At 54.3% G+C, this 138,699-nt stretch overlaps 5 protein-coding genes across 19 annotated transcripts in view; 2 read left to right on the top strand and 3 right to left on the bottom strand.

Annotated features, from left to right (window-relative positions):
- Window positions 1-20,019, bottom strand: part of D2HGDH (D-2-hydroxyglutarate dehydrogenase) — a 23,175-nt gene extending 3,156 nt beyond the window's left edge. The window contains exons 1-9 of one of the 7 annotated variants that reach the window (XM_045867547.3): window positions 19,957-20,019; window positions 18,735-19,102; window positions 13,167-13,224; window positions 12,327-12,466; window positions 11,484-11,677; window positions 10,798-10,966; window positions 8,230-8,373; window positions 4,562-4,704; window positions 1,139-1,304 (exon numbers count right to left, since the gene is read on the bottom strand). In XM_045867547.3, the coding sequence (XP_045723503.1) occupies window positions 1,139-1,304; window positions 4,562-4,704; window positions 8,230-8,373; window positions 10,798-10,966; window positions 11,484-11,677; window positions 12,327-12,466; window positions 13,167-13,224; window positions 18,735-19,092 (1,372 nt within the window). In that variant the 5' untranslated portion in view covers window positions 19,093-19,102; window positions 19,957-20,019. Of the gene's footprint in view, window positions 1-1,138; window positions 1,305-4,561; window positions 4,705-7,355; window positions 7,418-8,229; window positions 8,374-10,797; window positions 10,967-11,483; window positions 11,678-12,326; window positions 12,467-13,166; window positions 13,225-15,418; window positions 15,498-18,734; window positions 19,103-19,143; window positions 19,312-19,602; window positions 19,736-19,956 lie in introns of those variants that run through there. The other 6 variants (XM_045867551.3, XM_045867548.3, XM_045867550.3 and 3 more) reach the window with 6 other exon arrangements.
- A 1,678-nt stretch (window positions 20,020-21,697) lies between these two features.
- Window positions 21,698-46,949, bottom strand: ING5 (inhibitor of growth family member 5). The gene is made up of 8 exons (XM_045867553.3): window positions 46,839-46,949; window positions 44,595-44,666; window positions 41,961-42,127; window positions 40,405-40,516; window positions 40,148-40,241; window positions 27,044-27,179; window positions 26,845-26,906; window positions 21,698-25,083 (listed from the first exon to the last, which is right to left on the bottom strand). Exons 1-8 carry the CDS (start codon window positions 46,873-46,875, stop codon window positions 25,041-25,043), a joined length of 723 nt encoding a protein of 240 aa, XP_045723509.1. The 5' UTR covers window positions 46,876-46,949; the 3' UTR covers window positions 21,698-25,040.
- A 7,798-nt stretch (window positions 46,950-54,747) lies between these two features.
- DTYMK (deoxythymidylate kinase) lies at window positions 54,748-67,770 on the top strand. Of its 3 annotated transcripts, XM_064587421.1 has the most exons (6): window positions 54,758-54,967; window positions 55,484-55,592; window positions 59,643-59,765; window positions 59,847-59,937; window positions 61,075-61,272; window positions 67,358-67,770. In XM_064587421.1, the coding sequence occupies exons 1-6, from the start codon at window positions 54,778-54,780 to the stop codon at window positions 67,466-67,468; spliced, it is 822 nt and encodes a 273-aa protein (XP_064443491.1). In that variant the 5' UTR covers window positions 54,758-54,777; the 3' UTR covers window positions 67,469-67,770. The 3 variants fall into 3 exon arrangements, with proteins under 3 accessions (XP_064443492.1, XP_064443491.1, XP_045723511.2); XM_045867555.3 differs by lacking the exon at window positions 59,643-59,765 and having other exon boundaries at window positions 54,768-54,967; XM_064587422.1 differs by lacking the exons at window positions 59,643-59,765; window positions 59,847-59,937; window positions 67,358-67,770 and having other exon boundaries at window positions 54,748-54,967; window positions 61,147-61,269.
- Window positions 67,771-69,888: 2,118 nt separating this feature from the next.
- ATG4B (autophagy related 4B cysteine peptidase) lies at window positions 69,889-94,061 on the bottom strand. Of its 3 annotated transcripts, none has more exons than XM_045867559.2 (13): window positions 93,905-94,061; window positions 85,909-86,010; window positions 85,689-85,760; window positions 83,725-83,823; window positions 83,241-83,342; window positions 82,557-82,629; window positions 79,333-79,412; window positions 75,480-75,673; window positions 75,088-75,166; window positions 74,650-74,795; window positions 73,295-73,351; window positions 72,773-72,866; window positions 69,889-71,537 (listed from the first exon to the last, which is right to left on the bottom strand). In XM_045867559.2, exons 1-13 carry the CDS (start codon window positions 94,059-94,061, stop codon window positions 71,464-71,466), a joined length of 1,329 nt encoding a protein of 442 aa, XP_045723515.1. In that variant the 3' UTR covers window positions 69,889-71,463. The 3 variants fall into 3 exon arrangements, with proteins under 3 accessions (XP_045723515.1, XP_045723514.1, XP_064443489.1); XM_045867558.3 differs by lacking the exon at window positions 93,905-94,061 and adding an exon at window positions 93,341-93,627; XM_064587419.1 differs by lacking the exons at window positions 85,689-85,760; window positions 85,909-86,010.
- THAP4 (THAP domain containing 4) lies at window positions 94,047-138,075 on the top strand. 5 transcript variants are annotated; one of them, XM_045867556.3, is made up of 6 exons: window positions 94,047-94,648; window positions 96,760-97,907; window positions 118,535-118,694; window positions 119,699-119,808; window positions 120,653-120,756; window positions 137,811-138,075. In XM_045867556.3, exons 1-6 carry the CDS (start codon window positions 94,047-94,049, stop codon window positions 137,928-137,930), a joined length of 2,244 nt encoding a protein of 747 aa, XP_045723512.2. In that variant the 3' UTR covers window positions 137,931-138,075. The 5 variants fall into 5 exon arrangements, 4 of the variants coding, with proteins under 4 accessions (XP_045723512.2, XP_064443488.1, XP_054361882.1 ...); XM_054505907.2 differs by lacking the exon at window positions 94,047-94,648 and adding an exon at window positions 94,830-95,116; XM_045867557.3 differs by lacking the exons at window positions 94,047-94,648; window positions 96,760-97,907 and adding an exon at window positions 109,365-111,075.
- Window positions 138,076-138,699: the final 624 nt, after the last annotated feature.

The raw sequence follows: 138,699 nt of genomic DNA, 5'->3' as shown, positions 1-138,699 counted from the left end.
ACAACAAACGACAAACTGCATGACAAAGAGACCATCCCCGTGTCGTCTACAAAAGACACGTCTAAGCTGTAGGACGGAAAACGGTGGAAAGTAATGGGAAGAAAAACATGTCAGAAAAAGACTAAATTCAAGGAGCCCGTGTGACCGGGTCCGAGGCCAGAGCGAATCCAGCAGTCAGAAGAGTCTGTCGTGCTGAGAGCCCGTTTACCCCAGAATGAAATGACAGGTGCGACCTCCTGTCCTTGAGGCTGACGGAGCCACAGGAGAAGGACGCAGCCTGTCACCATTGTGCGGACTGCTGACCGCCGCTCCGTGGCCGGCGCCCACGGGATGCACAGCGCACAAACCTTCAGCCTTGAATCTTCACCGCAGCTCCCACCAGATGGCCAAGGAGGCGGTAACGCCAACCAGTCAGACCCCTCGGGCCCGAGGGAGAGACCACGGTCACGCCGCTGTGGGGTGATGATGGCGTCCAGCATGGACACAGGGAAGGGACCTACAGGATGCTACAGCCCAGGACGAGGCCGGGGAAAACCCTGCACAGAACACAGGCACGCAGACCAAACAAGACGCAGAGGGCCGTGGCCGAGCCGGGCGACCCCCGGACCACAGCCGCACCTGTGCAAGGGGCCCGCCAGGAAGCGGCCTCGCTGACCCTAGGGAAACCAGCCCAGTCGCCCCGCCAGACGCCGGAGAAGCTCCCGACTCGCACAGCACCCGCTCCTGACGTGCCCAGTGGGCGCCCGGGCGCCGGCGGCGGCAGAGGCTGTACTCTGCCCCACGAGGAGGAAGGCTGGCCCGCGGCCTCCCCTCCCCACCCCCGGCCCTCGGAAGATGCCAGTCCTCCACCACCCTACACCCCCTGCTTCTCCCTCTCCCTCTGCCTGCCGCTCCCCCTGTTCGTGCTCTCTCTCTCGCAAATAAATAAAATCTTGAAAATAAAAAAAATAAAATGCTTCCAGCTGGTGAGGGCGAGGGGGAGGGAGCTCGTCAGCGATACCGCAGGCCAGGCCGAGGGAAGGGCACTGCGGCGGCCAGTCAGAGGTCCCTTCCAAAATACCCAAAGAACCATGAAGACGATTAGGGTTCTCCCAACAACCAGGATCCCCCATCACCGCCCGACCCCAGAACGGCTCACCCAAGTGGCCATAGCCCACCACGTGCTTGGCCCGCGAGCCAAGGCGGGCGCGCAGATCGGGCACAAGGTCGTAGAGCCTCTCGGTGGGCAGGGAGAGGTCGTATTTGTACACGTAGCCGTCCTGGCTCAGCGCCTCCGAGATCCTCTCCCTCAGGGCCCACAGCGCCTAGGACGGACAGAAAACAGACAAGTCAAAGGGAGCACCGTGAGGGTATCTGTGCTCACAGCAGTTAGAACGCTGGTGGCCTGGGGTGACCGGGAAGGTCACGACGGAACCTTCCAGGCGACTGAAATGTTGTGTTGTGACAAGCATGGGGCTCTGATCCAAGAGTCCGTACTGGACGAGGCCCCAGAAAGCGGCCACGGCTCACCCCAGGACACACCGACGGCCCCTCTCCAGGAGGACGGAGGATACTCTGCGTGATGGTCGGGGCCGCCGGTCGGTGAGGGAACCTCAGTGACAGCAGAGTCGGGCAGGGAAGACACTGCAGAGGGACGGGGCCGTGGGGCCCTGGGCTGCCCAAGACACACACAGGCTGCGGGCGGGCAGGGGTGCTGGCAGCTGGAGCAGGAACGTGAGGGTGGCGCGGGGGCGCTGAGGGGGTCTGGGGAGCGGGGGGCTCATCACATCACTGCCCTTCCAGACAAAGCCGCCCATGGTTTACTGGCTCGGCTGGCTGACCGGTCATGGTAGACACTTGAAGTCCTGGTCACGGAGCGGAGGAAAGAGAGCCGCATGCGCCATCGCTCCGCTGTGGGGCTGGCCCCTGTCCTGCCCTCCACATGTCCCCCGAGTCAGGAACTGTCATGGCAAAGTTCCAGTGCGGGAAGCACTGGTTCCTCCTGTTTTTCCACACGAGCACAGAGCCAGGACCGCCCCCAGAAGAGCAGCAAGAACCCCTTACTGCCACGGACACCGCCAGTGTCTGGTTTCCCCGATTCTCTCATCGGCTTTTGGGGTCACTGCGAGGTCCCTCTGTGCCCTCTCCCCGACTCTCTGCGCCCAACCTTCAGCGGCTCCCGCCCGCCACCTTCCTCACACAGCCAGACCAGCGATGACCCCGCACAGCTCGCCGTGCCGCTGGACCCAAGCTGGAGCGCTGTAGGGCCGTCCTGCCGCCCACAGGCTCCTCCCCGTCCATTCACATCCGCCACATGCTACCGCGGCCACAGACCTGCTCGCCCCTTGCCTGCCACCCACCCTCTCTGCTCATCCCACCATCTCCGGATGCTCTGGAACCGGGCAGGCACAAGCCCCTCGGGGCCCCAGTGCTCCTGCAAAGGTATCCTTGAGGCTTGTTCCTGCTTCCCTCCTATCTTTGCTCAAAGGCCCCTTCGGGAATGTCCCCCGGCCACCACCATGCCACGTCCTGCCTACCAGGGCAACGCCATCTGCGAGGGGAGCCGGCCCAGCTCCTCCGGTGTGCCGGGGCCGCTGGAGAACGCCGCTGTGGAGTCAGCGGTCTAGACCGAGCAGGGACCAGCGTGGGTGCCCGCGCAGCCCCATGCCGCCGCCCACCCCAGGCAGCCGGCTCTCGGGACTCGCTGTGGCCGACGAGCCTTGAGCAGCACTGCCTGCCAGCCCCCAGCACAAGCCTGGAGCACCTTCTGGTGGAGATGGGACTGGGCATGGGCCAGCGCGCAGCGGGGGGCCTCTGTCCTTACTGCCCCCAAGGCCCGGGGTTGCTCCTCACTCCCACTGCCAACACACAGCACATTTAGGAAGAAACAGAGACAAATGTGGAGACACAGTTACGCGCCTTTGGCAGCACAGAACAGCACCGAGCCCGTCCTGGGAGTGAAGGACTTGCCCACGTCCCTCCGGCTGGTGTAGCCTGCACGACACTGCGGGAGACTCACAGGACACCCGGAGGACACAGCCAGATGCCCTGCCCGGTCCTCCCTCCAGTGGGGAGGTCACCCAGTGGGGACAACAGAGTGGTGGGGGCGGGGCGGGGAGACAGGTCCTCACTCCCCAACAGGACGAGGCCGCAGCGTGAGGCCCTTCGTCTGCAGGTGGGGTTGGACGCGCCCAACAGCGCTGGAACTCCTGACTTAGTATTTACTAAACTCACAAAACAACCGTGAAGAAGAAGGTTTAATAACAAGGTACACCAGGAAACCCAACAGGTCCACCGTAAGAGGTAGCCTGAGACCCGGCTCCTCACTCACGCCCGGGGGCGCCCAGATTCACATACAGCCTGGCCTAGACGCATGTCCTCCTCCCTCAACCCTGCCCCAGCTGGCCACTTTCACACCACAGCCCCAGGGACCACGGTGCACAAATATGGGACAGTGCCTCCCAGTGCCCCAGGTCCCCCAGGATGGTGATGGGGGCTCCCGGCGCCCCAGACCCCCCAGGATGGTGACAGGGGCTCCCGGCGCCCCGGATTCCCCAGGATGGTCACGGAGGCTCCCACTGGGTGGCTCAGTCAGTTAAGTGTCCAATTATTGGTTTCGGCTCAGGTTATGATCTCAGGGTTGTGAAATGGAATCCGGCGTCACACTCCACGCTTGGCAGGAAGTCTGACGTTCTCTCCCTCTGCCCCTCCCTCCCAACTCACGCTCACACACTGTCTCTCAAATAAATAAACCTTTTTTTTTTTAAGATTTTATATTTGAGAGAGAGAGAGCATGAGGGGGGGAGGGTCAGAGGGACAAGCAGGCTCCCCGCTGAGCAGGGAGCCCCATGCAGGACTCGATCTCGGGACTCCAGGATCATGACCTCAGCCGAAGGCAGACGCCCAACCAACTGAGCCACCCAGGCGCCCTCAAATAAATGTTTTTTAAAAAGTAAATAAAGGGCGCCTGGGTGGCTCAGTTGGTTAAGCGACTGCCTTCGGCTCAGGTCATGATCCTGGAGTCCCGGGATCGAGTCCCGCATCGGGCTCCCTGCTCAGCGGGGAGTCTGCTTCTCCCTCTGACCCTCCCCCCTCTCATGCTCTCTATCTCATTCTCTCTCTCAAATAAATAAATAAAAAATCTTAAAAAAAAATAGTTTAAAAAAAATAAAAATAAAAAGTAAATAATAAATAAGGGCGCCTGAGTGGCTCAGTCAGTTAAGCGTCTGCCTTCAGCTCAGGTCATGATTCCAGGGTCCTGGGATCAAGCCCCGCATCGGGCTCCCTGCTCCTCCATCTACCCCTCCTCCCTGCTCATGATCTCTCTCTCACTCTCTCTCTCAAATAAATAAATAAAATCTTTAAAAAAAAAAAGTAAATAAAAAATTAAATTAAATCAAATTCATGAAATAAAATAAAATACCGCTGATAATGACGAGACCCAAAGTACATTTCCCAAGAGGCAGGACACCTGCTCACGTTCAGACACCACGCGCTCTGAGCTGAACACGGGGCTCTGCGCAGACGTCCTGGACCAGCTGAGCGCGAGGGACGTAAGGAGGCGCCAGCAACACCCACGCACCTTGAGTTTCATCTGGTCCGTGGCCAGGGTCCCGTCCGTCACCAGGCCAGAGCTCAGCACCTGCTCCAGGAAGTCACTCAGCTTCTCAGCATCGTGGTCCGCTCTGGAGCCTGAGGTCTCGATGAGGACATAGAACGGACTTTCTGGAAGGCACAGAATGGGTGAACAGAGGCCATCGGACAGAGCTAGGAGGGGTCTGGGCCAGCCTGGCTGAGCGTCTCTGACGGCCCTCGTGCGGCCCACGGAGCAGGAAGACTCGGTCCAGGCTTTATCTCCAATGGCTTAAAAATAGGTCTTTCATGGGGCACCTGGGGGGCTCAGTCGGTTACACACCCGACTCCTGGCTTCAGCTCGGGTCGTGATCTCAGGGTCGTGGGATCGAGCCCGTCAGGCTCCGCGCTCAGCAGGGAATCTGCTTGTTCCTCTCCTTTTACGCCTCCCCCGCTCTAGCGTGCGCTCACTCGCTCTCTCAAATAAATATAAAAATAAAAACAGGTCCTTCATGGGGCGCCTAGCTGGCTAAGTGGGAGGAGTGTGACTTTTGACCTCAGGGTTGTGACTTCAACCCCCACGCTGGGTGTAGAGATTACTAAAAAAATAATAAAATAAAATAAATAAAAATAGGTCTTCCACTGAAAGAGAAACCGCACTCCCCAGAAACATATGAACCACCCTGAGCGACGCCATGACACTTGCACGGGGCTGTGGGCGAGGAGCCTCCTCACCAAACCACGGTGGTGGGGAGGCCATGGGCTGAAGGAGAGGCCCCCGTGCCCATAACGGCCTGTGATGCCCATAATGCACAGCGCAACATGCAAAAAGGCATGATTTTACCCAACATATCTTTTTTAAAGTTTAAAAAAAATGCTTTAGGAACTATAAAAAAATGTTAAGCCTGTTTATTTTTCTTTTTCTTTTTTTTTTTTTTAAAGATTTTATTTATTTATTCACAAGAGACAGAGACAGAGAGAGAGAGAAGCAGAGGGAGAAACAGGCTCCCAAGGAGCAGGGAGCCCGATGTGGGACTCGATCCCAGGACCCTGGGATCATGACCTGAGCCGAAGGCAGACGCTTAACCATCTGAGCCACCCAGGCGCCCAAGCCTGTTTATTTTTCAAGGCTACTGTGAATTTATTTTTAACTTACTGAAATCAACGAAAACTCACCAAATGCACAGCTCTTCCTTTTAGCACTACATTAAAAGTGCCTTCCAGAAAAATACTACAAACCTGTCCTACTATAAAGAGAACAAGTGTTTTCCAGATATCGACATTTTTCCGTGCTGAAATGCAAATTCTGCTCTTTATTTTATGTCCTAGAAAACACTGGGAGGGTTTTAATTTCGATTGGCTCCTTTTCCAACTACAAAAGTAAAACATGGTTATAAAAGGGAATCTGGAGGGGCGCCTGGGTGGCTCAGTTGGTTAAGCGACTGCCTTCTGCTCAGGTCATGATCCTGGAGTCCCGGGATCGAGTCCCGCATCGGGCTCCCTGCTCAGCGGGGGGTCTGCTTCTCCCTCTGACCCGCTTCCCTCTCGTGCTGTCTCTCATTCTCTCTCTCAAATAAATAAATGAAATCTTTAAAAAAAAAAAAAAAAAAGTAAATGTTCTTTAAAAAAAAAAAAAAAGGGAATCTGGAAAACAAAGACAAATAAAAATGAAAAAACAAATTGCCCGCTTGCAAAATATAACGACCGAGCATGTTTTGACAGTGCTCCTTCCTGTCTGCTTCCACAGTCAAAGAGATCTGCACACTGAAACCTGCCTGGGACAGTAGGGTGGCCTCTACTGGGTGGCGGACCCTCCATCCACCGAGGGATGCTGTCCACGCAGGGACCCTCCATCCGCCCAGGGATGCTGTCCACACAGACACCCTCTATCCACCCAGGGTCCTTCTGTCCACCCAGGGATGCTGTCCATGCAGGGACCCTCCTGTCCACCCAGGGACCCTCCATCCACCCAGGGATGCTGTCCACGCAGGGACCCTCCATCCACCCAGGGATGCTGTCCATGCAGGGACCCTCCATCCGCCCAGGGTCCCTCCATCCACCCAGGGATGCTGTCCACGCAGGGTCCCTCCATCCACCCAGGGATACTGTCCACACAGGGACCCTCTATCCACCCAGGGTCCCTCCATCCACTGAGGGATGCTGTCCACGCAGGGACCCTCCATCCGCCCAGGGATGCTGTCCACGCAGGGACCCTCTATCCACCCAGGGTCCCTCCATCCACCCAGGGATGCTGTCCACACAAGGACCCTCCATCCACCCAGGGATGCTGTCCACACAGGCACCCTCTATCCACCCAGGGTCCTTCTGTCCACCCAGGGATACTGTCCACACAGGGACCCTCCATCCGCCCAGGGATGCTGTCCACGCAGGGACCCTCCATCCGCCCAGGGATGCTGTCCACGCAGGGACCCTCCATCCGCCCAGGGATGCTGTCCACGCAGGGTCCCTCCATCCGCCCAGGGATGCTGTCCACACAGGGACCCTCCATCCGCCCAGGGATGCTGTCCACGCAGGGACCCTCCATCCGCCCAGGGATGCTGTCCACACAGGGTCCCTCCATGCACCCAGGGATGCTGTCCATGCAGGGACCCTCCATCCGCCCAGGGACCCTCCATGCACCCAGGGATGCTGTCCACGCAGGGTCCCTCCATCCACCCAGGGTCCCTCCATCCACCCAGGGATGCTGTCCATGCAGGGTCCCTCCATCCACCCAGGAATGCTGTCCACGCAGGGACCCTCCATCCGCCCATGGGCCCCCCATCTTTCCAGTGACTGTATCATACCTTATTTCTTTACTACTGGATATTTAGATTGTTTCCCGGTTTCTCATACTAAAAGCAGTGCCCTATTAAAAATTCAGAGTGTAAAGATCTTTCCGTATTTATGACTGCTAAGGACTAAGTTGTGTTCCCCCCGAATTCCCACAGTGAAGCCCTCACCAACCCCCAATTTGACTGTAGGGCGGTAATTAAGATTACATTAGCCGTAATGTAAGGGTGGGGCCCTGATCCCACAGGACTGCTGCCCACTTTGGAGGAAGAGGCACCACTGATCTCCCTACACACAAAGGCCAGGTGAGCACACGGCAAGGACATGGCCAGCCGCACTGGAAACCGGCCAAGCTGCCCCACGATCTCACACCCCCAGCCTCCAGGACCGCGAGAAGCAAGCGTCTCGTGCGCACGCCCCAGTCTGTGGCGTCTGCCGGGATCGCCTGCGCTAAAACCACCACCGTTTCTGTAGGACGATCTCAGAAGTGGAAATACCAAGATCCACAGCGGAACGTTTCTGTCCTCCAGGTGCGTGATGCCAAACTGCTTTCTGAAACGCTGAGCCGGCGTTCTGTCCCCTAACGCGCAAGGACGCCCTGCGAGCCTCCACGGAGGGGTGGCCCCTCTTGGCCGAAGAGAAGCATTTCTGACCAGCGCACTGTGGCTTCCCAGAGACCCTGGCAGCACCCACTGAACCAGCTCTGAGGGCACGCTCACGACGCGGGTCAGAGAACCACACGCTCGTCGGTTACGGCGACGCCGGAGCTGCGCAGGCTGCTCCTCGCCACCCCCCACTCTGCGGACAGGACTGCCGGCCCGTGAGCGGGCCCCACGAGCCAGGTGTGAGGGCAGCGGCGGGTGCCGCCCGCCCACGGGGGCCCAGTACCTTGCACCGGGCTGGTGAGGCGCAGGTGGTGCGTGACCAGCCGCATGCACTCGGCGTCCAGGAACTCGTACGCAGACAGGATCTCACCCAGCAGCCCCCTGCAGCTGCTGAAGGTCTGCAAAACCTCAGCAAAGCCTGGACAACCTGCAAAGACAGCAGGACCTCAGGCACAGGCACCAGAGCCCCGGCCGGACCACCCAGGGGTCCCTGTAGAGCAGCTGTGCCAAGCGGCCCCGGCGGGCGGGGGTCCTGGCGAGTGGGGCGGCCCGAGCAGCAGAGCACCCCACAGGGACACCTGCTGGTCAGCGGCACGCATGTCACGGTAGTGGTGATCAGGGAGGAAACGCTCGTGGAGAACCCAGGGCGCTCAGGAAGGTGGCGGGGCCAGAGGGCCGTGGCGCAGACATGGGGCCAGAGACGGGGCCACGCTGGCCAACGGCTTCACCATGTTTCTCTCAGCACAGTGAGCATTGGGTTTCCAGCAGCCATGGGTGAGTCACTCAACTTACGGGACAAGGAGAGTCTCTGAGGCGCCCCAGGCCCAGGGAGCCGGCCATGCAGCAGCCGGGGGCAGATGGGAAGGGCCCAGGAGACTGACCCTGCACTGGGGAGGGGGTGGGACGTGCAGGGTCTTCCGGGCCGAGATGGGACGCGCTGACCGGCCCTGTGGGCGTCAGGGGAGTGTGTCCACAGAGCACAAGGCCAGGCACAGAGGCCTGCTCTGCACACCCAGGAACACGTGGAGGTCCCATGGCTGGAACGTGGGGCTGGATGCGGCGGGCTCGGCCGCCTGGGGGCCACAGCTGACGGGAACGCTGGCAAACGGAAAACAGACGGGAAACTACCCAGAACGTGACGCGAGTGTAAAAGGGTGGAATCCGTGGGAGAGAGATTAAGAGGACAGACTGCAAAGCTGTGTCGTGGGTCCAACCACAGTCCTCAAGGGGGAGGAAGACGGTGCAGACTTGAACTGACGAGACACCAAGACACAGGCTTAGGAGGCTCAAAAGATCCGAGGTAAAAATGTGCGCTCACAGGCAACAAACCCCAAACCACAGACGGCCAAAGATAAAGAGATAATCTTTAAAGTCACTAAAGAATAAAGCGCCAGAAACACTGGGAGCGGCGGCCGCGGAGGGTGGCGGGCCTCCCCACAACCCACCGCACAAGCGCAGGACACAGGATGATCTTCAGCGGCCTGGCTTGTGCAACAGTGTCTCCAGGAGCGAGGGGAGTGAAGGCATTTCGGACAGGCCGGCAGAGACCGTGCTTACAGGGAGCACGGTCCCAGTGCAGAAAGGCAGGCTGAGCGGAGGAAACAGCACGTTTGTAGGAAAACAATAATTACAGCTGAGAGATTAGAGACCATAAGATCCTGCATCCTGCTGTGGGTTCAGACACCGCTAAACGCACCAAACGCAGGGACTGGGAGTTGAGTCACCCGCGGTGACCTCTAGAAGACTAGATGTCTCCACAGCTTCTGACCTAACAGAAGAGGACAGGCTCCGAGTGGAGACGAGACAGGACACGGACTCAGAGGAGAAAGAGATAAGCCCACGTTCACAGTCTGGAAGCAGAGGACCCGAGGGGCAGCTGGGGAGCCCTGTGGGGTCAAGAGGGCTCCCCATGCTGGAAAGTCACAGAATGCACGGTGCACGCTGACAGGGACAGCAGGGGACAGGGCGGGGACAGCACAGGGGACAGGGTGGGGGATAGCGGGGTCAGGGCGGGGGACAGGACAGGGACAGTGAGGGACAGGGTGCGGGATAGCAGGGACAGGGCGGGGATAGTAGGGACAGCGGGGGGACAGGGCGGGGACAGTAGGGGACAGGGACAGCAGGGGGACGGGTGGGGACAGAAGGGACAGCGGGGGGACAGCACAGGGGACAGGGTGGGGGATAGCAGGGACAGGGCTGGGATAGTAGGGACAGCGGAGGGACAGAGCAGGGACAGAAGGGACAGCGGGGGGACAGGGCAGGAACAGTAGGGGGACAGGGACAGCAGGGGGACGGGTGGGGACAGTAGGGACAGCAGGGGGACAGGGCAGGGACAGCAGGGGGACAGCAGGGGACAGGGCAGGGACAGCAGGGGACAGGGCGGGGGCAGGGCAGGGACAGCAGGGACAGGGCGAGGACAGCAGGGGGACAGGGCGGGGACAGGGTGGGGACAGCGCGGGGACAGGGTGGGGACAGCAGGGGGACAGGGCGGGGACAGCAGGGGACAGGGCGGGGGCAGAGCAGGGACAGGGCAAGGACAGCAGGGGGACAGCAGGGGACAGCAGGGGACAGGGCGGGCAGTGTTCCTATGGCTGTGACTGATTCGGGAGTGAACACACCAGAAATGACACCATTTCCCTCAGAGTCAACGAGCCAGACAGGGTGGCAGAGCTGAGCAAAGCCCCAGTTCTGCTCCAGAACAAAGTGTGTTCTGCCCCGAGACGGGGGAGGCTCCCCTGCAGACCTCACCCTGGGAGCACCATCCCTCGGAGAGAAGCCAGGAGAGGTGGGAACGGCCTCCCTCATGCCAACAGACAGGGCACCGAGTGGTGCACCCTGACGGCCTGCCTACCGACGAAAGCCACGTTCACCGCCGTGGGCTTGGGCGGACACTGGATGGACACAGCCGTGATGACCCCCAGTGTGCCCTCCGACCCGATGAAGAGCTGCTTCAGGTCATAGCCCGTGTTGTCCTTCCGCAGAGAGGTCAGGCAGTTCAGGATGGTGCCGTCGGCCAGTACCTAGCCGAGGAGGAGAGAAGCAAGGCCCTACACATGGGCCCTCGTGGACGCCCCTCTCCTCCCGCTCCCACGCCCGGGGGGCCCTCAGAAAGCAGAGCCAGGCATGAGCCCCCACCCCACCCCGGTCGGAGGCCCCGGGGTGACCCCAGGCCTGAGGTGCCCAATCGGGCTGAAAGAAGGACTTTCATGCTCCCACCCCCAGGGAGCTCAGGGCCCAAAGCAGGGTGGCGGGAGGCAGGGCGGAGCAGGGGCGTGGCAGAGACCGCGCTGCGCCGGCCGCGCCCTGTAGACCCCTCATTCACAAGGCTTCCCGACCTCACCCCGTATCGCCCCAACCCCCGAGACCCAGAGAGAGTGCCCAAGGGGGCACAGACCCCCCAGAGCCAAGCCGGGTCGGGGCCCCTGCGGAGACCTCACACGCTGAGCACACTCAGCACTGGGGAGAGGCTGGGGAGCCGGGCCATTCGGACACAGGCACAGGGCACACAGAGGAAAGCGGGCCAGCGCCCCAGCTCACCACTTCCAGGCCCAGGACAGTCCCATGCAGTGAGCCGTAGCGAAGAAACCTCAGGCCACCAGCGTTGGTCGCCACGTTCCCCCCGATGTGGCAGCTGCCCTTGGCCCCCAGGTCCAGGGGCATGACGAAGCCCCTCTCCTCCACGTAGCGGCTGAGCTCCTCCAGGACACAGCCCGCCTGGCACACCAGGGTCCCTGCCGAGCCAAAGCGCTGCCGCGGGTGCTCTCGGCCCAGGAGGGGCCAGGAGACTCATCGCGGGGCCCCTGAGGGGGTCAGCCCTGGGGCGGGGGTCCCCCTCCAAACCCGGACCAAGGAAAGGGAGCGTGTCCCCAGACCCGTCCCCCAGAAGTGACCCTTATCGTTTACCACGAGAAAGAAAAATTGCTAGGGCAAAAGTAGAGAAGAAAGTCCTCAGGCACACACTCTTGCGGAAAAGAGCGGAAGAGTGTCGCTATAAAGGCAGCAGCCCCTCGCCCAGGGCTGATCCCACCACCGGGGACGTGTGACTCTGGGGCGCTGCTGGCATGGAGCTCCCGTGCCCAGGTGCCCCCAGCACAGAGGATGCCCCACCCCAAATGCCCTGCTGGACAGACTGCTGGGGCCACTGAGCAGGAGGCGCCTGATGCTTCCCTGTACCCCACCCTTTGCACCCCATTTCCAAGGGCCTTCCTGGTCAGAAAATGTCAGAGTCGGAGGGGCTGCGGCAAAAGCCCACCCCCTTCACCTCAGCCCCACCGCACAAGCCACCTCAGTGACAGGCCAGAGAGCACCCCAGGGCAGACAGAGCCGGGCCTCTCCTCCCCATCCCGGGGCCCCCACCACCCGGCCGCAGTGCAGGCTTACCTGACACGCTGTGGAAGCTGATGACCTGGTTCATCTGGGCGGTGGACAAGATGATCTCATCAAAGACGGGCACGCTGCCCCCCACCATGCCCGTGTTTCCCCCCTGCGGGTTCACAGCCAGGTTCCTCTCATGACAGTACCTGGGACAAGCACAGGACGGGTATCGGGGTCCTGTCTGTCCACCCACACCACCGTCCCTGCAGGACGCAATCCAGGCCAACCCTGGCTGCGAGCCCACCGAACCTTGAGTCCCCCTTCCTCCTGCCCGTGGCCTCCATGGGGACTTCCTCAGTCCCTGTGCTCGGCTGGTGAGTCTGAGGAGACCGGGGTCTACCCATGAGGCTGCACGGTCCCGGACAGGGTGGCACTCGTGGGGTGAACCTCCTGAGAGGCCACACCCCTCCCTGCACAAGCCCCAGACCAGCAGCACCCCCTGCTGTCCACCAAAAGCAACGCAGCCCCCCACGTGTCTGTTAGACCTCCGCCAGAAACTGGCCTGGAAGCGCAAGGAGCACCTAGACGTGGCGCAGAAACGGCCAGATGGGGAAGACAGAGAAGCGCTCCCATCACAGACACGATGTGACAGCAGTTAACCACTCCGGGCAGAGAAGGAGCAGCTGGAGGGAGCAAAACCCCTCAGGGGCCACCTCTGGAGGGAAGTGAGGGCTTGCTTTCGCAGGGTTTTCTTTATCGTTTTGTTTTCCAATTTCAACGTGAGTTTACTGGCATAGAACAATGAAAGAGTGCTGTTTGCAAAAAAAGGCCTGTCTCCCTCCCTGATGCGTGCCCTCCCCAGGCGCCCAACACGGCCCCGTGGGCCCCCCGGTGCCGGCTCCTCACCTGAGGATGTGAGCCACCTCCTGGGAGGTCCGGGGCCTCAGCAGCACCTTGCCACCACCTGCAACACCAAGGAGCACGTTACACTCACGGAGGGCAGCGCTCAGTCTACCCTCCGGAAAGGGAAGATCCTCCTTCCTCTGCAGGCCACCCGCACAACCGCGGTCAGCAACAAGCCCTTGAACCTCAAGGACAAGGGCGAGGTGTCAAAAACGGGCCCCGCCTCCCTGGGCGGGGAGGCCACGGCACCGATGTCCAGGCCCACGTCCACGGCCGGGGGCACCTGCCTGGCTGCTCGCTGGGAGTGACTGTGTTTCCCCCATAACCGCACATCCCTTGTGGGAAGACACCTGACATCGAGCCAGTGACCTGTCCGAATCCATCCCTCCACCTGTGTGTAGTACTGGACTTTCTGCCGCGGGGAGGGGCTTCCCATCCCCCTCCTATAAGTGTTTCATCAAAGCGGTGTGTGTGCACGGCTCTTGTTTTATGTACCAGGTGCCTGCTCTCAGCTGTTTCGATTTATGGGATGCCCAGAGGTGGCCAGCAGGAGACCCTGGACGCCAGCCCATCAGTGTTCCTGACCACCGCCTCCCAGAGACAGGCAGGCTCTCTCTTTGTTCCAAATGCAGAAGCAGGTGAGGAGGCTTCAGGAAGGCGGGAGGCACAGGACCCACCCCCCCTGCCCCGCGTCAGTGACTTCTCATGCGGCTTTGAGATCTGGCTGTAGTTCTTAGCTTACTTTTTTTTGTTATAAATTATAAATATATATATATTTATAATCCTTACTTTAAATATAACTTAATCATATGTTTACATATTTTAATTTTTAATAAGGGCTCTGTTTCACAACTGGCTTGCTGCAAAATTCTAACAATTTTTCAGTAACTGGCCCTCCTGGCACACCCCTGCCCGAGCCTCCAGGAGGCCTTAGGGCTCTACTGCCCACCTCAGGACACTGGCCAAAGGGAAGCAGCCGTGGATGTGCTGCTGGATGATGACTGTGTTTCCTCTGGGACGTGTGGGAGGAAGCGGGGAAGGAATCTTTGGGCAGACTGCCCCCAAGGTTCAAAACTCCAGCTATGGGGCGCCTGGGTGGCTCAGATGGTTAAGCGTCTGCTTTCGGCTCAGGTCATGATCCCAGGGTCCTGGGATCGAGTCCCGCATCGGGCTCCCTGCTCAGCAGGGAGCCTGCTTCTGCCTCTCTCTCTCTCTCTCTCTCTCTCATGAATAAAAAAAAAAAAAAAAACTCCAGCTATGCCCTAGTCTCCTCTCTCATGTGCACAGAGCCTCAGAGGTTAGGGACAGACTCAAAGGACAGAGGGGAAAACAGAAGCAGCAAAGGCAGAAGGAGCAGAGTCAGAGCTCTGGAGGGCGCCAGTCAGGGACGAGCTGAGGCGAAAGCTCGTGTCCTTCCACTCGACAAAGGCAGGCTCAGCAGACTGGTGGGGGACAGATGCCTTTCACTGGTCTCAGTGGCACCGTCCGCATGCTGCCCACCATCTGCTTCTTCAGCCCTCTTGGCTTCCCAGCAGCTATCCGAGGCCTTCGCTCACTCGGGGTACCACTGGGCTTGGGGCACGAGAGGACCCTCCTGGGGCATGGCCTGTCACCTGTCACAGCATGCACACCCTCAGCGCTCCCAGCGGGCAGTCTCCCTGCCTTCCTCCCAGTGACCAGAGCACCCAGCTACGTCAGGGCTGGCAAACCCCGCGTGCAGACCACGCCCAGCCCGGGCCACGTTTGTAAGTGGAGCCGTGTGGACACAGTTTGATGCCCACTTATTGGGTGTGGCTGCTTTCGGACAACGGACTGTGGCACAGACCGAGTGGCCGGCAAGCCTCAGATCTTGCCCATCTGAACCTCTACAGGACGCTGCTGACCCTGACACATGAAACTGTCACCTCGAACTCGGGTCCTGCCTCTTCTCTCCCAGCTCCCTGGGAACCTGGGCTGAGGGTCTTGCTCCCCAGGCTCCGGGAACGACTCCCCGGCTTGCTCCTCCCACCTCTGGGCAGCAGTCCCTGGGCCCTCCCTGTCCTGCCTCCCGGGGGACAGGCAGCAGTCTCTCACACGCCTCCCCCCTCCCACAGACCGCAGCTCCCACGGCCTCCCCCAGCCTCACCTCAGCAGCACCCACCTGCTTCTGCACAGGCCCCCACTGTCTTTCTCCCTGAGACTGCGACCCCTCCCTGGGCCCGGGTCCCTCCACGCCCACCTCCTGGGCAACTTCACGGCGACCCCCCGTTTCTCACCAAGCTCCTCGCTCTTCCCTCTCTACCAGATCATTCCACTATTAACCTGCTGCAATGGCAGGCTCGTCCGAAACCAGCCCTGAAAAGGAAAAAAACATCTTCTCTTGACCCCGTCCCCACAGCCTCAGCTCTCTGTCCCCCCCGACAGCACAGTGCATCCACCAGACGGGGGTCCCGTCTGCCTCCCAAGCCCCCATGAACAGCTCCAGTGGCACAATGTCACTTCCATGCTACAGACGGCCTCCTGCCACAGTCCCCAGTGCAGCAGCTGCTCCCGACCCCTGCCGATCCCTGCCGACCACTGGCTCCCTCTTTGTTCACACATGCACCAGGTTCCCCGGAGCCCCCGCCACACCTGCTCGGTCCCCTTGGCTGGTGCCTGCTCACCCCCATGGACCACAGCAGTCACCAGCCTCCTCGGACCCTGCCCTGGGCTAGCTGACTTCACAGCCCAATGGGCCCCCTCACGTGTCCATCTGGACTTGTCCAGGCCCAGACCTCCGGCTTCCCCACAGAGCAGCACCTCCTGCCATTTTACTCAGCAAGTGGAAGGCCAGTTCTGCAACTGCTCAGGCCAAGGGGCCCTGTATCCTGACTCCTCTGACACCCTATTCGCCCATGAGCACGTCCTGGACTCTTCCTTCCATACACACAGAACCCGATACCATTTCAGCTGACTGCCTTCGAAGACTCGTGCTCTGCTCCCAGGTTCCACGACTGCAGAGTGAAAGCCTCTCCCCGACACGGCAGCCACCTCAGGTCATGGGCCCCTCTCTCCTCCTGGCCTCCCAGCAGCCCCCCATCAGCTACCAGGACTCACACAGCCCTGAGGTCTCAATGACCTGGCCCCCTCGCTCTCTGACCTCCTCCTCGTCCATCCACTCCAGCTGTACCTGGGCCTATGGCTCCACAAACACGCCAAGCGTGGCCTTGCTCAGAGACTTTGCACTGGCTATTCCTGTCCCAGGACACCCTTCCAGGTGGCTTCCCCAGACTCCAAGGAAACAGCCTGTGATGGGGGCCTCTCCTGGGCACTCATGCCCACCTGGCGTGCAGCTCATGCCACCGTCCCTCAGGTGAGCCTCCTGTCCAGCTTCATGTTTGGAACCCCAGCCCTGCACTATATGCAGACACACAATGAGGTGCCCACCGAAGTTTATGGGGTCCACCCATGAGCAAGGGATCTAATTTTTGGACAGGATACTTACTAACAGTTTCCATTTCAAATAAAAACCATTTTTAAGAAAATTGTAAAATCCTAGTCAGCTTTTACTAGCTGTGTTTTCTATAGAACTTCGAGATTAAAATGTTAAATGATCGTAAGTTTAGACGTGCTTTCTTCCCAAAAGAAAGCCACATAAAAGGGTGATTTAGACAGAAAGTGAACAAATTACTTCAGCAGACACCCCCTGGGCAGGTGCTGTGCATCAAGTCCTGTGGAGTCAGACACGAATAAGCCCCAGTGCCGCCCTCCTGAGCTCAGGTGTCAGCAGGCGGGGGTGGGGGTGGGGGTGGGGGGTCGTCCACACAGGCACACAGACCTCCAGGAAGAGCCCCCAGCACACAGCCAACCCCTGTGCAGGGAGGGAGGGCAGACAGTCTGCATCCCAGTCACAGGGTGCACTTGTTCTGGAAGCCCCAGGAGGAAGACACTCTAAGCCTTGAGCACCCAGGACACTGGGTTCTTACCTGAGGTGGGAGCCCCATCCCCAGTTTGTGGGGCTTGGCACTCAGGCAGCAGTGCTGAGACAGGGCCGGGGCCCAGCTTGGTTGAGCCCAGGGTGGACAGCACCCTCTCCTGCCTCCAGGAGCACCGCACACAAGCCTGCAGGCCCTGTGCAGGTGGTGGGCTCGCAGCCTGGCAACATCTCCCACCCCCCCATGAGGCCCTGACTTAGCAGGCAGGGTGGGGCTGGAAGCCCTTCCAGTCTGGGCACTCAGGCCATAAAGAACAGCCCCAGGAGGGCGCCTGGGTGGCTCCATCAGTTAACATCTGCCTAGGATGGACAGGAAGCCTGCTTCTCCCTCTCCTCCCTGCTCGTGCTCTCTCCCACTATCTCTGTCTCTATCTCGCTCTCAAATAAATACAATCTTTAAAAAAAAGAAGAACAGTCCGAAGACTTCCAAGGTCTCCGGCCTGTCTTTCCCTGCGAGTACAGCGTGTCTCGGTTATCTGAGCCCACACCCTAACTCCATATGCTCAAGACTCCGCACCATTTCCAGACGCACTATACTTCAGGCCGCAGCTGGTTTGGACCCTCTCTCGGAGTTTTCCCTTGCAGTGGCTGAGTCGCCGCCACACAACACCCTCCTTGACTGCTCTTTCAAGTCCCACGTGCACCGGATCCAGCCTTGCCTGCGGTCCTGGCTGCCCAGCGTGTCCCGGCATTCCGTGTCTAATACATAACTTTGTTGTAAACTGGTTGTCTTCTAGCTCTCTTTAACGTTCTAGCAAGAACATCGTATTGGTTTTTGTAACTGTCTGAATAGGCAGCTTACGTTATCTCCGAAAATGTTCCAGGAGAGAACACAGAGTGTTAGAAGCTCTCTCTCACGGGAGAGCTCTGGAAGGCTGAGAATCCAGGAGCTGACGAACAGGCGTGTGCTGAGAGGAAGGAGGCATGGGCGGCCAAACCAGCACCCACGCATCTTGCCCAAGAGAGCTGCCATGGGCAGACTGGGCCTCCCAAAGTACGTCCACATCCTATCCCTCAGATCCTGTGCACGTGCCCTTATTTGGATAAAGGGTCTTTACATACGTAATCAAGTTAAGGATCCTGAGATGAGAAGGTCCTGGACTTAAGGTGATGCCAGGTGCCCTTAAAGAGAAGCAGGGGGATATGTGAGACACAGACACACAGGGAGAGGCCACGAGGAGACGGAGCCGGACATGGGAGTGAAGCGGTCACAGGCCCAGGGGCGCCTGGAGCCCCCAGGAGCTGGAAGAGGCAGGACGGAGCCTCCCTGAGCCTCTGGAGGGAGCATGGCCTGGCCTACGCCTTCCTGTCAGACCTCTGGCCTCCGGGCCTGGGGCAGGGGAAGCTTCTGCTGCACAGTGTGTGGTTCTCCGTCACAGCAGCACCAGGAATCAACGCGCATCCCTCAGAGCAGCCAGGGGGCTCTTTTGTCTTTTGATTTGCGGAGGTCTCGCACCCACCAATAAACCTCTATGAATGTTGTTCTCAGAAGACTTTAAAACCACAATACAGCTTTTCGTCAGCACAAGAAGGGGTATGTGCCAGTGACCCCAGGCTCCTCCACCCAAAGCTCATCACACACCCATCCCCCTGAAGCATGAGGACAGACCCTCACTCACCTCGGACCGTCCTCAGCCAGTCCACGTTGGAAGCTTCCAGCACCTCCGGGTCTGTGACGACCCTGCCGGGGATGATGCGTTCAAAGGCTGCCAGGTCTTCCTCAGACACCACGGAGAATGGCAGCCGCGTCACGGGGTAGCGCTCCTGGGTCAGCACCACCTCGGGGGCACAGGGGGATGTGGATGAGCCGCTTCTGCAGGCCAGGTGTCTGGTGCCCGTGGCCCCCCAAGGGCTGAGCAGGCTGGGGATCCTGGACGCCAATGCCCATGTCCTGGGCTGCACAGAGGCTCCCCGAGCGCACACCACCTGCCACCGGAAGAGCCGCACCAGCTGCCTGGGCACCAGATGGGGCACCATCGCTCCTGCCCTAAAAAGCAAGTGATAGGACCTGCAACTCCGGAATACTACCGAGAGGAAGCCCAGCGCGGCCCAAGTCCAGGTCGGGTCCAGGAAGAGAGGTGTCTTCCAGGGTGAGGCAGTGAGGTTTCGGCCTCCAGGAGAGGCGCGCTGGGGGGCATGGGGGACAGAGGCCCTGGGCGAGCTGCCCTTGAGCCTGACCCAGGGACGGGTTTCCCTCCTGGGAATTCACTGCGCGGCCCACGCTGGCTGGAGCCGGCTTGAGTCCGATTCTAACATTGGCAATAACATAGCTCCCTCTTAACCCCTCCTGCTTCAGCACAAAACCAGGGTCTAAGGCACTGAAAAGGACGGATGCCACTGAATTATGCAACTTAAAATGGTTCAAATGGTAAATTCTGTGTCTTATGTACACATTGTCACGGAGTTTAAAAAGTGCAGAAATTAAAAGCAAGGGTGGGGAAGGGAAGCTTCCCCGGCTGCCGGCCGCGCTGCGGGCGGGCCCCGCACCTGCACCAGCTGGCCCGCCCAGCCGCCCGGGCGAGGGACAGGGGCCAGGGCGGCGCCCCTCCGCGGGCTCCTCCGGCACTCGGCGCTCCGGCCACCCGAGCCGGAACCGGGGCAGTGCTGCCCTCGGGGCTCGCGCCCGCCCTGTGCCCCCGGGAAAGCGAGCGCGGCTCCCCGCCGGAGGAGAAGGCCGTCGGGGCAGCCCTCGGGGCCGAGGGCCGGGACCCGGGGCCACCCACGCCGGGGAAGGGACGCAGCCCCGCGGGCTCGCACTGGAGCACGGCCTTGGGTCGCGACGCCCCCGCCGCCCCGCGGCCCCGCGGCCCCGGCCCCGGGCGGCCGCGCGCGCGCACTCACGTCCGCGCGCCCGTCCCGCCGCCGCCGCCGCCGCCAGCGCCGCACGCCCGACCCAGGACCGACTGAGCCTGCGCACTGGCGTCCTCCGTCCCCGGCCCGGCCCCGCCCCCGCTAGGCCCCGCCCTCCACGGGACAGGAGACCTTCCAGGCCCCGCCCCCTGCCCTGCGGGCGGCTCCTGCGCCCGGCGCGTCATTGGGCCCGTGTCGGACCACGGGACAGCCGACCTTGACCCGTGTGCCCGGCAAGGTTCCACGCACACTCTCCCAGCCCTTCCCGAGGGCCGGCTCTACCGTAGCCCACCCTGACCGCCCCCTTCCTCGTTCTGCTGCGGGGCTCCCTCCAGGGAACTCTGCCCCCCACTCTGCTACCCCCTGAGAACTGTCCCCCCTCCCCGCAGAGCTCTGCCCCCAGCAGGGAACTCTGCCCCCCCCAGGGGTCTCTGGCTACCCCCTGAGAACTGCCCCCCCTCCCCACAGACCTCTGCCCCCAGCAGGGAACTCTGGCTCCCAAGCACCCAGCACCTTGCCCTGACCCCACCTCCAGCCAAAGGGCAGATACTCCAGCAAGTCGGGTAGGCATCACAGGCAGAGCCCACAAAGCTCAGAAAGCGTCCGGTGCACACAGCCTGAACCTTTTCCTGAACAAAGACCCAGAGCTGGGACTCAAGTGCGAAGAGGTCAGAGGGGCCGCACCAAGGCTGGGTGACACGGACACCAGGACCCAGACCTGGCAGGAACGCTGCTCTCACAGCCCCTCCACAGCTGGCCGCCCTGGGCTCTGGCACGCCCTCGACCTCTGGCCTGTGGGGCCTGTTAGGCCTCTGACCTGAGGAAGACAAAGGCGGGGGAGGCCCGCTGGGTGTCCCTGTGGCATCACCCCCAGTGCTGTGACAGCTCCCCGCCTCGTCACGTTCCATTCAGGGGTGCCAGCCACCACCGGGCAGCGCGCTCCCCTCCGGCGTGAGACCCAGCTCCACAGGGCACCCCCTTCCCTGCTCCCCACCTTACCCAAAGCGGTGCAGCCAGCCCCCCAGCTCCGAATCCTAATCAGTGCCCCCGCTACAAGCACACGGGTCTGTGGACACACTCAGACAGATGTTACCGGTCACTTGATCACGGACCAGTCGACCAGGGGCATCGTGGACCTCTGGGACTCAGCAACCTCTCAGAGCCAGTGAAGATTACCACACCCACCCCAAAACAACACACTGGTGTTCCCTTTTCCTAGGCAGTCACCCCCACAAATGGCTGCAAGCACCCTTGGAAGGCCCAGAGGGAAATTCCAGGCCCTTCCTCCAGAACCTCACCCTCCCTCCAGCAAGGACTCTGGGTCTGTGAATTGGTTGTCATCTGGAAAACAGGTCAGAGCCTGGGCCTCTCCGTCGTCGTGACCAAGCTGGGTTTCAGGACCCTGACCATTAACACTCCTCAAGGAAAAATGTCCTAAGTACTATTTAGTTCCCAAAGGGGTCTTCACACCTGTGCAGATTTGGGAGGGCAGACCTTCTGTTCCAGAGAAAGCACTTTATGCCTTTATAAAACAGCAACTCAAAGTATTCTACACAGACGTTTCTTGTGGGCTCAGGCACCAGCTCCTGACACCGCGGCAGCTGAGGCCGGGACTGGCCCGGGCCCATGGCAGCCAAACACCTCTCCTCCCGTTCACTGCACACCCCTTTACAGTTCAACGGAGGGTATACTTACCATCTCTGGCCAAGCACTGAGGTCTCATCACTTCCTAGAATGACTCCTCAAACGTTTGTTCCAAAAAATACTTTATTTATTAAACAATATATCCATAATCTATAACATGATCCAAAAATACAGATATACATCTTTACATTATTTAATAAAAAGATTTACAATATTATCTTTCCTTTACAAAGGGAACATAGATAATTCCTTGAAAATAAAATGTAACATTCGTGTTAAAGCTGCATCATCTTTTTGGATGAAATGTGGTAAAAGTGAACACCACAAAATACATTTGTAGGAAGAAAGAAACTTCACAGAACTCTCTCCTGAATGAGAACATTTTTCTTAGACTTTGTTTTAAAACTCCTCTCGGCACAGGTAACAAGGACCAGTCATGGCTCACTAACAACGGAGGAAAACCTCCTATCTCCAAGGCCCACGGCCAGTGTTCCGACTTCCAGCCGCGGCCACACGGGGAAGCTGCTCTCCGGAGAGTGTTATTGCTCGAGGCAGACCCTGCCAGGGCTACCAGCTACCAGTCGGGAGTGCCGCGTGGCCACCCGGGACGAAGCCACCGTCCCCACGCGTCCCAGCAAACCCCCGTCGTTCCCGTGCAGACCAGAAGCCACCAGGCTCCGTGGCCATGGCCAGTGGCACCTCACACCTGCCCGCCCGGGAACCCCAGTCACACGGGCCTCAGCTCAGGGTCTGCAGCAGCCCCACGAACACAGCCACGGATGTGGGGGGCTCAGTTTAACAAATTATGTTTGTAAGTGCAGCATGTGTTGTTCTAGAGGAAAACGAGAGGCTATTGGTCAAACTGCTGACTGCTAACAGAGCACTGAGAGCAAGGAACATGCTGAGTCTCCTCTGAACACGGCGCTCCTTCCCTACAAGAAAACCCCACAGCCCCGTGGAGGGCCCGCGCCCTTGGCTCAGGTGCGGCTGCAACAGGGACCCCCCTCAACCCAAGGGACAGGGCTCTGCAGCCACCTCCGGGTCAGATCTGGTGCCTGGCAGGCAGACGGAGTCTGGTGGGCATCACCCTGAGGTAGGCGGCCAGGCCTCACGGGGCGATCCTCGGCAGGCGCCCACCGCCCCTGCGGGGCTGGAGCCAGGCCAGGTGGCAGGACATTCTTTCCCAAGCAAACAGCGCTGTCGCATCGGCGTTCACAGTCAGGGAGGGGCAGCAGACCCGTGCTGGCCCAAACAGCGTTCCAGGGAATAAATCTTGCTACTCTGCTCATGTCTTATTGTCTCCAAAGCTCTATCTATGGGTGTTGTTTTGGAGATATTTATGCAACCAACAAAAGCAAACACTACAGACAGCCAGGCACAGAACCTACAAAGAGAAAGCCGGCAGCTGGGTCGTCACTCAGCGACCAGCGGAGGACGGCATCACACACCAGCTCCCGACAGGGGAGTCGGCCGTCCCTCCTGCGCAGTGAGGGAGGCCCCTGCCCAGCCAACAGCCCACACCCCCAGGCACCAGTTTCCCCATGATGGCGGCGGCCGGGAAGTGTTCTAAGATGCAGTGCAAATACTAAACTAGCTTCCAAAGAATCATCACAAACTCGTGTACTTACCTATCCTCTCCACAAAAACTGGTAGAAGAGTGAAGAAAACAATTTTCCACAATTTATTCCCCACAATCTTTAAACACCTGTGTTAACAAAAAGCTAAGTTACTAAATACAAACAAGCCTCGTTTTCGGCTGCAGCTGAGATGGAGGGGCACGTGCAGGCCGGCGCGCATCCTGAGGCCCCCACCCCTCCTTTCTGAGCAGAAGGAAGGCTTCGGTTCCGGGATAGCTTGTCAGGCCAGCTGCTGACCCCCTACCCTAACCACGCAGCCTGGGACGGAAAGGGTGGCCCTCTCCGAAGTGACCTCACCTGCAGTCCCCTGGAAGCCCCATAAAGGACAGCAGGACAGCAGGTCTGGTGCAGGCTGCCCCGCCGAGAACCATAGACGTAGGGTCCAGCAGGACCCTCCCTGCCCTCTGACGTCAGAGTTAACATTCAGCTCTCATTTACCGACCAGGAACTGCCTTGGTGAGGAGTGGCCCATGCAGGACACAGCCCCCCAAGTTTCTCTCCGTGTCATCTCCTGTCCTTGGTGAAGTATTAGAGAACAGGAGGGAACATTCGGTAAACAAGGCCACTGGAGGAAGCAGCTGCACCGTTCCAGAAGGCCTCCTGATAAAGAAGACAATATTCTTCTTCAGTTGGGAATTTCACATCTCGACTCCGCCTCCTGGATTTCTTCTCCTGCCTCGAGGACAGAAACAGGTTTTCCTCTTTCTTCGGGACTCCTCAGGCTCCTCTAAACGTATGCTGGAGGGTCTCAGAGTCCACGCCTGCTCCCAGAAGTCACACTATGCACCATCACAAATGGATCTCAGCACACCAAACATATGCAATTTCCCCCAACTATTCCCAAAAACACGGTTCAAGATTGGTTTGGTGAATGCGGATTAGACAGAAAACACACTCTAGTTTCCTAGCTTCATTCCAGAACTGCGTGGCACGAGAAATTCACAAATCGCATCACATAATTGTCGTCCCCTCGGACATGAGCTGCTGACCGGTGTACGACATAACAGGTTTAAAATCAGCTCTTACTGGACTGGACTCACTTCACATACACACAGACCCACGATCTTCATGCTATTACAATAATTTCATCTTCACAGTAAAAACGTCAGGAATTCCCAGAGAAACGGAGCATCAGCTATCTGTCTCTTGCGGGCGGGTCACGGTAACGACCACCCGTGTGCTAACGAAGAGCCGTTTACTCCAGAAGCTAAAACCCTCACGGAGGGAACTGGGAGTCCAGACGAAAAAGGCAGTGCACAGCGAAGCAGAGACCTCCTCCTCCAGGGAGAGCCCGCCCTTCCCAGGCAGGCCACGGGCCCCGGCCCAGAGCTCGGACACGGCAGATGCCCTCCAGCAAGGCCTCGCCAGGTCCCACACGCAGACGCCTCAGCGGGGACAGATGTGCTTCCAGAGGTGCTGGGCACAGCCCCAGGAAGCAGGGACAGACCTCGCAGGCTCACGCCTCAGCTGCAGAGTGACGGTACTGCGCTGGCTGGGCGGTCCCCGCCGTAGCCCCCACGGAAGGCTCGGCTCCTTGGCGCACCTGCCGGGCTCGGCGCGGGGCCGGTACAAAGTCTCCAATAATGAAGTCACTGTGGCGAGTCCCCGTAAGATTGCTCCTCGAGCAAACAGGGCTCAGGTGGATTCTTGTTTGTTTTAGGAAGTATCCAGAATTACAACTGGCCACTGAGTTTTTAAATATCATTTGAAACAAGGTAGTTTTAAAATGAAGAGAAAATATTGCAACACGAAGAAGGAATATATTAACTTGCTCTTCTAGTCCAGGCATCAGGCTTACTTCTTCTTCCTCCTTTCCTGAACGCACCGTGGACAGAACCTGAGGAGAAAGACGCGGTGATCGGCCCTGTGAGTGCAGAGGCCCACAGCCCGCCTCCCCGGGCCGCCAGGACGGCACCAGGGGAGAGTGCACAGAGCACGCGGCCCTCGCATCGGGAAACCCCCAGCGAGGGGGAGCCCCAGCAAGTCACCCTAGCCAGCACGTGTTTTGCAGTCAACAGATACGAATCAATGTGCAAGACTGTTTCTACGCACGAACACTGCTCACCATCAAGTTAACTGGTCGTCCCTGTGTGATGCCGGGGTCGTCAGTAATCAGAGTGGAGGCGACACCCACAGCCACGCTGGCGACCAGAGGGGCTGGCGACCAAGCGTGCAGAGCATGGTGCGCGGAGCATGGCGCGTGGCACACCCAGCCAGGCGGGCAGGCCGAGAGGGCCCTGGGACCTGCGTGATTAGCCAGTGCTCCTGGTGACCCTGGGCAAGCAGGGTCAGCGCCTCACACACAGGAGGCGGCCCTTGGTCACTCCTGGGCCAGGGCAGCTATGAGTGACACAGGGATCGTTCCTGCTGCTTGCCACCTCAGCCCTCCTGGCTCCCGATGCAGGAGGCAGCTGATGCCATGGGACGCGCCCACCCAGGCACCAGGCCGCCACTCGCCAGTGTATGCTCTGTGCCAGGGAGTGAGTGCTGAGCACGCTCATGCCGCTGCCCCAGAGGAAGCAAAGCTCCCCCAGCAAACACGCTCACATGCAGCTCGTGCAGCACCAACACGTATCCGAGCTTCAGTCCTACTTAACAGGGAAGGAGCCTGAACACTGACCCCAGAGAAACACGGAGTTAGACAGCAGGAGTGGGGCCCACCCGGCCTCCCCAACTCTGCTTGTCCTGCCCTGTTCCTAGTGCATGATGGGTGGACGCCCATCTGCACGGCCCGCCCAGAAGCAAAATGGTTTTCCATCGCCTATGGACTCTTCCACCCAGAAGTTCCACAAACAACTCAAACCCCTGTCCAAACTCAAATCAGATCTCCCTGCCTCGCGCCCCACCACAAGTCACACCTGCCCCACAGGTGGCCAGCAGCCCCCCCACCCCCCACCCCCCCGCTCAGGTGCCCGCCCTGCTGCAGGGCACCCCACCCCCGCTCAGGGGCGCGTCCCATGACTGCTCAGACTCCGAGGTGACCCGGTGCCGGGAATGCACATGGCTGCCGTCACCCACCGAAGCCCGGGACGACACAGCCTGTCCTTCAGGGCTTTCTCATCTCCTCTGGGGAACAAGATTCCCAAGATTTCATTTTAGGGCAGATGTCCATTTTAAGCACAGGTAAATAAAAACCTGGTGTTTATTTAAATGAAATCTCAGACCACAAAAGCTGCCATTGAGCACAAGGATCAGGAACAGAAAGTGCTCATGCGCTCTGAACACCTTCCCAATTAAATAGAAGCCCTTCGGCAGGTCCCTGGCCTGCGCCCAGGTTTGGATCAGTCTTAATGCTCACACTCTTTGCCTTTTCCCAAAATTGCTCCAGGGAAAAGAGCTCCCCATTTCACACTTGTTTTTAAGAGTATCTCTACCTCAATGCAAAGAGTCAAAACAGCTATTCTCTAGAAGAATCACGAAAACGTCATAGAAGACTTGCCCCCAGGTGAGGTGGCAGCAGGTGTCCCTCTACCAGCTCAGCCCCAGGAACCAGGAGTGCTGAACCGGAGTGCCGAGGCCACAGCCCGGCTCTGCCGGGAAGCAGTGCACAGGACGCCCCGCAGACAGGGAAGGACAGAGCAGTCCCCCGCATACTGACCATTTTCCTTTGGGTTTCGTGGTCAGATCCACACAGGCGAAGTGAAACCACTCAATAGGACACTGCAAGGCAGAGGGGAGGCCACAGTCAGGACTCTGCGCTCTGTGGGCTGGACACCAAAGACAACAGCCCCCACCCGCCACCCCCCACCGGGGCTGCAGGGCCCCGCCCATGGCCTGTGCCCAGCGCCCACACTCACGTCTGGGTTGTCACAGCCTATCATCTCCCCATAGGACACCTGGTGGCACAGGCAGTACGTGGGCTCATTTGGGTCCACAGGCATGTCCAGCACGTCGGAGGGGTGCACGGACAGGATGGTGTCGGTGAACTCAGACCTGCAGGGAAAGCACAGCAGTGAGTAGCAGGTGGGTGGGGATGGTGTGCCCCCTTGGTACAAGACAAGAGGGGTACAGAGGCACCCCAGAGGGTGTGAGGGGTAGCATGCACCACCCAGCACTGGGGTTTGGCACTCTGGGGACATGAATCCATCCCTGTCTTGTCCCTCCATCTGGACAGGACCTACTCCCTGGGCTCCCAGCCCACCCACCTCAGGTCCACCCTCCCCAGCCTCTTAGGGACCCTCTCCCTTGGGGGAGTCACACCCCCACTCACCAGCTGCCAGTTGATGCCATCTGAGACCCCTTGACCCCAACCCAGACTGATCCAGCTGCCTTCACCCGCACACCCAGTACCACCCCTCACATGCCCACAGCACCAGCACCCCAAAAGCCAGAAACCTCCAGATGCCCTCCCCATTCCTGGAGCCTTAAGTCTTGGGAGCCCCCTCCCACCCCCAGCTGCCCACCTGCCAGCAAGCCATTTCTGACCACAGGGCACCATCACCCACCCACCCCCGTGAAGCAGGCCTATTGCCCCCCACGCCCCACAGCCACCCTAGGTCACTAACCAGTGTCCAGACAGAATCCAGCCTGCCCATGCCTCCCTCCCTGTCGGCTGCCCACAGCTCTGCAGCCAAGCAGGTGGGAGAGCAGGCGGGGGAGCGTCTGCCTGCGTGAGAACAGGGAGGGCTGGGGTGTTCACTCTTTCCTGTGATTCAGTAGCTTTCAGATAAACCTGTCAGCTCCAGGGAAACGTAGACCGTACGCTCCAATCAGCAAAGAAAGGCCTCCCCACCTCACTCTCCAGAATCAAGAACACGTACGTAACTCAAATATGCAACTGCTGTGGGGACACAGCCAGTTCACACCAGGAACCTGAGGGGAAGCCAAGAAACTGCAGCAGGTCACAACTGTTGAAAACACCAAGTCTGGTCCCAAAAGCAATCGCCACCCCCTTTCTCCCATGTTGCCTGTGTAGAAACACTCCGTGCCTCTGCAGTCAGCTACCCAGGCTCAGCCATGCACCTCCATGTCACACTGCCCCCCCCACAGAGCGCCCTGCTCTGACCCAGCGCCCCCAGAGCGCCCTCCTCTGACCCAGCGCCCCCACAGAGCGCCCTCCTCTGACCCAGCACCCCCCCACAGAGTGCCCTCCTCTGACCCAGCGCCCCCCCATAGAGCGCCTTCCTCTGACCCAGCGCCCCCAGAGCGCCCTCCTCTGACCCAGCGCCCCCAGAGCGCCCTCCTCTGACCCAGCGCCCCCAGAGCGGCCTCCTCTGACCCAGTGCCCACACAGAGCGCCCTCCTCTGACCCAGCGCCCCCCCACAGAGCGCCCTCCTCTGACCCAGCGCCCCCAGAGCGCCCTCCTCTGACCCAGCGCCCCCACAGAGCGCCCTCCTCTGACCCAGCGCCCCCCCAGAGCGTCATCCTCTGACCCACCACCCCCACAGAGCGCCCTCCTCTGTCCCAGCGCCCACAGAGCGCCGTCCTCTGACCCAGCGCCCACAGAGCGCCCTCCTCTGACCCGGCGCCCCCACAGAGCGCCCTCCTCTGTCCCAGCGCCCCCACAGAGCGCCTTCCTCTGTCCCGGCACCCTCCTCTGACCCAGCGCCCCCACAGAGCGCCCTCCTCTGACCCAGCACCCCCCCCAGAGTGCCCTCCTCTGACCCAGCGCCCCCACAGAGCGCCCTCCTCTGACCCAGCACCCCCCCCAGAGTGCCCTCCTCTGACCCAGCGCCACCCCACAGAGCGCCCTCCTCTGACCCAGCACCCCCAGAGCGCCCTCCTCTGACCCAGCGCCCCCACAGAGCGCCCTCCTCTGACCCAGCACCACCCCACAGAACCCTCCTCTGACCCGGTGCCCCCCCACAGAGCGCCGTCCTCTGTCCCAGTGCCCCCAGAGCTCCCTCCTCTGACGCAGCAACCCCACAGAACGCCCTCCTCTGACCCAGTGCCCACAGAGGGCCCTCCTCTGACCCGGCGCCCCCCCAGAGCGCCATCCTCTGACCCAGCACCCCCACAGAGCGCCCTCCTCTGACCCAGCGTGCCCCCCCAGAGCGCCGTCCTCTGTCCCAGCGCCCAGAGCGCCCTCCTCTGACCCGGTGCCCCCCCACAGAGCGCCCTCCTCTGACCCGGTGCCCCCAGAGCGCCCTCCTCTGACCCGGTGCCCCCCCACAGAGCACCCTCCTCTGTCCCAGTGCCCCCAGAGCGCCCTCCTCTGACGCAGCAACCCCACAGAACGCCCTCCTCTGACCCAGTGCCCACAGAGGGCCCTCCTCTGACCCGGCGCCCCCCCAGAGCGCCATCCTCTGACCCGGCACCCCCACAGAGCGCCCTCCTCTGACCCGGCGCCCACAGAGCGCCCTCCTCTGACCCGGCGCCCCCACAGAGCGCCCTCCTCTGTCCCAGCACCCTCCTCTGACCCAGCGCCCCCCCAGAATGCCATCCTCTGACCCAGCGCCCCCCCACAGAGCGCCCTCCTCTGACCCAGCGCGCCCCCACAGAGCGCTCTCCTCTGTCCCAGTGCCCCCCCAGAGTGCCCTCCTCTGACCCGGCGCCCCCACAGAGCGCCCTCCTCTGACCCAGCATGCCCCCAGAGCGCCCTCCTCTGACCCAGCGCCCCCACAGAGCACCCTCCTCTGACCCAGAGCCCCCCCACAGAGCGCCGTACTCTGTCCCAGGGCCCCCCCAAGAGAGCGCCCTCCTCTGAACCGGTGCCCCCACAAAGCGCCCTCCTCTGACCCAGCGCCCCCACAGAGCGCCCTCCTCTGACCCAGCGCCCCCCCACAGAGCGCCCTCCTCTGACCCAGAGTCCCCCCACAGAGCACCATCCTCTGTCCCAGCGCCCCCAGAGCACCCTCCTCTGTCCCAGGGCCCCCCATAGCGCCCTCCTCTGTCCCAATGCCCCCCCACAGAGCACCATCCTCTGTCCCAGCGCCCCCCAGAGCGCGGTCCTCTGACCCAGCGCCCCCCCCAGAGCGCCCTCCTCTGTCCCAGTGCCCCCCCAGGGCCCCCTCCTCTGTCCCAGCATGCCCCCAGAGCTCCCTCCTCTGACCCAGCCCCCCGAGAGAGCCCTCTGTTCCAGTGCCCCCGCAGAGCATCCTCCTCTGTCCCAGTGCCCCCCCAGAGTGCCCTCCTGTCCCAGGGGCCCCCAGAGAGCGCCCTCCTGACCCAGCACACCCCCAGAGCACCGTCCTCTGACCCAGCGCCCCATCCAGAGTGCCCTCCTCTGTCCCAGCATGCCCCCAGAGCTCCCTCCTCTGACCCAGCCCCCGACAGAGCCCTCTGTTCCAGCGCCCCCCCAGAGCGCCCTCCATTTCAGCGCCCCCCCCAGAGGTGCCCTCCTGTCCCAGCACCCCCCCAGAGAGTGCCCTCCTCTGTCCCAGCGCCCCCCCAGGGCCCCCTCCACTGTGCCAGCACCCCGCCCAGAGCACCCTCCTCTGTGCCAGCGCCCCGCCAGAGCGCCCCCCTGTGCCAGTGCCCCCCCGAGCGCCCTCCTCTGACCCAGCGCCCCCCCCAGAGCGCCCTCCTCTGACCCAGCACCCCCACACAGCGCCCTCCTGACCCAGCACCCCCACACAGCGCCCTCCTGACCCAGCGCCCCCCTAGAGCACCCTCCTCTATCCCAGTGCCCCCCCCAGAGCGCCCTCCTCTGACCCAGTGCCCCCCCAGAGCGCCCTCCTGTCCCAGGGCCCCCCAGAGAGTGCCCTCCTGACCCAGCACGCCCCCAGAGCGCCGTCCTCTGACCCAGCACCCCATCCAGAGTGCCCTCCTCTGTCCCAGCGTGCCCCTAGAGCTCCCTCCTCTGACCCAGCCCCCCAAGAGAGCCCTCAGTTCCAGCGCCCCCCCAGAGCACCCTCCTGTCCCAGCGCCCCCCCAGAGAGTGCCCTCCTCTGTTCCAGCGCCCCCCGAGCGCCCTCCTCTGACCCAGCGCCCCCCCAGAGTGCCATCCTCTGTCCCAGCACCCAGCGCCATCTTCTGTCCCAGCAGCCCCCCCAGAGCACCCTCCTCTGACCCAGCGCCCCCCCAGAGATCACCCTCCTCTGACCCAGTGCCCCCCCAGAGAGCACCGTCCTGTCCCAGCGCCCCCCCCGAGCACCGTCCTGACCCAGCGCCCCCCCCAGAGCCCCCTCCTGTCCCAGCAGCCCCCCCAGAGCGCCCTCCTCTGACCCAGCGCCCCCCCCAAAGAGCACCATCCTCTGTCCCAGCACCCCCCCAGAGCACCCTCCTCTGACCCAGCACCCCCCCCAGAGCACCGTCCTCTGACCCAGCGCCCCCCCCAGAGAGCACCATCCTCTGTCCCAGCACCCCCCCAGAGCACCCTCCTCTGACCCAGCACCCCCCCCCAGAGCGCCATCCTCTGTCCCAGCACCCAGCGCCATCTTCTGTCCCAGCAGGCCCCCCAGAGCACCCTCCTCTGACCCAGCGCCCCCCCAGAGATCACCCTCCTCTGACCCAGCGCCCCCCCAGAGAGCACCGTCCTCTGTCCCAGCGCCCCCCCAGAGCACTGGCCTCTGACCCAACGCCCCCCCCGAACACCGTCCTGACCCAGCGCCCCCCCAGAGCCCCCTCCTCTGTCCCAGCAGCCCCCCCAGAGCGCCCTCCTCTGACCCAGCGTCCCCCCAAAGAGCACCATCCTCTGTCCCAGCACCCCCCCAGAGCACCCTCCTCTGACCCAGCACCCCCCCCAGAGCACCGTCCTCTGTCCCAGCAGCCCCCCCAGACCACCCTCCTCTGACCCAGCGCCCCCCCAAAAGCATTGTCTTCTGTCCCAGCGCCCCCCCCCCCCAGAGCGCCGCCCTCTGACCCAGTGCTCCCCCCGCAGAGAGAGTCGCCCCCGGGGCCCTTGGGGTGAGTGCTGCCCGCCAGAGCAAGTGATGTCCCTGAAGGCCCCAGAGCCTGTGGGAGCCTCTTCCCTCCATAGGTGAGCTGCTCTGTCTCTGGGAACATGGGGACTTTCTCTTTTTATCTGAAATCTGCAGCATCACAAAATGCATCCTGCTCCACATGCTTCGGGCAACCCTCCGGACTGGGACGTGGTTTCTTCTGTGTTCTGCCAAACAGATTTCTCGGCTTGGCCCCTGACACCCTCAACCCGCGCTGGACCAGTGTCCTTCCCATCAGTGGGCTTGTGTCGCCGGGCACTCACCTGGATGATCAGTGCCAACCCGCCGTGGGTGCCCCACAGACGCACTCAGGGCACTCAGGGCACTCAGGGCACGCACCTTCCGGGTGCCCGCTGCGCTTTGGCGGCTCTGTGTGCTCTGCTGGCAAAGCCTGACTGAACTCTCATACCGGGGGCTGACACCTGACCTGAGCCCACGTCCCTCAGGTTCAAGGGCACCACCCAACCAAGGAGGAGGCCCAAGGGCCACCCCCTCTCCAGTCTCACCTGAGGGGGCTCTGGGGCGGGAGGGTGGAGGGGAGCGCCAGGAGGTCCCGGGAAGGCCAAGCCCACCGGGGCCTTTCCTGCTTGCCGGGCAGGCTGGAGACCCCACGTCAGCCCTGCTGGCCACCTCACTCCGACCCTGCTGGGCACAAGCGGCGTCCTCCAAGCTCATTTCCCTGGACACTGCAGGCATCTCTCACTGGGGAGTGCCAGGGATCCCCCTCCCATGCCTGAACCTCCTGATGTCCTTCCCAAGCACAAGTCGTAGCCAGATTTCAGGGCAGGCCCACCACCGGTCACACACCCGCTCACACACCCCTAACCTCAGCGAGCCCCTCTGGCCTGTCCCAACATCCGTACAGTAGGACAGGAACAGCACTGCCACTCAGGGGGGCCGTGGAGAAGGAGTTCACGCAGAAGGGCCGAGTCCAGCCCGACCTGCCTGCCGAGATGTTCTGCAAAACTACCCACCCGACGTTCCCCTTCTTAGCTGCAGCCAGCCCAGAAGAAAGGCTGGGGAAGCAGTGACCAAGTGATCCACCTCCAGTGCCACCAGACAGTGGTCAGCAATGCGCACACCGTCACAGCTCTGTCGAGGGAAAAGCCGAATGCCCATTCATCTCAAGTGTGTCCACAGACATGGGTCACCATGAGGTCTGAGCACAGCCAGGGGCACGCCCCACCAGGGAGGCTCCAACCACGCTGGAGAGCTGGGGCCTCGCTCCCTGCAAGGGGACCCCTGGTAAGGAGGAGGCCAATGAGAGCGTCCACTGTCTCCAAAAAAGGCCACTGGCCCTTTGGGTTCTGATCAGCAAGGAGCAGGAAGACTCAGAACCCTACAGCTACAAGTCAAAAATATATGCCCAATAAGCTGCTAAGACCACATTTTAAAGACACTGGCGAGCTGTGGAGTGACACGGGCCAGATGCGCTAGGGCTGAGGGAGGGGTGGCGGCCCCGCTCCTGGGCTTAGCCAAGGGCTGGCTGCCCTCTGGGGGACACACCGAGCCAGACACCTCTGAACCTTACACTCAGGGCAGCAGTGACCCCACAGCCCGTTTACTGAACCCGGGGGCCATGCAGACGCTTCAGGGAGGCAGAATGGCAGAGCAAAGATCCAAGTCGTGTTCTCGGGGAAGGGGCCTGCCTCCTCCTGACCTCTGCCAACTGTAGAAACAGGGCAGGCCGGACACAAGAAAGGAAAGCTAAGCATCACCAGGGCGCTGTCCAGCCACACAGGAAGCCTTTCAGGAAGGAGAAATAAACCGTGGGTTCTCCATCAAGAGCTGGGGAGGGTCTCCCCTCATCAGAGAGGACTGGGCCCAGGTAAAGGGGCCTCGGTTTGCCTGGACCAAAAGCAAAAGAAACTCCTGGAGAATAGTGGAACCCTCACCCTGCGTGCTCCTCTCCCACCTGAAGTCAGGCCGACACTGAGAACTACAGGGTGTGAAAAAGAGCAGGAGAACATGGCCGGAACCCCAGGAGAGGCCAGCTAACAGAAGCAGAGGCACCAATGACCCGAAGTGAAAACCAGCAGACAAGGGCTTGAAGAAGCTACCAGAAAGACAATATGAGTAAGACAAATACAAATATGGACACTTTTCAGAAAGGAACTCAAATCTACAAAAAAAGGAATCCAGTGGATGTTCTAGAACAGAAAACGACAATGTACGAAATACCACATTGGTGGTCTCCTCCCTCTGTAACTGACACGGGCAGACTGCACCCAGAGAGGCCACCATAGCGTGGGCCCATCAACCCCGCCAGACCCACAGAGCGCCAGCTCAAGCAAGTGCACACAAGAAACTAGGCACCCCCAGTCAAATATCAAACAAATCCACCAAGCACATGAGGACAAGCACTATCTAAATGTTTACTAAAGATGTATTCTCCAAGTTTCATGTCTTGTCAGCAAAATCAAGACTTTGGGAAATGCTGGGAGTCAAACAGTCCAGGTTCTTCAAAAGGAAAATTGTGGACAAAAGAAAGGGATGGAGAAAAACTCACACATGAAAGAGACTTACAGGGCTTATCTACACAAGAAAAGAAAAAAGCTTCCACTTCTGACCAGGACACAACAACAAGCACCGAACTTGCCCTCCTACTGTGAACAACTAGAAAACGGGAAAGAGCATGTGACACAGCGGTTTCCAGACGCTGACAAGAGGCAGCTCAGGACTGCAACCCTAAGAGAAGGTAAACAAACACGGCGAGCCCTGCAATCTCTCAGCATCCTGCTGGAAGTCCTTCCCACGCCCCAGTCCACCAATAGGAAAACCAAATGCAGCATGGGTATCTAGAACTGAGGAAAAAACCCAAAGTTCCAGGAGGGTAAGGCTGCTGGAAGCTGGTGGCAAGGTACTGGAAAGGAAGAAGGTAAAGAGAACATGCTCCAGAAATCTGGAAAGGGATCCCTTTGTTTTTCACAAAAAAACTAACCTGTGTACAGGGTGAGAATCCCTGAGTCCACACAGAGAACACAGGGGAGCCGTGAGTGGAACAGCAGCCACAGAGGCTCAAAGACGTCTCAGCTCCACCCAGCCAGCATGGAGAGGCCTCATTAAATTCAAAAGGCATTCAGAAGAGAACCCAGAAGGGTCACACCTTAGCAGTATAACTTAACCAACCCTAGAATAAAGGCTACCCTAACCTACAGGTTGGCAAAATATGGCCTGCAGTTGGCTGGCTGTTTCTGTAAATAAAGTTTTATTGAAACACAGCAACATCACACAACTATATATTTTTTGTGGATGCTTTTGAAGATTTGAGTGGTCACAACAAAGACAGTATGCCCTGCAAGCCTAAAATATTTACTATCTGGCCCTTTAAGAAAGAAGTTTTTTTTACAAAGGTTAAAAATGAGCCTGCGAGGACACCTGGGTGGCTCAGTTGGTGAAGCATCTGCCTTCGGCTCAGGTCATGATCTCAGGGTCCTGGGATCAAACCCCGCATTGGGCTCCCTGCTCAGCGGGGACACTGCTTCTCCCTCTCCCTCTATTCCTCACCCCTGCTCATGCTCTCTCAAATAAATAAAAAATCTTAAAAAAAAAAAAAAACAAGGCTGCAAAGGATCAAGTTGATCCACAGGTGATTAAACCACTGAACAAAAATTAGAAAATTAAAAAAAATAATAAAAATTCAACACCCATTAAGTGAAGACGACAAAATCCAGACACTCAACAACATAACATTCACACTGTCAAACATCCCATAAAAAATTACTAGACATGTGAAGAAACAGAAAAATGTGACTTTAACCATGAGAAAAACCAGTCAATAAAAACAGACCTGCCAAACTATTCAAAGTGTGTATGTTAAATATGTAAAGCTTTTCATATATCAATCATACCTTTAAAAATTGGTTTTTAGGGGCGCCTGGGTGGCTCAGTTGGTTAAGCAACTGCCTTCGGCTCAGGTCATGATCCTGGAGTCCCTGGATTGAGTCCCGCATCGGGCTCCCTGCTCGGCAGGGAGTCTGCTTCTCCCTCTGACCCTCCCCTCTCTCATGTGCTCTCTCTCATTCTCTCTCTCTCTCAAATAAATAAATAAATAAAATCTTAAAAAAAAAATTTTTTTTTAAATTAAAAAAATTGGTTTTTAAAAAAGAAAGAAATAGGGGCGCCTGGGTGGCTCAGTCGTTAAGCATCTGCCTTCGGCTCAGGTCTTGGCCCAGGATCCTGGGATGGAGTCCCACATCAGGCTCTCTGCTCGGCAGGAAGCCTGCTTCTCCCTCTCCCACTCCCCCTGCTTGTGTTCCCTCTCTCTGTCTCTATCTGTCAAATAAATAAATAAAATAAGAAAGAAATATACTTGGAAGTAAACAAATAGATTCAGAAAAGATCTTTCAAAAAGCTATTATAAATATTTATGTTCAAAAACATAAAAAAAAATAAATGTAGTAAGAAAAATAGAAAGTATAAAATATAAATAAACAGAACTTCTTCACAAGGGAAATCTCTTAAGTGGAAGATTCACTAAAGGAAACTAAGATTAAATTAGACACCAAGGAAAAAAACACTTGAAGATAAAGTAACAGAAACTATCCAAATAGAAACATAGAAAGAAAAACACTGGCCAAAAAAATGAGCAGAGCCTCAGTGAACTGTGGGAAAATATCAAGCTAACATACATGTAATTGGAGTCCCATAAAAAGACAAAAGGAGAGCAGAAAAAAATATTTGAAGAATGAATGCCTGAAAATGTTCCAAATCTGATACAAACTATAAAGAAACAGTTCCAAGAAGCTCAATGAGCTCCAAGCAGAATACACATGAAAAATCCACACTAGAACAGATCATAATTAAGTTATTAAAAATCAAATTGCTGAATGGAAATCTTAGAAGCAGTAAAAATAAATAAAGTCACTTACATATAAAAAATCAAAGATAAGAACTATCACTAATTTCTCATCAGAATCAATTCAAGATGGAAGACAACAGGACAACATCCTTAGCGCTAGAAGAAAAAAGTCAACCTAAAATTCTATATCCATCAAAAATATCCTTCAAAAAAGGAGATAAAAGAGACATTTTCAGAGAAAAGGAATTGAGAAAATTCATCAGCAGCAGCCCTGCACTGTAAAACAACGTTAAAGGAAGTTCTTCAGGCAGGAGAGAGATGACACTAGATGGAAATCTGCATCTACATAAGGAAATAAAAGCAGTGGAAATGGTATGTACATGGAGTGACAATAAAACTCCTTCTCATGTCTGAAAATCTGTTTAATATAATCAATGGTTTAAATAATAATGACAATATGTTGTGAGGCTTATATCATGCATAGAAGTAAAATTTTTGACAATAGCACAAAGGACAGGAGGAAAAATACTTGCATCAGTTCTTACATTAAACATGAAATACTGTAATATTATTGGAAGTTCATTGTGGTAAGTTAATGAACAGGGTGAATACACTAAAACAATCCTTAAATACCAAAACAACAACAACAACAACAAAAAAACCCCTAAAAAATGCTTGATTATTCTAAAAGAAGACACTAACATAAGAGATGGCACAGACAACTAACAGCAAGAGGGTAAATTTAAATCCAATCATATCAGTAATTACATTAAATCTGAGTACTCTAAATATTACAGTAAAAAAGCAGAGATTGTCAGACTAGATAAAAAAAGCAAGAGTCAGCTTTGCTGACTTCAAGAAACCCACTCTAAATACAAACACAAAAATACGTTGAAAGTAAAAGAATGAAAAAGGAAAAAGATCCACCATGCAACAACTCATCGTAAGACAACTGGAGTGACTATCATAATATCAGACCAAGTAGACTTCAAAACAAAGAATATTACAAGAAATAAAAAAAGGGAGACATTTCATAACAGTGAAGGAGTCAGCTATTTTTAGAAAAACCTAAATGCATATGTACCAACAAATAACAGAACTTTAAAATATGTGAAGCAAAAACTGACAGACAGAAAGGAGAAATAGACAAATCCATAGCTAGAGTTGAAGATTTCAACATTCTTCCCTTAGTATTATCAGTCGCATAAGCAGAGTATCAGTAAGGATACAGAAGACCAACAACACTATCAACCAAGCTATCTGATTGACATCTACAGAACACTCCACCAAAAACAGCAAAACACGACATTCTTTTTTCAAGGGTATATGGAACATACAGCAAAACAGGACCACAAACCATAACACAAGTCTTAATCGATTTCAGAGAATTTCTATTATATGATATTCTCTGATCATAGCAAAATTAATTTAAAAATTGAAATCAGAAAGTTACCTGGAAAATCCCAAATTATTTGGAAGCTGAGAACATACTTCTACATAAGCTATGAGTCAAAGAAGAATCACAAAGGAAATTTTAAAATATTTTGAATGGAATAAAAATAACACAACATATCCAAATTTGTGGGATATGCTAAAACAGTAATTAGATTTAACAGTAATTAGAAGAAAATTTATAGCTTTAAATACTTATATGAGAAAAGAAGGAAAGTATGAAAATCACTGATCTAAGCTACTTTCACCTTAAAAAGCCGGAAAAAGAAAAGCAAAGTAAATTCAAGTACTGGAAAGGAAAAAATAAAACTATGAGCAGAAATAGGGGCACCTGGGTGGCTCAGTAGGTTAAGCATCTGACTCATGATTTGGGCTCAGGTCATGATCTCAGGGTCGTGAGACTGAGCCCTGCATAAGGCTCTGTGCTGGGCGTGGAGTCTAAGATTCTCTCCCTCCCTCTTCCTCTGCCCCTCCCCCCTCTAAAAAAATATATGAGCAGAAATCAATGATAGAAAACAAACAACAGAGAAAATATAAAAACCAACAAAACCAAAATCTAATTCTCTGTAAAGATCAAGACAAGATGAGAGAAGACATAAATTATTAACATTAGGTCTGGAAGAGGAATCATCAGTACAGATCCTACAACAGAAAGATGATCATGTATTATGAGCAATTTGATGTGAATAAATCTGACAACTTACATGAAACAACCAAATTCCTTGAAAGACACAGATTACCAAAACTGACTCAAGAAGAAATAGAAAGGCTGAATAGTTCCATAACTTTAAAGAAACTGAATACAGCATTCAACAATAAACTTAAAATAAGTACATTTTATTGTATGTAAATTATTTCTTAATAAAATTAACTTTGAAGGTTAAGAAAAAAATGAGCAAGATTAAACTATAGCGTCCAGGAATGCACATGTTGGGGACAACACTATAAAGAATGGAAATAAACACCACATACGTCTGGGTTGTGTTTACCTGGGGCAGAGGAAGGCGGTTATGGTTTTGACAGGTACATGAAAGTGCTTCTGATAGCAGTCAGTGACAGAGAAGGATGTGCCTGAGAGTAATTCATTAAACTACATGTTTGTTCTGCATGTGTATACTGCAAGATGGTATTTGGCGTTTTTCTTAAAAGTTTAAACACCAGGTTTAAGAACCAAAATTTCTCCCTTTTTTTGGTCAAGAACTGACTCTGAGATCTCCCCCTAACTGTCAAAACCATGTCCACGGACGCCACTGGGCACTTTACTGTTTTCACTGTACTCTAAAAATCACTTCTGTGAAGCAACACAGTAGCTTGGGGGATGAGGGAAGCAGGTGGGAGAAAGCTTTAAATGAAATATTCTGAAGTTCAAGGTAAATGATACATATATTTAATAAATGCAGTCATGCAACTTAATAACAAATATATCCAAAATATATATTTATACATAAAACAATGAACAGCTATATATTTAGCTGCTAAAGCGTGGCTTAGCCTGAACTGTCAATAAATATAGTGTCATTCAAGAGGCAGGACACACAGTGGCTAAGAGCATGGGTTGTGGAGTCAGACCGCCCAGTGCACACCCAGCTCTCCCACACAGGAGCTGTAAAACCTAGGGCCGGTCCTGCTCCCTGGGAACCCCGTCGGGCTGCCGAGCACAGCGGAGCTGGAGCCTGCACACGGAAAGCATGCAGAACTACACCCACCGCGGGCATGCAGGAAGCACTTCCTCGCTGTTAGCTGCCATTGGTGTTTCTAGATGCTAAGGAAATACTGATGCTAAGTAACCTTTGGGGAGAAAGAGACAAGGAAAAGAGCCTCTCACCCTCCTTTGTGCTTCTTTTTCTTTGGAGTGTCTTCCTCTGAGGTCCTCCTGCCACGACCCCGGGAGCCTCTTTTTTCTTTCTGACCTCGACCTTCTGAAAGACAATAAACACCCCAATTATCTTCACAGAATTCACTGAAGCAGGACACGAGTTACTCAAATATATTTACCATAATGTTCCTCACATATTTATCACCAAAATTCTTCAAAACTCCACAGAAAACAGTAACAAAATAAAGAAAAATTAACAGACTTGCTTTTTAACCCTCGTCCTCCAGAGCTTTCAAAGTCACTGCCCTCCATCTTGTCCTTCAGATCTGCTTCGAAGCGCGCCAGGTCTGCATCGAGCCTTCGAATGTGTTTATCCACCTACAGAGAAGGATGCTCACGAGTCTTATTTAAAAATGAAAGCAAAACACCTCAAGAATCACAAACACACTGGAAATCAACCAGGAAGTACTTTCTTGCCCTTTAATTGAGTTTTCAATTAAGAAAGCTCCTAAAACAAGGTCCACTATCTCAGTTTATGAAGGGTCTTTGTCCCCATGTTTTGAAACCTTAACAGAAGAAACCCTACTCAGGAAAACCACGACGGCAGGCAATAAGGAGAAATGGGGCTGTGAAATGCAATGGAATGGGGACGAGGACATATAATACTAAACCCTAATTTAACCCTAGTTTAAAAATCTGAAGAACGTACAGGTTCTCAGAGAAAAGGCCTCTAACGCTCTAGTCAGGACAAGATGGAAGAAAGAAGAGAAGGCAGTGGGGTCAAAGCATGGGGATGAGACAGTGACCACACTGCCCCAATGGAGGAGGCCCCCAGAGAGACGGCACACTCGGCCCCTCACCCAGTGGACTCACAACAGTCAACCCATTAACCCACACCATGTGTCACTGTCCAAAAGGAGGACTTCTCTATCCATCCTTGTCTGGAAACAAACTATAATCTCAAACTCTGTTACGCATCAGAGAGAATCTGACTGTCTTTGACAACTGATCAAACCTAACTTTTAAAAAGCAGGCTGCTTACTGTAAAGATTCAGCACTTCGGAGGGGCACGTGGGTTAAGCATCTAACTCCTGATTTTGCCTCAGGTCATGATCTCAGGGTCTTAAGATCAAGCCCCGTGTCAGGCTCAGAAAGGAGTCTGCTTGAGATTTTCCCTCCCCCACAACCCCATCCCCCATATACATGCACGCTCTCTGGCGCTCTCAATCTCTCTCTCTCTCTCAAGTAAATAAATCTTAAAAAAAAAAAAAAAATTCAGCACTTTAGGGCATCAAAACCCCAAATATAAGCATTACGTTCTCCTTTTAGAGTATTCTTTCTCGAATACAGCTTAATTCAGGTTTTTAAAAAATTGTTTTTTATTGGGGGAGGCAGGGAACGGAGTTAGGTGACAGTGTGTGAGGACGACAGAGCTTCCATCACTACACAACCTGATGTGCATCACGGGACAATGGCTCTGTGCCACCATGAGCCCCACACAAGACCTACTTGAGAGAAAACTGGACACAACAAATTCTAGGACTTTACCTAGAGCTGACAAAATAAGCATTAAAGAAATATATAAAAACTAAGAGCAAATAAAGTGTCCAAATATACAAGCACAAAGGGCATGGAAACCAGACTGCAGGACGGCCCCTGAGGAAGGACACCCCAACGCATGCCTTGTCTAGAAGCATCTCTCTGTCAAAATCTGACCCCACTTCAGATGCACCACTTCTCAGCAGCTGGTCCCTTCCCACGTAAAAGGGAGGAGCCTGGGCCCCCAGCTGCCCCCCGGGCCCCCAGCCCCCCACCTCCTCACCATCTCATAGGTCTGCATGGCCAGCTGCACCTTGTCATCACTGTACTCCTTACACTTGCTGTAGGCACTCTGGATCTTCTGCAGGTGCTCCACACGCTGGTCTGGAGAAAGTGTCTTCACTGTGGATATATACTCTGCAGCCAGGATGTCGATCTCTGCCTTCTTATCTGACAGAGAAATGGGGGAAAAGCTAGTCCCTGCAAGAGATTCCCTGATAACAAGTAAAGCTGAACAATGCCAAGTTGCGGGGCGCCTGGGTGGCTCAGTCGTTAGGCGTCTGCCTTCAGCTCAGGTCATGATCCCAGGGTCCTGGGATCGAGCCCCACATTGGGCTCCCTGCTCCGCGGGAAGCCTGCTTCTCCCTCTGCCACTCCCCCTGCTTGTGTTCCCTCTCTCTCTCTCCCTCTGTCAAATAATAAAATCTTAAAAAATAACAAAACAAAGAATAAAGCCAAGTTGCAGCAAAGAAGTGGCTGACTCAACACGGAGGCACCGCTGGTGGGAGCACGGTGGGCACGGCCTTCGGCAAACAGCCCAGCACCAGGGGCCGTGCGGACACCACAGCTAGGACAGCACACCCAGGACGTGACAGTGTTTTTAAGTGCCCTCCCAGAAAGTACGCATGCTGACCTCTCTGACTCCCCACAGTCCCTGCTGGAATAGCAAGTTATGAGCTCACCTTAGCTACAACCTGGCATACTAGTCCTCAGTACACACACCCTAGATTTAGGATACATACAACATTCATAAATGCAGACAACAGGAAACGAGCCAAATGTGCAATCCACAATAAAACAGACCAATAAGCTGTGGTCCATTCACACAGCAACCAAAACGGCACAACAACTATTATACACAGCAATGTGAGTTAAATCCCACAGAAAGCGGCAGTGAGCCAGAAAAGCGAGACACAAAGGACAACGTACTGTGAGATCCCACTGATATTAAGGACGGACACATACAACTGTGAACTCTTTGGTTTAAGGAGGTGAGAAAACTTGTTGTAGGGGAAAATGAGGGTGGGAGCCCCTTGCAGGGAGGGGCAGCATGCTCAGCAGGCTTACACAGGGCCCCAGGCGCCCGAGGCCCCACTTCTCCATCTAGGGAGAGGTTTGCAAGGTGCTGTTTGTTGGGCAATTTACAAACACTTGTGCTTATTCCTGAATGTAAATGCTGTATTTCATAATAACAGAACTCTCTGTATCTGCTAGTCAGGAGACTGTAGCTCAGTGAAAAACCACAGCTATTCTGATCTTACAAAACCTGTGGCAGGCACAATGAATGAAAAATCACCCACACCCAAGCACATCGCCACAAAACATAAAACCTCAGGGACAAAGACAGCAGTCCAGAGGCTGCCTAACAGGAAAGGCAAGAAGACCACAGGTATACGGGCGCCTGGGTGGCTCAGTCATTAAGCGTCTGCCCTCGGCTCAGGTCATGGTCTCAGGGTCCTGGAATCAAGCCCCGCATCGGGCTCCCTGCTCAGTGGGAAGCCTGCTTCTCCCTCTCCCACTCCGCCTGCTTGTGTTCCCTCTCTCGCTGTATCTCTCTGTCAAATAAATAAATAAAATAAAATAAAATAAAATAAAATAAAATAAAATAAAATAAAATAAAATAAAATAAAAAAAGAAGACCACAGGTATAAAGGATGAGGAATCAGATCTCTCAAGGGCCACAGGGACGCTGGGAGACAAAGCAGCAGTGCCTTCCACATGCTGAGGGAAAATGATTGTCAAGCTGGAATTCTATACCCAGCCAAACTGTTCATCAACTATGAGACCAGAACAAGCATGTTTTCAGACATATGGCATTAAGAAATCTACCTTCCCATGTACTGTTTTTTCAGGAAACTACTGGAGGAAAGGCTCCACTACAACAAGGGATCAAGAGAAAGGATGTTTACAACACAGGAATCAGGGTCCTGCCCGAAAGATGAGCAGAGGCAGTGCCTGTGCCGCAGGCCTGGAAACAGTCAGCCTAGACAAGACCCACAGGACAGGAGGCTCCAGGGGAAAGGTCTGAATGTGCAGGGCAAACTTAGGACTGGCAGATCACCTGGGGCAGCAGACACAATGAAAACGTGCAACGTGTATGGAACGTGGAAAACAAGGCAATTATGAGCTCTAAGAAAAAGTTATTCCAAAAAGGTCTCGTAAGCATAGCATGTGATGTGGCCCAGCTGCAAACCACCTCCACAGGAGTCCTGAAGGAAACGCCATCCCAGGTCTACGGCAGACTCAGATTCTAAGCCCAGACACCGGGAGACGCGGGGGGAGGGGGGAAGCAAACCTTCATATTCCACAATAACAGAATAAAGTCCAAAGCAAAAGGGAAATACAGTAATAAACAGCAGCAAAAACATGATGTTTAGAAACAAGGAGCTAAATACCAGAAGACCGCAAAGTGCTATCTGTTTAAACCACGTATACACAGTTTGAAACCAGAAAACCTTTTAAAGGAAAGGAAAGGTAACGAGGAATGCACAATGGTTGTAAAGATGCTACAGGAAGCTGTGCTAGAACCCAAAAAACTAAGTCGAATTTTAAAGTGTCAGCATTGTCCGTAAGACGGGGCCACCTCTCCCCAGCTGTCAGAGCCCACCTCGGGCTGTACTAAAGAGCCCGGACCTACCTTCTGTCCTCTGGTCCAGCTCTCGCATGAGCTGGAAGTTCCTCTGAAGCTCACATGGAAGGTTCTCAATGCCTGAAACATAGAGACGTGTACTTCTCAGTAGCAGGATAAAACCTGCCTTCCAGACTTTACACCTAAAGTCTACAAAGAATAAGCTCCCTTCATTTTCTGTTTCTGTTAGGATTTGAGGAACAGAAGGATTAAGGTAAGTCTTTGGGGGAGACAGGCTTCAGATGGTGTTGGAAGCTGGAAAAGTTAGAGGAGGACTTACCCTCCAGCTGCAAGCAGAGGCCGGGAAGGTGGCCCTTGTGACTCTTCCATCCCGGCCCTTGTGACTCTTCCATCCCACACCCCCAGCCAGTCCTCCCCTCTCAGTACCCCCCAACAGTGGGTAAGACCAAAGCCCTGGGGTCTCTTTACTCTGATACCCAGTTCATGGGGTGGTGCCGGCCAGTGCTGTGTGGTAGACTTCATGCAAGGAGACATGGTCTGAGCTATACAATACAACAGCCATTGGCCACGGGGCTGCTGAGCACCTGAAATGGGGCTACTACGACTGAGGGACTGAACTTTTCCTTTGCTCAAGTTTCATTCATTTCAAGTTACACAGACCATGCTGGTCAGCACAGGTCAAAGACCCCAGCCCACACTGCTTTCCCCACTGCACTGCCGTGCTCCTACTCCAGGCCAGCCATCCAGCCTGTCTGCAAGCTTACAGCTGCCCAGCTCACCCAGAGAATGGCACACATGCCCTCCCCAGCCTCCAGGCTCACCACAGCCTCCCCAAGGACCTCCCTGTTCTGTCCTATCCTGGGTTCTGCAGGACAGTGCCACCCCAGGTCTCTCACAGCCTGCTGGGCTCCTTCATGCCCCTTAATCTGCTGTGAACTTTTAAAAAGTCCATTTACCCCATTTGAAAGTAAGTTCCAGGAAAATGAGGACCGAGGCTTAGCACACAGCAGGTGTTCAAAACTCAAGCAGGCACCTCCATTCTGAGCCTGCACACAGGTGCCCCGTGCACGATGGAACTCACAATCCTCAAAGTGTCTTCATAGGGCTCACTGGGCAGGTACCAGGACAAGAAGGGCAAGCCACAGTGCTCCCCAGCAGACAGGTCAGCGCAGTAAAGACACGGCAGGAAAGGGCCTCCCCTCCTCAGTGCTCTCTCACCGGGACCCCCCCATGGCTCAGGCTGAACCCCACCATCTCCCCCAGGGCAGGGGCTCACTCCCCACCGTCAGCAGCTGCAGGTACCAATGCCCGGTTATATTCCCACTGCAATAGAAAGCTCCAGAGCACCCAGCCCAGCCCCCCCCCAGCCGCCCCCCCCAAGGCCGTCCACAGCCAGAGCCAGATCAGCAGCGTTCAAACGTGGGCTCTCCGCTGTGGAGTGCATGACCTTGACAAGCTACTTGGCCTCCACGGCCTGCATTCTCCCACCTGCTCAGAAGTTCTCAGGACGCCCCAACCTGAGCTACATGTAGGCAGAAGGATGCCTGCAGGAAGAGTCTCCCAGACGTCTTTCCGTGGTGACCATCACTGCCCTCAACACCTGGACCAGCCCTGACAGTCCCCTCCTACCAACGCCACGCGGAAGGACAGGCACCCTAGGAGACTCTCCCCGCCAGTACTGGCTCGCCCAACTCCCAGGTCACCGCACGAGCAGGCACAGAACCCCGGCCGGAGTCCCCCCCACATCCCGGACCCGGAGCCCCCCAGGACCAGCCCCGCGTCCGAGGAGGTTGGGGCTCGAACACAGGAGCCTGACTGCGCGGTGGGGGCGGGGCCAGGGCGGGGCCTAAGGCGGGGGGCGGTGCCAGGCCGGCGGATCGGGGCTGTGAGGGGCGGAGCGGGGCCGTGAGGTGGGCCTTGCCCGGGAGGGGCCGAGGGCGGGGACGGCGGGGCGGCCGCTGAGGCCAGGGCCGAGGGCGGGGCCTAGCCGGAGAGGGCGGGGCCGTGGCACGCAAGCCCCGCCCCGTGCCCACCAGCCCCCGCCCCTCCGTGACGCACCTGGAATTGGCGCGGCCGTGACGGTGGGACCCCGCGCCGCGCCCCCCGCGCGCACCTCCTTGCGGCCCCGCCCCGCCCGGCGCGCGCCCCCCGCCGCCCCCGCCGCTGCCGGACCGCCCTTGCCACCCCCACGAGCCCTCGGGGTCCGCGCGCGGCGCCTGGTGCCCGCAGGGTGGGCCCGTGTGGGGAGACCCTGCGCGGGCGCCGGGCCCGAGGGCCGCGAGGGGCGCTTACTGTCCAGGTAGTGCTCCAAGTACATGGCGGTCGCCATCTTCGTCCGCGGCCGCGCTCTAGGTCTGCGCGGGCGGGCGGGGCCGCGAGGGGCGGAGGCGGGGCCGGCGCGTTCACTATTAATGAACCTCGGGCGCTGATTGGTCCCCTCGGTGGGGCGGGGCGCCGTCTGGACATGCCCCCCGGCTTCCGGTCGGAGGGCTGCGCGCGGCGTCGCGCGGGAGCGGGGTCCGGGCTCGGGGGCGGGGTTGAGGGCCCCGCACATCCTGGACGCACGTCCCTGCCCGCGTGGCCGGGGCCCGGGCTCCCGCCCCACTCCCCGGCAGCTGCTCTGGCGGGAGCAGGTGCGGGCGGGTGTGACGAGCGCGGTCCCGCGAGCGCGCGCGGAGGCCCCAGCGCCCAGCGGGGCGGCCGGCGACGCACGTGCAGGTGGAGCGCGGGGCTCGGGAGAAGGGCCTGCGCCCCTGAGCTTCAAGGCCTTCCTCCCGCTGCTTAACACACCCTGACCAGTGGAGTAGCAGTGTCGTTATTAAAGATGGGTGTTTAAACATACAGTCCCTCTCGTGAGCTCTCCCCTAAACCTGCCCTAGTCTAACAAATGGAAGCACTGCTTTTGCCAATTTTACGTTCACTGAGAAAATTCAAACTACATAGGAACTTACAGTTTCCCCACCTCCTCCGGATACAGATCTGTGACCCTTGTTCACCTTTGAATCTGAATGTTAGCAGTTTGGGTGCATCCTTTCTGGCCTCCTTCACTGCTTGGGAAAATGCACATATGCACAGGTACGTAATTGCACACCACCGACCTTTGGGGCTACGTTGGTTTTTTTTTTTTTCTTTTAGCTAAACAGACTTTATTTTTTAGAGTAGTTTTAAATTTACGAAAAAACTGAGAAGTGGAGTTCCTGTATACCCCTAAACACGTGCGCGCGCGCGCACACACACACACACACAAACAGCCCCATTACAAACACCTTGCACTAGTGGTACATTTATTATAACTGATGAAATAATATTGGTACATTATTATTAAAGTCCATAGTTTACATTAGGGCTCACTCTGTGTTGTACATTCTATAGGTTTTGACAAGTGTATAATGACATGTATTCAACATTACAATATACAGAATAGTTTCTCTGCCCCCCAAATCCTGTGCTCCACTTTTTATCCCTCTCCCCACTCCCCACACCCCTGACAAACACTGATCTTTTTACTGCATTTTCCCTTTTCCGGAATGTGGTAGAGTTGGAATCACACAGTGTATGCAGACTTTTCAGACTGGCTTCTTTCACTAAGTAAAATGCATTTAAGTTTCCTCCATGCTTTTTTGTGGCTTGATAGCTCATTTCTTCTTAACGCTGAGTAATAGTTCATTGTCTGGATGGACCACAGTTTACCCATTCACCTATTGAAGGACTTCGTGGTTGTTTCCAAGTTTTGCCAATTATGAATAAAGCTGCTGTAATCATTTGTGTACAGGTTTTTGTGTGGACATGTTTTTAATTCCTTTGGTTAAATACAAAGAAGTGTAAGACTGTCTAGGTTTGTAGGAAACCACCAAACTGGCTTCCAAAATGGCCACATGATTTTGCATTTCTACCAGCAAAGAATAAAGAGTTCATGTTGCTGGGCGCCTGGGTGGCTCAGTCGGTTAAGCGGCTGCCTTCAGCTCAGGTCATGATCCCAGGATTCTGGGGTCGAGTCCCGCATCGGGCTCCTTGCTCAGCAGAGAGCCTGCTTCTCCCTCTGCCTGCCTGCCACTCCCCCTGCTTGTGCTCTCTCTCTCTCACTCTCTGTCAAATAAATAAAGTCTTTAAAAAAAAAAAAAAGAGAGAGTTCATGTTGCTGCACATTCTCACTAGCATTTGGTGTTGTCAGTGTTCTGGATTTTGACCATTCTGATAGGTGGGTAAAGACATTTCATTGTTCTATTTGCAATTCCCTAATGAGCACCTTCTTACAAGTATACTTGCTATCTGTACATCTTCTTGGGTGAGGTGTCTGTTCGTAACTTTTGCCCATTTTTTATTTTTTTAACTTTTTTAAAAAGGTTATTTTTATTTAGAGAGAGAGAGAAAGTGGGGGGTGGGCAGAGGGGAAGCAGACTCCCCACTGAGTGTGGAGCCCAATGTAGGGCCAGATCCTGAGATCACAACCCAAGCTGAAACCAAGAATCAGATGCTGAACCAATTGAGCCACCCTGGCACCCCATAACTTTTGCCCACTTTTTAAATTGGGCTCTTGGTTTTCTTATGTGAATCATACTATCCACTTTTCTACTATTTACATTTTTAACTTAATACTCTTCACAAACATCTGACCATGTTTTACTCAATTCTACTTCATTCTGTTTACTAGATATATTTCATTGCATTGGTGTGCCATACCTTAACAATAGATGTACAGTGTTTTGATTGTTTCCAATTTTCATTAGCACAAATAATGCCCTGGTGAACATTTATTCATATGGCTGTACTTATCTGTGTGTTCCAGTTATTTATTGTTGCATAATAAGCTACCTGAAAACAATTGCTTAAAAGAACCATTTTATTGTCACTCAGAATTTTTGAGTCACACATTTCAGCGGGGCTCAGCCAGGTGATTCTTCTGTTCTATGTAATACTATAGAGGCACTGGGGTGGCTGGAAGGTAGCATTTAATTGGCATTATGGATCAGGATGCCTACATGGGACCTCTCCTGCACAGCAGTCCCAGGTAGTGGTACTCTGTTCATGGCCATGCAGGGTTTCCAGAGAGTTTCAGGAAGCCTCGGTAGAAGCTGCGATACTTGGGAACACTCCTGGGTAGTCGACATCTCATTACATTTTATTGGTCAAACAAGTTGTTGGGGACAACCAGATTTGAGGGGAGGGGAATTAGACCCACCTCTCAATGGGAGGAGTAGCAAGGGTTGAGGCCATCTCTAACTTACACCGTGTCCTATTAGTTCTTTGGGATAAATTCTTAGAAGTGGAATTGCTGGGGCACCTGGGTGGCTCAGTCAGTTAAGCATCTGCCTTTGGCTTGGGTCATGATCTCCAGATCCTGGGATTGGGCCCTGTGTCAGGCTCCTTCCTCAGTGGGGAGTCTGCTTCTCTCTCTCTCTCTCTCTCTCTCCCTCTGCCCCTCCCCACAGCTCATTCCCTCTCTCTTTCAAATAAATAAATAAATAAATAAATAAATAAATAAATAAATAATAAATAAATAAATAAATAAAATCTTAAAAAAAAAATGGAATTGCTGGGGGTGCCTGGGTCGCTCAGTTGGTTAAGCATTGGACTCCTGATTTCAGCTCAGGTCTGGATCTCAGGGTCGTGGGTGAGATCAAGCCCCACATCAGGCTGGGTGTGGTGCCTGCTTAAGATTCTCTCTCCCTCTGCCCCTCCCTGCTCCTCTCCCTCTCAAAAAATAAAAAATAAAAATGGAATTGCCAGCTCAAGAAGCATTGCATGTTCTAAGAGCTGATACTTTTAAATGAATTGCCCAAGGAAAAAATTATACCAACTGACACTCCACTAAGTATGTTTTTACACTTTGTCAACCCTAGATTTTGTCAGGCTTTTTATCTTTACTAACTTGATAGAAAAAAGAAATAACCAAAAAACCAACCTGTGTTTTGATTTGTATTTCTTTGATTTTAAGTGAGGCTAAACATATTTTTCCATATCCACTGGCTATTTGCAATTCTATCATTTTATGTCCTTTACCCATTATCTATGAGAAAACTGATCTTCATGCCTTCATCTAAAAAAAAACATTAGAAATCAGAGAGGGAGACAAACCATGAGAGACTCGTGACTCTAGGAAACAAACTGAAGGTTGCAGAAGGGAGGGGTGTGGGGGATGGGGTAACTGGGTGATGGGTATTGAGGGCACGTGATGTGGTAAGCACTGGGTGTTATACACAACTGATGAATAATTGAACACTACATCTAAAACTAATGATCACTATATGTTGGCTAATTTAAATAAAAAAAAGTTAAGGGGCGCCTGGGTGGCTCAGTCAGTTAAGCGTCTGCCTTCGGCTTGGGTCATGATCCCAGGGTCCTGGGATCGAGCCCTGCATCGGGCTCCCTGCTCAGCGGGAAGTCTGCTTAAGCTCCCCCTGCTTGTGCACTGGTATGCACTCCCTCTCTCTTCTGACAAATAAAATCTTAAAAAAAAAAAAAAAAGTTAAGGCTAATGGCCCTTCATATATCAGATATTGAGAATAACTTCTTCCAGATAGCAGTTTGTCTTCTTTCATTCACATAAGGAAACTGATTAATTCTCTTAGGAAGACCCTGTTCTAGAAATGACCAGAAAGGATTCCTTTTATTGCAATGTTAAGAGCAGGGTTTCTGGGGCACCTGGGTGGCTCAGTCGGGTAAGTGTCTGCCTTCAGCTCAGGTCATGATCCTGGGGTCCTGGGATCGAGCCCCATGTGCAGGGAGCCTGCTTCTCCCTCTGACCCTTACCTGGCTCGTGCTCTATCAAATAAATAAATAAATAAAATCTTAAAAAAAAAAAAAAAAAGGCAGGGTTTCTCAACCTCAGGACTGTTGATATTTTGGGCCAGGAAACTCTTTCCTGGGGCGGGGGGGGGGGGGCGGTAGGGTTGTCCTGTGCCTTATAGGATGCCTAACAACATCCCTGGCTTCTACTCACTAGATACAGTTAGCACCCCCCAAATTATGGCAATCAAAATGTCCACTAACTGAGCAGTGCTTTAGGGGAAGGCTAAGCTAGTATAATATAAAGAAACCCAACCAAAATCCAGTGGCTTAGAAAAGAAAGAATTTTATTTCTCGTGCAACAGTCCCAACATGATTAGTCCAGGGGGTGGCAGCCATGCTCCACGGGGTCACTCAGAGGCCCAGATTCCTTCCAGCATGGTGTCTGCCCCCAGGGAATTTTGTCTTCATCAGCACAGTCACGGCCAAGATTGCAATAAGGGGGAGCCATAGGTAAAGGGAGAGCACGGTCTGCTGTCCGAAGAAACACACACCGCATCTACTCACATTTCATTGGCACTCGGCTACGTCGCCACCTCTAAGTGCGAGCGGGGCTGGGAAAAGAAGTCTAGTAGGGCACTCATGTGCCCAGCAGACTCTTGTGGAAGCAGGTGAGTGCTATGGACTGAATATTCCCCTAAGTTCATAGGTTGAACCCTAACCCCCAATGTGACGTTATTTGGAGAGGGAATTAAGAGGAAGAAGAGACACCAGAGACTCCTCTCTACACCTGTATGGTACTGGTGTGGTTGGGAGTCCTGCGGTCTGTGGTGTTTTGGTATGGGAGCCTGGCCACCACAGTCAGGAAGACTTCGCTGACACAATCCTGTGAGGCGGGAGGTACAACACACTTGAGGAACAGGGAACGGTAAAAGGGTTTGAGAGTCTTTTTTTTTTTTTTTTTGTCAGAGAGGAAGCATAGCAGGGGAAGCAGCAGGCAGAGGGGGAAGCAGGCTCCCGGCTGAGCAAGTAGCCCGACATCGGGTTCGATCCCAGGACCCTGAGATCATGACCTGAGCCGAAGGCAGACGCTTAACGACTGAGCCACCCAGGCGTCCCTTTTTCATTTTTTTAATGGACAATCCTAAACACGTTAAGAGTAGGGAGGCCCTAAGGAGCCCCGTGTGCTCATCAGCCAGCTTTGGCAATTAGCACCTTACAAACCATTTTATGTCCCCTCTGTCTCCAAGCACACTTAGACCCAGAACCCTGTAATTTCCTCCACAAGTGGGAGGCTTCCATGGTGCTGTGAAGAGATCCTGCTTGCACTGCTCCAGGGCAGACCGTGCTGACAGTCAGGCCTGAGACCTAACTGTCCATGCAGCAGAGCAGAAAGGAGACTGAAGGTCCAGGTGCAAGAGTGCGCCTCTGCCCATGGCGGGGCCATGAGATCAGCACTGGATACGTGGAGATGCTGAAGTCACCCTGTGACCATGAAGGAAAAGCTAGAACTGCTAAAATGTGGACCTGACCTTTGACATCACCAATCAGCGGAAGCAGTTCCTGGCTGCCCAACTCTGGACTTCGAGTTATGTGTGATAACGAAATATCCTGATGATGTAAGCCAGTTAGGCTGGTATTCTGGTACTTGCAGTTAGTGTCATTCTGATATAAGAGGCAGGACATGTTGGACCACACGGAAGCAAACTGCTTGTTGTACCTTAATAACAAACATCACCATACTTGTGCTAGTTGAGCGACTGCTGCAATCAAAAGGGCACTCCACCACCACCCAGCATACAAGGCTCCAACAGCCAGGTTCCTGCATTTTTACAGGCAACCAGGAAGGCAGTGCCTTCACAAGCTGATGCGCCATATTACGTGTTCTCCCCGTTGCCCGGTGAGCTCATCCTACAGATGTGCTGCAAGGCTGTGCTGGCACTTGCCGAACCCTGGGGAGGTTTTCTTCTCCATTCTAATTCTTCCATCCTTTGAAGGCTCAGGAGATGGACATTTTAGAACAGGAGACATCGAGCCAAGGGCTACTGCCTCCCTACCTATGACAACATTAAGCACTAGCTTTTGTATCAGTGAGCCTTCCCTAGGTCATGCTGCAGTAACAGGGGGTCCCAGAGTCTCCGGGAGGAATTTGGAATGCCGGTGGTTTACTTCTTGCCGTGCTACCTATCAGTCGCAGTGGCTGTGGCCTGGCCCTGGCTGTATTTCCTTCACTGGAGATCCAGGATGAAAACACAGCCCTAATTGTGTATATGCTCTTCTCACATGGCGGGGAGGGAGGGGATGGGCGAGCCACACAACAGCTGTGATTACCACAGCTTCTGGAAGTCGCACAGCCAAGATCAACATCAAGGAAGGAGGCAAATACTCTGGAATAATATTATAATCTATCACCCTTCCAGAACCCAAAACCACATCAGGCAAAGGTCGGTTGGGGGAACACAAAGCCACTCTAGCTAGCTATCTTGGGGAGTCACGTTCTCAGGGGCTCGTGCAAACACGGAAGTGGAGGAGGAAAGGTCGGGGAGATCGCCGCTGCCGCTGTCCACCCGGGAAGCGTCCGCAGGCTCCGGCGCTGCAGCAGTGAGGCAGGTGCTCTAGAGAGCTCACGAGGAAACAGTCCACCACAATTCCGGCTGCAACTGCCTCCAAACCTCGTACGCGGGCCTGCCACCCGCAAACTCGGACCCGGCTCCGGGGGGGCACTCTGAGACACGGGGCTCCTAGCTCGTCATGACCTGTCTGTGCCGTCGCAAACCCCGCAGGTTCAAGTGCTGCCCCCCCCCCCCCCGCAGTGGGATGGCAGCTGGGCATGGGCCCTGGGGAGGCCGGGAGGCCGGGCCCGCGCAACAGCGCCCGCTCCAGGGGCGCACGGTCTCACCTGAAACACGCCCAGTCGGCCCGGGCGCCCCTAAGATAGTAACAGCCCTTATGAGCAAGCGCCTCCCGACGCGACGGTGACCCCCATCGGAGGAGTCGGGCACGGGGGGCGGCACGACGGCCGCCCTCCCTCTCCCGGAGTCTGCCCACGTCGTCTCTGACCCTGCAGTCCAGCCTTGGGACAGCGACAGCGACACGGCCTTCCCGGCACGGTCGAGTCGCCCGTGTGCGCACGGCCCCGCCCCCGCCGCAGGACTCCGCCCTCGAGGGAGCGGGGATGTCCGCCCCCGGCCAGCGCCACGCACCCCCACGCAGCCCCTCGGCCTCCGCGCCCCCCGCCCACAGTACCCGCCGCCAGCTCTCCCGGCCCGGAAGGCGGTGACTCCGCCGGAAGGGGCGGGGCGACCGTGCCGCCTTCGCCTCCGCCCCCGGGCCGATACCAGCCAATCCGGGCAAGGCCGGAAAATAGCAGCCAATCCCAACGTGCGGCCCCCTGTCGTCAATTCCGGAGCGCGCCGCTGCCGCTCCCCTATTTCACCCCGTCCCAGGGCGCCCCGCGGACAGGTCCATTTCAGCCAATCCCGGCGCGCGCCGCGGACGCCAGCCAATGGGAGCCCCGAGCGGCGCTGGGACGCGCGGTGGCGGCGGGCGGCGGGAAAGCGCGAGGATGGCGGGCCGGCGCGGGGCCCTCATCGTGCTGGAGGGCGTGGACCGCGCCGGCAAGAGCACGCAGAGCCGCAAGCTGGTGGCCGCGCTGTGCGCCGCGGGCCACCGCGCCGAGCTGCTCCGTTTCCCGGGTGGGTGTGGCGCCGGCGGGGCCGGGGCCGGCTGAGGACGCGCGGGGTGCGCACGCTGGCCCGGTCGGGGCGCCCCTCTTTCCGGTGGGGCTGCGTCACGAGGTGCGGACTGGGTCTGTGCCCCCGCTGCCCCCCAGCGGGCTCCCGGTGCGGTCGTGGCGTCCGTGCGGGTTTCGTACCAGCGCTTAGGCTACCCAGAGTCACCTTCAGGCTTGCGGAACGGGTAGGGAACTGCGGGGAGGAGGTTTCTGGCTGTTCGGCCTCGTCTTGAAGCCGGCCGGTCCACCAAGCCCACCGGCGCTGCGTTTGAGGTGCGGAGTTGTACCTCCCTTCCCTCTTCTCGAAGCGTTTCTCATCCCTGTGTGTCTGCGCCTTGTGCCCGTTCCCAGGGAAGGCCCGAACCGTGTGGAGACATCCCGAAATAAAACTCAGAAGACTTGAGTTCAGCCCGAACTATATTCTAATTGAGGTGGAAAGCCTGCCCTTACTTTTGTATTTCTTTCTCTTTTTTTTTAGAAAGATCAACCGAAATTGGCAAACTTCTGAGTTCTTACTTGGAAAAGAAAAGCGAGGTGGAGGACCACTCGGTGCACCTACTTTTCTCCGCGAACCGCTGGGAGCAAGTGTAAACACTACGTTTGTGCTCCACCCCTCCACCCCCCACCCCCACCCCCCGTGCTTTGCCTCTTGCTTGAGATTGGGCGAATGCAGCTCTTGATTCGGAATGGCGTTGGCAGTAATGCCAGAGGCTGGACCTTTGCAAGCACCCGTCGTGTCCCCCTTAACCCCAGTCTTAGAGCTCTGGTTCCCGAAGAGCAGGAATTGATGCTTTTTCTTCCTGCCCTGACACCTTTTTGTAATTAGTAGACTTTATTTTGTAAGGTCGTTTTACATATATGGAAAAGCTGGTGATAAGTACAGAGTTTCCCCCCTACCCCGTCCCTCCCTCCCGCCCCCAATTTCTCATATTATTTGTCTTAGATTAGTGTGTTACATTTGTGACAGTGGATGAACTGATGCTGACACATTCTTTTTTTAAGATTTTACTTATTCGGAAAAAAGAGAGGGTGGGGGGCGGGGAGCAGAGGGAGAGGGACAAGCGGACTCTGCTGAGCACGAGCTAGATGCAGCACTCCATCCCAGGACCATGAGATTATGAACTGAGCCCCCAGGTGCCCCATGTTGACACATTATTAACAGAAGGTCACAATTTACTTTTTCCCTGCCCCTTTTGTTTTACATATTCTTCTTCTACCTCCTCACTCAACATTTTTTTTTGACAGAGACACAGCGAGAGAGGGAACACAAGCAAGGGGAGGGGGAGAGGGAGAAGCAGGCTTCCTGCTGAGCAGGGAGCCCGATGCAGGACTCGAGCCCAGGACCCTGGGATCATGACCCGAGCCGAAGGCAGACGCTCAACAACTGAGCCACCCAGGTGCCCCCTCACTCAGCATTTAACTGTGATCAAGTGCCTGTGGCCTGTGCTTTTAGATGATTTTGTTTCCATTTATATACACACATGTCATTGGCGTAGTTTTGTGTAACATAAATAAATGGGATCCTCCCATACAAACCATCTCGTAATTGGCTTTCTGATTGTGCCTTGCAAAGGTCTGACTTTCCAGTCGGTCTGGGGTGCTCTGCAGAAAGGCTGTCCGCAGTAGATTCAGCCAGATACCTGTTTGTGGTTTTGCACTGGCCCCTCTTACAAGCAAGCCTGCACTGCTTTCTTTTGGCTTAGCTGTGTCTGGTTTGGAAAGGCCTTCCCGCTCCCAAGAACAAGAAGAGAATGAGATCGTTTTTATAATCTTTAACACATCTGGAATTTATGGACATAATTGTTCCAATTTGGTTTTTGTGGCTTTGTAGAAAAATAAGGTAGGTCCACTTAAAAGTGGAGAGTAATGCTGACTCCACTTCCTAGTGATCCTGTCCCTGCTACACAGGCCTGCATGCCTGTGGTCCGTCTGTCCTGCCACAGCTCCCACAGCTCCCCCTTCGGGTCGCTCCAGCCACTACCGTTTGATGGGTCAGATTTGAAAGTCCTTGGGTCAGATGCCAGTTTCACGTGTGGCACCGCTGCCCACCAGCTGTGTGGCCATCATGGGGGTGCCCCACGGCAGGTGCTGGTGAGGGTCAAGGAAAGCTGGCCAGGCAGGCCTGGGAATGAGGGCTTAGTAAACCTGGGGTGCTTGGAAGCACTTTGTGAGAAACTGGTTATTTCCTCCAGCCGTTTAATTGTCCACCTTTTTGCTGTGCTTCGTCTTAACTGAATCAGTTGCTGGTTCCCAAAAATACTTGTCCTCTGGCATCTTTACAGTTTGGCAGCACAGAGCGTGTGGTGCTGTCCTCACAGGATGGGGGCAGCACCCTCCCTTCCCTCCCCTGTCTCTGTTTGCCAAACCCAGCGCTCCTTCAGGGGCATCTTAAATAGCACTCTATGCAGAAATTTGTTCCTAGAAATGAGCGATTTCTTTTACTTCTTGTATCAATCTAGCAATTTTCTAGTCTACTTATTTTTAAGTTTTTACTTTGGAATAATTTCAATCAACTGGAAGAGTTGCAAGAATAGTGCCAAGAATTCCTGCATGCCCCTCCAAACTTCACCTGTTATTAATATTTTGCCACATTTGTGTTATCATTTGCTCCCTTTTTAAAAACTACAGGTCATTTATTTTATAAAATTCAGGGTTGGTCTGATATTTCCTCACAAATAGATTTGGGTTTGTATTTTTGTCAGGAATACCATGGAAGTGACATTGGGTCGGTCATCTTTAGGACGCTGAGCCAGGAGGGATGCAGTGTGGTTTGGCCCCCACTGGATTGCTAAGTAGTCAAAAGGGGAGGGACACGTGGGTGGGTCAGTCCGAGAAGTGTCTGCCTTCGGCTCAGGTCATGATCCCAGGGTTCTGGGATCGAGTCCCACATCAGGCATCAGGCTCCCTGCTCAGCGGGGAGCCTGCTTCTCTCTCTGCTGCTCCCCCTGCTTGTGCTCTCTCTCTCTGGCAAATAAATAAATAAAATCTTTAAAAAAAAATCAGTATAAAAAAAGTAGGGGAATACTACAAAACTACATAAATATCCCCTTTCTCATCAAACTATGATTTTTTACTTTATCATTCATTAATAAATGTTCCTGAGTTTGTTGTGATTTCAAATGGTGATTTTCCTATGTGTATTAGTCGGCTTCCTATGTAAGGAAGACTTTCCTGTCTCCCCGGGTCATCCATGTGTCCATCATCAGTGTGGACTCACAAGTTCTTTTTTACTTGGTGAGTCATACTATCAGTTGTTTTGATGTTTAGATTATTGCAAATTTGGCCTCTGGAAATCTCTTCATGTTGGCTTGTGTCCATTTGCTGTGTTCCTAGGCCTCGTTTTTTGAGAACTTTTTGGTAGAAAAAGATGTTCAGCTTTCTCTTGTGTTTTCTCCTGCTCCAGCCCAGGAACCAGCTGCTCTTTTCTGTTTAATGGAGAGTGGTATTTAGAAACCAACATCTGGGTGCTGGGCGCTTGCTGCTAGTGAGCATCCCTGCCTCTAGGCTCCTGTTATGGTTGGACCTGCATATGAGTTTATCTTGGTCTGCGTCTGTTTATCTCTCTCTATGTCTATGCTGAGACCTACTCTTCCAGCCCGGCACCATGCTCTTCCTGGCTTGCGGCATCCTCGGTATACCCACCTCTGTAAAAGCCTGTGGAGAGGTCAGTGCTGGTTTGCATCTCTGTCCTTAAAACAAGGGCACACCGAGTGCTGTCTTCAGAGGTTTCTTGGGGCAGGATTTTCCCATCTTCACTGTGTGTTCATTTGGGGTACAGGTTCATTTGACTCTGTATATGATTTTAGGGTTTTTTTCCCATCTTGATTTAATTTTAGTTTTTGGAAACATTAAATGGTTCTAAAAGTCAAAAGTCATAGAAAAAGGTCACTGCCTTACCCACCCACTTCTGCTCTCCCTCTGTGGGTAATCTGTTCATGTCTAGTGTTCCCCTCTGGAATCATTTTATATACAAGCAGAGATGTATGTGATGTCTTAATTCGCCAATTTGCCGCCTTCAAAACATAGCCTGCCGTGTGCTTGTACTCTGCTTTCCTAAGGACATCAGGAGATGGTGTTCTGTCAGCTGATAGACACCTCCCTCGTTCCTCATACAGCTGCATCGTTCTCTTGTGCATGTGCTGGAGCTGTTCTGTCAATTTTCTGTTTGTGAGGTTAGGTAATTTTTTTTAATAGTTTGCAGTTACAGGTAATGCTGTGATGGAAACTGCATTTTACTGCCGGAGGTGTGCCTTCTGTCTCCCTACTGTTCTGTGAGCTTCTCAAGGTCACAGGTAACAAACATCTTTTTGTTCCACAAAGTGCAAGTGACACTTCTTGCTAATGTCAAGCTCTTTCAAGCTCTGTGCACATCTTCCTAAGATCTTGGGGCCGGGGGATGGGGGTTGAGCCGCCATCACCTGGTTGAGGACATCCTTGGCCACCCTGTCCATCCTTGTCCTGGCCCTTCAGGCTCTAGGCAGCGAGCATCATCCCATCCTGGCTGCATCTGCACCTTTGCTGTCCTGGGCTCTCCTTCCCAGTGGGGTAGCCTGGCCCTCCACACCCCTGCCCAGACGGCCTGCAAGCCTTCCTCTGTTCATCCGTCTTCATCAGTTGTGTTTGTTTTGCTTTCGCAGACTTGTCTTTTTCACATTGGGCTTTGCTGGGAGCACCCCGGTGGCATCTTCTAAGGAGAAGATCCAGAGCTTTTCTGAATGCACACAAGGCCACAGATCACTGCCCTGTCATCCCTCTACTGTGTTGGTTTCTGTATCAGTGAATTACACCATCAGGGCCTGTGAAGCCAGGACCATGGCTCAGAAACACGCTCTGTTTTTTAGGCCGCTGATTAAGAAGAAGTTGAGCCAGGGCGTCACCCTCGTTGTTGACAGATACGCATTTTCTGGTGTCGCCTTCACCAGCGCCAAGGAGGTGAGTGCCGCGTGGCCCCCGGTGGGAAGATGCGGCGTGTGGACCCAGGAGTGTGTGGAGTGTTAGGATTCTCCTCTGCTCGGTTAGTTTGCTGTGTATTGTAGGAAGAGCAGACGTTTCTGGAGCCGCAGCTTGTTGTCGGATAACTTGGACGTCCCCACCTCCCTTCCCAAGGTGGTCGCTCAGCAGCGCTCCTCCACTCAGTGTCTTGTTTTCAGAGCAGATGGTGCGTGTCTGGGCGACTTCTGTGTGGTTTCCTGGCCTCCCCGCGCCATGGAGCTGTCGTCTTAGGGGTAGAGTAGCTATGCTACCACTTCGTTTTGCTACTTACTTAGAAGTTTTCAAATATATACCAGCAGAGAAAACGATAAACCACTCGCACCGACACCTGTCTCAGAGCCTTCTGGTCTCTTCTCCAACCCATCAGACACATCACCGGCTCCTCCACGGACATTTCAGTTCACATCCCAAAAATGACTTCTTACAAGCATCATGTCGCCTCGGACAGCAGGTGTTTCGTGCCACCGTCACTCAGTCTGTGTGCAAAGTGGCCAGTGCGGTTAGAAACTGTTTGATGTGTCTTGTGTTTCTACAGTTAGACTGAATCAGAATCCATTTCAGGGCCATACTTGAAGGGTCTCTTAAATCTCTTTTAAAATACAGGTCCTTTTTTCTGTGCATTAAAATTTTTTAAAACTTTATTTTGGGGCAGCTACTTGAAGAAGCATTGGGTTCCCCTGTCAAGAGCTGCAGGGCATCTGGCTGTCTCGTTTGTGGTAATAGCCCTTGATGATGGTTCTTTCATGAGGCGTTGCAAAATGATAACCTTTTAATTCTGCCCGTCCTTCCTCGGGCGCTGGCTGGAATCCTTCTGAAAGGACACTTGCGCTATGAAGTATTGGTCAGTGGGATTCCATCTGTAGAGGAGGACAGGGAAAGTGACCGTCATGCCCCGGACTGGCTCCCTCACGTCCTCCTGATGTGCTCCTGCTGGGGAGCTGTGGGGGCTGACGGAATTCTCAATTTTTGGTATGTCGGACAGAGATTAGCTCATTTTCCCCCTTTTATGAATTTTGAAACTAAACATTAGACCCCATTAAGCCTTCTTTCTCTAACTGTTGGGTTCTGTGCTGCCAGAATTTTTCCCTGGATTGGTGCAAGCAGCCAGATGTGGGCCTCCCCAAGCCGGACCTGGTGGTGTTCCTTCAGTTACGGTTGGCTGAGGCTGCCATGCGGGGCGAGTTTGGCCGTGAACGCTACGAGAACGGGAACTTCCAGGAGCGGGCACTGCACCGCTTCCACCAGCTGATGGCGGATGAGACTTTGAACTGGAAGGTGAGGGTGTCTTCCACTGTCACCTCCTGAATGGCCAACTGGGAGCTGCCGGAACATGGCTCGGAGTCCTGCTACCGAGCAGAGATGTCGGCCGAGCACTGCTCCACCGGCAGAGCCTTGGGGCGCGCCCCTCAGGCGTAGCAAACCCTTTCCTTCGTGAGTGCAAAGCAGGGGAATTTGGGGCCTGGTGGGTGGATTGGGGAGAATTTGCCAGACAGCAGCTCCCAAACAGCAGTCCCACGTGGACAGCCGTCCTCCGCCGGGCTTTGCCAGGCTTGTCATCTAGAAAGCACAGCCCGTGAGTCACTGCTCACTTTGCCTTGCATCTGTAACCTACAAGTCGCACTCTGGCTCGTTGTGTCTGTCGCCCCCCCGCCCCCCGCAGTCTCCTCGAAAGTTGAGTTTGGCTGGTTTGGGGCTTAGCCCCCACCCCCTGGGAGTCATTTGCTGCCTCCCTCTCAACCCTGTCCTGCCAGTTCCAGCCCCAGGGCCGTTCCTCATTTCCTCTCGTGGGGATGAGCTCCTGTCTCCACGCTCACTCCCAAGCCTGGGCCTCACCCGCAGGCTCCCGTCCCCCCACATCACCACACTCTGCCGGCTCCCTGTCTCCCTTTGCTCGGTGCCCCGCAGCCCTGCTCTCTCCATCTAAGGGCACCTCACCCAGGGCCTGGCCCCAGTCCCAGGGGCCAGCCTCACATCTCCCTCCCTGAAGGACCATCCACTGTCCTCCCTGTGGACACCAAAGCTGGCCCCTTACCCCTTCCTCCCTGCAAGCACCCATCCCCAGACCCACCTCGTGTGAACACACCTGGTCGCCTGGGCCCACCTTTGTCCCCGTGTGGTCAGAGGCCGCCCCTGGCAACGAGCAAGCTGACATTGACAGCTGACAAGTCTCACTCCCGAGACAGGCTGCACTCTTGCTGCTCTGGGGAAGGTTTAAGGGTGTTGGCTTTGGCTCCTAGTTTGGCCGTCTTGTCTGCTTGATGCTTCTCCCACGACCTGCCTGTCTGCAGCCCTCCCCACTTCTCCACACTGACTTCTGCTTGCTCGTTGCCAGGGTGGGGGTTCCTCTGGGGGGCTCCTTTGTGGAGTAGGTTGCACACGTATTTTTAAAGTATGGGTTTCACCACTAGCTAAAAGTACAGCGTTCCTGTGAAACCTCTCATACGCGAAAATGGCATAAAGCAAAGAAGCAGTTACCATTAATTTATATGGAAATGTTTTTTAATGTTCTCAGACCCAAAAAACCACCTTTCCTAGGCTTTTGTGACGCATTTTGCTAACAGACGCACAAAATCAATGGAGTTGAAGCCCAGATGCACAGCTCAGATCTCGGCGGCTGGACGCCAACATGCCGAGAGAGGCTCCCGGGAAGGAGCTGCGGGGGGGGGGGGGGGGCTGCCCCCAGGATGGCTCGCTGCAGAACCCGCGCAGAATGCTTTTTTTTTTTTTTTTTTTTTTTGCTTTTTGCCTTTTTTTGTAAAAGCAGAAACACTTTCTGGATTTCCTTCGGTTAGCAAAAACAGGTACTAATATAAATCTTTCACAAAAGCAAAGTGGTGTAACACAAACTTTCACAAAGCAGGGGACTCCTGCGTACCCACGGCCTTTCCATTTGTTTCATGTGCTCACGCCAGTGCTGAGCCTACACGGCTTATCTCATGGTCTGAGAAGGGCATTTCTTTGCCCACATGGAAACTTCAATCCCATTTTGTACTGGTTGATTTTATCATACGAAAAATTGCAAAGTTCTGTTCCCTTTGTCGGTCAGTTCTCTGTGGCTTCAAACTGTTCTGGATTTACAACACATTTCAAACCCTGCAAGGGACAAGACAAGAAGGTATGGAATCAGGAATGGGAGTGGGGAAAGAAACAGGAACCGCTTCCTGCCGCCCGGTGCTGGCGCGCCCCGCCCCGAACCTCCCCACTTTTCATCTCATTTCACGTCCTTTAGCTCAAGAACGTCTTTTAACGTTTCCTGTAGGGTGGTGGGTCTCCTGGCATAGAACTCTCAGGTTTTGCTCAACTGAAAATTAACTTTTTTAACATTCTTTGAAAAAATTTTTAAACCATAAAAAAAAGTTACAACTTGCAAGTACAATACAAAAAAACTCTTCCCTGGGACCTTTGAGAACAAATTAGTCCCTAATGCCCCCTCCCTGCCATGGACTGTCAAAATTAGGACATTAACGCAGATCCCTTGCTACCCCCAGGTCCCCAGGCCCCGTTCAGGTTCCCCCGTTGGTCCCACTACTAGTGTTCTTCTTAACAAATGACCCAGTGTACAGTCCCATCGCTGGTCTCTAGCCTGTGTGACTTTCACAACACTGACACTTTTGAAGCTCATAGCATTTGATTTGTAGATGAGTCTCAGATGGACTTGGCTGTTTCCCCATGATGGGATTCACGTGCGTCTTTGGCAGGGCGGCCCAGGAGGGAGGCTGGGTGCTCACTGCATCCTGCCATGTGGGTAGGATTTCCATTTGTTCACTTCTTGGGATGTTCACTTTTCGGAGTATTGATTTTTATTTGCGTGCTGCTGACGCACACTTAAAGTGAGTTTCGGCGTGTAGTCGAGTGACTGGACAGGAGCGTACGTTACGCTGGGCTCGCCACACGTGTGGCCCCACCTGTCACCACACAACGCCATCGCGGGATCACTGACCGCGGTCCCCGTGCTGCCCCTTTCATCCCCAGGACGTACTCACTCCGTAACTGCAAGCAGCACCTCCCGCCCCTTCACCCCTTCTGTCCACCCTCCACCCCTCCCCGCTGTGCGTTTATGGGTCTGATTCTGCTCTTTGTGCGATTATTCACTTGCTTTGTGTGTTAGATTCCACGTGCAAGTGAAATCCTGCGGTATTCGTCCTGCTCTGTGTGACTTAGTTCCCGGAGCGGGACGCAGTCTCGGGCTCCCCGTGTTGTTGCCGATGGCAAGAGCTCATCCTTTTGTATGGCCGAGTGATGCCCCACTGTGTGTGTGCTGGCTCGGTGGGGTTTGCCAGGCTTCTCCACGGTCACGTCTCTCTCCCTGTGTAATTATTTTGTGATGAGATTCTTATAAACCATGTAAAAATCTCACAGCTCACCAGATTTTCAGTTTACCTGTACGTCTCTCTCTGTACGGATTTGTGTTTCTGTTTGACTCACCGCGGTCTGTCCTGCCCGCCCCGCCGCCCCAGCCGGCAGCTCGTTACCTCCTCGCGGGTCCCTGCGCTTCAGGACGCGTACTGCTCCCCCGCACATTAGTACTTCCGGGTTCATCCTGTACGCTTCCAGCCCCGCTCTGGAATCCGCTGCTTCCCCAGGCTTCCATGCTTCAGTCTTGTGGAGAAAGCTATTGTAAAGCCGTGGGCAGGGGCCCAGGTGCTTGTTGGCACGGTGCCGTCACTGCTCCCGAGCCCGCAGAGGACTGGAGATGTGGTTTCTACGGGATATGGCTGCGTGAGAGTTCGTACACAGCGTGTGCGAGTTTACATGTAACGCGTGTGCGTAGTACGCCCGTGTGCGAGTCCGTACGCGGGGTGCGTGTGCGTGTAGTACGCCCGTGTGCAAGTCTACGCGGGGTGCGTGTGTGTAGTACGCCCGTGTGCAAGTCTGTACGCGGGGTGCATGTGTAGTACGCTGAGTCCGTACGTGGGGTGCGTGTGCCTGTAGTACGCCCGTGTGCGAGTCTGTACGCGGGGTGCGTGTGCGTGTAGTACACCATGTGCGAGTCCGTACGCGGGGTGCGTGTGCGTGTAGTACGCCTGTGTGCGAGTCTGTATGAGGGGTGCGTGTGCATTTAGTACGCCCGTGTGCGAGTCTACGCGGGGTGCGTGTGCGTGTAATACGCCCGTGTGCGAGTCTACGCGGGGTGTGTGTCCGTAGTACGCCCGTGTGCGAGTCTACGTGGGGTGCGTGTGCATTTAGTACGCCCGTGTGCGAGTTTGTATGCGGGGTGTGTGTGTGTGTAGTACGTTGTGTGCGAGTCTGTATGCGGGGTGCGTGTGCGTGTAGTATGCCCGTGTGCGAGTCTGTACACGGGGTGCGTGTCCGTAGTACGCCCGTGTGCGAGTCTGTATGCAGGGTGCGTGTGCGTGTAGTACACCGTGTGCGAGTCCGTACGCGGGGTGCGTGTGCGTGTAGTACGCCTGTGTGCGAGTCTGTATGAGGGGTGCGTGTAGTACGCCCGTGTGCTTGTCCGTACGCGGGGTGCGTGTGCGTAGTACGCCCATGTGCGAGTCTACGCGGGGTGCGTGTGCGTGTAGTACGCCCGTGTGAGTCTGTATGCGGGGTGCATGTGCGTAGTACGCCCGTGTGCGAGTCTACGCGGGGTGCGTGTGCGTGTAATATGCCCGTGTGCGAGTCTGTACGCGGGGTGTGTGTCCGTAGTACGCCCGTGTGCGAGTCTACATGGGGTGCGTGTGCATTTAGTACGCCCGTGTGCGAGTTTGTATGCGGGGTGTGTGTGCGTGTAGTACATTGTGTGCGAGTCTGTATGCGGGGTGCGTGTGCGTGTAGTATGCCCGTGTGCGAGTCTGTACACGGGGTGCGTGTCCGTAGTACGCCCGTGTGCGAGTCTGTATGCAGGGTGCGTGTGCATGTAGTACACCGTGTGCGAGTCCGTACGCGGGGTGCGTGTGCGAGTCTGTACGCGGGGTGCGAGTCTGTATGAGGGGTGCGTGTAGTACGCCCGTGTGCGAGTCCGTACACGGGGTGCGTGTGCGTAGTACGCCCGTGTGCGAGTCTACGCGGGGTGCGTGTGCGTGTAGTACGCCCGTGTGAGTCTGTATGCGGGGTGCGTGTGCGTAGTATGCCCGTGTGCGAGTCTACGCGGGGTGCGTGTGCGTGTAGTACGCCCGTGTGAGTCTGTATGCGGGGTGCGTGTGCGTAGTACGCCCGTGTGCGAGTCTGTACGAGGGGTGCGTGTGTGTAGTACGCCCGTGTGCGAGTCCGTACGTGGGGTGCGTGTAGTACGCCCATGTGTGAGTCTGTACGTGGGGTGCGTGTCCGTAGTACGCCCGTGTGTGTCTGTATGCGGGGTGCGTGTGCATTTAGTACGCCCGTGTGCGAGTTTGTATGCGGGGTGTGTGTGCGTGTAGTACGTTGTGTGCGAGTCTGTACGCGGGGTGCGTGTGCGTGTAGTACGCCCGTGTGCGAGTCTGTACACGGGTGCGTGTCCGTAGTACGCCCGTGTGTGAGTCTACGTGGGGTGCGTGTGCATTTAGTACGCCCGTGTGCGAGTCTGTATGTGGGGTGTGTGTGCGTGTAGTACGCCCGTGTGCGAGTCTGTACGCGGGTTGCGTGTGCGTGTAGTACGCTGTGTGCGAGCGCACATGCAGTCCTGGGCTGTGCAGATCATTGTGAGCTGAGCGCTCAGACCTCACGGAACAGTCACATACGTGTGTGAGCGAGTCTGCACCCCCCGCAGCTCCTCCAGAATTGGCTGCTCCAAAGGCCCCCTCAGGGCCGAGCCTGGACCGGCAGTGAGACAGGGCACCCCCCTGAGCACACAGAAGCTTCTGTCCAGCTTGGTCCCCCTTGCTTCGGGCGGAGAGCAGTTTCTCGGGTGGCTGGCTCCCTTAGTGACTGGAGGTCCTCACGCCTTTCACGTGAGGGCACAGCATTCACACATCGAGGGGGAGAGCGGCCCGGCTGGGTCAGGACAAAACCATCTTCCCCGGGAGGAAGGGATTCAGACCCAGGGTTGGCTTCTGTGTGGAACTTCCTTGAGCTCCGAGCAGCATCCAGGCATGGCCTGGGGGAGGGGCGGGGGCTCTCCCTGCGGAAATCGGAGCTCCACCGGCCAGGGTGGCGAGGGCGCCTCACTGACGCGCACGCCGGCTCGAGCTGGGGGAGGGTGAGGGTCTGATCAGGAGCAAGACTGGGCCACAGCAGGAGCCTGGGTGGCTTCATCCCAAGGACACAGGCAGAGGCCACCCTCCCCAGCCAAGGGCAAAGGTCAGACAAAGGTGTAGGATGAAGAACCCAAATGTGTACTGTACCCTTCTAGAACCCAGCCCCGTCTGAAATCACCACACACTGAGAACAGTGACGAGCGTTAACGGTTCTCTTTTCCTCCTGCCTCCCCCCGTGGGGACAGATGGTCGACGCTTCCAAAAGCATCGAAGATGTCCACAAGGAAATCCACGCCCTCTGTGTGTACACCATCCAGGCTGCCGCGCAGAGGCCGCTGGGGGAGCTGTGGAAGTAGCCATGCCACGCCCCCTCCTGTGGTCCTGCGAGGCCGAGCTGGGGGTACGTGGATGCCCGGACGACGTGCTCACGGAGCAGGACGCAGAGACAAGCAGCTGCGGGTCAGCCCCCAGGAGCCCGTGGGGCGTGCTGTGGTGCCGCTGTCCTCGGTCCTCTCACCCCCAAGATACCAGCAAATTACTGTGTTTTGTGCTTTCGTACGGGAATTTAACACACAGGCAGGCAGTTTCAGTGAAATGGCAGTCAGTTAAAATTCTCCCGAATTTCTTACAGGCACTAATAAAAATTCATTTGAAAAGATACTGCAGAAGCTCTCGCTTTCCTTAGCCGCCGTGGGCTTGATGGAGCGTTCTTCCCAGTGGGCGAGGGCTGTGTCCCCGGGGCACGGGGGCCTGTCCAGTCTCAATGCTGCAGACGCAGGCTCGGCCGCTCGCTGTTGTCAGTCTGCCCCATTTGAAGCTGCTCGGGGTGCTCTGTTGACTTCTGGGAGAATCCGGAGCGGAGAGCAGTGCAGAGTGCTGGACGGAGGGCAGGCAGGGATCCCCCCGTCCACTCAGTGGGTCTGGGTCCCCCCACCTGGAGGGGCAGCTGCCTTCTGTGGCTGGGATGGGATCTCTGTGTGAACACCAAGTGGTGACCCGGCGATCCCGACGGGGCCCGGGCAGAGCCTGCGTGCGGCCACAAGGGTCCGTGCTTATCTGGGTTCCTTGTCTGTGGTCACTGGGCAGCCGGCCCTCGGTCCCAGTCCTTGGGTGGCACCTCAGAAGGGGGCAAAGGATGTGACAGGTGAGTGTGGCTGGTGGCTGTGAGGCCACAAGGGGACAGTCGTGGAGATGCAGTTCTGTGTCATCTGCCTACAGAGGGGACTCCAGCAGCTCCTGCGGCCCTGCTGACAGCCGGGCGTCGGCTGTGCGCGGCCGTGCATCTGAAGCGTCTGCTTACGTGCACCCAGACCGGGCAGCACACGTGTGGTCAGGGCCCGAGGACCCGCCACGGAGAGACAGAAGCCATCAGAACTGCAAACGGGGTTCGACTAGAGCCCCGGGGTCACCCACGGGGACGGTCCGACGGCACTGTCCGTAGCTGCCTTCGTGCTTCTTCACACAACCGAGGCCATGCACCCTGTGAGGAAAACGCGAGTCAGCCTGAAGTCCTAAGACCCCAAACCAGCCTCTCTGCCTCTCGCAGCCTCATCAGGGCTGCTGGGGGGGGGGGGGGCGGCGCGAGCGAGCTGGGGCTGTGGGGACAGAGGTGGAAGGAACCTCCTCGGGAGGAACAGCCAGAGCAGAGAGGGTCCTGCGCGTGGGGGGCAGGGGGGCTGGGACGGGGGCAGAAACGGTCCAACACTTAAACTTTCTTCAGGAAATACAGCATGTGTCTTGAGACATCTGGCAGGCCGGCCAATGGGGGCAGGGGGTGGGCGGGGAGGGTTACGGGCTGTGACACGGTCCAGAGCCCCCGGCTCCAGTGGCTTTTGCACGGGCGTGGGCAGAGTGATGGTCCCCGAAGATGGACACGCGGTCCTCCTGGAGCCTGGGGACAGGGCACCTGCACAGCAAGGTGGAGAGGAGAGGCCATCCCGCCTCGTCCGGGGAGGCCCAAGACGCAGCCACAGGGTCTCTGGCAGGGAGGCAGGAGCCCAAGTCAGGGGACACGGGGGGGCAGCAGGATGGGTCAGAGGGCACTCAAGGTGGAAGGAGGGCCATGCACCCAGGGAACGCGGGCAGCTTCCAAAAGGGGGGGAAGAGAGGTAAACCTTGTCCCCTGGAGTCTCCAGGAGGAAACGGCCCCGTAGAGGCCTTGACTTGGAGCCCTGGCCTCCGGGATCCTGGCAGGAAGGCTCTGGCTTGAAGCTGCGGGGTGTGGAGGACGGTTCCAACACAAGAAGGTCCTGCGGGCATTTTCTAGAGGCCATGATGCAGGTGGACTTCCTCAGCTGGGGATCAGCTCAGTGCTTCCCACTTGTCTGCCCTGGGCCCCTCGCAGCAGCGCCGGAGGGTGAGGGGCACCGCCGACCGTCCCACCACGGCCTTGCCCATGTCCTGCGTGCGCCTGCCCACAGCTAGCAGTCTTAGCCCACCTGGAGGGACGCTGCTTTCATGAAGCAAACTAAGGCTAACACCGCGCTGGGGACGCTTTCTACAAAGCTTCTTGTTGAAGGAGCTACTGTGCGTTCTCCCAAAAGCAGGTTCCCTTGTGGTTTTCACTTCTGGGACCACGAGGCCGAGGACAGCATCCCCACTTGCAGGCTGGGTGGGACGCGGGACGGGTCTGGGGCGATGAGCGGGCCACAGCCGCCCGCCAGACCCCACCCCAGAGCACCCCCCTCCGTGGCAGCAGGAGCCTAGGCAACGTTCCTGCTCCGTCTTCCCACATCCACCTAGAACGTGAGGAGAAATCAAGACACAGACAACCAAGTGTTTTCTACTGAAACTGTTATTTGCCATTAAGAATTGCAAACTACACTACAAAGAATGAACAACATTCTCTTCAGTAAGCCTTTTTCAAAACACATGAAACAAAGCTCCCCGTGGGTCAGGCCGTCGCCCACGTCCCCAGTTTGTACCAGCTGCAGGGGCTGCCGACAGCCCCCCCCCACCCCGCCCCCAGCGCGGCGGCACATTTGTTCGTTCAGAGAAGTGCAGCGCTGGAGGAGTGGACACCAGCCAACCTTCCCTGCTCCCCCAATTCGACCTCACAGACGGGGTGCAGGGAACAGAAGGGAAAAAAGAAAATCGCTTATGTGGGCAACACGTGGGCCAGCAGGACGAGCAGGCCCGGGGCACACGCGTGCTCCAGCCCCGCCCGCCCAAGCAAGGACTTGGAGGCGGCTGCGAGTGGAGGCGCTCTGGGAGAGGCCATCGTCTCCACCCGAGCCCCCCAGAGCCCCTTCACGCTTCCGGTGGGACAGAAGCCAGTCTTCCAGGACGGACGGCAAACCCGGGTGGGAGTGGCGCAGTTTGGGCCCCGAGTACATGGGCTAAAGGCCGCAGGTGCTGACGTTAGTGCTGACAAGGGTCTGGAAACGTCTCTGACTGGTACACAGAGGGACGGGGGCGCCGGGCTCACGCGTCAAGCTGTGGGCTTTACCCTCTGGCCCCAAACCACCTAAAGCCTTGGTGACCGGGAGGAAGGCTCTGGATGGCAGCGTGCCGTGCCCCCTCCCCCCAGGCCTGAAGGCCACAGACCCCCGACCCAGGGGAAGCTGGCAAGACAAGAGAGCGGCAGCATGTGGGGCCCACAAAGGAGGCGTGAGAAAGGCGCATCCCACTCGGGCTCTACCTGCGGCTCCGGGAGAGCAGGCATGTCCCTGTCCCAGCGAGTCACACGCACGCTCGGTGACATCTTTGGATTTCCACCATGCCCACCACTTCACTACTTTGCTCCCCAAAGCAAGGACAAACCTTGCCGGAATTCTTTCAGTCTGATCCCCCACTGAGGTAGCCCTTGACAAGCACGCCGGGCGGAGGCCGTGGAGGGCAGGGCCCAGGCCGAGTCCGCAGGCGGCACTCCGCACACGCCCACCCCCGCCCCGCAAGTCGTCGGAGAAGACGGACTCGGGACACGCCCCACAGAAATGCATGTCCTTGTAGCTTCGAACAAGTAAACCCAGAACCGAGCGCCCAGGAGGAAGCAGGGCAGAGGCGGGTGCAGGGCTGGCAGTGTCGCAGGGAGAGCTCTGGGAAGTGTGGAAGGCTCTGCTCTCAGGAGCTCCTGACGGGCTGCGCGGGGCTTCCCGCAGGCGGCTCCTCCTTTGTGCCCGGGAGCCCGACGAGCCCTCCAGGCCTGCGCAGCCCCGGGGCTCGCAGGAAGGCCTCCGGGACAGGGCAGTCCTCCGTCTGCGGGCGGAGGCGGCACGGGGCTCGGGCATTCAGCGGACGGGCAGGCTGGATGGATGAAATGCGGCGGCACCAAGCACCCCGAAGCAGGGCCGGGCTCTCGAAGGTGCCCCCAGGGAGGGCCAGTGGATACCGTCCCCCAACTCCAGGATTTTCAGAGAGACAAGATTTCAAAGTCTTCATCTTCTGAATCAAAGAATCTTTCCAGGCGCTCTGCATCAGAAGAATCTAGAAGAAACAAGACCCCACCTCACCAGACGCCCGGTGCGGGGTGTCCGGCTGTGGGGACCGCCCCCCACACCCTGCATCTGGCCCTCGGGACAGCAAGAGGCGGGACACCAGGACCAGCCCGCTGGGGCATCGGCCTCCCGGGCTGTGGGTGTCAGCAGGCCGGGAGCTTCAACGGGCGAGGGGAGGGCGGGGAAGAGAATCCCACAGGCGCGTCTGAATAGAGAACACGCTTCTCGGAGGAGCCCAGAGGGAAGGGGCAGGGGCTGGGAGGGCAGGGCTTCCCGTCCCAAGAGGGGGTGGCACCCCCTGTACCGTCTGGGGACTGAGGGGACGTCTGTCCCGAGTCTCCAATGCGGCACCCTGACTCCCTTCTGGTTTCTGTCAAGACAGTGGCTCAGTCACCATCCTCCATGATCTTCTCGGAGGGACAGGGACACGGGCCTCATCATCGTCCCAGAGACAGATGGATGCATGAACTGCATGTGCTCACGCCTTCCTGCTGAGTCCCGGTTCTGTGTGTGCCACACGTTGACTCACTTCAGGGAAACTGAGGGCCTGAGCGAGGGAGGAGGCCCTGGGCCTAGAGCCACTGAGCAGCAGGACACGGAGCCCACCTGTGGCCTGCCATCCCAGGGCTGGCTCCTGTGCCGGACCTCGCAGAGACCCTGGGCTGTTGTGGAGAGCCTAGCACGTCCTGGCTCGCAGGGGCCAAGGCGGCCACAGGAGGAGCACACTCGGCTCCGTGCTCGGGGGCCAGGTTATGGCGCACGAGGTGAAGGACAAGGCAGCAGACTGTGGCGCTGCCCACTCGGGGCCCCGCACAGGCTGTCCGGCAGCACCCCGGTCCCACACACACACCACCAAGGGGTCACCGCCTGGGCTCATACGATTTTTTTTTTTTTTTTTTTTTAAGATTTTATTTATTTATTTGACAGAGAGAGGCACAGCGAGAGAGGGAACCCAAGCAGGGGGAGTGGGAGAGGGAGAAGCAGGCTTCCCGCGGAGCAGGGAGCCCGGTGCGGGGCTCGATCCCAGGACCCTGGAATCACGACCTGAGCCGAAGGCAGACGCCCAACAACTGAGCCACCCAGGCGCCCCTGGGCTCATACAAATCTTAAAGGTCAGAAGCAATTGGCACAGAGCCTGAGGGAAGCAGAGAGATAGGACAGAACACGCGGAACAGCCGTGCCCCGACCCGAGACGAGACGAGGCCCTGTGGCCACCAGACTCACCTAAGGACAGGTTCAGGACATCAGGACAGGCCAGGTGCGAAGGTTGTTGCTCCACCAGCTCAAACATGGGCAGGGCGCCCCCGAGCAGCGACACCTGTCGGCCGACGCAGCCATGAGACACAGCCTAGCGCCCCCGCCCAGAGATCAGCACTGCCCGCGGGGGGAACCGCGCAGGAGGAAGGGGAGGCAGCCTCCATACGATAGGCTCTCGGGCCTCTGCCAGGTCCACGCATCGTCAGGCCCCTGCGACTGCTCACCCGGAGAGCGGCAAAGCAGCCGCCCTGGGGGCACCTCCGCGTGCTGCCTCCACTCAAGGTCATGGCCACGACCCTGACAAACCCAAGCCCCCCAAAGGCTCACGAGCAAGGTCTGCGCCTGTGTTCCCTGCGCACGACGAGGTCAATGCCACAAGCCATGCCGCAAGCTGCGCGCAGGGTGCCGAGGAAGGCGGGACCCCAAGCTGGAGACCCCGAGACGGCCCTCCCCCAGCCCCCACCCCAAGCGCGGGGACCCACCACCCACCTGCCTGACTTGTCGGCACCAGTCATCAAAGTCGTCCTCGGTCTTACAGAAGAAGCCCTATAACAGAAGTGACCATGAGCCGCACGCGGCAAGGCACACAAACAGGCCGCGCTCCGGTGCCGCGCCCAGCGCACGGTGGCCTGGAGAGAGGCCAGGGTCTCCGCCTGCCTCCGGGGGCTGGGTTCAAGGCTCGACCCTCCGCCCTCTGCCCTGGCCGACCAGGCCACGGAGGCCACGTGCGGGTTAATGGCCCCCCACCCGGTGGCCCCTAGCCGCAGGGAGCCCTGGGTCCCGTGGAGAGTCGGTGGCGACGGCGCGCTCCCAGAGCCACCCCCACGAAGCTCCGACGCCTGGACACGTTACTAGATGCTCCAGGCACCGCCAGGACTACAGGGATGGTCACGGAACGGGCGCCCGCTCTCGCTGCGAAGACCATCCACACTGCCCCGGGCTCTGGCAGGACACGGGCAACGTTCCGCTGGAAGACGGGAAGCTGGCTTCTCCTGAGGAGCCCGCGCACAGCCCCCTTTCTCAGGTGAGGACGGGGTCACACCTCCCCTCCCCGTGTCCGCGGGCCCGCTGCGTACGGCACTGCGGTCCAGGCTGCTCTGCGTCTACACCAGCCCCAGTCCCCTACGGAGATGCGCTTACTGCCACAGCGTGCCTCGCGCTTGCTGGACGGGGGCTCAACCCTCCAACTCTGGCCATGCCCTGCCACCCTCGGGCGGCTTCCCCGGCCACCAACCTCAGGACACAACAAGACCCACAGACTGCGCGTCCAGAGAGGTCTGTTTCAGGACCGGGATCTACCTTGTCGTCTGTGACTCAGTTAATTGCTCCCTGAGGGACACCATTCCTTCCAGATGTTTCTGACCCCCCTGCCCCCATCAAATGCATTTTGAGAATACATAGGTTTACGTAAATCACGGCCCAAAATTCCACCTTGTAATCAGAGCAAGGAAGCTCATTCTTAGCAATCATCTCCCAGATCCCTGAAGTCAAAAAACTGAAAGTCAAACCCCAAACCCCAAAAAGGTGGTGCAGAGCAGGAAGTGGGGCAGACTGCTGCTATGTTCAAGGGGGCTGCTCGCTGTGAGGGCCATGAGGGCCACATGGGCTGAGGGCCCCTGGGGGGTGTAAGGAGCTAACAGACATTGCTAACCCTTTTGTGCTCTGTGCACTCGAAACCACGTGAACGTGAGACCTACTCCAAAACACTGAAAAAAAAATTCCTAAAACTCGGAGACCCTTCCCTTCCATTCCAGAACAGCAGGACTGAGCACAGACGGACTCAGAACACCTGCCCACTAGCTCACGTGGTCAGAGGAGGAGGCAGGACGCAGTGGGGGACGCACCACAGCAATGGACGGGTCGAGTTCCCCGATGCTCATCCTGCTCGGCGGGTGCTGGCAGTGGAAGCTCTCGTCTGGGATGAAGCAGCTGTCGGTGAACTCCACCGCTGGCTGTGTCGTGTGAGGGTCCAGGTAGATGAGCTCTTCACCTGGGTAAGACGACAGGGAGCAGACTGGGGTCCCACTCAGACGTGCCACACAGAAATCCACTTAGCTGGACATGCCAGGTTGGGGTGGGAACCCGACTGCTGAGGAGAAGAGGGTCCACAGGAGGCCGGCACCAGCCAGGTGGGGACACTGACCCCTCACGGGAGCATGCTCCTTTTTAACTGGACACCCTGGGTCAAGCCAACACCCTAAGGATGTTTAGGCTGCTATGCAGAGGACTCCCTCTCCCTCAGCTTCCAGCTGACCTCACATGCCTGCAGAACCACCACTCACCAACATAGCCGATGAAGTAGTGGGCACTGTTGGGCTTCCCTCCGATCACTCCCAGGGACTGGGGCATCATGAAGCAGCGCTGCAGGACAGAGGGGAAGGCGGGGCGGCTGAGCAGGCCACCCAACCATGAGTCTGTGTGCTGCGGGAAGCTGACCCCAGGGCCCGACAGGGTGACAGGAAGGAGAGCGGGAAGACGTGGTCCCCAAGAGCTTAGTCAGGAAGAGCAGAGACTGCAGGGTGAGCGCAGAGGCCCACAGGAGAGGCGGTCAGGGCTGCCCGGAGGCGAGCAGGTGGGGGCCAGGAGTCCACAGGGGCCAGAGGGCAGAAGGGGCTGACACGGCGACAACAAGCAGCAGCATCTCTCCCCGCTGCTGGTCGGCGAGAAGACCCACCTTCAGGGTCTCCACGTAGGCCTCGTTGATGTCCGTGAGCCCCAGGCGCAGGGGGATGAGAAGCACCAGGGGTCTCCACGGTGCCGGCCTATTGGTGAGCTCAGCTCCCGCAGGGAAGCCGTTACAATGCCGGCTGGAGTCCGCGGGGAGCGCGGCGGCCCCCGCACACGGAAGGCTGCCCCTGCACAACCTTCCTGAGAAACAGAGACGTGCTTTCAAAGGCTGAACAGCAGCAGACAGAAGCTTACCCCAAGCAACAAGTACATAATTAGTCATAGGAAACGAGTATAAAAAAGTCAAGTGCTCAACACAATCTGAACCTGGAAAGTAAGTCCTGCCGCCCACAGAGAAAAAAAAGAATAATTTTCTACGCATGTCCAATTTAAAACTGTTGCTGTGAAATGAACTCTCAAGTGAAACAAAGCGAACAGCGCCGTGCATCCCGGGCAGCCGCCACGCTGGTGGGCATGCTGGTGGGCACGCGCACTGGCCCCACTCCAAGGACACCATCGGGAAACAGCCTTGCTCCTCCCTCAACGTGGAGACAACTTGTTTCTTCTAAGCGCACTGCTAATCCTCCGTCGGTGTGCTACCGAGGAGGCTGGTGGTGGGGACAGGGACGCTCCAGGGGCCCCAGCCCAGCAGGCGCCCAGACCGTGGTTTCTGAACACCTTTCCCTGCTAAACGGAACCAGGGCTCCTCGGAGAAACTGCTGATCCCTCGCCGGGGACAGAGAAAGGACAAGGTGGGCCAGCCACCTTGCCAGCTGGTAAACCCAAAGGGAAGGATGGTTACAGAAGCCACCATTCCAGGCAAAAATCCTCGACACGCATTCAGTATCACCCCCGGATCCCCATTAATCACAGGGAAGCAGGGACACGGCCCGAGCAGGTGACCCGAGGAAGTGTTACTGACGGGCCTCCGGCTGTGGGGCTGAGGACACAGCCACCAGGTACTGACAAGAGGTTTCCCCTGATCTAATCCTGACGACGCACATACGTTGAGTGGGGGGCACTGCACCAAACTGGCCTGGGTTCTTCAAAACGTGCCATGATAAAGCAGGAAAATAAACCAAGAAGGAGAACTTTCCAGATCAGAGGAGACTGCACAGGCGTGGCAACCACATACAACCCCGGCCCCTCGACCACAGGCCGGAGCGGGCCAGGGAGGGCCAGGGCGGCCGGGCAGCAGGAAAGCAGGTGAGCTGACGGCCGACAACTGGGGATGCAGGAGGGAGGAGGACAGCTGCATGAACACGGGACTGGAATTTCTCAAAATGCATAGTTGGAAAATAAAGAATGGGGGTGGGGGGACTACTTGCTGACTGCATCTTTCTCACCAGCACAGACCCTCACATGGCTCGGCTCAAGAAATGACAGAAGCAGGGCCTGTCACGCGGCACTGTGGGGACTCACGAGGTTGCATGTGGCCTGTGACATGGCAAGCATCCAGGCACCCACGGGTCCCTTGCTCATGCTCCCTTCACATCCCCACCATGCGTGAGCTCTCTCCGAGCCCATCCGTGACAAGAGCCCCACACGGCCTGCCACCTCCTCAGCACACTGCCCTGGCCCCACCAGCACCTGCTGCGGCAGGAAGACCAGACAGCCGGGCCAGCGGACTGCCTCTCTTCAACGGCAGCTTCTCACCACCACCACCTTCCTCCGGACGCTTCCAAGGGTCCGTCTCTGCAGTTTGGAAGTGTCACTAGGAACACGCGTATTTGAAGAACCCCTGGTTAAAAAACTGGGAGGTGCTCAGCTGTGAAAACGCCAGCTCGGGCACAGGGAGGCTGGCTGCCCGTTCCTTCGTGGTCACCCCATCCTCACCTCCTGGAAGTTCCAACCACAGGCACCTCTGCTTTATTTCTGCCACCAGGGTCTTTCTGTGGTGTGCCTTTGTGGGCACTGTCTCGCTGTCTTCTTCGACCTGTGAGTCCTCCCCAGATTCAGTGCCTTCCAGTGTCTCACAAAGCTCCAAATTCATCCAGGGCAAGCCCTGGCGGAGGCTGCTCTGGGGTCCCGGCTGGTGCCCCAAGGAGGGCGGCACATCTCCGCCAGCAAGGCTCCCCCGCAGAGCACTCTCCCCCGAAATGGACAGGGAAGGCGGAAGGCCGGTGCTTTTGCCGGGGAGCCACTCGGGAGACCCGGACAGCCCCGGCTTGGCCAGTATGGGTTCTCCATTCGCACTGATGAACTGGTGCTTTCTTTCCCACACCTGCGACCTCCGGCAGCCGCGACTACAAAAGTGGCTCTTTGCCTGCCTTGCCTGAGGCCTTGGTGTCCCCTCTAGCCCCCTGGGGCCCCTAAAGCCAAAAGCAGTTAGCACAGCCATTCAGACTCCCCACCATCTACCACTCACCTCACTAAACTGTGCACAGGACCCCAGGCACTATTTTTGGTCCCAGCGTCCTTGCTCGTGGTGTATTGATGCTATTCTTCCTAAGCTGTCCCCATGAAGAGCATGCATCACTTCTGACTCAGGAGGGGAGAACCCCAGGGCCCTGATCATGGCTGGGCGGCCACACACACCCCACCTGGGAGCCTGTTAAATCCGGCACACGGCCGAGTCTCCTCCAGGCCCCAACCAGCACCTCCCCGCCGCCCTCACCCTCCCCAGGAATGCAGGCTCTGGAAAGCAGCCTGTCCCTCACTCCCTCCTGGCACCGCACCGGTGAACCAGCCTCGGAGGGCAGGCTGGGCGGGTGACTGGGTCGACCCTGAGGGAGGTGGTTTCCCCAGCACTGGGGGAAAAGGGAAACGGATATGTACTGGGAAATGAGCAGCCAGACAGCAGGAAGGCTGCTACATCCCCGACAGAAGACGTGCTCTGGCAATGTGCAAGGGCTGCTCAGAACGACAAACACTGGGGGGAGCGGCATCTCCACGTCAGTAGGAACGGTTTCCAAGTGGTTTTCTCCCCCATTCTCTGTATGTTTCCAGTTTCCCATGTTTCGCAAAAATTTCAAGAAATAAAACGTGAGCAGAAGGCAGAAGGGAAAAACACCCGTCCTTGCATGCAAGTCCCTAGTTTGTCAGCTCTTAGGGGCAAAGGGTCAGGGGACAGGGTCAGCGGGCAGGGAGGGCTGGCTGGCTCCCCCAACTCTGCGAGGTCACAGTCCCCAGGCTGAAGAAGCGAAGGGCCGGGCAGCAGCGAGGAGCAACACCGCCGTGGTGTCCATGCCTGCAGTCATGACACGAGGCCCACCTCCGACCGTCCAGGCAAACCCCAGATGAGCACGCTCAAAGGGCTTGCTCTTAGGTAAAATTCAAAGCAAGGCAGCAGCAAATATGTGGAACTTCAATAAAACTGGAGTGGAGGGAGCTCTGGCAAATTCTTTGGGGAAAAGGTGTTCCTAAGCAAAAACCTAAGACATTAAATAGAGTTTTGTCAGCTTGGTTGTGTAACGGGATGTAAACTCCAAATTCAAAACTCACTCACTAGAGGCCATTTGCCAAACCCAGCCATCATTTTCCTCCTGGACTAAAACGTCAGCATGCCTGGACTCCTTCAGGTTTCCAGTGGATCCTTCCAGAAAGAGGAACAGAGCTATGCTCCCCTTTCCTGTTACACCTTGGCGAGAAAGCTGTTCTTGCCTGTCCTCGAAGAGCACGATGCCCAAGAAGGGCTGACCCAGTACACCTGAGCAAGTTCTTGCAACGAGGACACAGAGCAAGTCGGGGTATGATGTAGCCCAGCTCTGCGGAGAGTCCGGGCCCTTCCCCTTAGCCTGTTGTATACTGGACGCGGACGAGGGATCCCCAACCTGCATGCCAGTCGAGGCCTGCCCGTGGGCCAGGGAGCCGCTCCCTGAGTCCCACCAGCTACAACCCCTGCACTCTCGTTCACTTACTGATGTCCTCCATCACCACCGTGTTGTCCATTGCTATGTGGACTGCCAAGGCGCTCCAGGTGTCGAAGACAGCCAGTTTCCTAACAGAAAGGGGGAGGACACACCAGTAAGTCTTCACAATTCAAAGACATTTCACTTCCGCGGGGCAAGCAAAGGAAAGAGCAACGAATGCTCCAGCAGTTTTTACAGATGAGAAAAATCACAGCTGAGACATTCAGGGCCCCAGACAGGAATAAAGCTGAGGCTGCGGCCTGCTTCTTCCCACCTGGGCCCACTGCTCCTTCCATTACCCCCAGCTGCCACATGTGGACAGGGTGCCTGCACAGAAGCCCTGCCCATGGGGCGTTCTGTCCTGGGAAAGGGAGCACAGACCCTGTCTCAGATACACCACAGGTTCTCCCAACTCAGGAAGGCCCAGCACCCCCACTCCCCATGGTACCTTCACACTCTGCTCCACCTCACCCCAAAAGTGATGCACTGACAAGCAGTTTGAGTCCCCACAGAGAATCTGTGGCTTAACAACCACAAAGCCCTGAGCCTCTGAAAGATAAGCGAACTACAACCAAAGGTCTAGTGGGAGAACCTGGTCCGTCTGGGGACACACGTGGAGGGTGCGGGGCATCAGGGCAACCACACAAAGCCCCTCCCCACGGGAAGGCCAAAGTGGCGGCCGGAGGAACACGTGCAACACTCCACTGGCTGCCTCTCTCTCACCTGCAGAGGGCCAGGTATGGGGCTGAAACCCACTGACACACGAGACAAAGCAGCCCCCCCAAGACGCGGACATTCCAGACACGAGGCAGGCAAAAGAGAAGTAACTGTGGGTAGTGAGCACGATGGAGAACAGAGCAGTAACTGCGGGCACGACCAGTGCAGGTGCAGGAGGCCTTGATGCTGGGGGAAGGCTGGTGCAGGTGCAGAGGCCCCGGGGTGGGTGTGTGCGAGGGGCACGAGGCGCAGCGTGCTGAGAGTGGGTGCGGGGCACGCAGTGGAGACAGGCCCGGGAAGGTAGGCAGAGCCGGGCCCCCACCTGCAGCTTTCCCTGGAGTCGGCTGGGACCCCCAGGACGGTTCCAGTAGAGAAGGGGCAGACGGCCGACACGTATTTTACGAAGATGACACCTACTGCCATTTTATTTTTACTTACTTATTTTTTTAAGATGTACTGACTTAGGGGCACCTGGGTGGCTCAGTCAGTTAAGTGCCTGGCTTTGGCTCAGGTCATGATCTCAGGTTCCTGGAACTAAGCCCCACGTTGCGCTCCACACTCAGTGGGAAGCCTGCTTCTCTCACTTCCTCTGCACACTGCCCCCCCACCCCCCGCCTGTACACACTCTCTCTCTCTCAAATGATCTTTAAAAGAACTCACTGATGTACTTTAGAGAGTGTGTGCACAAGTGCGGCAGTGGTGAAAGAACCTCCAGCAGACACCCCACTGAGCACGGGGCCCGATGCTGGTGGGGGGGTTCGACCCCACGACCCTGAGATCATGACCTGAGCCAAAATCAAGGGCCGGATGCTTAACTGACGGAGCCACCCAGGTGCCCCAATGCCTGTCCGTATTTTAAAAGAGTCTTGAGGGGGGCACCTGGGTGGCTCAGATGGTTAAGCGTCTCCCTTCGGCTCAGGTCACGATCCCAGGGTCCTGGGATCGAGCCCCACGTCAGGCTCCCTGCTCAGTGGGGAGCCTGCTTCTCCCTCTGCCCCTCCCCCTGCTCATGCTCTCTCTCTGTCTCTCAAATGAACAACAAAAAAAGAGACTTGAGGATGTCAAAAAAAGGGAAGACCAACGAGGAGGCAGAAGATGGGGCTTGGACCGGGGTTAGGACAGGGAGGCAACGAGCAAAGGTTAGTCTGGATGCGTCTGGAAGGGGTGTGTTGAGAAAAGGCATCTAGCACAACCCCAGTTTCTGGCCTGAGTTCCTGGAAGGACAGCATTCCCTGTAGAAGGAACAGGCCGAGGATGGGGAGAAGGGTCAGCTTTGGGTTTTGGCTGTTAGGCTGACATGCCCCTCAGACATCTAAGGGGTGCTGCTGAGGAAGTATCTGGACCTGAGTCTGGGGTCTGGGCACAAATCAGCACTGGGGGTGTGACGCTGGGAGCTGTGCCATGCAGACCCAGTTCACACTGGTGCTGGCAGAAAAGAGAAGCCGCCAAAGGCCAAGCCAGCCCCGCAGTGCTCACTGAGGGGGGAGGGAGCCCCACAATGGAGCCATCGACCATCAACAGGGACCAGAGGGCATGACTGTGGCCCAGGGTTTCCAAGAGAGAACACCTGCATCAAGAGCCACCTGCTGGACAACTGAGTAAACGGAAGACCGAAACTGGGCACTGGGATGGGACTAGATGGACAGCAACCTCAAAGGAGCTGCTTCAGAGCAGAAGTGGGGACAGTGAGAACCCGCACGCAGACCACGCTGGCAGACCCCACACGCAGGCACGCAAACAGACCATACACATAGGCCACACGGACGACTCACGCAGGCCGCACATGGACTGACCACACACTGACCTCGCAGGGAGATGGACCATGCAGAAAGCCTGCTTTCAATGCGTGCGGGGCTAGACCCAGGGTTCTAAGGGGCAGGTGGTAGGGGCTCGGTAGAGTAAATGGGGGGGCTGGGTGAGAGGACAGAGAGACAGTGGGCAGGCTTGGGGATCAGCCAGAAGGTGGGTGGAGGATCCCAAAGAACCTGCCAAGAGCAGCCAGATGGAGAGGGCAGCCCTTCACTGCAACAAGGAGAAGCGGGCTGGGGGATGAGGCGGGGAGAAGGGCGGGTACAGACACCCCAAGCAAGGAGCCTGGGCGACAGGGAGCAGGCAACAGATGCACGAATCTGGATGTGGGGGGCAAGGGTCCCAGGCAGGGAGCAGCGGGGTCAGCGCAGAGGCAGAGGCCCATGGCACTCACACTGCTGTCACTCCACAGCAGTTTCCACCTCCCAGACCACCAGAAAAGCACCCTGGTGGACGGGTCCACGTGGCAGACACACAGGGGCCCCACCCAGTGGGTGCCATCTGAAGACACTCATCCATCAGGAAACATAAGTTCCACACAGGAGCGCACTGGGTGTGGCCGCCTCTGAGGACTCTCAGGAGGGCCGTGAGGGGAAGAGTAAAAGGTCCCTCATCTCCTTCCGCAACCAAAACTCAGGAGAGTTTGAACCCACAGGTCATGCTCACGCTACCCCGAGGAAATGGGAGGCATGGGGCTTGGCACATACTTGAGCACCTGGGCAACGGTGTTGGGCCCGTACCACTGGCCGATGGACTTGCCCTCGCCAACTCCCATTTGTGCTGCAGGAAACAGATGGGATTAGTGATGTGAGACCCCCTCCCGCCCCGCCCGTCCCCCAGAAGAGGCCCGTCCTGACAGCAGCACGTGGTAGTGGGAACACTCCACAGGAAGCCTGGACAGGCACACCCACCCCTGCCTCCAGCAGGAGCTCCTGACAGACTAAGAGGGAGAGAGGCTGCCTCAAGGTTTGTCCCTCACTACGAGTCAGGGCCCTAGCCCTTCAAGAAGGAGCAGGATGGAGTAAATCAAAGGACTCAAAGCTATACCCTTACTTCCTTCTGTAGGTGAGAATGAGACGCTCAAAACAAAGGAGCATTTAGACTTAGTGATGGGCGCAGAGAGGGATGACCCCTGGAGATGGCATCCCACCAGAAAACAGCTGCTGCGACGAGCAGCCCGCACACCACTGTGGCCACACGGCCCCCTGCGCCACAGCAAGGCCCCGGGTCCAAGCTGCCCTGGCCCATGACAGCAGCCCCGGGCGGCCCCGGGCCAGAGGGACCTACAGCCTCACGCCTCACACACCCGATACCAGAGAAGCGCTCAGGGGGAACCCAACGACTCGGCCTGCTCTAAGCCGCGGGGACTGGCTCACTCGGCAATCTCCCACCTATCTGGTGAATGGAGTAGTAACTGTCCTTTCTGTCGATGAACGCGTTGAGGACATTGAAGTAGCTATCCGGCTGCCTCTTCCGCTGTGTCCACCTCCAATCTATTGGAGAGATGCACAAGATCAGTTTTACCAAAAGAGGAGAAAGAAGCCTTTACGTTTATGAAACACTCAAGCCAAGGTGATACCCTTTCTTGAACCTTTCCAAAGTTAAAAGCCAAATTCTCCAGGATTCCAAATGCACATATGCTAACCCACCAAAACAAATCCATAAAGAACAGAAAACGGTTTCAGTGACGTAAAGATAATTTCTAAAAGACAAACATTCATCAATATTCTTTAAAGTCACTTTTTCAAATCAACGAATACCAGTGGGTCACCACTCAAGAAAACCCTGAATCCTAGTCTGTGTGCTTTGGGTAACCTAACCCCACAGTCCTGTTTGCTTCCTAAAAATGCTGTCGTCCCCGGTGCCGTGACTTACCTCGGCCTAAATGGCGGCACACCAGGGCCTGGGCAAAGATCATCTGTCCGCACCGCAGCATGCAGCCCCAGCCCGTGTCCGAGGTGGGGCCAGTGCCCCCTGTCATGGCGGACAAAGAGAGAGGGCTCGCCGTCAGATGGCCCAGCAGGTCAGGAGTCCACTGGCAGGAGGCCTTGGCCCTAGCACACTTGGGGCAGCCCTATACCGCGTCAGCTCCATCTCAGGTGACAGGCCATTTAGAACCTGGTCATGCCAAGGGCACATTTACTGGGCAATGATACGTCCTGCAAACCCCTCGAAACGGGCAAAATATGTGAACAAATCAGTCACAGAGAATTAAGAATGTCTGGAAAACATATGAAAAGACACTAAGTCTCATGAATAATGAGGAAACTCCAAGTCAAATAAGGAGGACCTCTCTCCAAGCACCGGAAGGGCAAAGATGCAGTTGCCAGGAGAGTGGGTCGTGCATGCGGGAGGGCAGGAATATAACCCAGGGGCGGTCAGCAACCACCCTCAGCACTTAAAGCACACTTGCCCCGGGGCCCCTCCACATCACACCCACTGCCAGGGCACAAAAGGATGCCGACCCTGGGCACCACAGCTCCGCGTGCACTCCGAGACAGGCCCCAGCATGACAGAAGCCCCGGCCATCCTAAGTACCGGCAAGGCGAGAAGCATGAAGCGGCGGCGGAGCCGAGACGCCAGGGCCAGCCCAGCGAGCCGCAGCCCCGGCTGGCTCCACCGTTTCCCCGCAGCATCACCTCGGAGCCTAGGGCAGCCCCTCCCACAAAGCCTCGAGGGGCACAGTGGGGTGGGGCAGGGGGGCGGGTAGACAAAGCGCAGTGCTCGGGATGCGCAGCAACAACTCCCGTACAAACTAGTCATCTCTCCGTGGCTAGGGAAGGAAAGACCATGCTGGTAGTGGCAGGCACCGTCCTCCTCAGCGACTTGACCAAACAGTACAAGGCTCCTCTCAGCCTGTCCTTACTCTGTGAGTCCAGACAGAGACCTGCAGGAGAGTGGTAGTCCCCCAGCACTGCCCAGCACACCCCCACTGCCCGGGCCTGCCCCGTCCTCAGGGCTGAGCAGAGCACGGCTGGCATAAACGACATCCCGGGGCATAGCAGACAAATCCCATCATTAGGTGGCCTGTGGTGGCACTGGCCTCGTCTCCCCACCCCGCGGCGCTCCTGAATGTCAAGCCCTGTGGCTGTACCGCATCCAGCTCACTTCCAGAGAACACAGGCGACTGCATCTTGGTGAGGGGCCTGACAGAGACCTGCCACCCGGGAGCCGTAGCCTCCTGTTGCCGACCCTCTGGTCTCAGGTTCTCCAACCAGCAAAGGCAAGGCCAAGAGCTGGGGCCCCTCCATGCCCACCTCCAGGGTCACGACGATGAAGAGCCACTCTGAATGGGGCGTACATTAGTGCTATGCGAAGACATGGCCCATCCACCTTGCCTTTCAGCTCTCCCCACAACTAAGTGCGGGACACGAGAGAAAAGGTGATGGACACAGGGCAACGGCCTCCAAACATCCTGGGCCCACAGTCCGAAGCACACCGTGACAACCGTGACCCAGGACACCCTTCTGACGTACAAACTGGAGCCTCCTGAAGCCATATGCTGCCTCACTGTGGAAACACACGACTTCACACTCCATTCTGCTCTATACTTTTAAATGCTGCTTATAACTCATTATCCTGATTTTAGATCCCAGTAAGAAACCAGGACCAGCAGTTGGAAAATCCCTGCCCTCGGGAGAGTCAGGAGTCCCGAGTTTGGACCCTAACTTCACCACGCTAGGCGCGAGACCTCAGCCGGCTTACGTCACTAGGGTTGCTGTGAGGTCTGAGATGCAGTGACAAGTACCCAGCACACCAACGTCAACACTCTACACCCAAGTTGCCCTCCTTATAAAGCCTGTATCTACACCACGTGTAGTAACCGACGGCGTACTTACCAATGGCTGGGAAGTTTTTCCTGTATGTAAACCAAAGTCTGGACGCCACATCGGACAAGATCTCATCCTTTTCTAGGGATTGTTTAAAAGAAGAAAACACACACAGCCTTAACTTCGTAGATCATATGTTACAGAAAGTTAGCAAATAACTATTATCACCACAACGTGCTTTTCACAGCCTGAGCCCTGAGAGCACAGCAGGCTCTGAGGCGGCGAATACCTGTGAAGATGCTGTATTTTCTACCCAGTATCCACACAGGCTCTGAGGTCTCCGGGAAATCTTCAAACTCAGCAAATCGAAGAGTGTCGTAGGTCAGAGTAGCTATTGAAACCAAACACACATTGATCCCATTTTTATAATTTCATAAAACAATATGAAAGATGATTTCTAGCGTTTCCGTGTGAAGAGCTCTGTGTGATCCTGTGTCTCGTCAGGGCTGTGACAACCACCACAGACAAAGCAACCGCAAGCAACAGGGCAGCAGCTCCTGAGCCTCGCCTTCCGGCAGACACGAGGGTGAGGCCGACAGCACCAGGCCCGGGGCAAGGAAGTACCTGACCTCAGTACTGGTTTTAGCCTTAAACCGACAGGACAAAAGTAACCCTTGCATCTCAGTATGTAAGCGAGGCCACACACCGAGTAGACGGTAGAGCCAGTGTCCCCCAGGAGCAGGTGTCTAGAGGCCGAGGAGAAGGCAGGTACTTCACGGGCAAGAAACACAAGCTCAGGGATGATGACGACCAGCCGTGGAAGGGCAGGTACTATTCCTGGGTGGGACACAAATCCCCATGAATAGACAGACCCTTCTGCAAAACTCCCTGAGGCTCTTGCAGCTGTTTTCACTTCAAGATGCTCCCAGAAGAGCGCGGCCACCAGCTCCCACCTCCTAAGAAGATCGCTGTGTATGCAGCTAACAGACCTGAGCGCCATTTTATTCTGTGTTGCTTCGGTTAAGAAACTAGAGAGGCCCAGTGTCCCCCTCTGTCCTCGGAAGCCAGCTGAGGAAACCCTCTATACACAGTTCCCAGATTCAGCAGAGCACAGACCGACACCCGCGAGGCAAAGGGCAGTGTATCCCGGGTCCCCCGACTCTTCAGCTGCTCCTCACAGAACCCAAAACACACAGTTCTCATCTGCTGCCTCCCAAGCCTCAATGGTACCTAGTCACTCGTACTCTTCACCTGCAATTGCCCAGATAACTTTGGAAAATCTATTATAATCGCTTCTCCCACATCTGAATTTACTTTTTGACAACAGCCCCACCTTTTGGTAACAATGACGTATTAATTTTTAAAAAACCAAAGACTACAAAAATATTATCAAAAAAAATCTTCTGCAGCTTCACACCCAGCAAGGAATCTCCTTCCAGAAGTCTCTGCGTAGATCCGTAAAGGAAAGCGTGCCACACCTATGATTTCCTCGTCTCTAGTCTCTCAACGGTGATAGTCCACACAGACCTAGAGCTCTAGCAAGCGTGTGACAGTCTCACAGTACCCCGTCCAGGCCACCGGTAACTCCCGCACCCTGTCAAGATGCTCCTAACATATCCTGCGGAGCATCCCTGCATGTCCCTCTGTGCTGTGCACAATCCCTTGGCGATGTTGGGGGTCCACTGCTGGCTCCGGCGCCTGGCAGTGGAGGTTCAAACCCTAGCTCAAGCACTCCCAGGCTGTAGGTTCTTTGGGCCCCTTGACCCCTCGGTGTAAAAATTTCCTTACTCATGAAATGGGGGGAAATAATAGGATGCCCTCACAGCGCAGCTGCAAAGTGTCCGTGAACCCCTTCCCATGAGGTGCGCACACACAAGCTGGCAGACAGAAGGACACCAAGTCAGCCAGTGTCATTAATACCGAGGACGCAGAACTGCGGGCTCAAGGGCACATGACTTTACTACACCCAAAAGGCTAAACTGGATGCGCAGCTAATTCCCAGGCCCAGGGTTGGGAAAACAATGCTCCGTGAACAGGGAAATCCACAGCACCCGAAGACCCTGCGTCCGCTACTTCAAGAATTCTCCAGCTGTCAGGAACCCAGACCCAGCTCCGCCTTTTTTTCTTTCCGCCGGAAACCTGACAGCGTCAGGGCTGTCCCAGTGCTTCCAGAACAAGCTGTGCTTCCCGGAGCGCCTGAGCACGATGGCGGGCACAGGGGCCCTCACCCGCGGGGCTTCCTGCAGGGGCTCTGCTCAATGTGTCCGACTTGCCGGTGCTTCCACAACGCCAACCAAGCTGCTCTACGCTTACAGAGTCCAGGTTGACTCCCCCTCTTTTCTGCAGGTGATTATCAAAGCTACGCTGGAGTGAGTTCAAGTTCCACCTTCTCGAGGCGCTGCACATGGTGTTTGTTACTTCTCTATTGTTAGGAACCCCGGGCTTCAACTGATACGTAGATTCAAACCCAAGCATTGACTCTCAAGGAGAAAGGATGCAAACCACTCGACTGCACTGCAGGACGTTAACTGTCCTCCTGCCCTACTGATGCCCAGGACCCTCTGAAGACCACAGCCGTAAACCAACGATGCAGAGATGGCTGACAATCCTGAAGGGCTACTGAGTGCCGTGGGCGAGCATCTCGTGTGCGCTTGGCGCCAGAGGGGCGCGGCACCGTCAAAGGACCACAGCCCCGTATCAAAGCTGCGGCACCTTTGAAGTAGAGAGGTTTTCATCACTGAGGTGGCAAAATGCGAAACAGGCGTACTTCTTAGGTTTACTAGCAAACTTTATAGGCAGCCAAGCCAACTTCAGAGGGAAAGAAGTAAGAGATGTTCTATTAACTTAACACTTTATCACCCAATTTCCTAAGATAGCTAACCAAATTATGGGTTGTGTGGCCTCAGATTCTTTTCTGCTTCAGCCAAAACCAAGCAAGGAGACAGACATACCCGAGGGGAATGAACTACCAGAACGTGACCCCAGCTCTTGCCAGATGAGCAGGAGCCTCGAAGTGAGGGTGCAAATTTATCATCTGCAGGCTCCCTAAGGAGTGCTCCACGCCCCTGTGTCCCCCATGCCCCTCACGTCACTGCTCCTCCTGCCTCTGCCCCTCCAGCTGACTGTGCGTGCGAGCCGCTCCCCCCGAATCCTGCTCCTGTTGGATGCAGGTCACATGAGCCTCTGGAACTGGCTGCAGACACAGCTCCCCCGTGGCATGGCAGCTTCCTCAGACAGGGACCGTGTTCCTGTCGGTCCTGGGGGACACTGCACATGCAGCGTGTGTCCACCATGCCTGCTGAACACAGTCCCCGCTGTGGGCAGCCCGAAGTCTGACCCTCACATGGTGGTGACCTTACTGTGCCTCAGTTTTCTCACTGGTAAGATGGAAACAGCTGTGTTTCCCTCAGGGACCATGTGAGGAAACGTGGAAAGCTTTGCCACATGCTGGGCAACAGGAAGCACGTTTTGGGGCGGGTCCCCTGGGAGTCACTGGGACGGGTAAGTTGGTGATGCCCAGTGTGCAATGAAGGCCAGTCTCCACGTGCTGTAACAGGTGTGGCACTCAGTGCAACACACACAGGAGACTCACCCAAATACGTGATCTACCTCACTAAAGCGGAATGTAAGCAACAAGCTTTCCTCACAAGACTGGGGTTTAGGGAGTAGAAGCCAGCCATCCGAGACACTTCACAGGCTAGTTCAACATCCTGAGGCTTCCGCCCTGGAAAATGAGCACAGAGTCCCACGGACCCGCAGCACTTCCAACCAGGAAAGCAAGCGAAGGGCTTCTCGTCCCCGTATAGCCAGCAGAGTCTTGACTGACCTTCGGCGGCTCTGCCCCGTCCCGCCTGCAGCAGAGGACACCGACACCTGGAATAAATGTCACAGCCCAGGCGCCCTCACGGCTCCCCCAGACAGAGGCATGCTCACTTAGCGCAGGCTGCCTCCACCAGACCACCAAGCTCCCGGACCTTCCGGACCTCACTCTCCGATGGTACTCTCGAAAATACCGTTCATTCCTGACGTTCAACTTTCTCATCTCTACGAAGACTTGTTTTTTGGAGACAGAGAGCCCACTTGCCAGCTGTAGGACGCACGGCCCTGGTCCCTGGGCCACGAGGCGGGACACAGCTGCTGGCTCTGCCCCCTGGGGCAGGAACGCAAGGCCCGGGCCAAGTTCCAGCCCCGTGTGCAGCACCTTCTCTTCCTCCTTTTCATATTATTTCAAGCCTTGTTATCTGTAAGACGAAACTAAATCTCCCTTGCCCCCTACACAACACCACTTTTATCGTTGGTATTAACTTAGTCAAAACACACATTAATACTTCTGTAGAACAAAAAACATCACAGAGCGCCCGTTCAGAAAACAGCTCAGTAGAAAAGCTAGTACTTTTCTATTTTAAAACTTAAGTTCACAATCAGTAACATCGGCACAGATCGGCCAACACAGAGGAGGTGCCGGCTGACCTCCAGCTCTCTGCTCAGACTGACCAGCTTCACAGGGGCTTGATCTGCATCCTTCCCACAGAGGGTCACCCCAAATTAATTAGGCCTCAGAATAATTTCATCATCACCACATGCAACATCATATGTGAAGCAGTTCACATACCTCCTGAGTGAAAAGGGGTCAAATCTCGAAAAGAATGCCAATCTCCAGACTCCAGGAAATGGTTTTAACTTCCACTAAGAGGACACACAGGACAAGCAAGACTGACAGGTGTCACCCAGTTAAGAATGAGGCTCTTTCAGAGGCACTCTCCCTCATTTGGTCACTTGGGTTCCAGACACTTGATTTTCCACATTTTGCTCCGAGATGTCTCTGACCACACCCGGAAGAGGAAGCAGAAAGCCCTTTAATAGTATGGTAATTCCATTAGAAACAAATGTTTTAATATTATTAATCTGGCAGAAAAATAGGGAATTGTGCTCAATGAAGGTAACCAATTTGTCTCCACTTAGTACCAATCACACTATAATTTAACCAGGGAGAACCACAAAAACACACACCACTACCTTTTTTTTTTTACATAAAGCATCACTTTTCAAAGATATTTCCCCCAAACATCTATAGCTTCTGAGAGATTATGCTTTACAAATAAAATCAAAAGAAGAGTTCTCCCTTTCCTTTAGAAAATGTTTATGTTTAGGGACTCCTGGGTGGCTCAGTCCACGGCTCAGGTCATGATCCCAGCGTCCCGGGATCAAGTCCCACACTGAGCTCCCTGCTCAGCAGGGAGTCTGCTTCTCCCACTCCCTGCCGCACCCCTGCTTGTGCGCTCGCTCTCTCCGTCAGGTAAATAAATAAAATCTTAAAAAAAAAAAAAAAAAAAAAGGAAAATGTTTATGTTTAGAGTAACAGGTTTGCAAGTAGTTACTTTTTAAAATCCCAAATAGTTTTCATGAAGATGTTGGTAGTTCAGTTTTGAATGAAAAGGAAGGAAAAGCACCCAGAACGTCAGCTACACCAGAGACCTAGAAAATACTGCGCTCGAGAGCACACTGGACAGAACACCACACTGAGCCCCTCTGCCCTGCAAGGGTCAGCAGCCCCTTCTTACCACTGACACCTTACACACTAACAAACTCTCTAAACTGAAGTCCTTATAGTGCAGGAACGTGTAAGTTGCCATTAATTCAAGTTCTGCTTCCTTGATTACCAACCACATGCTAGACACAACTGAAGCCCTGGAGATGCAAGCTCAAGATACGGGCTCTGTCCTCAAGGGACAGACAGCACAGCCATTTAACTGCAGGCACCCACCACTCCTTGAGCCCTGAATGTGTTCTCACACACAGTGCTGGGGGCTTGGTGGAGAACACAACCAGCCTGTAGTCCGCCTGCTACCTTCTGGACCTCTCCATGCCAGCCAGCAGCCCTGGGTGCCCCTCCCAGGCCCCTTCTCTTTCTTCCTCCTCTCAGACCCTCAGTGACTCATCCAAAGCAGCTTCCCACACACTTCGACCTCGAGTCCAGGCCTACGCCCTGAGCTCCAGGCCCGTGGACCCAGAGCCTCCCTGGACATCATAACAAAGATGTCTAACAACAGTCAGCACATACAAAACCAAGAGCTCCCCCACTAAGACCCCCAAAGTCTTCCCCACAAGACATTCTCAGTTCAGGCCATAAACCTCAGCACCATCTTCAAGTTCTCCCTCTCCATGCCTCCCACCACCCCCATCACTTCCAGTCTGTACACAGTCCTGATGTCTCAACCCTCAAATACATCCAGAAGTCAACCTCCTCTCTCCACCCTGAGCCAAGCTTCCACGGCCTTTCATTGGCTTAGCAACAGCCTCCTAACTGGTCTCCTTGTTTCTGCCCTTGCCCCTCTGCAGGACATGCTGTATATCCTGGACAGAGCAGCCAGAACCAGTCCGGTAAACATCCGCCCAGTCATATTATTTCTCTACTCAAAACCTTCCAAAGACTCACCAACTCATTTAGAATAAACGCCCCAGTCCTCACTATGACCCAACCAGGCCCCATGACTGGGCCAAATTTGTCTCTCAGCCTTCAGCTTCTACTTCTCTCACCCCCACCTGCTGCATCCTGGCCACACTGGCCCACTTGCCCTTCCTCCTGCACTGCCTTTGGGTCTTGGTCAAAACTTACCTCTGTCTGCAGTGAGATTTTTTTCCCTGGCCATCCTGGCTATAATTCTAACTCCCTCTTGCTTGGCCCACATCACTCTCCCACATGAGCCACATGGTTTTGTCTATTTTGTTCACTTCTCTAGCCCCAGGGTCTAGAACAATGCCCAAGACAAACCTCTCATTCAATAACAAATGCAGTTTATTGAATGGATCACTATAAAAACAACGAGAAACTGCGTAAGACTTGGTCAAGAAAGGCAGGCTTTGTAAGGAGTCCAGGGATCAGAGGAGGCTGCACCATTAATCACCCCTAAAAAGATGTGCAGCATCGTGTCAGAAAAAAAATTCTCCACCACAGCCTCCAAAGATCATACGTATTTTTATCAGCATCAACAGCAGCCTTCAAATACAAACACTTTTTTCTACTTTGAAATACCCTTCAACTTTCACATGATGATTTTCACGTTCAAGGTAACATGACCAACACTGAATGTGTTTTTCCACCTTACCCAAGTCTCTCCTACAAAGTCTAAAATATCCGAGCAGCGATAACCTCAAAGAAAGTGGATAAACAGTTCTATTCCTTTCTCCACCCCATTTCCCCAGCAAACAGTAAAACACCCTCTCTGGTTTCTCTTTTTTAAACAAACTTCACAAAAAATAATCTGGTTAACGTGCTTCTTTGGGAGTTAGGACTACTGTTTGCTCCAGCCAGATGCCACAAGTCATTGAAACACTGGCCATACACGTCCGCATTCCAGCTTCCAAACTGAGATTTCGGTAAATTTAAGTTGCCCACCAAGAGAAGAAAGAAAAGGCAAACAAAGCCACCCAGAATGACAGGTGGAATTAAACCAGGTGGCGGTGGGGGAGAGGGGGGTGCTGAGGCCAATCACTCCCCACAAGGAATGAAAGGACTACAACTACCCTGGCACGAGAGAGCCCGTGTCAGAACACTTTAAGCCTACTGAACGAAGACCCAAAATAGTCTGCAAGCAAAAATTAAGGAATTGTCCCCTCTGGAACAGAAGCATGACGAGACAGGCCAGAACGCCACATGTGCACATATTCCCACGTGTACACGGACACACATGTACACATACGCCCTCCCACCCGCCACATACTTGGCATCACGACCCCAAGAAGTTAAGATACGACGAGATGAGTTCAGTTTCTCTCTTCAACCACGAAGAGGAAGCTTGCATGATCTACTGGTCCCTGAAACGCGCGTGCAGTGAGTGTTGGGAGCATGCTTCTCGCCTCCAGCCTCCCAATGCAACCTCCTAAGAGGTAGAGAGCTTCCACTCCTCAATGCTTGGGGCGTGGGGTGGGGGCAGGCACGGCACTCTGCGGCCCCCGGTTCTGGAGCCAGCTCCGCCCGGCGCCCCTCCCGCCCGTCTCGGACACCGCGCTGCCCCTGCTTGTCCGCGCCGGCTTTGGGCCTGTCGCCGGGCGCCCGGGCGCTGCGGGCGGGGCTGAAAAAGCGCCGAGACACGCAGACAGCCGACTGTCAGACCCGCGCCGGCCTTCCCACAGACGCCGTCCCCGCCCCGCTCGGCGCCAGCGCCGGCCCCGCCCCGCGGCCCCGCGCCCATCCCGCACCCACGCCGCGCTGGGCGAGACCCCGGTGGCCGAGGGGCCAGGAGGGCGTCGCCCGCGGGCCGCGCCGCGTCCGCTGAGGCCCTCACCTGCGTCCATCTTCCCTCTCCGCCCGCCGACTGAGAGCGGCGTCGCTCCGACGGTTCCGCAGCGCGACGCGACGGGCCGCTGCCGGGGCCAATCCGGGCCTAGAGGGCGAGGGCGCGGGCGGGGCCGGAAGTGCGAGAGGAAATGCACGTCCGCCATCTTGGCGTACGGTGGGGCCCAACGCCGGGGGCTGGGCCCGCGCGCTCGGCTCCCTGGCGGCCTGCACCGTGCGCTCCGAGGACCCCGACAGCGACCCGTGGGAGTAGCGGAAGCAGACGCGGAGGAGCGGCGGAGTCCCGGGGGGGGCATGTTAATCCGCCGTTCGGCCGGGCCGCCGGCGCGGCCATCTTGCCGTACGGACGGCCCGGCGCGCCATGCCGCCGTACGGGGCCGCCGGCCCAGAGCGCCCCCGCCCACCCCCGACGCCGCGAGCCGCGGGCTGCGCCCCGCCGGGTATTGGGGAACCCGGGGAAGCCGAGGCCCGGCCGGGCGGCCGGGCGGCGGGGCGGCGGGGCGTGCGCCGCCATCTTGCCGTACGGGAGCCGCGGGGGCCGGCTCCCACGTCCCGCAGCCGTGTCGCCGCGCGCCCTCCCCTCGGGGCGGTCCCGCTCGCGGCGCGGCGAGGCGAGGGCCGGAGCCTGGCGGCGGCGCGGCGGCCTGAGGCCCGAGATGGTGATCTGCTGCGCGGCCGCGAACTGCTCCAACCGGCAGGGCAAGGGGGAGAAGCGCGCCGTCTCCTTCCACAGGTAACCCGGCTCCGCCCGCCGCCGCCCGGCCCGCCGCCCGCGCGGCTCTGCCGGCCACGCCCCCGCCCGGCCCGGCCCGGCCCGGCCCGGCCCGGCACGGCGGGGAAACTGAGGCCGCGCGGCCCGGCCCGAGGCGGGAGGCCCTCGGCGCGCCTGGCCTCGGGGCCGGTCCCGCGAGTGAGTCAGCGCCGGGCGCTGTGTGACCTTGGCCCGGGCCGCCGTCTCTGGACCGGGCGTCGCGGGCCACCGCGGCCGGCTGCGCGCCCCCCCCCCCCCACCGCGGCCCCGCGCCTCTCGTCCTTCCGCCACCCGGCGCCCACCCCACGCCGACTTGGAGGCCACCCGGAGGCCATCCCACGGCCACCACCGCCCTCTCCCCCCCCACCCCACTCCGCGGCCACCCTGGGCTCCATTGATTCGGGCTGGCACCGCCAATTTCCAGACAGTGTGTTCTGGAAACGCTCTTGGGTCAGTTGTCCTCTTGCATTTGCTGTGACTTTTTTGCTCTTTTGATCGCAAGGGAGCCTGCCTTGATCTGTGCGGCTGAGTAAATGCAAGTTGTGCCTCGAGGACTGACACGCGCTCCCGCACGCGGGGAGAGGTGGCCCTGCTGCGCGGCGGGGCGTCCCTGGACAGGCGGCCTCGCAGCATCCTGCGCTGGAGCAGGACGAGGCCGGCTCTGCAGCCGGAGGCTCGCCCTGCGACTCGCGGACGGGGCCCTGTTCGCCGCTTCTTGCTTGGACGCGGAGGCAGGGACAGGGCTCTGCCTTCTCGCTGGCCTGGCTCCCTTCCTGAGGGCTTCTGGAATTCAGCCTGATTCAGCGAGTCCTCTTCTGCCGGCTGGCTCCCTGGAAAGCCTCCTCGCAGATACTTCTGTTTTAGGGTACAGGGAGTTAGGTTTTAGAGACTCCAGTGGTATTTGCTACTGGTAGTTTTACTGGAAGTTCGCAGTGGTTTGTTCTCTTAAACTGTTACAATCTGTCAAAAGAACTGGCAATACATTGTGTTAGAAGCCAGCCACCATGCTTCCTTGAGAGTTTCCTTCAGAGCCTGTGTCCAGAAAGTTTTGATACTGCTTTCAAAAACCGGGCAAAGCACTGCAGAGAAGGCTGCCCTTGGCCTTCACAATGGTCTTTGCTGGTATGGGGCAAAGGATGTGGGAATTGGGGACTTCGGGAAATGGGTTCACAAAGCATTGAGGAAGTGTAGAAGGTCGTGTTGCACAGAACTTCCTGGGGAGTTAGTATCCGTCTTGGTCCTGGTTCTGGTCCACAGTGGCCACAGGTGGGTTAGATGACCTCAGGTGGAGGAGATAGCCCTCCAGAATAACCACCCCGCCCCTGGGTAGAGTTCCCTCCCAGTTTTCTAAATAGAGATCTTGTTTAAAAGAGAAGAAATAATTACTAAGTATCTTATTCAGTATATTCCGGGAGCTGGTTGCTTTTTAAAAAGCAGTTTTGCAAAAAAAAAAAAAAAAAAAAAAAAAAAAAAAAAAAAAAAAAAAAAAAAGCAGTTTTGCTCCTGGCAGTGGGACTGTTGAGTCTGACCTCGTCTTAGAGTCTGTCTCGCATCCTCAGCTGCTTGAGTCACAGCTCAGGCTGGGCTCAGGCACCGTCTGGGATGCTCTTCTGGCTTTTTGCTCCCCTCTCTGCTGGCCAGCGCCAGACCTGGCTTCTGAGCAGGGAGGGGAGCCAACCACCCCTGTTTTAGCACCCAGCCTGCATCCGAGGCACACCAGGAGGGTTGTTCAGCTGTGTGATTCTAGCAACTATTTCCAAGGCTTCCTGAAGCCTTTCCTGTTGTTGGATGCCATCCTGTGCAATCTCTCCTACAGGGCATTTACCACAGCCTGGGAGGAGTTACCTTCATTCTCTATTTGCCCTACCAGTTGTAAGCGCCTTAAGGGTAGGCAATGAGCCCATTATCTTTCTATCTCGTGATTACTTCCACATGGAAGGTGTTCCTTAAATTTTTACTAAAATTTTAAATGGGTAGAGTCAATACAGGATTGGGTATTTGCAGAAACACTTGTTTTGCCTTATTATAGTTGATAAATTTGGGAGGAGACACGTAGTTACTTCTTTCTAATTCTGTTGTCATTTTTCCTGCAGGTTCCCCCTAAAAGACTCAAAACGTCTGATCCAGTGGTTAAAAGCTGTTCAGAGGGATAACTGGACCCCCACTAAGTATTCTTTCCTCTGTAGTGAACATTTCACCAAAGACAGCTTCTCCAAAAGGCTGGAGGATCAGCATCGTCTGCTCAAGCCCACGGCGGTGCCCTCCATCTTCCACCTGCCCGAGAAGAAGAGGGGCACTGGAGGTCATGGCCGCACGAGGAGAAAGGTCACCAGAAAGGCCTCGGGGGGCCTGAGGGGACACGCGAGCGGGGCGGACGGGAAAGGAGCTACAGGTTCATCATCGTCCTTGGGTGAAAACCTGATGGCCAAGCCAGGGTCCCGGAAGGTGAAGCAGGCTGCACTGCAGAATGAAACTGCGCCCAGGGCCTCCCAAGAAGCCACCAGTCCGGAGCGCACGTTGCAGGCCCCGGAAGGAACTGCAGGCGATGGTCTGGCCACGGCTGCGGCGAGCAGCCAGGGAGCAGCTGTGGATGCTGGTGGTGAGAGCACCGCCCCCGACCACGGTGACCTGGTGGATAAGAGCGGCATTTCCATGGATGACTTTACCCCGCCAGGGTCTGGGGCTTGCAAGTTTATTGGCTCACTTCATTCTTACAGTTTCTCTTCCAAGCACACTCGAGAGAGGGCATCTGTCCCCCGAGAGCCTGTTGACCGAAAGAGGCTGAAGAGAGACGTGGAGCCCGGCTGCAGCGGGACCAGCCTGGGGCCCGACAAGGGCTTGGCCCAGAGCCCCCCAAGTTCATCACTCACAGCCACGCCTCAGAAGCCCTCCCAGAGCCCCTCTGCCCCTCCGGCAGACGTCACCCCGAAGCCCGCGGCCGAAGCCGTGCAGAGTGAGCGCAGCGACGCCAGCCCCATGTCCATCAACGAGGTCATCCTGTCAGCGTCGGGGGCCTGCAAACTCATCGATTCGCTGCACTCCTACTGCTTCTCCTCCCGACAGAACAAGAGTCAGGTGTGCTGCCTGCGGGAGCAGGTGGAAAAGAAGAACGGCGAGCTGAAGACCCTGCGGCAGAGGGTCAGCCGCTCCGACAGCCAGGTGCGCAAGCTGCAGGAGAAGCTGGACGAGCTGAGGAGAGTGAGCTTCCCCTACCTGAGCGGCCTGCTGCCCTTCAGCCGCGGTCAGTACCAGAGCCTCGCGCTCCCACACTGCCTGGTCGTTGGGACGGGTTTCGTGCTGCGTGGCTGACAGTCCCTGAGCGTCTGTGTGTGTCGAGAGCGCCCAGCTGTCTCGGGAGGAGGCTCTAAAAGTAGCTGTACTTTGTAGTGAGGGAGCCTCGCTTGGAAGCTTACTTCGCTCCGGGGCGCTCGAGGGGCATTTGTAGCTGTGAGAGTTTAGCCCAGGAGAAGGGAGGCATTTCACGTCCGCTGGGAGAGCCACGACTACTCACTGCGTGGTCTCCCACCGAAACGGGAGAGGCCGCTTCCGCTGCACGCCTCACACAAACCTCACTTCCAGCTGAGTTAACGGCTCGCTGCAGAATGAAGTAGGCACAGTAAACTATTAGAAAAATGGTAGGAGACTCTGAAAATCACGGGGAGTTTCTTTCCATTTGTGTTTTAGTGAATATCCTTGAGGTTATGCCATTTTGAACATTAATAATTTCTTTAAAATTTTAAGCATCTCTTTAAGTAGAATATATTCTTTTTTTTTTTTAAAGGTTTATTTAATTGTCAGAGTGAGAGAGCGAGCACAAGCAGGGGGAGCAGCAAGCAGAGGGTAGGCTCTCCACTGAGCAGGGAGCCTGACGTGGGGCTCGATCCCAGGGCTCTGGGATCATGACCTGAGCCGAAGGTAGACGGACGCCCAACCGACTGAGCCACCCAGGCGTCCCGAATATATTCGTTTTGTAAAACTTAAAGTACTACAGGAATATATGGGCTAAGAAGTGGTGAGAGTTCCCTTTTCTCACCTCCCACCTTTTAGTCCTTGTTAAAACTTCTTGTGTAATCTTTTAGATTATTTTCTATGCTTTTATGTACATGTCTTTGTACCTGTACTGATGGGTTGGATATATATTTTATATGTTTATTGGCTCTGTTTATGCTTTTCGTCTTACTAGTGCTTGTAAAAATTGCTTTCAAGTTATTCTTTGCATTTTGAGTATAGTATTTTTTACCTGCTGTGTATCGTGGAAGATGTTTTCCTGCTTATTGTTCATTTAATCTGGATCAATATTTGTCTTTCTGGACATAATGAACACTTCGTGGGGAGGCTCTCAGTGTGACAGGCTGTTTAGGACCTCCTGGACCCCAGGGCAACAACCATCAGCACAACCAAAAACAAAAGCAGAAAAACAGACCCACCCTGTGCATTTCCAAATGCACACTGGGGGAAGAACAGCTCCAGTTGAGGACCACCGATGTACTGGTCTGCTATCATTTTAAAGCGGTTTTTGTAGTTTCTCGTAGCTGGTACTACTTTGGTACCTTTTTCTGTTCTCGGTCAGACTTCCCCAAGTCTGTCACAATTACAGGTCTTTTCAAACTAAGCCTTCGCTCCATCGAGCAAGGCTGCTTTGCTGTTTCCACTTCATTAATCCTCACTTCTTTCTACTTTTCTTCGGTTTTATTTTGTTGTTCTGGCTCCTGGAAGGAAGCGCTTAGCTTCTGCATGTGTAGTTTATATTTCCTGATACGTACTCTTGAAGGTGTTTCGCTTCTTCCATCCCGTTGGTCCCCCCGAGGATTTATCTCGTGCTCCTCTCATTGCTGTTCATTTCTGAATAGTTAGTTCAGTCTTTATTCCCTCTTTAACTGATTTAGAAGGGCTTGGAAGTTTTTCAAGTGGATGGGTTGAGGCAGGGGAGCTAATTTTTTGATTTTTTTTTTGACAGGTTCAAATATGCTATTAAGTTTTTTTTTTAAGTTCCAACGTAATTAACGTGCAGTGTTGTATTAGTTTCAGGTGTACAATCGTAGACAGGACTCTGCTCATCAAGAGAAGTGTGCTCTAATCCCCTTCACTTGTTTCACCCGTGTGTTTTTTCCCCCTCTCTTTTTTGTGATGATTTTTAAACTTTATTGTTTCAAGGTCCAGTGATTTGGTCACATAAAGATAGCTACTTTGGGGGCTCTTTTTTGGGATTTCATTGTGGTTTAGATTGGCTTGTTTTTGTGACTGTTTCATTGTGGTTTGAGAAGAATGTATCAGCCCCAGTAGTTGGTTACATTGTTCTCTGTCTCACTGAGCCTGAGTCTGGCTTGTGAGTCAACAGATCTGCGCCCTGACTTCCTGAATCCCTCGATCCCTGCGAGAGAGCGCAGAGGTGCCCGGTTCTGCTGGATGTCTCCCCACCCTGTGTCAGATGCTCAGGTGTTCCTGACGGTTGTCAACATGGAGCACCCCTTCTTTGCCCCAGTTTAAGTGTTACTTCTCTATCTCCTTATTTTTCAAACTTTTTTATATCCCTTTATTTTTTTTAGCTACATTTTAACTCAATCTGTGGGTCTTCATTTTTTATAGAGCAATTGAATCCATTTACTTGTGATTATTAATAAGTTGGAATCTGTGCCTGTTTCATTTTTTAATTTGTTAGGTTTTCTCGTTTCTTTTTCTGCTCTTCTAGTGGATGTCTTTTGGCTTTTAACAATAATCATTGAAGCTCATCTCTGTGTAACACTTCAGAGCTGATCTGCTGCTGTGCTCCACGCTCCCGGCTCCTCCCCTCTGCTCCCCTGGCCAGGACTGTCTGTGATCTTGGTTCTCTATTCCCAGCTTTCCCATCACAGCCATAATTAGATGTAAGTACACATCTGATCAGTTACTTCACTCACCACCATTTTTTGTATTCAAATGTTTCTTCCTTTCAGGGAATATTTAATGATATTTTTGGAACTCCTAGCACAGTAAAATTTTGAGAGGCATTGAGTTTGAGACGCTCCTTAGGTGCTGATGCCCGAGAGCCAGCACCTATCCTCTTAAAGTTTCGTGTGTTTGTCTGCAGTGTCGGGATGAGGTCAGGGGCATTTAAAGCCATGGGACTGAACAGGGTTTCCTGGAGAAGCTATAGCTGGGGAAGGGGCTGGGGCCCAGCCTAGGAGCAAGCCGTGTTTGTGGAGGGCAGTGGAAGAGGGCCCAGGAGAGGAGAGTGAAAGAAGGGAGTGTGGGGTCATGTCGGTCTGGAGGGGAAATGAGGGTTGCTCAGCCGCGTTCAGCCACGTTGGATCAAGCTCTGATCAGAATGGAGAAAAGACGGCTGGACTCAGCCACATGGGGTCACTGGTGATCACGCTCTCCCTGGAGCAGTGGGAATGCTGCTGGGTCCAGAGGGTGAAGGTGGGGCTGGGGTGAGGCATTTGAAGAGGTTTAGCCATGGAGGAGTGGACAGTAACTGAAGGGGAACATGGCTCCAGGGGGGAGTTTTATTTGTGGAGATAAGCAAGCAGCTGTCTGTGCTGCTGGTGGGCGGGATGGAGAGGAGGAGTGCCGAGGGCCAGGAAGGAGTGTGCTGGGGCCCTGGGGGGGTGCCTGGCGAGGGGCTGGAGGTGTACCTGCACCTGTGCTCCCTGGAGGATGAGGCTGGTCGCTGGTGTGGAGTGGAGGGGAGGGTGCAAGGGGTGTTAGGGAGTGGCGGGGGAGGGAGGGCGGCTTCCCTGGCATGGTCTCCGAGGGCTGCCTGGAGCCCCTGATTCAAAATGTCTTCCATCTTAAGGGTTCCCAGTGGTATCGTGAATTTGTTAGTCAGTGAAGGAAACTTTAGGGATCTTATGTCAAAGGAGCTACCCATGTGTTTATTCAGTCCATTATCTTTAGCCCGTCCTTTATTTCTGGACAGATTCTGTACAACAGGGCAGCTGGGCCAGGGGCCTACAGGTTCCGGGTGCAGAGTTTTGCCCTCCAGAAAGCTGGTGCTGATTGGCCTTCTCACAGCGTGCTCACAGGGAGGAGTTCCACCCTCTTCCTGCCATGGTTTATTTACATGCTGCCTGACCACCCATGCTGGCCCACCTGTTAGCCCAGGGGTGCACTCCCTCAAGTTGGGAACCAACATGGATACATGGTTACTAACGAAGACCTTCGTGCATATTTCAGTGTACTGTCTTGCACTTGGATTTTGATAAATGGGTAACCTCAGTATCCTACCACTGCCCTAAAAATCCCTGTGCTCCATGTGGTCCCCTCCTCCCTTCCAAGCCCTGGCACCACTGGTCTTTTTAGTGTTTCTGTCATTTTGCCTTTTCCAGAATGTCCTGTAGGTGGATCTATAGAATATATTGGAATATATGGATCCTATGGAATAGATACACAGCTCTTTCAGATTGGCTTCTTTCACTTAAGCAATATGTATATATTTAAGGTTCCTGTCTGTCTTTTTGTGGCTTGATGGCTCATTGTTTTACCTTTTTTTTTTTTACACTTAGTTAAAATATACAGAACAAAAAAAAACCTTACCATTGTAACCATTTTTAGTTGTAGAGTTCAGTGGTATTAAATACATTCAGATGTTTGTGCAGCTATTACCACTTTCCATCCCCATAACTCTGGTTAGTCTGAAACTCGATACCTATTAAATGGTAACTCTCCTGTCTCCCTTCCCCTCAACCCTTGGCAGTCACCATTCTACTTTTTTTGCTGTGAGCTCGACGCCTCCGAGTGGCTTGTGTAAGAGGAATAATACTTGTATTTGTCCTTTTGTCACTGGCTTATTGCACTTAATATAATGTCCTTAAGTTGTAGTTTGTCACAGAACTTGCGTCCTCTTTAAGGCTGAATCAGCTTATTCCGTCATGTGAATGGACTACATCTTGCTCATCCATTCATGGGTTGTGTCCACATCTTCATCATCATGAGTAATGCTGCTGTGAACAAATCTCTCTCCGAGACCTTACTTTCAGTTGTTCTGAGTATATACCCAGAAGTGGAATTGTTGGATCATGTGGTAGTTCTGTGTTTAATTCCTTTGAGGACTCCTGTGCTGTTTTCCACACTGACTGCACCATCTTAACGTTCCCGACAGTCGCACATGGGCTCCATCTGCATCCTCAGCAACACTGGCTGTTTCCTGTTCGCTTGATCCCAGCCATCCCTGTGGGTTCTGATCAGCACTTCCCTAATGATCAGTGATGTTGAACATCTTTTCATGCGCTTATTGGCCATTTGTGTGTCTTTGGAGAAAAGTCTCGATTATCCGTTGAGTTGGGTTTGTCCTGTTCCCATTGCTGAGTTTTAGGACTTCTCTGTCTGCTATGGACATCAATCTCTGATCAGAAACAGGATGTGTAAATATTTCTCCCATTCTGTGGGGTACCCTTTTATTCTGTGGGTAGTGCCTTTTGATGTACAAATTTTTTAAATTTTCATGAAGTCAAATTTGTCTGTTTTTTCCTTGTATTACCTGTGCCCATAGTATATCTTATCCGCGAAATCATTGCCGAGTCAGTGGCCGTGAAGCTTTTGTGCTGTTTTCTTCTAAGAGTTGTAGTGTTTGAGGTCTTACAGTTAGGTTCTTGATCTATTTTGAATAAATTTTTAAAGGTGTTACATAAGGATCCAACTTTATTCCTTTGCAGGTGGATATCCAGTTTTCCCAGCACCGTATGTTTGAAAACATTGTCCTTTCTCCATTGAATGAATGGTCATGGCTCCCTTGTCAAAAACCAGTTGACCGTATACATACAAGGGTTTATTTCTGGGCTCTCGATAATCTGTTCCATTGTTTTATATCTGTCTTTATGCCAACACCACACTGTTTTTATTACCGTAGCTTTGTAGTGAGTTGTAAAATCTGGAAGTGTGAGTCATCTAATTTTGTTCTTCAGGATCATTTTGGCTATTCTGGGGCTCTTGAGATTCCACATGAATTTTTATTTATTTATTTATTTACTTATTTATTTATTTATTTATTTATAAAGATTTTTACTTATTTATTTGACAGAGACACAGCGAGAGAGGGAACACAAGCACGGGGAGCGGGAGAGGGGAAAGGCCTCCCGCTGAGCAGGGAGCCCAACGTGGGGCTCGATCCCAGGACCCTGGGATCATGACCCGAGCCGAAGGCAGACGCTCAGCGACTGAGCCACCCAGGCGCCCCTCCACGTGAATTTTAAAATGGGTTTTTCTATTTCTACAAGCAACATTATTGGGGTTTTGATAGGGATTGCATTAAATCTGTAAATTGCTTTGGGTATTGTCAACACTTTAACAATATTAAGCCTTGATAAACATAGGATTTGTTCCCATTTATTTATGTTTCTCCGGATGTCCAGTTGTTCCAGCACCGTTTGTCGAGAAGACTATCTTTTCTCCACCGAGTTGCCTTTGCCCCTTTGTTAAAAATCAGGTGCAGGAATTAGTGTGGATCTATTTCTGGACTCTCTGCGTGTGGTGTTGATCTGTGTAGCTACTGTTCCATCAGCACCATGCTGTAGTGATTATTGTAGCTTGTAGCTTTTACTAAGTTTTGAAATATAGGGGATTGTGAGTTTTCCAACTTTATTCTTTTCCGTGAATGTTGTGTTGGCTGTTCTGGGTCTTTTGCCTCTCCATATAAACTTTAGAATCAGCTGGTTGATTTCCAGGAAATGGCTTGTTGGGATTTTGACATTGCGATTGTGTTGAATCTATAGATCAACTTGGGAAGAATTGACATCTTAACAGTATTGAATCTTTGGTGCATCAACATGGAATATCTATCCATTTATTTAGATCTTTTATTTTCTTCAGAGTTTCATACTCCAGTTGTTTCTTGCTGGTGTATAAGAGAACAATTGACTTTCGTTTGTTAACCTTGTATTCTGCAACCTTGCTGTCATTGCTAATCAATTCCAGGTTTTTTATCAATTCTCTGGGATTTTCTACATGGATAGTCATGTCATCTGCAAACAAAGATGGTTTTATTTTTTCTGTCCCAACTTGTATACCTTTTATTTCCTTTTTTATTACATCAAGTAGGATTTCCAGCTCATTGTTGACTATGAATGGTGCGGATCTTAGTAGGAGAGCTTTTGAGTTTCTCACTATTGAGTATGATGTTAGCTGTAAGGTTTTATCAGTGATGTTCTTTATTAAGTTAGGAAGTTTCCCTTTATTCCTAGTTTATCAAGAGTTTTTATCAGGTATGGGTATTGGATTTTGTTAAACACTCTGTCTGCATCTATTGAGGTCATTATGTGGTGTTTTTTCTTCTAGCCTTTTGGTGTGGTGAGTTACATTAATTAATTAATTACATTAATGGATTGTGGAGTGCTGAACCAGCCTTGCATACCTGGAATAAACCCACAGCCCTGGTGTATAATTCACTTTCTTACATTTTTGGATTCAATTTGCTAAATGCTTGTTAAGGATTTTTGCATCTATGTTCATGAGAGATATTTGTCTGTAGTTTCCTTTCTTGTTATATCTTTGTCTGGTTTTGGTGTTAGGGTACGACACATCTCATAGAATGAGTTAGGAAATATTCTCTCTGCTTCTATCTTCTACGAGAAATTATAGAGAATTGGTATAACTTCTTCCTTAATTCTTTTTTTTTTTTTAATATTTTATTTGTTTATTTGACAGAGAGAGACACAGTGAGAGAGGGAACACAAGCAGGGGGAGTGGGAGAGGGAAAAGCAGGTTTCCCACTGAGCAGGGAGCCCAATGTGGGGCCTGATCCCAGGACCCTGGGATCATGACCTGAGCCGAAGGCAGACGCTTGACCGACTGAGCCACCCAGGCACCCTGACTTCTTCCTTAATTCTTTGGTATAGTTCGTTGATAAACCCATCTAGGCCTGGTACTTTTTGTTTTGGAAGGTTATTCAATTTCTTTGAGGGATATAGACCTCTTCAGATTATTAGTTCTGTGTGACTTTTGGTAATATATGTCTTTCAGGGAATTGGTCCATTTCACCTAACCCCCTGACTGACCTTCTAATGTCCACAGGATTTGTAGTGATGGCCCTCTTTTATTTATAATATTGGTATTTTACGTTCTGTCTTTCTGTTTCTCTGTTCTTACTTAACTGGACTAGATGTTTATCAATGTTACTGATCTTTTAAAAAACCTTTGATGTTGACTTTTTTGTTTATTGTGTTTATTTTCAATTTCATTGGTTTCTGGTCTAATTTTCTTTTTTCTTCTGTTTGCTTTCGACTTAATTGCTCTTCTTTTCCTACTTTCCTAAAGTGGAAACTTAGATTATTGATTTTTAGGGGCGCCTGGGTGGCTCAGTTGTTGAGCGTCTGCCTTCGGCTCAGGTCATGATCCCCGAGTCCTGGGATTGAGCCTCGCATTGGGCTCCCTTCCCAGCGGGAAGCCTGCTTTTCCCTCTCCCACTCCTCCCTGCTTGTGTTCCCTCTCTCGCTGTGTCTCTCTCTGTCAAATAAATAAATAAATAAAAATTAAAAAAAAATAGATTATTGATTTGAGATATTTTTTCTAATATACTCATTCAGTGCTGTAAATTTTCCTCTAAACATCGCTTTTACTGCACCCTACAAAATTTGATAAGGTGTATTTTTCATTATGTTCAAATAATTTTTTATTTCTCTTGACCCACTTGTTACTTAGAAGTGTCTCATATAATCTACAAATATTTGGGGATTTTTCAACTACCTTGCTGTTACTGACTTCCAATTTAATTCCATTGTGGTCTCAAAGCGTACTTTGTTTGATTTCTAGTCTGTTAAATTTGTGAAGATATGTTTTATGGTTTTGGTGAATGTTCCATGTGAGCTTCAGAAGAATGTGTGTTCTGCTGTTGGATGAAGTAGTTGTTAGTTTGGGTTCTTCAGAGAAACAGAACCAGTAGGATGTGTCTATATACACAGAGAATAGGAGATTTTCTTATAGGAATTGGCCCCCATGGTTATGAATGGCAGGATGGGGTACCAGAAAAGCTGGGGGCATCATTTAGTCCCTGTCCAAAGGCCTGAGAATTGTCAGGGGGGTGAGGGAATGGGGTGTGAGTCCCAGTCTGAGTCTGACTGAGTCTGAAGACAGGAGCACTGATGTCCCAGGACTGATAGACACCCGGCTGAACCAGAGAGCAAATTTCCCCTTCCTCTGCCTTTTTGTACTATGCAGTCCTTCAGTGCCCACCCACATAGGGGAGGGCCCTCTGCTTTATTCTGTTCACCAATTCACATGCTTCCGGAAACTCCCTCACAGACTTGCCCAGGAGTAATGTCTTACCAGCTCTCTGCACATCTCTTAGCCCCCTCAAGTGGACATACGAAGTTACCTATCACGGTAACTCGTAGACATCAGTTACGTCCAGGTGACTGATGATGCAGTTGAGTTCAGCCAAGTCCTTCTGATTTTCTGCTGCTGGATCTGTCCGTTCCTGACAGAGGAGTGTTGAAGTCTCCAACCGTACGGTGGATTTGTGTGTTTCCATTACAGTTCTATCAATCTTGGTCTCACATACGTGGACATCAAGGATTCTCCTGTCTTCTTGGAGTATTGACATATTTGTTATATAATGCTCCTCTTTAGCACTGATCATTTTTCTTGTCCTAATGTCTGCTTGTCTGAACTTAATATAGTCTTGCAGCTCTCTCTTGATAGCATGGTAAGTCTTGCTCTGTCCCTCTACCTTTGATCTGCGTCTTTATATTTGAAGTGGGTTTCTATAGATGACAGATACTGGGGTCTTTTTCTTCGGTCTACTCTGACAGTCTCCATCATTTAATTGGTGTACTCGGACCATTCACATTTAAAGTAGTTATTGCTACAGTTGTACTAATATCTCTCGTGTCTGTAGCTGCTTCCTGTTGGCTTCTTGTGTGTCGTTCTCTCCTTTTCCGCCTTCTCTGGTTCTGATTGCGCGTTGTGTGTGATTTCCCCTTCCCTAGCAGATGGATTTTACTTCTTGCGGGAACTCTGTTTGTGGTGCCCTGGAGTCTTCACATTCGCAGGTCCTCTGCGTCCACTAGCGGAGAGTCCTGCTTCCCCAGTAGCGCCAGCGCCTTGGAGTGGGACATCCCAGTTTCTCCCTGTCGTCCCTTATAAAATTGCGGTCATTTATTTCCTTTGTACATGTGCTGTAATCACACCATCATTAATCTGAACAAACATTTATCTGTTGGGTCAATTAAGAATAAGAGAGGGGCACCTGCCTGGCGCAGTTGGGTGGGCGTCTGACTCAGTTTCAGCTCAGGTCGTGATCTCAGGGTCGTGAGAACAAGCCCCGCATCAGGCTCTGCTCAGCACAGAGTCTGCCTCAGACTCTCTGTTCCTCTGCCCCTACCCCCTCCCCGCGCCCCGGGCTCTCCTCTCTCTAATAAATAAATCTTTAAAAAAAAAAAAAAAGTAGTAGTAGTAGAAGAAAGAGAAAAGATTTTATTTTACCTTCACGTATTCCTTCTCCAGCGCTCTTCTCTGCCTGCAGATTCAGGTTTCTGACCTACATCCTCCTCCCTGAAGAACTTCTAATATTTCTTACAGGGCATGTAATTCCCTCTGGTTTTGTTTGAAAAAGTCTTTAGTTTTTCTTTACTTTTGAAGGGCTGTTTTTTTTTTAAGTTTTTATTTTAATTTTCATTTTTAATTTTAAGTTTCTTTTTAATTCCAGTCAGTTAGCATATGGTGTTGTATTTGAAGGACTGTATCACTGGATATAGAATTCTACTCTTGTTTGCTTACGAGTCGCCCACTGTGATTCTTACCCATTTTGTTCTGTGGGTAAGAATTGTTTCCTCTGGCTTCTTTCAAGACTCTCCATCTTTGGTTTTGGACAATTTGAATATGAAATGCCTAGATGTAGATTTTTTGGCATTTATTGTGCTTGGTGTCATCTGGGCTTCCTGGATCTGTGGTTTGCTGACATCTATTCTGAAAACTTCGCAGCTGTTACTTCACATGTCTTCTTCCTTTCTGTCGTGTCCACTATGCGTGGACAATTTTATGATTGCCCCCCAGTCCTCCAGTATTCTGTGCGTGCTGCTCTTGGCATCTCGGGGCGGGGAGGGGGGGTTCTACTGAACATCCTCAAGTTCACTGGCTCTGTCCTTGACCCCATGTGCCCCGGGCTTCACTTCTGTTGCTACGGCTCTCGTGTGCAACCTTTCCTTTGGGTTCTTCCTCAGCAGCCTCTCCTCCTACAGAGCGCCTCTGTCCATGCACAGGTGTGCTTTCTCCATGAGGACCCTTAGATGAATCAGTTCTTTTAAATTCCAAGTCTGAGGATTCCAGAACCACTGCCTCATCTGCATCAGGTTCTGATGTGGTCTCTTCGGATTGCGTTTTTTCCTCGCTTTTTAGCATGGCTCGTAATTTTTTTAAGAGGTGGACATGGTATAACAGGTAATAGAAGCTGAGCCGAACAGGCTTTTGGCTGGAGGTGTCGGGTCGGCCAGCCTGGCAGGTGGGTTGTATCTGAGCTGAACAGGCTTTTGGCTGGAGGTGTCGGGTTGGCCTGCCTGGCAGGTGGGTTGTATCTCATCTCTAGTGCAGTCCTGGTGGCTTCACATTCCTCTCCAGTCTTCACTGTTTGTCTCAGGACTCCCTCCCAGCAAGAGCACCTGGGGCTTTTTCTGCTCTGATCCCCTTACCTGCTGGAGCCTTGAGGAGTGGCATGGGGGGGGGGGACATTCTGCAGTGTCAGGGTTGGGGTTCAGCCTTGTGAGGCCTATGTTTCTGGGCTGTGACCTTCCCGACTCCTCCTGGAGTGAGAAGGGGAAGGTGGAGCGGCTTGTGGGGAAAGCCCTGCCCCCAGGTGAAGTAAAGCTCAGGTGAGATCATCTCCCCTGCCAAGCCTCCTTTCCTGTTGGAGAGTGCTCTGACCTTAGTTCAGAACTGTTCCTTCCCCTCCCACTGCAGAGACACGGGGTTCTTTTTCTTGGATTTTCACGGTGAGCACTTGTTGGGTTCCTGGAAGTCAGACCCATGGAAGCATGGGGCCTCCAGCAGACTGTCATGCTCATCTGCACTCAGCTCCAGCCTCCTGCCCAGTTGCCATCTGTGGTCCCTATCAGCTTGCGTCTGCTCCCGGTGAGCACGTCCTCCAAGTTCTAGGAGACCTGGGACCTCACTTCTCTGATGGGCCCAAGCAAAGTCACTGATTTTCAGTTTGTTCCATGTTTTCTTGTTGTAAGGACAGGAGTTAGGGCTTCTAAGGTCTTTATAGGTCAGAGTTGAACCTTGAAGCCCCCACCCCTGCTTTTAACGTGGTTATTGTTAAGATATAGGAAAGCTACAAATTTTAGTAACCAATCATTCTATCAAAATCACTTAATCTAGGGTCGCCTGGGTGGCTCAGTCGGCTGAGCGACTGCCTTCGGCTGAGGTCATGGTCCTGGAGTCCCGGGATCGAGTCCCGCATCGGGCTCCCTGCTCGGCAGGGAGTCTGCTTCTCCCTCTGACCCTCCTCCTCCTCATGCTCTCTGTCTCTCGTTCTCTCTCGCAAATAAATAAAAAATCTTAAAAAAAAAAATCACTTAATCTAATAGTTTTTCAGTGGAGACTTTTGAGTTAACTAGGTAATCAACCATAACTTTTGCAAATTAAAATTACTGGGTCTCCTTTTATGTCTTTTGTATTTTACAGAAACATGCTCTACTTCCTGTCATTTCTTTTTTTCCCTGCGTGCACACACACCTTCCCATCTCATGGGTAATCATTTTAGAAAAACAGCCTCCCCTGCTATGCCGTGCAAGTGGGGTACAGACTGGCCACCCATGGCAGGACAGTGTCTGCCCCATCTGGGACGGCCAGTGCAGCCTGGGCTCTCTCCCTGTTGTGTCAGAAACTGTCGTCACTAACACAAAGCAGTGTGAGGGTGGGAGGCGCCAGGAAGCAGTCTGTCCCAGTGAGTGTGTCTGCTCCCTTCCTGTTCTTGGGGCCCTCCCGCCTGCTGACACCTTTGCCCAGAGACAGAGCAGTGTCCGAGCCTCCACTCTTAAAGCCAAGATAAGTGGGCCACCAGCCCTCTAGGAGACAGAGAGATGGGGACGCATCAGGAGTTTCCAGAGTGACTCTTCCAGAAACAGCTTTTGCTGTGTGCCTGGCTCCGCCCGCTTCCCTGCGACACAGATCGGTTCCCTCCAGGGTCCCCGGTGGAAGCAGCAGAGGGCGAAAGCCCCCTCCTCACTCCCTGGCCTGTCCCACCGTCGTCCGAGTCGACTGGGTCTGCTCCCACATCCAAGGTTCAGTTCCCTCCAGGTCTCTGTGTCCCCACGGGTTTCTGAGGAACCATCTCCTAGGGTAGAACTACAGTTCCCAGAATGCCGTCTTCAGTTTGGTATTATTCACTTCCTGCCAAGCTGCTAACAGCCAGGTACAAACGTTTCCCGTCAATGGGCAGAAAACAACCTTGAAGAACCTTGACAGAGTCTGGAGTTCAGAAAACTTACCATCACTGATGGGTAAGCCTGCTTGCGCTCTTAGGCCAAAAAGTGAAAATTTAATTTTCTTGGAGAAAATTTAAATTCTTGTTTTTGCATTTTGGTTGAGATGTTAATAAAAGAAAAAAGAAATAAGAAAAAATTGCATATAAAGGCCTGTCTGGTTTACTTGAAGAGGTTAAAAGTGGCAAATAGGCTTAAATCCCTTAATTTTTTATGTTTTTTGTTTGACTTTTAAGTTCATTTTACTTTTATTTTTCTAGTGAAGTATCATTTACATGGAGTAAATACACAAATTCTAAGGATTTAGTTGGATGAATTTTGATATACACATGTAGACTCTTGTAACCTGACATTTGGGCCTCAGGGTTACCTTGTTGGTTCTCCCCTGCAACGCTTCATTGGAAACGAGAGACCGAGGCTGTGGTGGGCCGTGGGCGGTGGTGCGAGGGGGTGGGGGCTGCGGAGCCCGCCCTACCAAGCAACCTGGCTGTGCTGGCCACCGTGGGGCGGCAGACCTGGAAGGAGGCGTGGGACCCGCCTGCCCTATATTCAGGTAAGATTATGACAGCCAGCCAGGAGAGCTAACTTGGAAGTGTTTCTGGGAGCCGTCAGGAGTGCTGACGCAGAATCAGATGCGGCTTCACGGTATTGGGCATTCCGTGTGTGTGCTGGTCGGTGAAGCTTGGCCGGAGGGGGAGAGTCTCCTGACGTTGATTTCATAGCGTGCACCTTCAACTCCACGCAGGTGCTTGCTTTTTCTTTTCTTCATTTTTTTAAATTTTTTTTAAGATTATTTATTTGACAGAGACACAGAGAGGGAACACAAGCAGGGGGAGCAGGAGAGGGAGAAGCAGGCTTCCCGCAGAGCAGGGAGCCCGATATGGGGTTCGAGATCTCAGGACCCTGGGATCATGACCTGAGCTGAAGGCAGACGCTCAACCAACTGAGCCACCCAGGCACCCCGATGCTTGCTTTTTCTACTCAAAATGGTGCTTCTGATTTTTTGAGAGTCATTTTAGAATTTTTTAACGTGCCACCAGGTAAAAGGCTTCCCTTTCACCTCGTGCAGTGCTGTAGAGCGTTTGTCTGTAGAGGCTTTCCCTCAGGAGCTCTGTGGGCCTCAGAAACAGCCAGCGTCTGAAGTGAGTCGTGTTTCCACAAGGCCTGGCCAGCTTCACTTACAGAGGCCCCACGTAACCTGCGTGTGCCTTCCCACCGCGGCAGAGTCATGGAATGGGTTTAGACAGAACTGGTTAGAGGCAGAAGTCAGGCCCTCGGCCATCTCTCCCACTTGCTCTTCTGGAGACACCCTCCCACCCCGTGTTCAGGTGCCATGACCATGCTGCGCTCGCCCCTCTCGGGGTCCTGACCAATCCTGGGATGGCCTCTACCTTGGTCTCCCATACCCCTCCAGGCTGCCAGCCTGGGACACCAGCCACTGCTGGACTTGACTCCAGCTGACCCCCGCCTGGCCTCCTACCTCTGTCCTCATCCACTTCCCTGACCCCCATTCCTGTGTTCTGGTTCTGGCAACTCTGTTCTCCGGGCTTCCAGCCTCCGTTCCCACCTGGGCAGGCCGTCCCCGTCCACCTCACCCAGCTCCTCCCCTGCGGTCCTCCTGTCCCCGGCCTGAGCCCCCACGGCACAGCACCTGTACTCAGATCTGGCCTGGGGACACTGACACCCAGGAAAGAGCGAACAGGTCTGACCGGGGCTAGCGGACCGCCGCCGGCTATTGTGTCCCCAGGCCCTGCATCAGTGCCCCAAAGCTATGAAGTCTGCAGGCTGGGCTCTGTGTTTGTGTGCATTTGTTAGCCGGCTGGCTGGTCACGGTCTCCCGTTCCCTGTCCCTTCACAGGACCCTCCCTGGGGCACCGTTTCCTGTCTTCTCGCTCCTGCTGGTGTCATTTTCAGTTGTTTGTATGGGTATCTCTTGCCTACTAGCAGACGAGGGCCAAGGCAGAAAGCTCTGGGGTTCACCAAGGATCATCCTCAGGGCCTGGGCCCCTGGAGGGGTGTCCGGAGGACTGGGACTGCTGTGCTCTCACTCCCCACTGACCCACGCCTCACACGCAAACTGTTGTTGCTTTAATTCGAACACATCTTTAGAAATTGGGATATTTAACCCCCCAATCAGTAGTTCTGGATTTTCTTAAAGTAGAAGATCCGCAACAGAAGGCCCTCCCCCCGTGGGCAGCAGTTGGCTAGCACGGACCAGAGGCCCTGGGAGGCTAGGCTGCCTGTCACCTCACCATCCACGACCCCATGCTGCAGCCACATAGTAAACAGGTCCTGGGAAGGCATTTCGGGCTCTGATTTTTTGTTCGTTTTGCCTCTGAATGTTTTCATTGCGGTACAGTTTAAGTAAGTGAAACAGCCCTTAGGTGCTCCCCTGAGACTTCAGATGGGTGCAGAAACCTGTGTGACGCACCCCCATCCAGAATCCCCAGGTTCTCTTGTGCTCTCCCACCCCAGCCCCCACCCCACCACTGCTGTGCTTCTCACCGTCTTCTAGAATTTCATGCAGATGGAATCACAGAATACGTACGTGTTTGTGTCTGCCTTCTCTTTTGTGGCATAACATTTTTGAGGGAGATCTGATAGTGTTTTAATTTCTAGCCTTGCTGCATCGTGATCAATGTGGTGGGAACTCTTTCTACTTTTTGAAACTTAGCGGGTTTTCTCCAACCATTTATAAGGTCCATTTTCATGAATATTCCAGAGGAACTTGAAGGTGTGTTCCCTAGTTTTCAGGTGCAGAGTGCAGGGTCCCCCCACCAGAACTAGCTCCTCGTTGTAGGAGGTGTGGAGGTCAGTTGGACACAGTGCAGGCGGGACTCCCTTTCGTTGCTTTCCGTGAGCATCCATGTGTCTCCCGCAGGTCCTGGGCTGTGAATCTGTGCTGCATTTGGTGCATCAGTCTCTCCGACCGGGGTCTTCGTCCTGACTTGGCCGTTCTTTGTTCAATGCATTTTGGCTTGAAGTTCATTGTCCCTCATAGTGAGATCATGATGTTTGCTCTCCTGCTGCCTCCCTTTGCCTGGCTCTGAAATGCCTTTCCAAATCACTCTTAGCTCTGGTGCATCTCTCACTTATAGCAAGAGTTGAGGGTCTTAATTTGTGATCCATTCTGAAAAGCTTGTTCTTTTCATGTGTGATTTCAGGTGTGTTTGGCCTTCGTTCTGCCTCGCTTTTTATATTGTGCCTGTGGTATTTTGCTTTTATTTTATTGTCTTAAAGATTTTATTTACTTATTTGACAGACATAGCGAGAGAGGGAACACAAGCAGGGGGAGTGGGAGAGGGAGAAGCAGGCTCCCGGCTGAGCAAGGAGCCCGACATCGGGCTCGATCCCAGGACCCTGGGATCATGACCTGAGCCGAAGGCAGACGCTTAACCGACTGAGCCACCCAGGCGGCCCTAGAGCTTACTTAAAAAAAAAAAAAAAAGGTAAAGACAAACAGATGAAATTAACTTTATATTCTGTTTAACTGGGGGCACCTGGCTGGCTCTGACTCTTGATGTTGGTGTCGTGAGTTGGAGCCCCAAAGTTGGGTGTAGGAGTTACTAAAAAGTAAATAAATAAAAACTTTAAAAATAATAACAGGGGCGCCTGAGTGGCTCCATCGTTAAGCGTCTGTCTTCAGCTCAGGTCATGATCTCAGGGTCCTGGGATCAAGCCCCGTGTGGGGCTCCTTGCTCAGCAGGGAGTCGGCTTCTCCCTCTGCCTCTCCCCCACTTATGCTCTTTCTCTCAAATAAATATCTATATATTTTAGTTTATTTTACTTAACCCAGTACTGTCTGAAATATTATTATTTCAACATGTAACAATCAATACCTAAAAGTTAATAAGATGTGTGAAGTCCTCCTTTTTGCCTTGAGTTTTTGAAATCCAGTGTGTGTCTTAGCCTTAAAGCACATCTCGGTGGACCAGTGACGTCAGATGTCCACATGTGGCCGTGAGGTCATAGCCGGTGTCAGAGAAAACAGTGGTGCTCGCTCTCCTGTGCGTCTTGTGAGTGTGGCTCTGGCAGCTTCTGCTGGGCCCTGCTGTGGAGGAGCCCCCGGATTGCTCTCCTTCTCATGTAAATGGAACCCTCCAGTGTGTGGCCTTAGCTCTGGCTTCTCTCCTTGGTTCATCCACGTGGTAGCATGCGTCAGTGCTTCATTCCTTTTTTTTTTTTTTAAAGATTTTATTTATTTATTTGACAGAGAGAGACACAGAGAGCAGGATCACAAGCAGGGGGAGTGGGAGAGGGAGAAGCAGGCTTCCCGCAGAGCAGGGAGCCTGATGTGGGGCTCGATCCCAGGACCCTGGGATCATGACCCAAGATGAAGGCAGACGCTTAACAACTGAGCCACCCAGGCGCCCCTGCTTCATTCCTTTTTATGGCCAATGATCCACGTCTAGCAACTGTGGACAGAGACCCCGTGTGGATGTGTGTCGTCCTGTCACAGGGGACGCCCAGCAGCGGGACTGGCCAGGCGGGGCTTGGAGGGGTGCCCACTGTCCCCGCGCAGGCTACGCACTGCACGTGCCCCCAGCAGGAGGGTCTCTTGGCCTTCCTGACTTTTTCATTGCACTTTTCTCGCCCCTCTGTGGCGTGGGTCTGCCCTGAGTCCCACGCCATCCCAGGCCACTTCCAGCTTCCTTGTGGTGGAGCTTCGGTCTGTCTCTCCTGACTTCCTGCACCTCCTGCTTTCTTGCCATTTCTCTCCTTAGTTGTTTTTTTTTTAAATAAACATTACTATATCTATTTTTTTAGTTTGTTTTTTTTTTTTAAGATTTTATTTATTTGACAGCGAGCAAGCGTACAAGCAGAGGGAGGGGCAGAGGGAGGCAGACTTCCCACTGAGCAGGGAGCCCGATGCGGGGCTCGATCCCAGGACCCTGAGATCGTGACCTGAGCTGAAGGCAGACGCTTCACCAACTGAGCCACCCAGGTGCCCCAGGATTTATTTTAGAAAGAGAAACCGCTCGAGTGAGCACGGGTTGGGGGAGGGACAGAGGCAAAGGGAGAGAAGCAGGCTCCCCACTGAGCTGGGAGCCCAACATGCCCTGAACCCGGGACCCTGAGATCATGACCTGAGCTCACCCGACTCCGCCCCCCTTCCCTAGTTCTCCCGTCTCTCGCCAGGGTTCTTTCTCCCCGGAGGTGGTTGCTTCAGCCGGTGCTGAGCCGCGTGCTCGCAGCCTCACCAGGGCCCTGGCGGTGGCGGGTGGTGCGCTGTCCCTTGGCTCGCTCACTGCTCCTCCCGGGCGTTGGGTTCCAGGCAGGGCGTCCACTTTCAGGCCAACTGCCACCCTTCACACAGTCTGAAGGAGAAGCTGAGTGCACCTTGACGAGTGGCACATGACACCCTGTGTGTCAACACAGACGGGGTCCCAGGGCCCCTCGCCAGGCCATCCCCTCCGCCACGGCCCTCAGCATATTCGGAAGCTGTGACCTGTCTTCCTGGAAAGGCCAGGCTGCAGGGGGCGGGGGGGGGGGGGGTTCTCTGTTGTTGTTTTTTATTATTTTCTGGTAGAGATGATAATTCTGTTCCCTCAGAGACCCCCAGAGACTGAGGGAGGATGAGAGCAAGACCCAGCTCGCTCTCTGTCTGGGTCTTTCCCTGTCTCTCTGTCTGCCTGCCTCTCTCCCTCTCCGTCTCTCTGTCACTGTCCCTCTGCCTCTCTCCCCCTTACCCCCCAGTGGAGGCACTCCCCCTCCCTGGGTGGCCCTGAAGAGCAGATTTGATGAGGACAGGGCTCCTGCCCTCAGGGCCCCCCAATGGGGCCGGGTCTAAGAGGAGGGGCTGTGTGTGGACTTGCAGAGGCCGCCCCGCCCCGCGGGCTGAGGAGCTGCTGGGGAGGGGGTGTGGTGGCCCTGGAGGCTGGGGGGGCGCCATCTGGGCCGGGGCTCCGCTCATCCCCACCACTGCCTGCCTTTGAGGGGGTCCCAGGGGGAAGCGTTGGGTGGCAGGAACGGAAGCGCGTGGTCCTGCGGCTCTGACCCGGGAGAAGGGGCGCGGAGGGCTCCTTCCTGGAGGCGGCAGGCCGCTGCAGTTGCGTCCCTGGCTCCCTAGGCGGCAGGCTGGCCCGAGAGGGAAAGCGCGCTGCCCCACCCCGCCTGCGCCGCGTGTGGACACCAGGTGAGGGTTAGGCGGGCCGGGCCGGCGGCTCCACAGCACACGGGCGGGCTTTCCTCCGTGTCGCCCTGAGCGCGACAGGTGCACCAGACAGACGGCATCTCCGAGGCCACGGCTGGCTAAAAAACAGCGATTTCTATTTACTCTGCGAACCGCAGAATGAGGGCTGTCAGAGCCGAGCAAGTGGCTGTTTGAACGCCCAACCCGAACCACTGGCGCTCTTCCTCTCACCTCCTCTGTTGTTGAGGCCGTGAACCCTGGGGGTGCTGCCTGCTCTCCTGCCCCACGTCCCAGCCATCAGCCCACACTCTGCCTTCACACCAGACCACAAATCAGGCCCTTTCCACCGGTGACATTGAGCCCCAGCCGCCCTCCTCCCGTGCTCTGTGCCTCCCGCTCAGACCTCGCCAGGGCCCTTCTGGGGGCCTCCCCGGCCAGGCCAGCCTGCACCGCCCAGGACCCCCCAGTGCACAGCGTGTCTGCAGAGTGGCTGCGGGCCCCCTCCTGCCGCGGGCCCCCTCCTGCTGCGACCTCTGCACACCCCTCAGGGAGCCGTCCTCGGTCCTCACAGTTTAGACCTCAAAATGTCCCAACAGCCCCATGTCCCTTTCTGGCTTGTCACCTCAGACACATTACATTCAGCATCCTTTTCTTCTCGGTGCACTGCTGTCTTCACTCAGTGGGGCGCAGGGGTCCCGGGTGGGCAGGGGTCAGCGCCTGTCCCACTCGGCTGGTGGCAGCAGAGTCCTGCAATCCAGACCTTGGGTTCTGAAGCTTTTACTCCTTACCTGCACTCTAGATTGTGGTTAGCGTCCTGACTTGACTTTCTTTCGGGTCTGATTAGGAGAGTTGGATCGCATAAATCTCAACCGCAGCCTTCCTCCCTTCCCAGTTGTTCGCAGGCGATCAGAAGAGGCAGGACTAGAGGCGCCAGCCAGGTGGGGCAAGAACGGGTTTCGCCCACCCTCCCGGTCCCGGCTGCCTGTGTTGCCCCCTGCAGGCTCAGAAGGTGGAGGTGCGGCCCTCCGTTCACCCACAGCAGTGCTGCCAGCCTTTGGAGCAGGACCCTCCACCTCAGGTCCCGTTGTCCTTGGCCTCCAGACCCTCTTGTCTTTTCTGCATAGGAGCTGCAGAGGGTTGGCGGTGGCAAAGTGACCTTTGCTAATTGTTTGCCCTTTTTCTCCCCCTCTTGACAGGTGGCTAGTGGCATATTCTGGTCACGCGGGGTGTGTGAGGGCATGCTTCCACAGAGAGTGTGTGTGTCCACACAGAGCTCAGCAGGGCACGCTTACAAAGAGTCCAGTGGACACAGAGCCACTGACCACCTCTTCCTTCTGCCCGCAGAGCCCCCCACGATGAACCCAGTGGTGGAGCCCCTGTCCTGGATGCTGGGTACCTGGCTGTCAGACCCGCCGGGAGCCGGGACCTTCCCGACGCTGCAGCCTTTCCAGTACCTGGAGGAGGTGTACATCTCCCACGTGGGTCAACCTGTGCTCAACTTCTCGTAAGTGCCCCGCCCCGCCCCCCCGGCCACCTGCCCCAGCAACTCCTGCCTGACAGGCAGGCCGGAAGATGCAAAAGGAACCTGGTTGTGTTTCAGAGAGGCACCCTCTTCCTGCCCTGAACCTAGTCACACGGTGGGTAAAAATGGTACTTCTGGGTCTCTCATGTTTTTGAAGGTGACCACAAAATCTCGGGCTTGCTAATGCAGACATGAAGTAAGTGCCTGTGCTCTCCCCCTGACACACATTACTGGAAATAAAATGACCTGGATTTCTCTTAGAATCTCCCCCCGAGCTGTTTGAGGTCCCAGAGAGGCTGTTAGTGTTGTGGTTCTCAGTCCTGCTACATAGTAAAGCGAGAGTCCTCGGAGTCCTCCAGCCGCATCCTGACCCAACACCTGTTCTGTTTCTCGCCTGTGAACTGCTCACAAGAGGCAGAGCCTGGTGTAAGGGTGGGATCTTACTGTGCACGGAGGGTGCTTGGGACCGCGAAGCACTAAGGAGCCCTGGGGGCGGGGGTCTGCCGAACTTACAGGTTTCAGGGTCCCGTCTTCAGGGTCAGGGTCAGTCATGGCGGCTGGGAAAAGAGGGACAGCACACACAGACGACGGGGGGAGGCGCATGTGGGGGAGCTGCTTCCGGGCCAGAGGTGGAAGGTCCTGGGGTGCCTGGCGGCCGGGGCCCACACATGTGGTTCCTCATGTCCCTCATGCTATGTCTTTTATGCATCCCTCTGTTTCCGCATGAACAAGAAACTGCATCTTTTTTTTTTTTTTTAAGTTTTATTTAAGTCGTCTGTCCGCCCAGCATGGGGCTTGAACTCACTACCCTGAGATCAAGAATCAGTCACTTAACTGACTGAGCCACCCAGGCGCCCCAACTAACTGCATTATTTATATTCAGTGGGTGGGGTGCTTTATAGAGTGAGAAAAATGTGTCCACAAAGTCCGGCACGCTCTGGGGGGCATCTGATACCTGGGGCTTCACCTCTCCTGCTTCCCACTAGGTTCAACGCCTTCCACCCAGACACACGCAAACCCATGCACAGGGAGTGTGGCTTCATCCGCCTCAAGCCTGACACCAACAAGGTGGCCTTCGTCAGCGCCCAGAACACAGGTACCTCCGCTTGGCGGCCGTCCCTGGCCTGCCCCTGCCCACGTACCATGCATGCCATCAGAGGGCTGGCCAGCCGGGGAGGCGGCGTCTGCCTCCTGCTTTCAGAGTGACCTTTGGGGGTGTCCGTGGTCGTGGGCACATTTGTGGGGAGTGACTGAGTGCTTGTCAGGGTGGGAAGCGTCAGGCCTTTGGACGGACTCGGCAGGGCTGGCAGGAGGGAGCTGGTGAGAGGGCCTGACTCCCTCTTCTCCCAAGTTCTCCCAGCAACAGCTCACGACAGAGCTCTGTCTGCCGCAGCTCAGAGGTGCGGAATGTGTGCACGAGAACGGGAGGCTCGCTGTGCAGCCAGAAACTGTCCGGAAATCCACTCTGTCCCCAGTGGGAGGCCACCCTGAGATAGTTAGCCAGGCTCATTAATTAGAAATGACTCAAAAACACACCTGCTTCACCTTTACCTTGCTCCCTGGCTCGAGTGAGTCTCACGTCCTAGAAGCTGGTGGGACAGTCAGAAACTAGCCCATCCTGGAGTGGGCCTGCCCAAGGCATTGGTGAGCCAAAAGTCGGGGGGCAGCCAGCAGCTGGGGCCGGGGGGAGGCTCCCTGTCCTGTTTGATGGGGCAGGGCTGGGGTCAGGGCACCTCCTCCCTCTCCCCCTCCCCCCACCCCCTCCATAGACCCCCTCCCCTGCCTATAAAGAGGACTTGCGAGTCTTTCCCCCTTGGTGCCTGGGAGGCTCTGGCTTTCGAGTTCAGACCTGTTGAAGCGCTGGGTGCAGAAGGTGGTGGTGGGAGCAGTGGCACCAGCAAGCCGTGGGCAGGCTGCTGAGGACTGACGGCCCCCTGCAGGCATCGTGGAGGTGGAAGAGGGCGAGGTGAATGGGCAGGAGCTGAGCATCACGTCCCACTCCATCGCCAGGATCTCCTTCGCCAAGGAGCCTCACGTGGAGCAGGTGAGTCTGCCCCTGCAGCCTTCCCTCCTTCCGCCATGCACTTGCAGTCCTCAGTGGGGCCACAGATCACCCCTTGGCCTGTCTGCACGGTCATGTGGTCGCTCCCCACACATGCTGAGGTGGGGGTGTGCCACAGCGGAATCCGGTCCCTGGCAGGTGGGCACTTAGGGGTTCTCAGGTCGGCTGCAGTTTTTCAGTCACAAACATCCTTTTACGTTTGGGCTGTCCACTTTGGCAAATGAGTCCGTTATCTGTTGGGGAGATTTCTCCCATTTGAGTTGCTGGATCAGAGGACAGGTACATTTTGCATTGCTTTTCTTGACGACTGTCCCCTCCAGCTCTGCAGGGACCTACCTGCTCCTCTGCACCGTCGTCTACACGGCGTGTTCCAGACTCACTGGTCTTTTGAATCTGATCCGTGAAAGATGGTGGCTCATTTGTGTTTGAAATTGAATGGATGCAAGGGAGCATTTCCCATGCTTGTGGGCCGTTTGTGTTTCTTGCTCCGTACGGTTGATGTTCAGGGTCATTGCCTGTGTTTCTGTGGGCTGCCATCTGACTGGTTTACCGGAGCTTTCTACGTACCATGGCTGTTTGCGCGGCAGATGTTTCCCCATCTGGTGGTATATGTGAGTTTGGTTTATGATGTGTTCTACTCAACAGATTGCGAGCTTTTCTGTGGTTCTCTCTGGGGGTCTTTTCCTTTATGGGGTCTGGATTTGGATTCCAGCTCTGGAAGGCATTTCTACTCACAGGATGAAATTAGTCTTTTGTTTCCCTGCACTCTTGTAGCTTTCCCTTTTACACTTAGACCTTAGTCCCTCCCAGATTGGTTTTCACATGATGCCATGTACAGATGGGTGACCAGCAGCCCCCCAGATTTGAAATGTCATGCCTGTCTTAAGCCCATCCCCATAAATAGGGGAGGAGGGTCTGTTCCTTTTGTCTGCTTCTTCACCAACAGTAATTTAAAGTCATGTAATAACTTAGGTTACCATAGCTCTATGTCCTATCTTAATATCTGGGGAGAGTTCCCGATATTCTTTACTGTACATTTTCTTGGTTAATTCTTCTGCATTCCCTCTTCTGGGCGGACCGTCCGGTGAGTTTGTCCAGGTCCACACCGTTTACGCCAGGATCACATAAACACATGGGTTAATTTGAGGACAAGGGGAGTTCTGGTTGGTCGCAGTGGACAGCAGCGTGGTGGTCTAGTTTGGGGTACTTCAGTGGGTACCAGGTTAATTCCTGTATGATGTTAATTATGCAGGCCTTGGACGTTGCGTGGCTGGGTAGTGCTGTGATGCTTTCTGGTTTCCGAGGGTGTGTCTGGCACCTGGCTGCCGTTCCATCTCCTGGGTGTGTTGGGGGGGCTCTGGCTCTGTGCTGCTCTGCTGAGCGGGACGTCCCGTCCGACAGCTGGCTCTCTGGCGCAGCCCGGATAGAGTGCTTACCCCGCAAGGTGCTCGCCCGAGGGTACCAGTTTGTATTTTTGCCCCGCTCTTCTGCTTCTCAGAAACAGAGGTTCTTGATTTTATGTGTCGGGTAAGCATGTCCTATTTCTACTGTGGTAAAAATTATATTCAGGAATGGGTTTTGAGTTCCATTAAATGCTTTTGCAGCCTCTTGGGAGGATTCTGTTTTTTCCACTTGAAGCTGTTGATGCAGTGAATTGTATTAATAACTTCTAAGTGTTGAGGGCATGTTTGCTTTTTGAAGATAACTCCTACTTGTCCTGATTTTGGTACCAGAGTTATTCATAGAGTGTGCTGGGCACTTTTTAGCTGTGTCTGTTCCCTGACAAGGAGGGAGCCCCATCAACGTTGCCTGGTCCTCCTAGATGTCCTCAGGAAAGCATCTGGGCCCAGTGGGGGGAGTGCCCTTGCTCTCCTCCCTGCTTACCTGGCCCTCCGACCTCCCTGCATTTGCAAGGTCAAGGTTCCCAGGACCAGTGCTCTTTCATCTAGATTTTCAGAGTTTGAGGAAGAAGTAACACTCACTGCTTTCTCTGCATCTGCCATTCTGTGTCCCCTTTATATTTCTGATCTTTTGCATATGTCTGTTTTCTCTTTTTCTTGCTCATACTTGACTTTATCAGGGATTTGGGGGGGTGGATTTTGTTTGTTTATTTTTGCTAGAGAACTAAGTTTGGGCTTTATTAATTAAACACAAGAGTCCCTCTCTGTAAAAGGAGAGAGAAGGTGAGGGGAAGCCACTGAGGGCACAGTGAGGGGAGGCACCCCCATGGGGTGGGGCCAGAGGAGGGCTCAGCTCTTCAGGGTGACATGCTGACCAACAGCTGGCTGGGTGCGACTGGGTTGGCCTTCCTGCTGGGTCAACATGCACAGAACCTGGTAGGGAGGGAGGCTGGGGCTGGAAGCATCTGTCTGTCCTCCCAGCAGCTGGTGGGCAGAATGCCTGGCTTCTGCAGATGCCCGGGAGCGGCAGGTGTTGGGAGGGGTCCTTGCTTATCTGTTGTTGAAGCCTGACCTCACCCCTTCTCTGTTGCCCTGCTCTCGGTGCTCGGTCACTGAGGACCCCACACAGCCCACAGGGTGGTGCCCTACAGCAGCCCTGAGACAGGACAGGTCCAGGCCTGTGCCCGCATTTGATGCTGAGGATCAGAGAGGCCCCTGCCTTCCAGAAACTCCCCCCATTAATGCTCGCCGCCTCCTGAGCGGCTGACTCCTGCGGCCAGAGCTGCTCTGGTGGCCAGCGTCCCATCCTGTCCTGCTTGGCCCTCTTCTGGTGGAGTCCTGTCCAGGTCCTCTGACCACTTCCACTGTGTCTGCTGTCCTTCCTGACACTCGTTCTTCTCTGAGTTGGATGTAAGCTCCTCTCGAGCTACTGATGTGGCCAATATCCCTTCCAGTTTGTATCTTTGCTCCCCTTTTCTGCTTCTGAGAAACAGAAGTTCTTGATTTTATGTGGTTCCGTTTCCCAGGCTCTCCTTTCTGGATTGGTTTTAGAATTTCTTACTTAAGCAGGCTTCCCTGAAAACAGGTCAAAAAATATATATTCTAGGGGCGCCTGGGTGGCTCAGTTGGTTAAGCGACTGCCTTCGGCTCAGGTCATGATCCTGGAGTCCCTGGATCGAGTCCCGCATCGGGCTCCCTGCTTGGCAGGGAGTCTGCTTCTCCCTCTGACCCTCCCCCCTCTCATGTGCTCTCTCTCATTCTCTCTCTCTCAAATGAATAAATAAAATCTTAAAAAAAAAAAAAAAAAAAAAAATATATATATATATATATATATTCTATATTTTTTTTCCTGGAAGCATTACAGCTTGACCTAAAACCTCCCCTTCAGGTCATTAATTCACCCAGATTTGAGTTTTGTGCAGTTGAATGCCGGCTGCCCCGGCCCCTGCTGGCAGAGCCTGCCCTCCCCAGCCCCCCCACCAGTTCCCGCTTCCCCCCACCCCTGCCAGTTCCCGCTAATTACCATGGCTTACTAGAATTTTTTTTTTTACTTAAAAAAAAAATTAGCTGCCTGGAGGTGTAATTTACATACAGTTAGTGCATCCAGTTCAGGTGGACACCCTTGGAATATGCCCCGGTCAGGACGAGAACAGCCCCTCACCCCAGAAAGAGCCTTGTGCTGTCCCTACCAGCCCCCAGCCCCCCCACAGCCAGGGCCAGATCTCTGTCACTCCACTAGACTTGCATCTTGTAGGATTCCCTGTAAATGGGTCCATACAGTGTCTACTCCTTTCATTCAAGGTAACATTTGTGAGATTCATCCATGCTGTTGCATTTAGCGGTAGTTTGGGTGTTTTTGATTGCTGAGTAGTGTTCCACTGGGCAAATATGTCACAGCTCCGTCTGTCTCCCCTCTGTTGACGGACACCGATTGGCTTGTTTCCAGTGCTGGGCTGTTGGGAATAAAGCTGCTATGAGCATGTGTGTGGACGTGTGTCTTCCCGGCTCTTGGGTGAGGACCTAGGACTGGGACTGCTGAGTCCCGTGGGGAGTGCCAGGTGAGCGAGCCGGAGCCTCCAGGCTGGGTCTTGTGCCGCTCCACCCCCACCGCCCCACCCCCCCAACCACGTTGGTCCTTGAGTGTCCGCCGTCCTGGTGGCTGCACAGGGGTGTTACATGCGGTTAAATACATTTCCCAGGGGCGCCTGGGGGGCTCAGTCGTTAAGCGTCTGCCTCCGGCTCAGGTCATGATCCCGGGGTCCTGGGATGGAGCCCCACGTCGGGCTCCCTGCTCCGCGGGAAGCCTGCTTCTCCCTCTCCCACTCCCCCGCTTGTGCTCCCTCTCTCGCTGTGTCTCTCTCTGTCAAATAAATAAATAAAATCTTAAAAAAAAAAAAATACATTTCCCAGATGACTGATGATGTTGGTCCTCCTTCCGTGGTGCTTATTTGCCAGTTATTTCTTGTTTTGTGAAGCAAGCATTCAGATCCTGGGCCCCTCTCTCCAGCAGCTTGAGTTCTGAGAGTTACATGTTCCAAGTACAGGTCCTTCATCAGGTACATGTGCTCCCAGCTTATGACAAAATGTTTTGACTTTTCATGTTCGCTTACCAGCGCTTTCTTTTATGCTCTGCTTTTTGTGCCCTGTCTTAAATTCTTTTGCCTAACCCAGGCTGCAGAGATTTTTAACCTGCATTTTCTCCAATAATTGTTACGGTTTTCCTTTTTGCTTTAAGGTCTATAATTTTGGAATTTGTGTTTTTGTATGGTATGAGGTAGGCATCAAGATTCTTTTATTTTTTCCCCCCGGATAGATACCCCATTGTTCCAGCACCGTTTGTTGAAAAGACTGCCGTTACTCCCTCATCCCGCAGTGACGTGCACTTGCGTGGGTCCATTTTGGACTGTCTTACACCCAGGTGATCTCTGAGTTTCTGTGTACGCTGAGGCCACGCGATCTGGATTACTGTAGCTTTAGACTAATATTTGAAATCCGATCATATTGGTTGTCCAACTTTTTTTTCTTTTTACAAAATTGTGTTGGGTACCCAGGGACTCTTTGCATTTTCGTATGAAGTTTGGAATTAGCTTGTCAACTTCTAGAAGAATTTTTAGGATTACTTGAATTTCGAGATTAATTTGGGAAGTACCATCTTCAGCAAACTGACTCTCCTAATCCAATACCATGTAAATCTCTCCATTTATGTAGGATTTCCTCACCCTAAATTGTGTTGTAGTTTTCAGTACATGTGTTGCATGTATTTTGTAAAATTTATGCCTGGGTATTTTGTGGTTTTGGGATGCTGTTAGAAATGATTTCTTAATTTTCTGAATTATTTGTTGCTAGTGTATAGAAATACATTTGACTGTTACACATTGATTTTATATCATGTAACCCTCTTAAATTCACTTTTTTATTTTACTCATTTTTTAATAGATTCTTTGGGGTTTTCTACACAGTCATGTCATCTGCGGTTAAAGTGTCACTTCTTACTTTCCAGTCTCGATGCCATTTCTTTCTTCTGAGCTAGGACTTTGGAAAGGGCAGCCTATGTAACGTTCGGTACCGGTGGTGGGAGTAGACGCCAGGCCCTGTTCTCTGTTCATGGGAAGCACTCCGCCTTCACCATTGGGTGTGATGGTCACTGTCGGGTTTTTACCAGTGCCCTTTACCACATTCTGTTTTCTTATATTTTTAGTTTGCCAGTTATTAAAAATTATAAATGGGTGTTGAATTCTGACAGGTGCTTCTGCTATTGAGATGCTTCTGTGATTTTTCTCCTTTATTCTCTTAATGTGGTGAGTTATAGGAACAGGGTTTCAGATGTTGACCCAACCCCACATTCTTCAGATAAACCCCAATGACAGATAATTTGTCATTTTTAGTTATTGCTATTTATATTACTAAAATACGTAAGTTGAAGGATTTTTGTATCATGTTATTTGTTTTATTCTAATTATCCTGAGTTTAATTCCCTCTTTTTTGATTTCTTAAATGGGAAATTTAAGTCACTGGTATTTAGCCCATTTTTAGTTTGTGATGCACCACTTGAAACTATGAATTTCACTCCAAGCCCTGCTTCAGCTGCATCCCTATGAAGAGTGTGCTCTTATCACCTCCAGCTCAAAATACTTTCCCTGGTGACTTTCTTATTCGAACTGGGTCATTTAGAAGTATGTTACTTACTTTCCAAATATTTGAGGATTTTCTACATAATCTATTGCTAATGATATCTAATTCAATTCTGTAAAGCCCAGAGCACACGCTTTCCGAGTTACTCTGCCACAGTGTATGATGTAACTTGGTGAATGCCTCATGCACACTCCAAATAAATACGTATTTGACAGTTGTTGGGTGTAGTGGACTTAGTTCAAGTCGATTGATAACGTCATTCTGATTTCCTTCATACTGCTGATTTTTTTGGTCGGGGGCGGGGTGGGGGGGTCTGGTTCTGTCTGATTACTGAGAGGTGCTAGAATCTCCAAAGATGATCGGGGCTATTTCTCTTCCTTTCTTGGGTTCTGTCTGTTTTTGCTTCATGACTTTGAAGCTCTGTCATAAGATGCGTACGTGTGATGATACGTATTATATTTATGAAATGTTCCTCTTGGTAGCTTGGAGTATGTACCTTGAAGACTGATGGTAACAGAACCACAGCTGCTGTCCAATGCTTGTTTATTTGGTGCATCTGTTTTCCTTCCTTTTTACGTTTTACTTATTTAGCTCTCTATATTCACGGTATATCTCCTGTAGTCTTGCTTTTTTTGTCTAGTCAAAAAGCTCCATATTTTAATTGGAATGTTTAGTCCATTTACATTTAATAAAAATATTACTGGTATGGTTGGTTGTAAGACCACTATCTTGATTTGTCTTTTGTTCTTTGTTTTTTTCCTTTGCTGTGTTCTCTTGGTTTAAGTAATTTTAGCATTGTTTTCTTTCTTTTGTTAGCTTTTTTTTTCTTTTTCTATTGAAGTGTAGTTGACACACAACATTACATTTGTCTCAGGTGTACAACTTAGTGATGGGACAACTCCATAAACTGTTACGTTGGGCTCGCCACACATATGGCCCCACCTGTCACCACACGACGCCATTGCGGGATCACTGACCGCGGTCCCCGCGCTGCGCCTTTCATCCCCGGGACGTACTCGCTCCGTAACTGCAAGCGGTACCTCCCGCCCCTTCACCCCTTCTGTCCACCCTCCACCCCTCCCCGCTGTGCGTTTATGGGTCTGATTCTGCTCTTTGTGCGATTATTCACTTGTTTTGTGTGTTAGATTCCACATACAAGTGAAATCCTATGGTATTTGTCTTTCTCTGACTTACTTCCCTTAGCATAACGCCCTCTAGGTCCACTCATGTTGTAGCAAATGGCAAGATCTCCTTTTTTATGGCTGAGTGATATTTCTTCTGTTAGCTTCTTTTTTTTTTTAAGATCTTATTTATTTATTTGACAGAGAGAGAGCACAAGCAGGGGGAGGGGCAGGTAGATTGAGAAGCAGGCAGAGGGAGAAGCAGGCTCCCCACCCAGCAAGGAGCACAATGCAGGACTCGATCCCAGGACCCCAGGATCATGACCTGGGCCGAAGGCAGACACTTCACCGACTGAGCCACCCAGGCTCCCTCTTCTGTTAGCTTCTTATCTGTGTCTTTCTTGTTTCTTTTAATGGTTGCTTTGAGGCTAACAGTGTAAATCCTAAACTTGCCAAAGTCTGTAATCAATATGGTACCGTTACATCTCCCCCTTCACGTTGATCTTGGATAATCCCCTACTTTACAGCTGACACTTCCCTGGTCCTGCTTGTGGGTCGTGACCTTACAGCTCTGTAACCCCACTGACCGTTTCTGTTACACTAACCTATATATGTAAATACGTGTGTAAGAACTATACACACACATATACCACAAACCTTTACAGTATTGTTACTTTCGCTTTATTTTTTTAAACATTTTATTTATTTATTTGTGAGAGAAAGCAAGCACGAATGGGGAGGGGCAGAGGGGGAGGGAGAGAAGGAATCTCAAGCAGACTCCGCGCTGAGCGCAGAGTCTGACTACACGGGGCCCAATCCCACAACCGCGAGATCACGACCTGAGCAGAAACCAAGAGTCAGACACTTAACTGACTGAGCCACCCAGGCGCCCCAGTACTTTTGCTTTAAATAATGAGCTGACTTTCAGAGACATTACAGTGAGGGGGGGTAAAAGCAATCTCTTCTACTTACCCACTTATTTTTCTTCTGTGTTGTTCTTTTCACCTTCCTTAGACCCACGTCTCCCAGGGCATAGTTTGCCTTCGTCCGGAAGCCATGCGTTCATGCCTTCTTTGCAGTATAGGTCTGTTGTTGGCAGCTCGCTTGGGGTTATTTCAGTCCCTAACTATTTAACTGTGGTTCAAATACAGATAACAGACGTTAGCATCTTAACGGTTCCTGAGGCTACGCTTAGGTGGTGTGCAGACGTCACCGCCATCCATTGCCAGAACCCTTGCATCTTACAGAACTGAAGCCCCCATGCCCGTTAAGCAATAACTCCCCCCTCTCTCCTCCCACACCCACTGGGATCCCCCATTCTGCTTTCTGTGTCTACAAACCGACTACCCTAGGGACCTTGTGTAGGTGGAATCCCACACTAGTCTTTTTGTGACTGGCTTATTTCAATCAGTGTTCCTCCATGTTGTAGAATATTGTGGAATTTCCCTCCTTTTTAAGGCTGAATGGTTGTCTGTCGTATGTGTGTATTGACGTTTTGCTTATCCATCCGTCAGTGGACGGCAGAGTTGCCTCCGTGTTTTATCTACTGTGAATAATGCCGCCATTGACTTGGGTGTACAGACATCTCTTCAAGACCCTGCTCTCGGGTGCCTGGGTGGCTCAGTTGGTTAAGCGACTGCCTTCGGCTCAGGTCATGATCCTGGAGTCCCGGGATCGAGTCCCGCATCAGGCTCCCTGCTCAGCGGGGAGTCCACTTCTCCCTCTGACCCTCCCCCCTCTCATGTGCTCTCTCTCTCCTCTCATCCTCTCTCTCAAATAAATAAATAAAATCTTTAAAAAAAAAAAAAAAAAAGACCCTGCTCTCAGTCCTTTTGAGGGTGTACCCAGAAATGGACTTGCTGGGTCGTAGGGTAGCTCTATTTAATTTTGGGAGGCACCACCATACCGTTTCCCAAGTGGCTGCACCAGTGTGCGCTCCCGTCAGCTGTGCGTGGCCCCCAGCTCCCCACGTCCTCACCAACACTAGCTGTTTCTGCTTGTGTTACAGCAGCTGGAGTTCTCCGCTATCTCGGAATCCCTTGTCAGATATGCGGTTCCCAAATATTTTCTCTCCTTTTGTGAGCTGCTTTTCCACTCTGCTTATAATATCTTTTGATGCATAAAAGTCTTTAATTTTCATGAATTGCAGCATGTTTGAGTTAGTTTTTGTGTGTGGTGATAGGTAAGCATCCAACTCCATTCTTTCGCATGTGGATGCCCAGTTTTCCCAGCACGTTTGTTGAAGAGACTGTCCTCTGCCCATTGAGTGGTCTTGACAGCTTTGTTGAAAATCCTCTGACCACACATGTGAGAGTTGGATCATTTCTGGGTTCTCTGTTCAGCTCCATCGGTCTGTATCACTCTCATTGTGCCAGTGCCATGTGCTTGGGAGATCAAGAGGTACCTGTCCTTCAGCTTTGTTCTTCTTCCTCAGGATTTTTATTTTTCCTATTCTGGGTCCCTTGGGATTCATGTGAATCTTAGGATCCATTTTTCTGTTTCTACAGAACATGCCATTGGGATTTTCATAGGGCTTTCATTAATCCTATACATGTTTGGGCAGTATTGATATCTTACTCATATTAAGTCTTCTAAACCATGAACATTGGATGTGTTTCCATTTATTTATGTTTATTTTTGTTTGTTTGGTTGGTTGTTGTGGGCTATCTCTGTGCCCAGGAGCCACCTGAGATGTAAACTGAAGGTGTTCTCGGGTCTTTTCTGAGCCTTTGCCTGGGCATGAGCACTCACTTTCTAATTTCTCCATATATGTCATTGTTTGTCCTAGTCTCTAAAATCTGGGTCCCAAAACCAGAAAAAGTTAAAATGAAGTGGGGTAAGGGGGTGCTGGCCCTTCAGATCTCGCGTGAGTCCGTTGAGCTGGAGGGGGCGGGGCCTTTGCTGCCCACCGACGACAGGTCCTCCGTATTTGGAGGACAGGGTCCTTGCCCACCCTGGCCCCCACAGGCTGCTCCAGAAACACCTGCACAGCAGCCTGTTTCCTGGCTGCTGGACAGGCTCGTGCAGTTGTGTCCAGTGGGGAGACCAATTCCAGGGACTTCCTACTCAGCCATCTTCACGGAATCCTCTTTCACTCCCAGTTTTGAAGGATATGTTTACCATAAATAAAATTCTGGGTCAACAGGCATAGTTTTTTAAAGTAATTATTTTGTTCCATCGTCTTCTGACCTTAATTGTGTTTGTTGAAAAGTCAGCCAAAATTCTTCATGCCCTGCACGTGATTTGTCTTTTTTCTCTAGTCATTTTTTTAAGATTTCATGCATCTACTTGAGAGACAGAGCACAAGCAGGGAGCAGCAGAGGGAGAGGGAGAAGCAGGCTTCTCGCGGAGCAGGGAGCCCGATGAAGGGTTCAACCCCAGGACCCTGAGATCATGACCTGAGTCGAAGGCAGGTGCTTCACCGACTGAGCCACCCAGGCGTCCTTCCTCTAGTCATTTTTGAGGTTTTTTTCCTTCATCTTCCTTTCACTATGGTGTTCCTGGGTGTGGTTTCCTTGTACTTATCCTGTGTGGGTCTCCTGAAATTCTTGGATCTGTAAGATGGTGTTTTGGGTCATATTTGGGGATTTTCTGCCATTGTTTCTCCAACTTTTCCATTCTTAAGTTTTCTCATCAGAACTGCTACTAAACAGATGTTAGGCCGTTTAATACTGTCCCACATGTCCCTGAGACTGTTCATTCTTCTTCAGTCTGTTTTCTCTATATTAATCATTTTAGATATTTTATTATTTTTTTTTTTACTTTTTTTTTTTTTTAAGATTTTATTTATTTATTTGACAGAGAGACACAGCGAGAGAGGGAACACAAGCAGGGGGAGTGGGAGAGGGAGAAGCAGGCTTCCCGCGGAGCAGGGAGCCCGATGCGGGGCTCGATCCCAGGACCCTGGGATCATGACCTGAGCCGAAGGCAGACGCTTAACCGACTGAGCCACCCAGGCGCCCCTCATTTTAGATATTTTAAAGATTTTATTTTTAATCTCTGCGCCCATGATGGGGCTTGAACTCACAACCCCGAGATCAGGAGTCACACACTCCACTGACTGAGCCATCCAGGGACCCCCAATCTGGACATTTTTATTGACCTGTTCTCAAATTCACTGAGTCTTTCTTCCATCTCCAGTTTGCTATTAAGCTATTAAGTGAATTTTTCATCTTTCTGTCTTTGTGCCTTTTCTCAAAATGACACTTTTCCCCAGTTTCCTCTCCTTTGCCTCCCCTCCTCCCACACCAGCAACCTTCCCTTGTCGTCCGTGAGGGGCAGGGAGGGGGTCTGGTTACAGTCGTGCACAGCTGTGTGTCCGTGGCTGTGAAACAGATTCTGGCCCTGGAGCCCCTGGGTGAGCTGCTTCACCTGTTCAAGGACACAGAAACACATACACGCACACGAGGAGTATTATTCTGCCATTAAAAAAAATTAAATCCTGCCATTTGCAACGTGAATCCCTGAGGGGATTACATTAAGTGAAGTAAACCAGTCCAATAAAGAAAGAGAAATACTGCATGGCTTCATTTATATGTGAAATTTTTAAAAAACAGAGTAGAATGGTGTTGCCTGGGGGCAGAGGGATGGCAGGTTGTAGGTCAGAGGGCACAGACGTCCGGGTGTAAGAGGAGTGAGTCGTGGGGAAATTACGCACAGCACGCCGTCTGTGGTTAATACTGTATCGTGTAAAATTTGCTCAGAGAGTAAATCTTAAAAGCTCTCACGCTCCACACAAGGTAACTGTGAGGGGACGGGGTGTTGACGCCGTACACACACGTGTGCAAGCGTCACGTTGTAGCTTTACACCCACAGTCTGTGTGCCGGTCCCATCCCAGGAAAGCCGGGGTTGGGGGAAGAACCTGAGTGTTGGCGGCAGGCAGCGTGCACGTGCTCTGATCCCCGGTTGTGCTGATGGGCGGCAAGCCGTCATTTCTGTAAGGGCGGCAAGCCGTCATTTCTGTAAAGACGGCATGGAAGGGGCACTGGGGGCCTCGGTTGTTAGGCGTCTGCCTTCGGCTCGGGTCATGATCCCGGGTCCTGGGATCGAGCCCCACATCGGGCTCCCTGCTCCGTGGGAAGCCTGCTTCTCCCTCTCCCACTCCTCCTGCTTGTGTTCCCTCTCTCCCTGTGTCTCTCTCTGTCAAATAAATAAATACAATCTTAAAAAAAAAAAAAAAAAAGACGGCCTGGAAGCTGTCAGCACACTGGGATTCCCGTGCCCGACAAGCTGGGCCCTTCCTGCCTCCACACCCACACCTGCTCCACGGGGGGTGCATTAGCCACCGTGGCTTCCTGACGTCTTTGTTTTAGGGCCTAAAACACAGCCACAGCCATCTTCCTCCTGAGCTTCCTTTTCCACCTTTTCCCTGCTGAAGGAAACAAGAAGAAAAAAAAAAACGCTTTGAGAAAGCATTAAAACATGGAGAAATTCTCACATCACACTTCTCTGCACGGTCCTGTTTCTGTGGGGTAGCTGCAGTCTCGGGAAAGTGAGCACACTTGGCTGAGATAAGAACTTGTGTTTGTTCACACGGACTCTTCCTGAACCTTCAGAGGCCACGGGACCCCCTGACCCGGCTCTGTGTGCGGGAGCTGGGCTCTGGGCTGCGTGGGCGCGTGGGCTCTGATCCCCCGACAGCCTGAACAAGCTCCCCTTGACGTTGCACAGGCTAGTGGTTGCCTCCAACCCCCTCTTCCTCACATGGGGATCCGTCTGTGGCGCAGACGGGTCTTGGTTCGATGATGCTTTCGCTGTGGTGGCCGACTCGGGATGACCACAGAGTTAGTACAAGTGAACTCACCAGATTGCTAGCTGTTGCCAGAGGCCACGGGAACCAGAGTGAGGCCATGTGCAGCCTGCGTCCGCGTTAAATCTTTCTAATGACTTCCACTGGAAGAGGAAGATGGCGTGGGAAACGTCCTCTGAGGGACTGCGAACCCAAAGGAAGCCGACAGGCGGCTCCAGGGCCCGTGCACCGCAGTGCTGTTTCTAGTTGTGGTGGCTGTCCTCTCTGTGGCGGGGGCGGCGGTCCTGGGGCAGTGGGCACGGGGCGGCCCCTCGCCCTGCTCCCCCAGCTCCCCACCCCTCCTGGGACCTGGCAGTCATGGTGTGCACTCCTGGGCCTGTGCCCTGTCCCTTGCTCGTGTGCTGCTTGTCACCATGTTTGTTCTGGAGCAGGATGGCCGTGACAGGGTTCCCAGGGAAGGGCTGTGGGGGGCCCACACTTAGATCGCTGTGCCGTGAAACCCGGTGTTGCCAGGAGCCCCTGCAGCCCACAGGGACAGAGCCTCCTGGAAAAGGCCAGTTGTGCTCGGGCGTTGGATGCGTCTATGAGGTGACTGTCAGCCTCAGCACCTGCCAGGCTCCGAGGGAACAAGCAGTGGCCTTGCCCGATGCCTTGGCTCCCACGGGGCCGCCCCACCTGAACACCCCTGCGCAGCTGACCCCCCTGCCCGCCCTGTGCTCTGTGAGCACAGTCTGTCACAGGCGCTCAGGCGAGGGCGCCGTAAGACCACTGTGTCTCCATGACAAAGGCAAGTGTGGGTGCAGGTGGGGCATGTCTCCACGCCACCTCGTGTCCTCTGGGAAGTGATTCAAAGGTAAAAGCCTTGTTTATTTGTAAATGAAATTCCAGAAAAAGTAATGTAGAATGAAGGGGCGCCTGAGTGGTTCAGTCGTTAAGCGTCTGCCTTCGGCTCAGGTCATGATCCCAGGGTCCTGGATTGAGCCCCACATCGGGCTCCCTGCTCAGCTGGGAGCCTGCTTCTCCCTCTCCCACTCCCCCTGCTTGTGTTCCCTCTCTCGCTGTGTCTCTCTCTGTCAAATAAATAAAATCCTTAAAAAAAAAATAAAGACACTAAAATAGCATGGGAATACTTGCCTGGCCCACGAAGTGTCCTGTCTGTCTGGTTCTGGGCGCTCTGCTCTCCCCCTTCCCGCCCTGTGTCCTCTTCTGTCTTCCTGCTTACCGGCTCGTTTGTGGTACCTCATCCTGCTGTCCTTCGGTGATGCCCGCGGACTACAGATGCGGTCTGCGTTCACGGGCGTCTGACATAGCTGGTGCTCGGACTGCTTCCAGACCGCCGCAGGGACCTTGGGACAGGCCCTCTCAGACCACGGCGGGCATGCCAGGCGCCTGGGCTCTGCAGCGCTGGGGTGTCAGTTCCACATGCACCTGGGGCGGAGCCTGGGGCCGCGTGTCCATCTCCTCACGGCGGCGGCACTCGGGACACGGGTCTCGGACTCCCAAGTGTCTCCCTTGCCCTGTCTGCTTCTGCGGTCATGGGGTTTTGTGGGGGGGGCGGGTAGCAGTTTTATTTTTTTATTTTACTTTTTCTGGTCTTACACTACCCTTTTTCCTAATGGCAACAAAATGAAACTTTTTCCTTATGAGTAAATACAGATGTTTTATGTCATTTTCGCACGAGTCCGAGATTTCCTTGCAGATGACCCTTGGAAATCTCCTCTCCCAGTTGAAAACATGGGTAAACACCTTTCCAGAGAACAGGAGTGTCCCTCCTTGGTACCGCTGGCTAAAAAGGAGCCGGGAGCCTCGTCAAAACCTGTCACAGGCGGCGCTCTTCGCTTAAAAACAAAAACTTAGATTTCTGAAGTAAGGGCATAGTATGTGCCACACCAGCGTTTTGACTTTGAATGGGGGAGGGGCATTTTCAGAAACAGCACTAAGATTTCGGCCGTTTTTCACGCCCGTCCATGGGCGCGGGCCAGCTCCCTTCACACGCGCCACCGCCGCCTCGGGTTCCCGACTCGTGCGCTTCAGCAGCGCGCACTGGGGCCACGTTGCTACCGTGGTCAGCCGCAGGCTCCCTGCTCCCCTGCGCCGCATCTGTCCCTGCTTCTCCGTGCTGCCGTGGGCCTCTCCCCTGAAAGCCTGCGGAATTCCTCTGGTACTTTCTTCCATGGGGTGAGGACTCCTGCTGGTAAGTCCTCTGCGGAGTTTTTTTGGTCTAGAAATGTCTTCATTTTGCCTTCATTTTTTTTTTAAGATTTTATTTACTTATTTGACAGCAAGAGAGCACACAAGCAGGGGGAGCAGCAGAGGGAGAGGCAGAAGCAGGCTCTCCGCTGAGCAGGGAGCCCGATGCAGGGCTCGATCCCAGGATCCCGGTATCATGACCTGAGCCGAAGGCAGATGCTCAATCGTCTGAGCCGCCCAGGCGCCCTTTTCCTTTGTTTCTGAGTAGTATTTTCACTGCACCGAGAATGCTTTGGGTGGTGGTTATGTTAATGGGTTTGAGATGCCATCCCGTCGTCTTCTGGCTGCCGTTCTTCTGTGGGGAAGCCCAGAGCCCATGTGGCCTGTTGGTCCCTGGACACGCTGTCCTCCCACGGGTCCCTGGGTGTCTGGCTGGTCCTTGGTGAGCAGCCGGCATCTTGCTAGGATGTAATTGCATCTGCGACTCGCTGTATGTCCAGTCAGCCTCCGAGAGCTGGCTGTGACCCCATCACGTTTGGCTTGTGTTCCGTTCTTCCCATCTCCTGGGATCTCCAGCATGCATGTCAGAACTTCGGGTCTCCACTGTGTTTCTTCGCTTCCGTCATGGCTTCCGTCCGTCCTCCTCCCGGTTCCAGCCCGGGTTTTTCTACAGACTGTTTTCTGGCAGTGTCTATTCTGCTGATTGCATTTTGCAGTTACAGAATTCCCATTTTATTCTTTCTGGTGGAGGCAGTCCTCTGCTGAAAAGCTCCGTGTCCTTTCCTGGTGACTCTGGTGTTGGCACACCCGCCCTGGGGCATCTGCTCCTGGCACCTCCACTGCTCTTACCTCGCTTGCTCAGTCGGTTTGTTCTGTTTCTTGGCACCACCTGTGAAGACTGTAGATGCCGTGAGGCTCCGTGCGATGCCCTCTGCTACCACAGAGCGGTCCTCGTGCTGCTGGCCGTCGGTCCAGGGAGGGCAGAGCCTGACCGCTGGAGGCTGAGCTGTTATGAAGCTGGCCTTCCCTGTCCGTTTCCGGTTAGCCCTCACTCCTAGAGTGCAGCCTGTTGGGTCCCAGCCAAAGGTCTGGGGTCTTTCCATGGCCTCTCCTCCTCGATGGGCACACATTCCAAAGTATGCCAGGAATCAGAGCGCTGGCCCGGCTCCCCAGGCTCTTGGCCCCACTGCTGTCCCCTCATAGCACGCACATTCCTCAGGTGAACGGTTGCTCCCAGCTGCGTCTCTCTTCTCTCCGGGACCTTTGTCTTGCCTTCTGGGCTGGTTCCCTTACGCCTTTAAATGGGCTTTCTGAGATGTGGCTTTTCTGGTTTTTCTGTGCCAGATGGTCAGTTACAGAGTGATTGGCTGTAGAGGAGAACTCCTGCTGCATACATTTCTGGAGCCCCCAGTGTGTTCCAGAACACTGGGGAGATGTCGGCCATCCGCTTGTGTCTCTACCGTTGCTTCACGCTCAGTAAGGATAGGACTTTCTCATTGGCCGCCACACTTTGTTGGGATAAACTAGTGGTTCCAAAGGTGGTCGCGCTGAGTTTTTCGAGAACACGGGTGACGTCAGTTCAGGTTGTAAGCATGAAAGGGAAGGGGGTAAAGCAGGAATGCATCGGAAGGTCAGCTTTTGTCTGAAAGGAAAAAGCGGCTGGGTTCTAAATGAGCTGAGACAAGACCAAGTTCCATGCATGCCTGTTGGTCTTCTGGGGACAACCGAGGGTCAGAGGAAGGACCCAGGGGTCAGGACCCCTTGATCTTGGCACGCCCCGCAGCGGCTGTGGGCTGAGTGTCCGTCACCCACTGGCGGCGACACTGTGCGGCCCACAGGCCTCTGACAACGGGGGCGGCGTGTTGCAGCCCTAACAGAGCACTTGGCCCATGGCGGGCCGCCTTTAGAAGGTAAAACTAAGGTGTTTGTTTTGTTCTGCTCAGATCACCCGAAAATTCAGGCTGAATTCTGAAGGCAAACTTGAACAGACAGTCTCCATGGCGACCACTACCCAGCCCATGACTCAGCATCTTCACATCACCTACAAGAAGGTGACCCCGTGACCCCGAGTGTGTGTCGTGACCCTTCGGCTTCTCCATAGATGCTCGCAGCAGGTGCGGGTGTGGCCGCAGGCCTCGTGGGTTCCAGAGTATTGCCATGGGTTCCTGTAACGGCGTAGAAAAACCAAATAAAAGGCCTTTATTTTTATGACTGAGCATTTTGAATATTATCAGTCGTGTAGACTGTGCGTTCCTTTCATCAGCTGGTGAGTACTTGTTTTCCAGTTGTTTCCCTAAAAAATTGAGGAGTGATGCTTTTTCCCTTTCTTTTTCTGCTGGTAGTTTTGGCAAGACCTAAAATATTTACAAATTTTCCTGGAGGAAGTAGTAAGCTGACAACAAACGGACAGAAAGGGTCACAGTTATGTTATTGTTTTTGAAGCGAACAGTCTCGGGCCCCACGTCCACACAGATGAAGGGCATCCCCAAGGTCAGAGGACGGTCATGAGCTCGGCACCCTCAGGTCCATCTTACGCTGGAGCAGAACACTGCTTCCATTTGTGTGTTCGCTGTGAAGTCTCCCAGACACGCTTGAACCCCTCATACCTGTCACCCTGCTATTTCCCACCAACGGCTTCCTCTGTTCTCCCTTCTTTTTTTTTTTTTTTTCCTGTTCTCCCCTCTTTTGGCTGGCATATTTTTAAACAAATTCTGGGCATTCACCCCTAACTGCTTCAGTATGCATGTAAAAACAAAGCAGAGCCGTTTTCTTCTCCCTCACACACCACCGTATCCCAAGCCATGCCAGGAACACGGAGCGACATGCGAGGGA

The sequence above is a fragment of the Mirounga angustirostris genome, unplaced genomic scaffold (genome assembly GCF_029215605.1).
Source record: "Mirounga angustirostris isolate CCGP_5_RB_7025 unplaced genomic scaffold, mMirAng1.0.hap1 SCAF_3, whole genome shotgun sequence".
Taxonomy (NCBI): Eukaryota; Metazoa; Chordata; class Mammalia; order Carnivora; family Phocidae; genus Mirounga; species Mirounga angustirostris.
Note: the sequence above shows the minus strand (reverse complement) of the source record. Positions and strands in the feature narration are given on the sequence as shown.

Coding starts and splice junctions, on each gene's coding strand:
- DTYMK (XM_064587421.1), top strand. CDS start 54,778: ATGGGAGCCCCGAGCGGCGCTGGGACGCGCGGTGGCGGCGGGCGGCGG. Junction 55,593..59,642: donor GCGAACCGCTGGGAGCAAGT/GTAAACACTACG, acceptor TTGCTTTCGCAG/ACTTGTCTTTTTCACATTGG. Junction 59,938..61,074: donor CCTTCACCAGCGCCAAGGAG/GTGAGTGCCGCG, acceptor CTGTGCTGCCAG/AATTTTTCCCTGGATTGGTG.
- THAP4 (XM_045867556.3), top strand. CDS start 94,047: ATGCACGTCCGCCATCTTGGCGTACGGTGGGGCCCAACGCCGGGGGCT. Junction 119,809..120,652: donor CGTCAGCGCCCAGAACACAG/GTACCTCCGCTT, acceptor GGCCCCCTGCAG/GCATCGTGGAGGTGGAAGAG. Junction 120,757..137,810: donor AGGAGCCTCACGTGGAGCAG/GTGAGTCTGCCC, acceptor TGTTCTGCTCAG/ATCACCCGAAAATTCAGGCT.
- ATG4B (XM_045867559.2), bottom strand. CDS start 94,061: ATGGCGGACGTGCATTTCCTCTCGCACTTCCGGCCCCGCCCGCGCCCT. Junction 85,761..85,908: donor AAAATACAGCATCTTCACAG/GTATTCGCCGCC, acceptor AACAATCCCTAG/AAAAGGATGAGATCTTGTCC. Junction 83,343..83,724: donor GTGCCGCCATTTAGGCCGAG/GTAAGTCACGGC, acceptor TCTCTCCAATAG/ATTGGAGGTGGACACAGCGG.
- ING5 (XM_045867553.3), bottom strand. CDS start 46,875: ATGGCGACCGCCATGTACTTGGAGCACTACCTGGACA. Junction 40,242..40,404: donor TGGAGGACGAGGGTTAAAAA/GCAAGTCTGTTA, acceptor ATTGTCTTTCAG/AAGGTCGAGGTCAGAAAGAA. Junction 25,084..26,844: donor ACGAAACCCAAAGGAAAATG/GTCAGTATGCGG, acceptor CTTTCTCCTCAG/GTTCTGTCCACGGTGCGTTC.